Source organism: Pungitius pungitius, chromosome 14, assembly GCF_949316345.1.
Source record: "Pungitius pungitius chromosome 14, fPunPun2.1, whole genome shotgun sequence".
Taxonomy (NCBI): domain Eukaryota; kingdom Metazoa; phylum Chordata; class Actinopteri; order Perciformes; family Gasterosteidae; genus Pungitius; species Pungitius pungitius.
Window position 1 is genome coordinate 2450699 of NC_084913.1, and position 142050 is coordinate 2592748.

The 142050-nt window shown below is 46.8% G+C and overlaps 5 protein-coding genes and 1 long non-coding RNA gene across 12 annotated transcripts; 4 read left to right on the forward strand and 2 right to left on the reverse strand.

The window, feature by feature from the left end:
• Positions 1 to 11239: 11239 nt before the first annotated feature.
• Positions 11240 to 44553, forward strand: LOC119227334 (sideroflexin-5). Of its 4 annotated transcripts, XM_062557137.1 has the most exons (18): positions 11870 to 12679; positions 21165 to 21676; positions 22465 to 22954; positions 25027 to 26651; positions 32447 to 32478; positions 33735 to 33803; positions 35107 to 35184; positions 35335 to 35361; positions 35637 to 35691; positions 36140 to 36165; positions 36346 to 36399; positions 36485 to 36541; positions 36633 to 36698; positions 37766 to 37856; positions 40058 to 40173; positions 40254 to 40339; positions 42579 to 42696; positions 43560 to 44553. In XM_062557137.1, the coding sequence occupies exons 1-18, from the start codon at positions 12315 to 12317 to the stop codon at positions 43635 to 43637; spliced, it is 3945 nt and encodes a 1314-aa protein (XP_062413121.1). In that variant the 5' UTR covers positions 11870 to 12314; the 3' UTR covers positions 43638 to 44553. The 4 variants fall into 4 exon arrangements, with proteins under 4 accessions (XP_037341946.2, XP_062413121.1, XP_037341949.1 ...); XM_037486052.2 differs by lacking the exons at positions 11870 to 12679; positions 21165 to 21676; positions 22465 to 22954; ... (1 more) ...; positions 42579 to 42696; positions 43560 to 44553 and adding an exon at positions 40813 to 40918 and having other exon boundaries at positions 32293 to 32478; XM_062557136.1 differs by lacking the exons at positions 11870 to 12679; positions 21165 to 21676; positions 22465 to 22954; positions 25027 to 26651; positions 42579 to 42696 and having other exon boundaries at positions 32294 to 32478.
• Positions 44554 to 45813: 1260 nt separating this feature from the next.
• On the reverse strand, positions 45814 to 51201 carry emx1 (empty spiracles homeobox 1). The gene is made up of 3 exons (XM_037487398.2): positions 50691 to 51201; positions 49066 to 49250; positions 45814 to 46955 (listed from the first exon to the last, which is right to left on the reverse strand). The coding sequence occupies exons 1-3, from the start codon at positions 51034 to 51036 to the stop codon at positions 46788 to 46790; spliced, it is 699 nt and encodes a 232-aa protein (XP_037343295.1). The 5' UTR covers positions 51037 to 51201; the 3' UTR covers positions 45814 to 46787.
• Positions 51202 to 57786: 6585 nt separating this feature from the next.
• Positions 57787 to 58819, reverse strand: noto (notochord homeobox). The gene is made up of 3 exons (XM_037487397.2): positions 58444 to 58819; positions 58144 to 58331; positions 57787 to 58025 (listed from the first exon to the last, which is right to left on the reverse strand). Exons 1-3 carry the CDS (start codon positions 58817 to 58819, stop codon positions 57819 to 57821), a joined length of 771 nt encoding a protein of 256 aa, XP_037343294.2. The 3' UTR covers positions 57787 to 57818.
• Positions 58820 to 64052: 5233 nt separating this feature from the next.
• Positions 64053 to 67867, forward strand: LOC119228090 (uncharacterized). 4 transcript variants are annotated; one of them, XR_005121418.2, is made up of 4 exons: positions 64053 to 64476; positions 64568 to 66301; positions 67525 to 67562; positions 67756 to 67867. It is a non-coding gene; the product is annotated as an uncharacterized LOC119228090 (long non-coding RNA). The 4 variants fall into 4 exon arrangements; XR_005121419.2 differs by lacking the exons at positions 67525 to 67562; positions 67756 to 67867 and adding an exon at positions 67234 to 67490; XR_005121421.2 differs by lacking the exons at positions 67525 to 67562; positions 67756 to 67867 and having other exon boundaries at positions 64568 to 65568; positions 65912 to 67219.
• Positions 67868 to 71104: 3237 nt separating this feature from the next.
• Positions 71105 to 77759, forward strand: cdc25b (cell division cycle 25B). The gene is made up of 15 exons (XM_037485914.2): positions 71105 to 72179; positions 72313 to 72395; positions 72625 to 72676; positions 73955 to 73996; positions 74114 to 74147; positions 74388 to 74525; positions 74799 to 74918; positions 74996 to 75118; positions 75209 to 75286; positions 75443 to 75634; positions 75766 to 75873; positions 75961 to 76023; positions 76102 to 76200; positions 76288 to 76533; positions 76637 to 77759. Exons 1-15 carry the CDS (start codon positions 71965 to 71967, stop codon positions 76775 to 76777), a joined length of 1734 nt encoding a protein of 577 aa, XP_037341811.1. The 5' UTR covers positions 71105 to 71964; the 3' UTR covers positions 76778 to 77759.
• Positions 77760 to 80980: 3221 nt separating this feature from the next.
• ap5s1 (adaptor related protein complex 5 subunit sigma 1) lies at positions 80981 to 83557 on the forward strand. The gene is made up of 3 exons (XM_037485917.2): positions 80981 to 81236; positions 81916 to 82207; positions 82289 to 83557. The coding sequence occupies exons 1-3, from the start codon at positions 81055 to 81057 to the stop codon at positions 82415 to 82417; spliced, it is 603 nt and encodes a 200-aa protein (XP_037341814.2). The 5' UTR covers positions 80981 to 81054; the 3' UTR covers positions 82418 to 83557.
• The last annotated feature ends 58493 nt before the right edge of the window (positions 83558 to 142050 follow it).

Below are 142050 nucleotides of genomic sequence, written 5' to 3' on the forward strand. Positions count from 1 at the left end.
GCGGTCTTATCTTTCACTTTTAAGGAAAAATAATGGACAATTTATCATTAATCTTTGCTGGGAAATAATAACAAGTTAAATGTCATTTCCCTGTGTCTCGCATTGGAGAAAAAAAATAGGAATAAAACAGTGTTGCTCAGGGCTGAGCACGGACTGACCTCTCATCTTCACCGCCAGGTAGAGGAGAAATTTAACACAACAGGGTGAAGGCCGCAATACAACCAGCGTAAATACACGCGTAATGTGAGTTATAACAGCATCGCATTGCTCTTCTCCTGCAGCTCTCACTGTGTGGCTCCACTTTATTTAGCTATGATCTCAAAAGGCTTCAGAACGGACCTTTTCTCCCTGGAGTTCCTCACAAAATTGGAAATAAATTATGGAGGCTTTTAACTTGATAAAATAAAAAACAGTGAACCTGGTGTAATTTTTAAGTTATTGTCCTGCATGACTGTCCAATGAGAATAGATGAAGTGCATGAGACCGCTGTGTCCTGCAGCAGAGCCTTCTGCCCATTAAGTGCTGCTGAACTGGTGGTTTATTTCATCCACAGCGGTGCTTTTGTTGTCCTTGTTCATAGTCTCCAAAACGGACCAATAACTCAAGATATCTTCATGGTTACTGACCAAACCATCGGCATCAAATCGCAGGTTCACGGGGAAGTGAAAAGTGAAAAATACTGCTCAAAATAACAGTTCTTTGAGCGTGTTGGCATGTTAGCACTCACGCCTTTGCAGGCATGTGGTTATAAAACCAACCACCCGTTTGATGTTGTGGAAGAACGCCGTTTGGCTCGTTTTACTGCGGAGCATTAAAGCAGAATGAAGCTAACGGTTAGCCCGCTAGCTCATCTAATGAGTGCATGCTCTAATGCTACAAAGCATGCAGAAAGTAAAGAACTGGCCCTAAAATATCCTAAGAAACAAGATGTGTTTTCAGGATACAGCACCAGCTCACATCAAATGTGCTTCAGATGAAAACCAATCCCTTCTGAGCCTCATCAGTAACCAACAGGAGGAAAAGGGCCGAGCGAAAGGTCGCCATCGGCAGAGGACGACGCTCATTCCTTTTGTGGCGTCATGGCCGCTGCGAGGGGGCCCGGGCCGAACGAAGAGAGGCTGTTTGAACAGGGATCAATCACCAATCAGTCTGCAGATCAGCAGAGGCGCAGGAGGCGTGTTGACAAGCGGCCCCCCCCGGTGATCCCGTCAATGGATGCACACGGACAAACGCCTTTGGCTTTGACACTGGCCACGGCGCACATTCAGATTACAGCTGTTCCTGTCCGCTCAGTCGTCCACTTCAGCCGCGTTGAGCTCCTCAAACGCGGGCAATTATGTCCCTGGAAGCGTCCAGGTGCCTTCAACCGGTCAATAAACACACATTCTGTTTTTCGGGGGGGAATGTTTTTCTAATAACGTCGTGATTTGTGTGAGGAGAAGGAAAACAATCTCACTTAGAAAAAGATGGTGCTTTCTAGAATGAGACACAAATAAACACGTCACGAAGACAGTGCGACTCATCTGGAGTCAATTATACAATGAGATTATAAAACAATGTCACTCAACGAGCTTCAATGACTCAACAGTAGAAGGATTCTTTTTGGCAGCTGTTATTATTCTAAAACTAGCAGATAAATCTCTACTTTAGTATTTAGATTTATCAGTTTGATCAGTCGCGGCTCCTGTAATATTAAGATAGAACAATACCAAGACCAATGCAGGAGAAGATAAATGAGTTATTTAAATTTTAACAAGACTGCTGATTTACCCGTTTACGTGAATGTCAACGTTGTATTATGTTTTTTATAAGGGCTGCAAACAGAAATGTCTAAAGGTGTTTAGGTGATTAAAGTTGTGCAGGATTTATAAGAAACTAAACATGTGTACATTTAAATAAAACAACTTGTATTTACTGAACAATCATTAATTTAACCACAAATGCATCGACTCACAAGACAATAAAACAGGATAATTAAAGAGAGAGAGTGGTGTCAACATCAGAACATCGTAAGAATTCTTATTCTGTCTCTTTTGAAAATACAGCTCGAGTGAGTGAATGTTCCTGCTATGTATTCATGAGTGGCTGGAATGGACATTGGATGCAGCCTCGGGGTCGTCAGTCTGCAAACACACAAAGACACTGTGCGCTTTAGTCGTGAAAAAGTGCAACAGATGAGGATTAATCCGACCAAATGCCGCTGTTTGCCCATGCAAATGTGTTAAATGTGGGCCTCCGCTTCTGCAGAGAGACAATGAAGCGCGAGGTGAGAACGTCCTCGCGGCCCCCTCATCGCCGGCGGGCGGCGTGTCGGTTTGGAGGGCAGGTTGAAGGTCACGCAGAGCAAACAGTCCCCCGTAATCCCCACCTTCCTTTTCTCCTGCAGCCGCGAGTTGACCGTGACGGTTAAGAACCGCAGGGACTCCCCGGGCACGTCTGGACCCCCCCCCCCCACACACACACCCCCCTTCCCCCTCCTCAAAGTCGAGAGGACGCAGACACATGGGATCATGGGAAATGTGCAGCTTATCTAAATGTTGCTCAGAGCCAGATCTCCTGGGCCTTTGAAAGCAGATCGGTGGCTTTGAGCTTGGTTTCCTTCGTCACGAGAGGAGACGTTTACACGCATGTTTGTTACTGGGAAACGTTCTCATCTCGGCAAACTGGTGCTTTGGGTTTGCGCCGGAGCGAGTTTACACCCCTTGACTGCCGGTCCTTCGGGGGATCCTTGTTGCTAGGCAACGGCTTCCTGTCAGCTAATGGCCTTCACACACACTGCAGAAAAATGTTCTACGTGCAACATGACAACGGTTTGTGTGATGTTTTCAAAGGAAGTGTACTCTCACCCTATTAAAGGAACACTTTATAAGAAAATAAAAGGAACAAAGATCTCCCTTTTAGAATAAGGGTCCTTTAAATGGTTGCTTGCGTGGTTTCCAGCACTTTGTCTCTCTATCCGTCCTGGGGGGGTGGGGGGGGGGGGGCTCACGCTGCTCTTGTGCCCTCGTGACCTGCAGGGGGTCAACGAGAGCAGCTCTGCAAATCCTCACTTCATAAAAGCACCGGGAGAAGGTCCTGGTGGGATTTAACCCCTACCCAGGGAACCCCAAACAGTAAATTACAAGAGGGCTTACATGACCCCCCCTCCGCCCCCCCACCCCCCCTCCCCCGACCCCCCGGGCCATGAGACAGCTCCACTTTAGATCTGCTCCTCTCTTTTGTTCCAGTGTATTAGTTCAATCCCTTAAAGGCCAGCGGGGGGGGGGGGGGGGGGGGGGGCGCCTCGCTCCGCTCACTGAGCTGTTATGAGGAACGACTTCTTCTGCTGGAGGTTAGAACGTTAAACGGCTAAATGACCATTCGGGCCTGATCCAGGTGCGTCCTCGGTGCTGTTGAGGATCTGCGTGAGCCGTCATTTCGACATGAGGATCCAATGTGTCTGACTCCGTTGGATCTGTTGAGCTCTACTAAAGCCCACGTTCTAATGTGGGCTGAAGGCCAGAAACCTGCGTGTATTTCAACACTTTTTCGTGTCGTTTATGATTTACAGATGTCAGGAATTTGAGAAATAGAGACAGAAAGGCCCTCAAATTGACTTTGGACATTTTTTCTTGCAGTGCACAAGTGTTTTGTGGCCAATTGTAAATAATTTCATGATTGTGTTTTGCGGATGACACGCCATCAAAAGCAACAAATATCCCATCTTCAGGTTTTCCATCATAAAAACTGCTGTTTACTGTAAATTACTGTAAATTTGCAAGTAATTTGAGTCATTAAACAGCCAAACATATTCCCATGTTTGAGTCTTTTTTCTTTTTTTGAGTCTGCTTGAATCCATTGAACACAAATGACAATTTGAAAGTGGAATTCCATTTAACAAGCACTAAATATCAGCACAAGACGCGAGGGGTGAAATTTGAGGTGCAAAGGCTGGTCGGCGTCCACTCGGGGGACAATAGCTCCAACGTCTGAGTGCCCCCCCCCCCCCCCCCCCCGCTGGGAGCAGATTAGCCTCTCTGTGGGGGACGTGACGCCCAGAGAGGAAGTGTCAGAGGAGGACAAACACGAGGACAAATCAGCCGGCCGTAATATGCAGCAGGAGAAAGATCTCCGTTTGCTTCTCTCCTTTGTTTCATTCTGATCGTCTGCTGAGGCAGAAATGTGTCACCAAGAGAAGGATGAACGTATTTATTTATTGCTTTTTGAAGGCGTGGCAGGAAGAGCGCGTTCGCTGTGTTATTTCAGGGCTACAGGAGCAGAACATAAAAGTGTCGCGCAGGTTTTAACGCACAATGAAATAAATGTAAAATAGATCTTGTGTAGACATACGATTTTATCTGTAAATCTGGAGGTTTTTATTCTTTCGCATAGGAATGCATAATAAATGTCACAATAATGACGTAGTGGACATTTAGCATGTCTGGAAGAATCATAAATCAGGAGTTAAAGGCATGAACTGAAACATGCAGCTGGAAAAAGTTCCAACATTTTAAAAAAGCTCATTGTGTTTTTGTTCAAAAGTAATATTTATACATTCTCCTATAAGATAAACACACTGCAATATTGTGAAATTATTGTTTATTTTAGTTTTTTCAAGAGGAAATAAGACAAGCAACTTTTTTCAATATTTAGATACAGGAAAAGTAATACAATGTAAATTTCAGTTCATAAAAAGCTCCTTTTATATATTTTATATATCTTTGTCCTCTTGAGTCCTTTTCATTTCACGACCAACAGGTGGCGTCAAACACACATTTATCTCCACCTGGTTTCACCTTCACATCGCGTTAGATCATCACTTCACCAACTAGTTTGAGGGAAACTCATCATTCAGAACTGAACCAACTACACTTCAGTGGGAAGTTTAATACCTTCAACTTCTACATCTCAGAGGGAAATATCCAACTTATTGTCTACACTTTTGGCACATTTGATTTTGTAATGACTCAAATGATTAAACTTGGCATGTAGTGTTAAATTAAACAGCATACCGCTCCTCTTCCTTTGCTGGGTGATTGACAGCTGCCGGGGTCAGTGCCTGGGCTCTTTCCCACGTGACCCTCAGCCGCAGTTTAGCAGATAATTAAAATATAAACCGGACAAAGGCCGCTAAGTCGCCGGTTAAGCGTTACAAAGGCGTCCCCAGAGCGGGTAAAGCAACACCGCGTTATTGAGCCCGCAGAAGAAAAACACGCCGCTCCGCGCCAGCTGTTCCCCCGCAACGTGCCGCCGCCGCAGCGCCGCGCGGGCCAACGCTGCGTTCAGGGGCCCCCGGGAAACCGCACGACCCGCTGCGCTGACCTGCTCGTTAAAACCCAATCAGAGTCCGTTTCACACACGAAACGCCTCTCGTGATGTGCGGTGTTCGGCTGCGGGTTTGAATTACACACAGATGCACAACAAACAGTGCACGTGTCTGCAGTTATTGTGCAGTCGTCAGTTAAAGATGTTCGCGGAGACGAATAGTGCAGATTTATGAATATCGAGTGGGTAAAGTGTCTCCTTGGGTCACTCTGTCCACACAGTGGGCGGTCATGTTCCACAGCGTGCATGGTACAACAGATGGATTATCCGGATCAATGATGAATCGTGTTGACATTAACGAGTGACTGATTTCGTCGTCTGTTCAACGTGATTTTTATATTCCTCAAATTCTTAATCTATAAATCACATGTATGCAGAAGATACAAAAAGAGTGGAAATGTAGGTGGTGCTGCAGCGCAAATAATGGTGTAATGTAACAAAAAAGTTTTTTAAATTAACTTAAATCAGGGAACCTTTTGCAGTTCATCATATTTTTAGATGATTTGTTGTTCAAATTTTAGTATAATTATAGGATGCAGATTCTTGCAGCTGTCAGACCCGTTGATGTGCATTGATGTGTGTATTCCTGTGGAGGTTAAACTGTGGTCAGCGTGCACAGTGGAATTTGGAAAAGAAAATATTTAGAATCTTCAACTCATAAACATTTATTCTTATTCTCCTTTGTTTCTGCTGCTTAGAGTTGAATGTGAAAACCAACTTAACATCTAAGTTTCCCTGTAATGCATCCAAACTCTTGCGTTTATTAAAATTGACTGAGTGCTCCTGAACGCAGCATTTCTTCCGTCTTTGTGGTGTACCTCAATGCATTCATCTCCTGTTAGGAAAGAATAAAACTCCTTTACCTTCAAACAAACGAATGCAGTTTGATGTTGAAATATTCCTCAAACCTGCTCTTCTGACGTTGCGTAGTGAAAAAAAGCCTCATGGCTGTCAAGAGAACATCTTACCTGTAATCATGTACCTGTATGTAGGCCTACTTCTTTCTTTCTGCTTTAATAGGACCATAAATTTGCCAAACCCTTTGCATGCCGTTGGAACTGACAAACGTTGATAAATGCCTTTATTTTGATAGGCAAATTCACTTCCTCTGTCCCTTTTGTTTCTTGTTCTTTTGAGTTTGTTTCCCTGTGGTTGAAAGGCACTTATTGTAAGTCGCTTTGGATAAAAGCGTCAGCTAAATGACATGTGATGTAAATGATGGAATGGTCTTTAATGCACCACCACATAAGCAAAATACAGACAACTTGAGGAAGTGTTTGTTATTTTAACACTGCTGCTGTGAAATAAAGGCCTAAGTGTAAAAAAAAATATTATTTTGCAATTCAAGTGTGTTTTTCTAATGCAGCCCAATAACAGAAATTTGCCTCGTGGTGCTTTTCGATCCGTAAACAATACTCAGTTCTACAGTTTTAGTATAGAAAACTCATTATAGTCCTGCAGACACCCGATCCCCCTCCACACAGTCTAAACATTTGGATTTACATAAAGCCCGGTAACACCAGTGTATCACCAGGACGGCCCTGTAACAGCTGCTGCTCTCCAGCACCGACGTTTTACTGACAGCGCGGTCTGCTGGATTCCACTAACGAGGGGCCACGTGACTCCCATTGGGCGCTCTGCTAGACACTCGTCGCTCATGATTACGTAGCATCACTCGATATCAACGCCGCCATAAACCACCTGATGCACCGATAGTAAAAAAACTTCTTATCTGCATGCGTTGACATTTTCCCACATGAGCAGATTTTGTGTCCACTGTGTATTCGAGGGCAGGAGCATTTCATGACGTTCATTGGGGGGGGGGGGGGGGGGCGATAAAGTGAGCCCTGATTAGGTTTCTAATTACCCAGTTTAAACTCTAAGTAGGCCATTTGCACTGCGGTGTTGAACTGGATCCATCGCAGGGCCTCGTCTATATCTGTGGCGCTTGGTGTGTGTGTGTGTGTGTGTGTGGCAGCTGCCGGCCCTTATTGTCTACCAGAGTGTGTGTGTCTGTGCGTGTGTCTACGTGTGGATTAGCTGTGGTTATGTAACAGCTGTTCTGATATGAATCTGCGGGCCTGATGAGCAGATGATTGGCAGCTCGTCTCCCAGAATAGATAAAGAATCTCTCCTTGAGGCCCCGAGGCTTTCCGTAGGCATCTCTGTGTCGTCTTCATGATTGGCGGGGATAATATCTATAATAGACAGATTAGTTTGCAAAAAAAAAGTGCTAAACGATTCCGCCCCTCATTGAGAGCCCGCTCGATTTCTTGGGGTCCCTCTTCTTTTGTAAGTCAAGTGATTAGAGGACGCTGAGGGATGTTCAGAGGCGCTAAGGCCTGGTGTTGGTCTGAAATGGAAAACAACAGGGAATTAAAAACACTACAGAACACGCCATTACACAAATTGCAACAACGTTCCACAAGACACAGGGACATGAAAGAAAAACGGGCCTAAATAAATCCACTCGCCCAAGTCACACTGAGATTCTGCAGTCAAAAGACAAGAATCTCCTTCATTACCTTCTTTTTATCAGTCTTATTTTACACTGAAATTATGAAGACCTTACAAGAAAAATTACCTTTTAATTTAATTTGTACATGTTCTTAATTGAGGTTAATTGGTCTCCAGAACTGTTTATTTGCAGCCATGATGAGTCAGTCAAACTTCTCGCTGCAGTTACCTGTAGCGCCCGACAGAGGGCGCTGCTGGCCTAAGCCGGTGTCTGTGAGACCCAAATTCTCTGTCTCCCGGCTGCAGAATGGAGAGCATGTCTTTACAGAAGAACAATATTCATGTGAATTGGGGTGTTATGCTTTCAAATATCCATCAAAGCTCTTACCTGTGTGGGCGGAAACCTGAATAAGCCCTCATATTTCATGCAAACCGTGTCAGCACTTCCTGCACATTTACTGCATTTTGATTTGCATGGATTCAGCGCAGGGATTTATATGATGTTATCAAGGCTACACCGAGGTTTTTGCACGTTTTTTTACAGTTTATATGCACAGACAAGCTGCAGTGAGTACCCTCAAAAATGACATCTTGTATGTAAAAACAGCACATTAAGATGCCTTTGTTAATGCTGTTTGATGCCGTTCTGGACGTCGGCTGCTGCCCTCTGATAACTGGACTTCCACCAACCAAAGCTGCTTCAACCCAATCTCTGCCAGAACCACCTTTCCACAGCCAAAACTCCATCTTGGCAGCGCTGAATATTTCGGTTGCATCTCCCAAGTCAGAGAAACTCCATGTAAGCCCATTTATTAGAGACATTTTCCTTCCACATTTGATTACTTTTTTGTTTGGTTTTTTAATTTCGAGAAATTTGATTTGACGCCAGCTTCCACTTAAAACCAAATTACTCTGCAATCCCATTACTGCTTCACTGAAATTAACTTCCACTAAAACATCAGGGACAGATTCCTGACATCTGAAACACTGTGACCACAGTGGACCAATGAAACTCTTGAGAGAGACATGTGTGAGTCATATAAGCATTTTATACTAAAATCATAAAAACTGTCCCTTTCGCCCTCTTTGTGCAGCAGATGACGCATCATTGTGAGAGGACAGAAAAGGGACGTTTTTGTGAGGGTTTGTCGTGGCATGGAAATGAAAAAAGGAAGGGGGAATTTAGGCGAGTCACAGTTTAGCTCCCCGTGCACTTCAGATTTAGTTGATAAAAAGGTCAGTTAAGTGCTTCCTTTTCTTTGGTTTCCACTCCAAAAAGCAGTCTGTTTACTCTAAATTTCGCTGAGTGGAAAATCTCAAGGGCTTCTGTCAAAATACCCACGAAGAAAGAAATTCCTCGCAGCACAAACTGGTCCGTAAGTCGTACAGGTGGGCGGCAGAGGTCTACACCAGGTGTACACCTGCTTGAGAAGAACTACTTAGTGGAGGAGGAGGCTTGGGTGACTAAGTGTAAACTATAGAAACAGCTCACGATGAACCATTAGAGTCAAGTTAAGGCACCACGTCGCCCTCATGGCCAGTTGACCTGACACGGCAGACCGTTTGTTAAACAGAACCTTGAAGTCCATCACTGGAAACCTTTTGAGGAAACAACACACTTCTATGTGTGACAGGTGATGGGATGATTTCTTCGGTCAAGAAAAGTCTTACCAAAACCAGTCGGGAGGAGAGAGAGAATCTTTCATTGTGCCGAAATTTACCAACCTTTAATATAAAAACTCTAGAAAGTGACATTTCAAAGTTGCATTGAAGTTGGTAGATTACAGTCTTTTGTCACCAAACCTACAACGAGCACAGCGCTTGTGTTGTAGATGATTAAGTATTTGAACAAGTCCAACAACTCTGGAGAACATCATCATAGAGGAACAGTGATTTATGAGGAAAATTGATATTTGATAAATTATCATTTTGGGGGACTAAGGATAGAGGATGATATCCAGATTGAAAAGGCCTCTGAGGCTTTTCGGGGTTTTGGATTTAATTGTCTGACTTAATTCCTGCAAAGGTCCTTACTGATGCTGTAAAATAGGATGTGGCTCAAATGCTAAATGTAAAGATAAAGAATACAAATATTGGGCTGTATCTCTATCTATTCTATCACGTTTAGGTTACTGTCTAATAATCTTACTGTACTGTACTAATACAACTGAAGACTGCATTTTGAATGTTACCCAAAGTACAACAGCTTTAGAGAAGAACAAAAAATATGAATGAGAATCCAATCCAATTCAGATTTTCATGGCTGCATGCTGATGGTAAAGTTTAATATCTCTCTATGATGATGTTAGTAGAAATATAAAGTAGCACAAAACTGAAATACTCAAAGAACCTGTACGTACCCAGAAACCTCTAAATTGCTTTCCATTGTTTACTTTTAATTGAGTAAAATCCATTACATAAGCAAAAGGTTCAGCATTTAGTACAATACTTGCTATCTGGTGGAGAAAGCTGACAGGATCAAAAGCACCATCATATTTGTCAGATACGCATAAAGCTATGCTAATTTCATGCTAGTTGTAGTTAGCTAGCTTAATATTATACGTTACCATCAGACATTAGGATAACCGTACTGTAGTTTGACACAAATTCCTTACAGAAGCCCATAACATTGTGTTATTTTGGTGGAAGCTAACGTAATCTTCCCAGTTTACGCAACAGTAAAGTAAAGTGACCATATTCTACTTTGTAATCTATTTGGGTCATACGCGAGCAAGCTAACGTGTGTGGTGTCGGTTAAGCTAGCTTGTTCAGTTAGCCGCGGTATACAAAAGTTGGGAGTCGAGAGGTATAAATATTTAACAAGATTGTACTCCTTAAATTACTTCTTTGAGTGGCTTAACAATGAGAGTAAACATTTTGTTTGAATTGGATTTTTAGCAAAAACATCTAATCACGTCTCAAATCGCAATTAAATATTTTGAAAAACAATGCTTTTTATTAACGTCAAAGTTTGGGGGTTTTTTGTCTTTATTTTGGAATTTCCCATTTTTAAAGTCTCATTTGACATTGATGTATGTAATGATATTTGTATGCTTTTTGCATAATAAAATACAGCCGTGGTAGGTAGCAACGTACTTGGTAACTACCCGAGAGGTTTTTTTTTGGCGGTCAACCTCAAACTGCTCCTGTGAAAACCTGCACTCAAGTCTGCCTTCGCTACAACGCACACACACATCCACTGAGGGTGATATAAATGTCTTCTAGCGGTCGTAACCTTTAATTAACAAGGCCTTTTAACTTGTCAGTCAACAAAAAGATACGACGCTCGGTGAAGGCCGTCCACTCTCCTCCAGCCAACCGGCATGACCTCATATATTGATTTCCTCACATGTTATCTGTGCTACAGTTCGGTACTAAAACAACAACAACAACATTAACCAGCTCACTTTCAGGGGAGACGTATAGCCTCAAACGCCCCCCCCCGCCTCGTACACGAGGCAGCATTCAAGGAGGCAAATCGACTGGGAACAATTTCACAAAGGCATGCTGGGTCAGTAAAGACTAATATGGTGTAAATGCAGAGGAAACCAGAGGTTAATGACACAAGCAACACCGTGGCACTGCTACAATTCCCATGTTCCTGTTCCTTTAGGTGAACATGGTGAAGTTGGTTAAACTCTTATGCGATTCATTCTGCTGTCATCTTCTGTAGTGAAACCAGAAAAAAAAACACAGACAGAAAGTGCCCAAAATATCCCCCCCGGTGTTTGTCAGGTGTGGGGGACTTAATGTCACAACCTTTGGAGTGTAAAATCCACTCTGCAGGGGGAATGCAGCTGTTGAGGAAGGCCACGTGAAAGAGTTAAAGGCATTTAAGAGGAGTAGAGCTTGTTCTGGAAAGGAGGAACTTTTTTGCTTTAATGGCAGCTACCGAGCATGTCATCACATACAATAGCATCCATTGAGGATTGATCATGTGGTCAAGTTCTGGAAAAAAAGATATTAGGTGGACTGAGCATTAGTTGTTGTCTAATTAACAGAAAATATTAACACTAAGTGTCTAAACATCTTTAAGTCACTGTAAATGGAATATAAGTAAATATAAATTATAGCAATTTAAAATTAATCTTTTATTACAAAGTCATCACACACACACACACATTCCAGCGTGCGTCTGCATTGTTGCCTCTGAGCGTGCGGCGCGTGCACGTAGCGTCGAGTTGAACCGCCGAAGAAGAACAAGAAGAAGAAGAAGAAGGAGGAGGAGGAGACGTGACGTAGCTGCCCGCAGAGAGAGGCCCGTGCGGGAGTGAGAGGGACGCGCCGTGCATGTGGAGGTGGGGGTGCGGGGGGGGGTGGTGGAGGAGGAGGAGGAGGAGCAGCAGAAGCCGCAGCCGCACACACGAAACAAACCCGACAACCACGGTAACTTTGCAGAGACGACGGACCGCCATAATGCGGCACCGACCCCGGAGCTGATGTGACGGTGCACGCCCCGAGAGCCAGGGAGGAAGCGGCGGACACCGCCACCACCACCGCTCCCCCCTCCACCCCTCGGTCGGTCGGACTGGTCTGGAGGAGGAGGAGAGGACATGTCCTCGCTAACCGTAGAGGAGGACCAGAAATGGTTCCCCACGCACGTCCAGGTGACGGTGCTGCGGGGCAGGGGCGTGCGAGGCAAGGGCAAGCACGGCACCAGCGACGTGTACACCATCATCCAGCTGGGCAGGGAGAAGTACTCCACCTGCGTGGCGGAGAAGACCACGGAGCCGGAGTGGCGGGAGGAGTGCTCCTTCGAGCTGCAGCCCGGCGTGCTGGAGACCGGCTGCCCGGCCGCGAGCAACGAGCTGGTCCTCGTCGCGATGCACCGCGCGCCGATGGCCCTGGACGTGTTCCTGGGACAGGCGGTGATCCAGCTGGACAAGGTCTTCCACCAGAGCCGATGCGTGAGAAACGAGTAAGTCCAGCGGTGTAGACATGTGCATAGTAAACATGTGCGCGCGCTCGTGTGTGTGTGTGTGTGTGTGTGACAGCGTGAGGGAGACCTAAACCTGCATGCAGTCGGAGCTGGCGTTTCCCATGTTCCCTGAACTCATCAGGGTGTTTTCTGTTATGCTTTTGTCCTGTTTTTTTGTTGTTGTTCCTGTTGCCTCACAGTTTGTGTTCATATATACATTTACACACAGCTGTCAAGTCTGTTGTGCTGCATCAGGGCCCTGCAGACACACCCTCCCTCCTCCCACGGACACACAACCCCTCTGAGCACATCTGATGGAATCCCCCCCCCACCCCCACCCTCCCAAAAAAACGATCCCAGCCCTTCTAGAAACTTCACTTTCTCCCCCTCCAGTGGTGTCCACATAAGGTGTGTGCATTGTGTTGTTTCCCAACAGCCGAGGCATGACGTACAGCAGGAGGGGGGGGGGGGGGGGGGGATTAATGCCTGTCCCAGTTCCAGGGATTATCTAACAGTTTCATTATCCAAGAGCTCCACGGTATTTTAAGCATAACATGTTGTTTTGACAAGGGCCCAACCCAGATACCGGAGCCCGGGCTGCAAAGAGCTCAATGCAACGTTTCATGTTGCATCATCCTAAACATTTGCAAAACGTTAAAGAAAGTGTATTAACCAATAAGGGATTTAGTTGTAGTTGGAAAAACAGATGTGTTGGGGTGAACCGTCTTTCCTTGTCTGATTCTTTCTGTGGGGTTTCCCATAATCCCTTGCAACACCTCCCAGGTGACAAGGGTTGATATTCTATGCAGACAAATTACCAAGAAAAATAGTGAGATTTGCACTTTAAACTTAAGATGAATCTTTCATGGATGCAGTGCATTTTGGTCAATTGAGTCCAGATGTTAGACTCCTTCTACAATAATTGAGTTCTTCTTCTTTATGTAGTAAAGATAACATTCCCTGCTGTCGTGTCACACTGACATGTGACGCTGCTTTGTTTACATTCTCCCAGGCAAAAAAGGACAGTTGTCCATTCTAAAGACCATTTTGTCCCAAGCTTCATCATATTGTGACCTTGCAATGAAATGTCCATGTCCAGTACGTTGGCTCCACCTTGAATTGGAGCTGGGGCCTTGGAGGTTAGAGTCGGCCCGCGAGGTCGCCGCGTCAGCAGTTCGGCGTGGCGCTACATTCGCCGCCTCCGCGTGGTATTCTGCGAATCCAGGCCGGGCGTGACGGAGGACACCCGCCCAAACCATGGAGTGGTATTTAAGGAGTGTCCAAAAAATGTCAGGTGACTCGGAACACAACACACTTCTTATAAATGTTTGCACTTCGGTGTGGCAGTGAGATGGGATCATAAAAGTGCAGTTAATGAAGTGGAGGAAAGAAAAAAGACTCAAACTAAAGTCACTTTACATACAGATGACCACATGATTTTTTAATTTCCTGTATGTGGTTTTAAGTGAGAGCGGTAAGGACATTTAGCATTGCAGAGGGTTGAGGGCTGTGCCAAGACTCCTTTACTTTACAGTCCCTGGTATTTATAAAGCACTTCAGGGATGAGGAGCTCCGGGTCGCGTACTTCGGGGCAAGATGGGCCTCTGCACACACAATGGAGCTAACGTTAGCTCCAGCAGCTAGCTACGGCTAACACACTGAGCGGGTGAAGTCGGTGGCTGTGTTTTCACGAACCAAAGGTTCATAACTTGAGACAAAGGACCTGGTCCCAACACTTAGTGGATCAACATGAAGCTACACATTGCGTATTAATGTAATTTATCAAACAATTGAGATGGATTTGCTGTGCTGTGGTTTTTATAAATTGAATAATATTTAACTGTTAAAATGTTTGGCAAAAAAGGCTATTTCACAAAATCATTTTTCAATTACAATTTAACAACAACTCAGAAAAATGATTAACTAATGATAACTCTGAGCCCAAATCCTGAATCTGGATCCTCTCAGTCTACCTCTCTGTTAGAAGTGTGTAATCAGGACTTTTCTCATTCGAGGAAGCCAACTCCCCGTCGTAATGTTTCATCTTTATTCAGCCGTGTCTTCAGCACACGACGCCCAGCAGCTGCCACCGGAGGAAGCCACAGAAACACACACACACACACACTGATCAACGCACACACAGATCAACGCACAACAACAAGCAGCCAACGATGTCAGAAAACATTTTCTCTTTTTCACACTCAAAGTTTCTCAGGTGCCGATATTATCATTCAGATGTTAAGATTTAATAGTTTCCAACTGCTGCCTTCAACTAGTGTGTGTGTGTGTGTGTGTGTGTGTGTGTGTGTGTGTGTGTGTGTGTGTGTGTGTGTGTGTGTGTGTGTGTGTGTGTGTGTGTGTGTGTGTGTGTGTGTGTGTGTGTGTCGTTCATCCAGCCAAATCCTCTGTTAAGTGCAGACAGACTTTCTGAAGCTCCTGCAGAGATGGAACGAGCTCTAATGGACCTTTACGAGTTACGTAACTGTGAGATCGGACAATCCTCTGTAACACAAATGCGCAAACAAAGATTTATTTATTTATGAACACAACCCTCATAGAGTCACTGATGTATAGAATATATAACTAACATACACTCACCGGCCACTTTATTAGGTACCCCATGCTAGTAACGGGTTGGACCCCCTTTTGCCTTCAGAACTGCCTCAATTCTTCGTGGCATAGATTCAACAAGGTGCTGGAAGCATTCCTCAGGGAGTTTGGTCCATATTGACATGATGGCATCACACAGTTGCCGCAGATTTGTCGGCTGCACATCCATGATGCGAATCTCCCGTTCCACCACATCCCAAAGATGCTCTATTGGATTGAGATCTGGTGATTGTGGAGGCCATTTGAGTACAGCGAACTCATTGTCATGTTCAAGAAACCAGTCTGAGATGATTCCAGCTTTATGACATGGCGCATTATCCTGCTGAAAGTAGCCATCAGAAGTTGGGTACATTGTGGTCATAAAGGGATGGACATGGTCAGCAACAATACTCAGGTAGGCTGTGGCGTTGCAACGATGCTCAATTGGTACCAAGGGGCCCAAAGAGTGCCAAGAAAATATTCCCCACACCATGACACCACCACCACCAGCCTGAACCGTTGATACAAGGCAGGATGGATCCATGCTTTCATGTTGTAGACGCCAAATTCTGACCCTACCATCCGAATGTCGCAGCAGAAATCGAGACTCATCAGACCAGGCAACGTTTTTCCAATCTTCTATTGTCCAATTTCGATGAGCTTGTGCAAATTGTAGCCTCAGTTTCCTGTTCTTAGCTGAAAGGAGTGGCACCCGGTGTGGTCTTCTGCTGCTGTAGCCCATCTGCCTCAAAGTTCCACGTACTGTGCGTTCAGAGATGCTCTTATGCCCACCTTGGTTGTAACGGGTGGTTATTTGAGTCACTGTTGCCCTTCTATCAGCTCGAACCAGTCTGGCCATTCTCCTCTGACCTCTGGCATCAACAAGGCATTTCCGCCCACAGAACTGCCGCTCACTGGATGTTTTTTCTTTTTCGGACCATTCTCTGTAAACCCTAGAGATGGTTGTGCGTGAAAATCCCAGTAGATTAGCAGTTTCTGAAATACTCAGACCAGCCCTTCTGGCACCAACAATCATGCCACGTTCAAAGTCACTCAAATCACCTTTCTTCCCCATACTGATGCTCGGTTTGAACTGCAGGAGATTGTCTTGACAATGTCTACATGCCTAAATGCACTGAGTTGCCGCCATGTGATTGGCTGCTTAGAAATTAAGTGTTAACGAGCAGTTGGACAGGTGTACCTAATAAAGTGGCCGGTGAGTGTATGTCGTGTGGAGGCTGTGCAGTCGGAAGAAGAAGAAACATGGAAATGACTCCTCTGGTAGTTAGCAGTTAGCTGCTTAGCGTGCTAGCTAAGGGATGCTAGCCTTTTAAGGATTTAGGAGTCTTTTAAATGTTGTGGAGAGCTTTTAGCTGACCAGGTTTCATTTTTGACCTTTTTAACAATTCCAAGTAATGTTTTGCTCCCTTAGTTGCACTTAAAGGTTGTGTGTATTATTAATGGAGCACATTTCTACGTCTTAGTTTTTGAAAATCCAAGTGTCATATGGAAGGAGCTTGAGGTTGTCTTTCATTAAAGTCAAAATAAATGAGGCTGGTTCACTTTTCTAATTCCCCACGTTGCTATGAACGAGACGTTTGAACATGTGCCGTTTTACTTGTAGGATGTTTGTTAAAATGTTTTTTGGGGCTGATTAAACTGCTGTTTGTTATTGAAGAGATTAAGGCCTGGATGTTGTAGTTAATATTTCACTCCACATTCTTGCTGCTCTACAGAAGCACACAGACAGAAGGCTGTGATGATGACCTCGTTTAACCACAGCTCGTCCTCGTAGAACAACAGTTGTATTATCAGGAAGCTGATCTACTATTACTCCTTGACTCATTTTAACTGTATTTAGGAGGATGTTATTCAAGTATATTTTCCTCTCATGTTGTTTCTTGTGACCTCAATGTATTTATATATCTCAATGCTGAAAGCTTTTTCCTTGCTCTCATCATTAAATATTTGTTCTGTGATCCGGGTCATTCTGAACTCTCCTTATGACCTCATTATGTTATTATCTGCAAATTCACAATAAAATTCCTCCATTATATTAGTTTTTGTTTGTTTGGTGCGATGCAAGAAAAATGTTCAGTTCTACTGCGCTGAATTCAGTCTCGGCAGGTGTGGGTTTAACACACATCGCTCTGTTGTGTCAAGTGTCGGGGGGGTCGGGGAGAGGTTAGAGCATCACATCCAGATGTGGAATGTGGTGCGGCTCTCGCACTTCTGCTGATGGAGCAGAAATCCCAGCCCGCATTACCCACAATGCTCCTGGAGGGCTCGTTGGCGCCCATCGCGGATAGAGATGCAAACGGGGAGCGTCCACTTGATTAGTTAAACGAGATGATTCTTCAGGGGTCATCGAGAGCGGACCTGCTCACCGCTGATTAAAATGATATTTTCAAGAGAACATTCGTGTTTATCGAAGCTCGAATGATCGCGAGTCCAAATCCATTTGTAATGCAATTTGGTATTTTTGGTATTTAGTTTTTTATTGACGTAGGTGGACTTTGCGGTTGATGGATCCACTGGAAAGTCAAGAGGTCAGTATTTAGGATTAAATCTCAGTACCAGTGATATTTCCCACCAGCCTCGGCTCCACCTGCTTAACGCTGAATCAGCGATTGTTTGGAGGCCAGCAGGTCAAACAAAAAGTTAAACACCGACCTAGATGTTGGCATTTTGTGGGGGGGGTTTTCTATGAAGGCTAAGGAACGCCTTTCAATTTCCCTACAGACTTTTCTTTTTTTAAATACTAAATTTACATGCTTTCTACTTCCCGTTTGTGATGATTTGTGAAATGCGACGCAGCGCTTTAGCCGTTTTCTGCATTAGCGGCGCAGTGAACCGAGCCCTTCTGCACCACGAGCGGGTACCACTCCTGAAGTCACCTTAGATCCCTGTGTGCGTCGACACAGATCCTGTGCCGTCGCCACCGGCTTTATTTCGGCGCGTCTCCCCCCCCCCCCCCCCCCCCCCTCCGGGCTCCGAGCACATGCCCGCTAAAGTAGGTTGACAGCCCCACTTGTCTTCTGTAATTTCCAGCCCCGTCCCGCCTTGAGGAGACGGTGTCATGCTGCGCCGGGGCGGAGGGTTGGGATTTCCTGTTTTTGAAGATGGGGGGAAGCAGATATGCCGAACGTTTAGTTGAGCGTGTTGTGCACGTTTAGAACCGGGTCCTCTTCAGTCCTGTTGTGTACGAGTACGTGGGCTTCAGGCTGCTGCAGTTTATGTCTGCGCTGCACTTTCTGTATTAAGGCCTCAGCCCACCTACGTTTGCATCTGCTGCTGTCAGGCTTTCTCGCCAGTCACATGACCCTCCCGGCACAGGTGCATGCACGTAAATAGGCCTGAAACCTTCTGTTTTGGTTTTGTTTTTTTGCATCATCTTCAAAAATAATTCTATTCTTGTTCAGCATGCAAATGTTCTCTCTCCATCTTTTAATGTAAGTCATTCTGCATTAGCTGAATAAATGTACAATCTAATGCACATAAAACAAAGATTTGCACAGATTTCATCCCCCTGCATGGTGGACGTAGTAGTAGCAGCTGCAGAAGAAGAAGAAACCCTTAGCGTGCTCCTTCTGAATGTGGAGTTTGATCCGCGGCGAGTTTAAAGGCGCGAGGATACTATTGTTGGCGCATGAAGGTGGAATCCACAACCAGGAGGGCTGTGAGGTGGAAGCACTGGTTTACAGTATTGGAGCAGGTCCTGAATCTCTTTAGAGGCACAAATCATGTAGATCGATAATCCATCGAGAGGCTTACATTGGATGAAATGCTGCTAAATGATTTCGATTGGAATCATTACGAATATTCATATTCCAACAGATTTCAATACAAATACCAACGGGGGAGTGTCACCGAAATGGAGATTATTCTTTGTTCTTCACATTTCTCAGTTTGTGTATTTACTTGAGCTGTGACGTTTTGTCCTTCCTGTGGGGCTAAAAAAAAGCGTCTGCATTCCTCTGTCCTCTGTCCTGTGTCCTTTTGTCCTCTGTCCTGTGTCCTCTGTCCTCGGGTGTTTTCTGCTGATTTGTTTTCTCTGGCCTTCGTCTTGGGCGTCTCCGTGTTTTCATGACTTGAGGTCCGTGCCCTGGACGATGATGATGATGATGATGATTACATAACAGTCTGTGCTATTGGACGCTATGGTGTGTGTGTTTTTTTTTCCTTTTTTGGCCTACAATTACACCCATTTTCTTGCTTGAGAAGGGAAGTCTCTCCCTACATCCGAGTTAGAACCAAACAGGACCTGGAAACGGGGCGCTGGGTTCAGAGCACTGTGATGCTAACGTAAACATAACAGTTGTATGTCTAACGTTGCCTGCTGGCTGAAATCCTGCAGTTCTTCATCGGCAGAGTCAAGCATTTTCTTCATCATCGTTTCTTGTGTTCCACCATGGTCTCGGTGCGGTTCTCACATTCTGGTTTGCGCTGTAATGCTCGACCTGTCGGGATGAATTTAGCTTTGACGTTGAAGCGAACAAAGGCAGCCGTATTAATTCTAAAGCATGATTTTTGTTCAACAGGCCTCAGAGTTCAGCGTAACTCTTTGGAGACGCGTTCGGCTCGTGTTGATTTACTGCAGAGTCACACTGACGCTTTAAAACATCGAGAAAAGAGGAAACCGTGTGTTTTTGAGGGGAAACGCAAAGAACCAAGGTGCCTGTGCGGTCGGGGTGTGAGGTTCTTTTCTCGGCTGCGTCTTGTATAATTATCTTTAGTCTTGTTCTCTCTCATGTGTCGTGTGTGTGTGAACCTGCACATTGTGCTTTCCATCGCTCGACATTTAGCTTTCGCCTTTGACTCATCAGACCGGGGGAATTTTATTCAAGAAGCAGGAATTGGGTCACTCGACCTCCTCTGACATCTTCCTTCTCTGCTTCTGTTCTTCATTGATGAAATATATCTATTTATTAATGTTCCCATTAAGTGAACTAATCCTTCATTCTGGAGTCCGATTCCTGCTGTTCAGCCCACATGTGGACGACCTGAACTCATAAACTCGTATAGTGAGCGTTCATGCAGGTGTGCGTGTGCAATAGAGACGGGCACTGTGGTCACATGGGGGGGGGAGGGTGGAAATAGCGGCACAGGAAGTGACAGGGCCTTAAGGTCGTTGCTCTGGTGGCTTCACGTTGGCAGCAGCCAAGTGTGAAAAAAAATAAATAAAAAAATAACACAAGGGGAATACCTCTCACTGGGGTTTTTATCTCTTTAAACCAGTTGGAGCGCAGCAGAGGAGACTTTCCCCCGAGTCACGCTGCGGTGAACCTGTTGGCGTTTCTGAGAACTGTTTATGTGGCGACTCGGAACCCGGGCTTTGTTCTGCTGCATTGTTCTCGCTTGTAATCGGTCCGATGAATAGGAACCAGAGGGCCTCCCCCCCCCCCCCCCGCGGCGTTGTGGGGAAGTCGGGCCGCACGCAGCCTCGTGCTGTTAATGGGGGCACGGACGCCGTGTGACAATTCACTCATTCACTCACTCAACGCACAATACACATTAGTTTGCAAATTGTAGAAAACGTGTACATTTGGGGCTTTTAATCTTTCTTTTTTTCCACACATTGAATTGAAACTTTATTTCTTATTTAATGTGCTGGTCCATTTTGTCATTCCTTATTCAGCTGTGAAGAGGAAGCGGCCTCTGTTTTTAGTCATGTCATTGTCACTTATCATCGAATACAACACAATACCCATAAGCCTCAGCTGCTCCAAAACGCACGATGATATTAAATACAATAAAACATGTCAAATTTCAGAAACTGGAAACCGACGAAAGCTTTAAGTTTGTGTCTTGACGCGTGACCTCCCTCCACTAATTGACTTAAACGACTTCCTGTTTCACCGCTAATCTCACGGGTGACCTCCTCCACCCCCCGCAGGTGGTACAAACTCAACTCCAAGACGGGGAAGAAGGAGAAGGAGCGCGGCGACATCCAAGTCACGGTCCAGTTCACCCGCAACAACCTGACGGCCAGCATGTACGACCTGGTCATGAAGGACAAGGGCGCCTCCACCTTCGGCAAGCTGAAGGAGCGCATCAAGGGCAAGAGGAGGAGCAGCGAGGAGGACTCGGCGCCGGCCGCCCTGCCCAGCGGCTACGGCTCCCTCGTCCGGATGCGGCAGCGGTTGCCGAGCGACGGCGGCGGGGAGGAGGACTACGAGGACGACGAGGGGGGCGAGGCGCGGCGGAGCAAGATGAGGACCTTCTTCCTGAGGGGGAAGCTGAGGAAGTCGGCGGACACCCGCTCCAGCACGTCGCTGGGCTCGGAGAGCAGCGAGTCGTCGTCGCGCGGCGGCAGCCTGAGCCCCACCGCCGGCATCAGCGTGGTGGTCTCCGACCTCTCCAACTCGCCCAGCAACAGCAGCAACCTGACGGCGGACAACAGCCCAGGTGAGCGCCGTCAGGTGGACGCCCGGGGTCCGAGAGGTTTTAGCGGCGAATGGAGCGAAGAAGTGTCAAAATGTATAAAAGCCTTTTGTAACTTTCTACAATCCAATGAGTACTTTGTTTGACACATGCGGGATGAGGAAAAGCAGCTTTTATCTTTGCACGTGGAATGATCAGATATTTGATATTTATTCCACTGATCCACTGAAAATAAAATCTTTCATTGAAATAATTGCGGATCCTTTTTTAATCATCGACTAATACATGAATCGCTTTGGGATAATTCCTGTGACATATTTCCCAATAAGACGTAGTTCACTGAGTTTCTAAGTGGTTTGAGATTGTTTTTGTCTGAGAAGGAAAGAGAAGCTCCACTATTTATTAAAGGGATGGATGACGGGTTTTAGTTTGTAGCTGCTACACGACGCTGATGACAAAACACGAGGATGCTGCAAATACTTCTTCCTTTATCTCTATGAAGGTTATGCTGCCACATGTCTCTGTTTGTTACAGTATTTTAGACTTTAGAAACTTGACAACACAAGGAGTCATTTAATCCCTTGAATTCTCTTAAAAAGAGAGAATGCTGTGATTGGTTTAATTAGTCTTTCTATAATCAGATAACACGCGTGTTGCGAAACCATTTAATGACGTGCGTGCAAATGGTTGATTTTAAGTTCAAGTGACAATCCCTCGTGTGTCTCTCCTCCCTCGGCGCTTTGCTTTCGCCGCCCAACCAGTTAGAAAGTGAGTCGTTAAGGTCGTCTCTGCTGCTGTCTTCCTGCTCGCAGATCACACCAAGTCGTCCTCTCTCGTGTGCGAGTTCGGCGACGAGGACGGGGACCAGATCGCCATCGCGGTGCCCCGGCCCGCCGCCTGCGTCAACGGCCGCCTCCCCTCGGGCCTGGCGCCGCTGCAGAAGTCTCTGCCCCTCTCCGTGTCTCTGCAGAACCTCCGGCCCCCCGCGGACCTCCTCAGGAGCCCCGCGGGGGACGGGCGCCGCTGGTCCTTCGACAAGCCCTGCGAGGAGGAGAAGGCGGCCATAGCGGCGGCCCTGGAGCAGAGCGGGCCCATGCTGGGTGACGAAGAGGAGGAAGAGGAGGAGGAGGAGGAGGAGGAGAGGGGGGGGAAGCTTGCTCCGCCCGGATCCGCCTCCTCCTCCTCCTCCAGGGTGGAGTCAGAGAGCCGGGGGAAGAAGCCGAGGAGGGACTTGTTAAACCAGGCTGGCGAGCAGAAACACAAAGGGTGGTTTGGGTCGAAGGACTCGCACGGAAAACCCAGGTGAGACACACACACAGACACACACACTCACACACACTCACACTCACACTCAAGACCTAGCGCACAACGGTGTGTAACAGCGGTCAAACTTAGGCTTCGGTTTGATTCGTGGAAAGCAGCAGCGTCGATGCAAACATTCCCAACGAAAAATGTATAATCAGTTTTTCAAAAAGCCTTAACAAAAAAAAACTAAACTACATATAAATACTTCTCAGTTTCATCTGCAAAATGACGTCTTACAAGATTATATACATTTATACTTTGACTTGATCTTTGTACGGGTTGGAAGTGAAGACTTGCACAGACGCACCTTCTGACTGAGCTGAATGAGAAGGTGTGTCCACACCTGTGACTGGTACTGGTTTGCGCCGGAAACCGGTTCTTGACAAACGTCCACCCGGTTATTCTCAGCGGCGTATCTGGGCCGCGGGTTGCCACATTTTGGCCGGTGTTCAAAGTGCTCCCTGCGCAGGCGCGGCGCTCCGAGCAAACCTGGCAACCTCAGTGTGACGACGCGTCGGAGCAAGTGAGTCTTCTACCGCTAAAGTGGTATCGGGTGCTCGCTCCTTTTGATTGACGCTCCTGAGCCGGAATCTAGAATCGATTGCTCTTCCTTAACCTTGCGGTTGAATAATTTGCGGTTGAATTTTTTAGGGTTGAATATTTTAACGTTGAATAATTTGCGGTTGAATTTTATGCGGTTGAATTTTTTGCGGTTGAATTTTTTGTAGTATTTTAACTTTGAGAAACATTCAGATACATAATTTCAATGCATAAATATTCAGTGCTAGAAATTCAATCACCTTTTTCTTTCAAAATCCGATGACACAAATTTACTTCCATGCGTTTCCAATTTCTGTGCCTTCCACAGAGCGCTATCGATCTCTGCAAAGATGTTGCGACCTTCCTTTTTAACATGACAGCGAACTGAGGGTCTAGTAAAGAATCTCCAATAAAAACGCAGGTGAAATCACAGTTAAACACCAGAGGGAATGTTTACTCTTAAATTCCTGAGCACCAGGATCCGGTTACAGCATCGGAGCTGCTCCGTCCGTGGTGATGGAGAGAGATGATGATGATGATAATGATGATGCGAGCTGGAACAATATTTGCTCTCCCCCAGATTTTGTGTGTCTGTGTGTGTGTGTGTTGCCCGATCTCATGAACCAATGAAAATAGTGGGTCATCCACGTGCTGCACTGACGTCTCCTAGAAGAAGTCCTCTTTATTTCTGGTCCGTACGAACACTTCCGACGGCTTCTTTTCATCTCCATCCGTTCATCTGAGAGCACAAAGAGCCGCGTCTGCCGCAATGTTTGCAGAAACAACACGGAGCGCAAACACAATATTGGCCGGATAAGCGGCTGCGGATTGAGGCGAGGTCAGCTATTCTGGATCATAGTACACTCGATACCTCTCTGCCAGCTCTGGAACTACACGTTTTCACAGCTTACGCACCCACATGCCTTTATATCCTTGGGGGGAAAAGTGCCAAGTTGGCACCAGTGGCACAAAGTAATCATTACACCCAGCTGCAAAATATTACATCACATGCAAATGCAAGCACAAGATGGGAAGAGGCAGCTTCTGTTTAAAGCCACCATTAGAAGAATGTTTTCATTCCAACAGAGATTTAATTCTCCTTTATTTAATAGATTAAATGACGGATTAAATGTCTCAAAGTGACCCTCAGACATGACATTTTAGTATCGTCGTTTTGGTTCTGCATCCTTTCACTTCACTGTTTAGTTCCGTCTCTTTGTTCTAATAAAAGGCACCAAGCCGGAGACGCAGTAGCAGACGATCCAGGGATCAACGTGCAGCATTAAAGGCTCAGACATGAACAGGTGTCTGCTTTTAACTCTTCCATCATGTTCACTCTCAAGGGTTTAACGTTTGCTGTGAATCAAAACAAGGAAAGAAAAGTAATACATTTGGTTAAATACAAGCTACTGTGTAAAAATGTGTGATGGAGATGTGACTCGAGACGGAGAAACCTCCTGCAGGGCCGAGGTCGCGCTGTGTGACCCGTCCACACTAACCAAGAGGACTGTGTGCCCTTCCTTTCACAGCCTGGTGGTGTCACCCAAACTAGAGCCCGGCACTGACCCCCACCCGCCACCCACTCCCCGGCCCCCGGGTGCCCTCGTAGACCCCGCCCCTCTGGTTTCCCCCCTCCATCACACTAACCCTTTCTCCCACTCACGGGCCGCGGCGCCCCCCTTATCCCCCCGCAACCCCTTCTTCTCTCTCCTCCAGCACAACCCTTTCTATGGCGACATGCTAACCGCTCGGCCGCTAAAGCCCGCGCTGCCTCCTCCTCTGCCTCCTCTGCCCCGTCTCTCCAGCGCCCGGCCCCCCATAGCGCAACTCTTCCCGCAGGCGGGCAACCCGGCCGCAGGGAGCGCCGCGATGGGCGAAGCCGGAGAACGCCCCTTCGAAGGGGAGAAGCCGCCCGGCCCCGGGGACTCGGAGTGGGACGACTGCTTCGAGGCCTTTGCGGCCGGCAGGCTGCAGTCTCCCGAGGGTCCGCCCGCCGCGGGCCGGAACGAAGACGAGCCGCTACCCGCGACGGACGAGGACGAAGACGAAGCGCCACTACGCCTCCGACCCTTCGCGGGGGCGGCGCCCGATGCGCAAAAAGCCGGGTTCCAGGTCACCGGGGCGTATCCTTCTGACACGTTTTCACAATTCCTCGAGACGATCCCGGAGCTCGACAGCTTTGAGAGCGACAACGCGCCGTCGGGTAACTCGCCAGCCGCTCGCCGCCAGACTAATCAAGCTGACCACGCCACTAACGGTCCTAACCCCGCTAATGTGCATCAGGCCGCCTCTCACCCCCCCTTCGTGAAGCCCAGCAGCGGCTCCCCGGATCCCGGCTCCTCGGGTATCGGCAGTTCAGGAGCCGAAGAGGACTTCCTCTCCTGCCGCTCGTCGCTTTCAGACAAATTCTCCGCGTCCTCCTCCGAGGAAGCCGAGGCGCGGAGCGTCGAAGGCGGCGCCCTCCGCCTCCAGCGGCCTTCCGATCCGCCGTCGGCCGCGAGGCCCTCGGAATCGGAGGATGACGCAGCCGACGCGGTCCTCCAGCGCGGCGCCGGGGGCGATCCCCGCGGTTTGGAGGGCCCATCGGCGCCGCAGACCCCGCCGCTCGCGTCCCGGCCGCACGAGGTCAGCGCCACTGTTGGCGCTTTGACGCCCTCGCCAAACCTCTTCGGCGCCGAGTGGCTGCCGGAGCCGCAGCAGAAATCCAAAGAACCATCAGCTGGGTTCAACGGATTTGCTCAGGATTTCGCCGCCGGACTCTTCGATACCTTTGCGCCGCTCGGCGACCCCACGAGCGCGATGACTTCCACGCCTCCAGATAACGCACTCGCATACCCCTCACTACGTGTCGTAACCTCCTCGCCCGAGGCGAGCCGGCCCTCCCCGAACCCGTTCAGCTTTTTAGGCGACATCCTCGACGCCGCTAACATCGCGAGCGGCCTCGACGGCGCCCTTCTGCCCCCGCCGATGTCCGATCGGAGCAGCGGCGTCTTTCTGCAAAGCCTTTCAGCCAGCACGGACTCGCAGGACTACCAAACCTGCGAGTCCCACCAGACCTCCAAGTCCTCCAGCGGCCCGGAGCCCAACGCGACGCTCAGCGCGGCCTCCGCTGCCAGCGCCGCTTTGGGCCCAGAAGGCGCCGCCGACGCGCTTCGCCCGCGCGACGAAGGAGTCGATGGATGGGATCGATCCGCGGTGGAAGGGGCGGCGACTCTCGAGCCGGGTGTCGTGACGCCGGAGGCCTTTGGTTTCCCCCCCGCCGAGGGAGGTGTGGGAAGTGGGCGCGGCGTCTCCGTCGGCGCGTCCCGGCCACACGGCGCTCCGCTGAACCGCTCCCTCTCCGAAGGCTCGCTCGCGCCCGCTTTTGACGAACTCCTCCCGCCGCCGCCGTCCCTCGGGAGCGACCCCGGCGCGGTGCACGAGCCCCCCTCCGCTCAGCCCGGCCCCCGCCTCCCCTCTCCGACCTCCTCTGCTCCCTGTCTAACTCCTCAAAGCCGCAGCTCCCCTGTCGCGCTCTTTTCCCTCCCTCCTGTCGCCAGCGCCGCCGCGAGGCCGCCGCCCAGCACGCCGCCAAGGCCAGTACTTGAGGGGGCGGCGACACTGCCGACTCGGCAGCAGCAGGCAGCCAATCAGGAGAACAGGTGAGGTTGCACATGCTCAGTGCACGGTGGGAAGGAAGCGCTTCCAGAAATGTCTTTCCTGTCGTCTCTTCAGTGCCGCTCTGCTTCCGCCTGCTTCTCTTCTGTCTCCGGGGGATTCTCCTTTTGTGGTGTGACCTCCTCTTTTTTCTCCATCACTTCTTGAAGACAAACACACACAGAGTACATACTGGTGTTAACAGGACTCCTCTGCAGGTGTCTTGTGTGTGTGTGTGTGTGTGTGTGTGTGTGTCCTGGCTCCGTGGTAACGGTAAGGGAAACGCAGCCCCAGGCCAATTAGCAGTTATTATTTTGCCCCGAATCCTACCACACACCCCCTCCCCCCCCACCACACACACACACACACACAGACACAAACGCCCCCTCCCAACAGGGCCAACTAGTGTTCTCACACAGCCACGCTGTTTGCCAGAATCTCAACCAGAAACCAGGCAAAGGAGGTGTTGTTGTGTCACTGGAAGCATTTCCTTTTCACCTCGGGGTAATAACACATTCAACACAGTTCTACATGTTTGATTGCATGCAATCAAGTCTTTCAATTTTCACCAGTATTTTTCTTTTTAACGAGGGCTCTTTCACATGTTTAACCTTTTCATTCACTCTTTCTGGGGATTTTTACAAAGGTTGATGCCCTAAAGTGTGACAAAGCCTGGGGTGGAATGAGTGCAAGTCACTGCGGGACTCGAGTGGTCGGACAGATGATAGATTTACATGCTACATGCTACAGGAAGCGGTCTTTCCTGTGTTTATTGTAGCTCGAGGAGGTCTGTCAGATTGACCTGAACAAAGAGCGGGTTTCTGGTGGTTTTCAGCCAATCGGATCCATTTTAATTATCTTATCTCGACTAATTTTGGATCCTCTGTAACTTGTGAATTTCTGATCTAAAAATAATCACATCTAATTAATGAGAAAACACACACAAACTCATTATATTTAAAATACTAATAAGAGCCGGTTGCGAGGAAACCCTAAAAATATTATGTTGCTCGTTAATTAAAAGAAACCAGGCACGTTTTATTCAGCTGAAACCGTCTAATAAGCTATTTAGAGGATGTTACTGTGGAAAAACATGTGATGCGTGCTGCTTGTTGTCCCCCCCCCCCCCCCTCCAGCCCCCACGCGGTGAAGCCCCTGACCGCCGAGGAGAGGCGGGCTGAAGGCCGCTCGGTGCTGGAGAAGCTGAAGTCCAGCATCCACCCGGGGAGGAGCAGCAGCAGCAGCCAGCCGAGCGAGCAGGAGGCGGACAGGAAGAAGGTAGCGATGGCGTGAAGAACACTGCCCCTCAGAGGCAGCAGCTGTGTGTGTTTGGAGATTCAACGACCTTGGGTTTAGATTTGTTAAGATTTCAAACTGCATTCAATTACACTAAATAATAGTTTTTTTTCTCTACACAATTCTTGCATGTTGAAATTAAAAAGCACAGCAAAGTAAGGAGAATACTGACTTAATTCAACAATAATTCCGACTGCTTTATGAGTGAGCAGAATAATAATAATAAAAGGGTAAACTTAATAACCTATTGTTGTTGACACTGGGCCTCAGATTCATAAACGTACAATACAAATTTGATAATAGCTTTTTTTCTTAATTTCTTAAGATGACTCTTTAAGATTTTTTAAGATGCTTCATCTTGAATAGAATTATATGATTATTTTACTAAATATCATCTAAAGAGGACACCAATCTGCTTTATGTTCTAACAAGAGGCAGAGACGCCTCAATGGTTTGCAATGGACGATTTTCCATTTAGAGTTACAGGTATTTAAATAGACATGAGCAGCCGATGCCAGAAAGCCACAACAGACAAACTCCGCTCATTCGACATGAAATGCACTGAACCCTTTGATCCCCCCCCCACAGCTCGTGACGGAGGGAGCGGGCTCCTACTACCACCTGAACCACCGGGATCTGGTCGCCATGCTGGTGCAGCGGGACGCGGAGCTGGAGCGGCAGAGGGCGGAGTTCGAGCGGCAGAAGGTGGTGCTGGCGAAGCGGGAGGTGGAGCTGAGGAAGCTGAAGCCGCAGGTCAAAGACCTGGAGGACTACATCGACACGCTGCTGGTGCGCATCATGGAGCAGAAGCCCACCCTCCTGCAAGTGCGCTCCAAGTTGAAGTGACGGAGAGGGGGGGGGGGGGGGTCCGCTCCGTCCTCCGCTTTGGTCTTTTCGCTGCTGCGCCGTCCCTTTTTTGATACGGACGCGTCGGCGCCGAGGGAGGTTCTCCAAGCCGGCGTGGCTCGCCCTCGTCCTCGTTGAAGGCTCTGGTTCCCGGGGCGGTTCTGAATGTAGCGGGTCCTCAGGTTGTTTTCAGGTTCACTCAGCCAGTTGGTTTGGAGATGCATCCATTTGTAAGGACCTCGGCTTGTGGAAACAGTGATTCTTCTCACCTCACTTCTGTCACCTTGTCACGAGAGAAGCTGCGGTCCACAACACTGAACGTCTGACCAACTCCTCGCAGCGTTTTTCAAGGGTATTTTGTAAGAAGTGCAGCAGGTCCGTGGGGAAAGGAGAGCGAGCGACTCTGGTGGTTTTGCATGTTTCAGACCATTGACCACAAATTGCACAGTTTGAATCAATGTTGTGCAGGAAACCATTAGGGTTTAGATTGATTTTATACCTTTTTAGGCAGCCATTGGTTTAGCTTCATTTCAATGCAGCATGAGACTCAACCTGCTCAGGACTAAGCATCTATCACAGGGGAACATTTACTTTGATTTTACAGTCTACCAGAGGACATCGCTCTCACAAGCCTGTAGGGCTGCAACTTTTGTTATTCGTCTACTGAATAATTTCTAGATCAATCGATTGGTTTACAAAATGATCTGAGCTTAGGTGACCGACGACTCAAAGACATCAGGTCTACTGTCGGACAGAAATGAGAAGATGTAATTATCAAATGTTTGCATCTTTACAACTGATTGTGATAATCGATGCTTATTGCCAAAGTTTGAAGTATTTGGTCATAGCCAAGCTAACTGCCCCCCCCCCTCCTGATCCATTCTTGGAGAATAACCGTAGAGATATTTCTGTAATAAGCTAAAAGCAATGGCTGCTTTAAAAGGGAACTGAATCGATAATCTTCCAGTACAGTTTAGAAAACATTATTGTAGACCATAACATAATATTTGGTTAATTAGGTAAACTCATGCCAAACTACCAGTATGTTTCTAGTACTGAAATGTACTTTAATCACTAACACCTCAGTGATTAAAGTACCTCCTCCTCCTCCCGGTGTTCATGTTGATTCGGATTGACACTTTACAAATGTTCCCGAATGAATATTGAGTGCTTCAACTCATTTTACAAACCAAATGAGCGGTGCGATGCTGGAGCACAGTCCCGGGAACTGGCTCGTAGCATCCGAATGTTCAAAAGTGTTCTTAGCCAGCAAGTGAATGTTTTTTTTTCTTTTTTTCTTCTTACGCACCATGAGGGCCGTTAATCTTTTGCTTGCTCCGTCACACACCCCCCCCCCACCCTCTCCCTCCCTTCCCCCTTTCTTCTTTCTGTTCTCTTGGACATGTCTTGAAATTACCCATAATGCTCAGCCACGTAAGCTAACTGATTGTTGTGAGGGCAGGTGTTATCAGGTGAAGACAGTGTCACTCGCTATCAAGATCTCATGCTTCTGCCTTCCTTCTCGCGTGTGTTATCGACACAGCGCCACTGCTGAAGAAATGCCTGCTATAACACGCCCCCCCCCACCCCCCCACCCCGTGTCTGTGTCACATCCGCTTCTGCTCAAGCACGTGCGCTGCTGCTGTCAGGTGTTACAAAGGGACATGTACCGCATTTTACAGCACGTATACGCCGTGTTGAAATGCCAAATGCTGCCTTATTTTTGTTTTTGTTTTGAAGTCTTGTCAAGAGTCTAGGACTTGATTTTACATGTCGGGGTTGGAGGCGGGTTTTGAAGAAGAAAAGCCATCTGTTCACGGGGAGTTCACTCCTTTGTCTTTTTTTTTTTACTCTAGTCTAATGCTTTGTTTTGATATAGTTTAGATCACTGCACAAAACTGAATTGTATGCATACCAATAGAAAACAAGCAGTAACAGTGATATCCTTTTGAAATGCCAAAAAAAAAAAGCCTTGAAACTTAATCTATGGAGCAGATCGATACACCATAAAGTATTCTGATATGATGCCACTTTTAACAGCGTTTGTGGATGTTCTTGCACTACTTAATCGTCAGAACATAACTTTACTGTCTGATATCGGTATACTTAGATCTACTTTACACCGTACTGCACTTTCTAATCGCTCTGTGATTTAAGCACTTGGCCTACTTCGACACCACGGCGATGACTAGCCGTTGAGCTTGAAGCATACGAAGCCCTCTTGTCATCTCTGTTCTGCAGTACGATTGCAATATCGAGTGCTTAGATGACTATAGAGACGTATTAAATGTGACGTGGCACTTATTAAGCGCGAGAATAAGCGTAACCTTCCATGTCTTCCATTTTCATTTTGTTTTTCAACTGTTTGTATTTTGTCTGTAGCCGGTGGAATGTTATTGATAGTATGTGAGATTGGAGAGTTTACAATTCGTGATGCAATTCTGTTTCACAAATTTTGTATATTTAATAAAGAATATTTTGTGTTTCTTGCTCACCGTATGTTTGGTTGTACATTTTTATTTGGGGAGTGTTTGTGTTCCTTATGTAAGGCTTTAAATACACTGTAAAGGGAAGGGAACTAGCATAGCCTTCCCAACATATAACTGTTGATAACACTTTAATCATAAAAGCCCCTTAATTTCCAAATAAATTAAATTAAATGATCACAAGCAGTCCTCCATACTGTCACATTTCATGCTGCAGCAGCTGTTGTCATGAACGTGAGGATTTGGTGTTAATTTGAGCAGCCAGTGCACATTTCTCTACTATTATTCATTGCGGATCCACCACTAGAGGGCTACGTATACTCTCTAAACCCCAAATTCTTCCTCCAGCGCTTCCACCAACAGCATTAAAATGAGAAGCGTCTCGCAATTGTCTGACGTCTAACACACCCCTTCAACTTCACTTTATTTATAACGCTGTAAACATAGAGAGTCGTCCTGGGAGGTGTAGTCCTCCAAACAAAAGGTCAAACCACACCGGGTCTAGCAACGCAGCAAGAAAGAACTCCATTACCCATCATGCACCCTGCCCGGTAAACTGCCAGACGCCGCAGGAAGCAGCTCCACGGCTCGTGGTCTCGTGAAGTGAACGCCGCTGTATCGTCGTGAGAGAACAAACTCTCTTTTTTTTTTTTGCAACAGCAGCTGAATATGTCTGAATATTTGACATTCCAACATGGCAAGCCTCGTTTCGACCAGGTAGTTTTATTTTGAATTTCCCATTGAAGTTTGCAAGAGGAATCCTAACTTCACGTAAAGTTCAAAGTTCACCTGCTTTGAACCGAGTGCGTTCGATCAAATCCTTAACGGTTATTTCTCCTCGCGAAGCCTCGCCGGCGCCTCAAAGGACGGTTCTGCGGGCGCCCAAACTTTAATGTCAGTTTAAAAAGCACAAATATGTCGGGTCAAAGGACTATGTCGGGTCAACTGTTTAAAAATAAAACGAAAATTGAGGTGTTGGGTGTTCTACAAATATAACGTTAGCTCGTTAGCTAACTTGGCGGCTGGCTAAAAGCTAACAATATGCCAGCTCAATGGCCAAAATGGAGAAACATTATTCAACAAACATGGACATAAATAATTGCTGGCATCACATAGCTTTGCAGGTGTAACGGCACTTGCGTGGTTTGAAGTGAGAAGTGCTTCCATATACTGTATTCTGAGTTAGTATTTATTTAGAACTGTGGTCTACAGGTTACATGATGTGCCAGGTCACAGAATACACCGTAACACCCCTGCAGTGCACGTGGAAGGTTTCCACTCGCTTCCAATGTTTGCTTTAACTGGTCAAGTTGAAATAGCACTGGTGAATAATTGAATTAAACAGATTTGTAAAAAAAAAAACTACTCCCCCACGCCAAGTTTTTACCATCCATATGTTCAGCATGTCACAAGGCACAGCAGAGTCAGATACCAGATTTTCATCCAAATTAGCAGTTAGTGTAATTAAACTTGAGCGAGGGAGGGATGGCGTGGTGCGCTGCTGCATCCCCGAAACTATTCCTTCTGCTCAGTTATGAATAAATGATTGAAAGGTATTTCTGGCACAGTCATTATAGAAATTAATTGCAAATGGTGTGAGTGAATTTGAGTCCCGAAAAGATAGGAAGCAGTTTTTCTGCGGTATTAATGAGGGGCCTCCACCTGGTGTGTTAAAACAGCTGGCACGCTGTAATGTCACTTACTTTTGGGCGACAGCTGGAATCTCTCTGCCTGTCTTTGCCAAAAAAAATGAATCCAGAATCAGATTTGGATGCCTATATTTGAGCAATTTATTTTTACTGTGTTGCAGAACGTTTTCATTCCAATTCAGGTGATTTCAAATTTAAAAAAAGACCACAATATACAAATATCTTCTGTTCATGACTCGCCGTTAACAATAGACAATTTTAAAAAAGAATGTCGTATGTGAAATATAGTTTGTATGATGTATTCTTTTCTGCTTTTCCTCTTAGAACACCTTTTTTGGTCGGCTCAGGCACTTCCTGGATGTGATTGACCCCAGCACCCTCTTTGTGACAGAGGTACACAAACTTATGTATTATATGCATTTAGACGGATGACTTTAATCTGTTTTCAAATCAAAGTTCTTCTCGAGCGGAGAAGCACTATATAAATAAACTCTACAAATTCAATCAGAAGCAGAATAATCCAGCAAATCGTCGCCAACTCTTTTCCAATGGAAGTTGCCAGCAGTAGCTCCAAAAGTTACCTAATATGGAGAGAAAGTCGGCAACACTGACAAACTGTCCCTACAGGTGCCTCATTATGAGTGTAAACACACTTCATTTTGTTAAGTTCCATCCATCCATCTTCAACCTCTTATCCGGGGTCGGGTCGCGGGGGCAACAGCTCCAGCAGGGGACCCCAAACTTCCCTTTCCTGGGGAACATCTACCAGCTACTCTCCTGAGGAAACCCATTTGAACGCTTGTACCCGTGACCTAGTTCTTTCGCGTCATGACACAGCCTTCATGACCATAGGTGAGGGTAGGAATGAAGATTGACCAGAATTTGTTAAGTTCTCATCTGTAATGTCAATAATGAAGACACCATATGTACAAAGCAACTTGAACAAGAAGTTGTGGAAAAAGAACGGAACCACCGAATGTACTAAACCTAAATGGAGGGAAAGGGGCCGTTGTCTACCGATGATTTCAAGGGGCTGAACTGTCGTAATATTTCTTCAGCCCTTTGTCATGTTTTGGTCATTTTGTTCATGGAGTCATCGGTGCTCTGGTGCGCTGGGTAATGAAGCTGTTAGCAGGTACTGGCGGCGGTGGCGACCGGGATGTGATGAGGTGTGGACATGTGGGGCAGCTGTGAGGGGTGGAGAGTGTGTACGCCGACACACACACACACACACACACACCTTACACCCTGCTGGGCCAGGCGTAGCCCTGACTTGCCCCTAATGACGAGATGGGGACACGGGATAACCGCACACACAACTTCCATGTCCACACACCCCAAAGTACACACCGAACACTATCACACCCAAATGCAGGGAAAGGAACGCGCACACACACACACGTACAGATGGAAAGCTCATTAGAACAAATTGGGCCACATGATCTTGTATTTTGCTGAGCATTAGACAGTGATCACACCACAGTAAGCTGCTCATTACCCTTTAGGGAAGTCATTTGTCGACTAAAAAGCAGCATGAAAGTTTTAAGTGAAACACGCTTATCGTGCATTGGGCCGCGTGGCTAAAATAGTGGAATATAAAAAAACCCCTCTTAGCCAGGACGGACGCCCCTCGCCTCACGTAACTCCTCTCTGCTGAACATTCTGCTTCTGACTTCCATCTGTTCCATCGAACCAGAAACGGCTGCAGGAGTCTCTGGAGCTGCTCAACTGCTTCAAACAAGGATCTCTGCCACCAGGAGCGACAGATGCTCAGGTGAAGAAGAGTTGACATTAATCTTTTTCAGGACGTGTTGATTAAGCGACACAAGGCTTAAGAACTAGGTGTTTGTGCCGTTTTTCAAAGTTACTTTCATAGGCCTAGTCCTTAAAATGTAACGTTTTGTTTTATTATTTTTCTTTACAGCTTTGGCAAGCTCAGAAAATAAAGCAGGTAAGAGCTTCCTCTCTCTTCCCTCTATGTCTCCATCACTAGCCTCCACAGCTATCATCCCTGGTTGTCATGGTGACAGCAGATTCACCAACTCATCACACATACACATAATGTTTAGGTTCATAACCAAACGCTTTAAGCGACTACAAGTTAATGAACTAATAAGTATTTTAAGTAGTACGGCTTTGTTGCTCCAACTCCACGGCTCCAGAACTGAACCAACCCAAATCAGAGCTGCTGATGGTCTGACACTAACAATGGCGTTGCTATTACAGGCCATGATCCACCCCGACACGGGGGAGAAGATCCCCATGCCCTTTCGCATGTCAGGTACAGTAGCTTGGCGTGGAGGCCTCGGGGGCCGAGGGATCAGGGGGCTTGTTATGTGGTCCAACACGGAGTCGTCGTTCACCCTGGGGAACTGTCGCGGCTCAACGGGGCTCTTCGGGTTGTCTCGGGCCTGAAAAAGGTCACACTCAGCTGGGCGCTGATTAAAACCTCTCCCCCACGGAGACGGAGAAGTTCTCCAGCTGCTCTCCCAAGAAGCCAACGCGAGTGTTTCTTAAAGCACCTTTTTAGCAAGGCAACTTTGAAGTGTCATGGAGAAGGTGTGTGAGAGAGCAGGAGAGAGACTTCATATGCCCGGACCCACCTGTCTGTGTGTGTGTGTATATATATATATATGTATATATATATATTTGTTTCTCCTTTAAACAAAAAGAAAACCAATTCTGAATGGAAGATGATGTATAAATGCTGACTCTATTTTTTTAAACAGGTTTTATCCCATTTGGCACACCAGTGGTGAGTGGGGCTTTTTTGCACACATTTCAATTAAAAATATATTGTAATTATTCTAAAATAATAAAAAAAGCTCCATAGAAGTTTATCCACACATGTATATTTTAAGCTTTTAATAAATACATAATATTAAAGCCTAAAGGCTGGGTCTCTATTTTGTAAAAGAGTTTTATCTTTGTGCAGGTTGTTGGTCTCCTTCTACCACATCAAACACTGGTGTCAACTATCTTCTGGCAGGTACAGACCTCTCACTTCACTTTAGAAGACTGATGAAAGCTCAGTGAGAAGTTAAGCTTAATATTTGCTTCTGCTCCTCTTGCAGTGCTTAAACCAGAGCCACAACGCCTGTGTGAACTACTGCAACCGCAACGCCTCCAAGGTACCGAGACCCGCCGTTGTGCCGCCTGTACATTCCACCGCTGCAGGAAACCCCGTTGATGTTTCCGTGGTCCACTCACTGTTCGCTTTAGCCGGCTCCAGTTTCCAAGTTCCTTGAGGGATACCTCGGCGCCGTGACCAGCGCAGTCTCCATCGCTGTGAGTAACTCGGCAGAGCTGAGGTCATCGCACGGCAAATATCCGCCTCACTCGCTGATCTGTGCTTTCTTTTAGGAAGAATGTCTGTGAGACCTGCTGTTCTTCAGACACCGGTGCAGCCGGTGCAGCCGTGTTATCTAAATATTAACGTTAATGTTTAAATAATCCACTGCTTCTTTAATTATTTTATGTATACGGGCCTCATATCTTCAGTATAACTAAACAGCCAGAAAAGAAACAAAACTCATTTTAAACTAAGATAAAGGGAAATTTGCTGAAAGCGTAATTCATAATTGAATGTTTTCATACAGAAAAGCACTATGTGGTAATTGTGAATTCTCTTCTCGATAGTCGTCTCTTTTGTTGTGATCTGTGCCAAAGGTTTCCATGGTTACCAAAAAACATGTCATTAGTCTGGGTTTCAGTGCAGTGAGTTTAACGTCTGAACTGTTTCCCACGCCGACAGAAACACATTATTTTATTTTGACAGGAGAAATATCAAAATTCAAGCTCGGACCTTTGAATATCGATACCATGACGATAGTCAATGATCAGTCCAGCTTTTTTTTATTTTTTTATTCTTCTTCTGTCACCTAAGAGTGAAATGTGGGAGTCACACAGCTGCCTGAGCCGGCCCTTAGTGTGGACACAGGGCTCAAACCCAGCCAATTACTGGTACTGGTCCCGCTGGGCGCTCATCCGGCTGCTGGCCTCAGGCCTGACAACGTCAACAAGCACAGAGAAAAAAAATCCCGGGGTGTCTGGAGGGCGGAATGACGGGAGAAGAGAGAGGGGGGTGGGGGGGATGAGGGGGGGGGGGGGGGGGGGCGTAGCTCTCCAATTAAACGCGCGCTGTGGTGACGACCCCCCGCCGGGCCGGGGAGGGCCGAGGCTGGAGCTGTGTTCTCTGAGAGCAGAGCTGTCTGACCGCTCTGGAGTTCTTCTTCTTCTTCTTCTGTTCGTCTCCCCTTCAAACTGTTTCTGACAGAAGTGCATTTGTTCAAATGGGAAATCCATGGGTGTGACATCACTTGCTCTGTGACATACGGGCGGTGCTTTTATTTCAGGTGGGGTTGAGCGTGTTAATCCAGAGAGCCCGTCGCTTAGGCCCAACTACCAGGCTTTTGGTGCAGAGGTTCATCCCCTTCCCAGCAGTGGGTAAGTTCAAAGGGCTCCCCTAATGGGTCGGACGGGGGATTAGACCCAAAACGGCCTTTTTAGACTACAGCGATGCGTCTCTGTGGTCACAATGTGCATCTACCTGACTGGTTAAGGTTCTCTCCCTGACTAAAACTAAACCTGCAAGGTGGCTGGCTTAAGCTGTCTGGTAATTCTTTATATACTTTTCACATTTATCCCAAAGTGACGTTTTTTTTATTTTAAAAATGTAGTTGTGAGCATACATCGTTCGTTTGGGATCACAGTATGATTCAGTTCATACAGCATCGCTCTCCTCTCGGGGCTCGAGACGTGTCGTGAGGCTCCTTTGTCAGACGTGTGCGGAGCCACAAAGCAAACACGCACCCAGGGGCATAGACCCGTGTCCCAGAATGCTGCTGGCTCATAATTAAATTGTTTGCCCCCCCCCCCCCCCTCTCCCGCTTGCCATGGCGGCTCTTTTAATTAAATCAACAGGTTTCTACAGCGCAGCCTTTGCCTGGTAATTGGCTGCTTGTTAGAACTCTGCTGCCGCAAACAAATTGGATAATTACCCCTAAAGTGGCGTCTATGTCAAGGCCTCATTTACCTGATTTATGTTTTGTTCATTGTTGTTGTTGTTTTGGTGGGGCCATATATAAGGTAATTAAAATGGCTAATTGAAGCGAGCAAAAGTAAGGTGCTGTTTGAATCCCCCCCCCCCCCTCCCCCCCCCCCACTTCATTTGGTTTGCTTACTTAAGGCTAGATTTATTTGTAATAACCTAATCAAGCAGCGGCCTGTCATTCAATTTGATGATGAGGACCTTAACTGCCGGGAAAGACTCGCCGCCAGAAATTTATGGGGATAATTTGTTGTTGTTTGAAGATATCGATCATGATTTAATTATTATTAATATTGCCGTAATTATCTGAGATGTTCCTTAAAGCATCCAGAGTAAACCACGAGGTATTAGGAATCAATTAGAATGTGAATGAATGTAATTATTTTAAATAATTACAAATTACCACCAGATATTTTAGCAGTGAATGATTCAGACTTGGCAATAATTGATGCAACTTTATAATTACTTTGATGCCTTTATTAATTGAGTTACAAACCATTTTTTTTGCTTGCTGCTTTAGTTTTTGTTTCATAGTAAAATCCCACTATCTGTCCCTCCCTTAATTGGTCTTGATAAAAAAAAGAGAAATCCCTTGTAGGTAAAAGAGCTGTTTGCTCAGTCAATTGAATTCCCCTCACAAAGCGACCTGCGAGCCCCGCAGGCCTCTGTGAAGATAACTCCCAACGCTGCTGTCTTAAATTAAAAAGGCCCCCGGCGCCACGACTAAACTCTCTAAAAATGAGTTTTTCTTATTCCTATTAGAGTCAAGGAGAACAGTCCATAGATATTAACATACATTTGGGTTCACTTTGGCCGTCGTGAATAAGTCCCGGGGTGACGACGCCGCCGTAAACAGCCGCGGTTTGTTGCCCCGCCAAGTCACCTTGGTCACGGTGTTCACTGCTGATGTGACTGACTTGAGACACACACACACAAACAGACACACACACACACACACACACACGGGCGTAGCGTTATGAATCACAAAGATTATGCTCCCATACACAGCTGCTTTGAGCTAATGCTAACATCATTATGCCAACATGAGAACAATTATGCTGATGTTAAACAAGTGCAATTTGCCACATAGTTGCGATGCTAATGTGTCCAGCAGCAGAGAGCTACATGTTGGATGCAAACAGTGAGTTTGGTCATCTGATTTCCTTTTCTCAGCAAAAAGCCTGAGACATCTGCGCGCCTGTTTACTTTAAAGTACATTTACCCTTTTCTGTGTTAGCGTGCTAGCCTCTGCTAAACCTAAGCACTAAAATAGATGCTATGTAGATAGTGCTACATGAAAGGTATTGAAGATCCGCAGTGTGTGTGCTGCAGGTTTAAGGAAACGGTCCTACTTTGTCAAACCCATTTCCACATGTTCAGCTAGAACCTTTTGTCTTTATTTTCAGATAATTAACTAATGCATGAAATATAGAAACAGGTGGTTGGGTAAAAAATACAATAAACCCATTCAAATCCGATGATTTGACTTTTATTCACGGTGGAAGCCCTCATTTTTTGCAGTGCCCTTGAGCAAAGAGCTGAACCTCTCCCTGCTCCTTAAACCGTTTCCTAAAACCATTCCCCCCGACCTCTGCAGCGACCGCCAACGTCTGCAACGTGGTGCTCATGAGACACTCGGAGCTGTCGGAGGGCATCAGCGTGCTCGACGGCAGCGGGAACGTCGTGGGAACGTCGAAAGTCGCCGCCAGGCACGTACGTGGCTTTTTTTTTTTTTAAAGGAGCCTTCAGCCGCGTCGTTTGTAGCGGGTTCAACGTCTCTCTGTCTGTGACAGGCACTTCTGGAGACGGCCCTGACCAGAGTGGTCCTACCGATGCCCATCCTGATCCTCCCCCCCATCGTCATGTCTGTGCTGGAAAAGTAAGAGACTCCATTAGTTGTTTTTGAGCATGTTCAGCTTCTACTGAGGGGTTTGGTTTAAGGTGGATTGTTGGAAGCAAAGCGGAAGCAGCCACGTTAACGTTTAGCATTTTAATTCAATTTGAATCCTGTTCGAAAACGGGCTCAGCGACGTTTACCCCATCAGTTGCATTTCACAGGCTTAAGTTTGAGCTATTTGGTCTATTTATGGGATGTATTCACAATAACAATTGTTTACATGAGCGTAATAATCACTTCAAAGGTTTCATTATTTTCAACATAAGGATAAGGAAAAAGGATATTTTCACAAACAAAAAGAAACAGAGGAGCATTTTCTTAGTTTTCAGTTGTCAAACAAACCTGTCATACAAGTGGTGTTGTGGACCAAGTTACATTAAATGTCACCTGAAATGAAGAATAACAATTGAACTTCTATTTGCAATCAATGAACTTCTCCCACCTCCTGGATTCAGGGGTGTGTGACTGGAGTGATGTCTCAATGATGCAACAGCTTTATACCCACGTGCCGAGGAATGCGGCCATCTTTGTGAGTCCATGACATCACTTGCCCTGACGGGGAGGAAAGTGGAGGGGGGGGGGGGGGCGCGCGCTCAACCAGGTGTGTTTGGGATTCCCGGCAGCTGCATGGGAGCGAGCAGGGTGTGAGAGCGTGAGTCGTACCGGGCGGCGGCAGGCAGGTTGTGTCCTCGCCGTTCCTCCGTGTCGGGCTTCACTGGCTCTCGATGGAGCGAGAACAAGGGGACAGAGACGCCCCCCCCCCCCCTCCCCCCTCCCTGCGTGGCCCCTCCATGATGGATGGCGCTGGTGAGAGCCGACTCAAGTCAGTGACAGCGGGGGCTCTGCTCACTTCTTGAGCTCCATTCAGGGCCTTGCTGCACGGAGAATCGCCATGACAACCTGAGTGCCCAGGTAACAGGAGTCGGGGCTGAGCTCATACTGTAAAAGACACGGGAAATAGAGCGAATCGTATTGTTTTATGTTGGGAAAGAAATTGAAGGTGTATTGGAGGAATTTGAAGATGTATCCTGCATCGCGGCTTTCTTCTTCTCTACTTTAGGGTTAGTGGAGGGGAAGTGTGAACCTCAACATACAAGTAAAACAGGAGGGTTACTAGTAGCAGGGGGGGGGGGGGGGGTAAGGTGTTTAACTGTTAACTGTTGAAAAAGAACTATGAGTTCCGCTGCTGACGAAGAAACGCCCCGTGGCTTCATCTCATTCCGCTGCGGGTTCCTGCTCATCGCCCCCACCTCCTTCACCAGGTGTTTTGTTTAGTGTCAAACTTAGAAACCTGATTTACAGTTCATTCGGTCCTCCTCACAAAACCTCTGTATACTGAGCACAGCTGGCTCTGTGGGACTAGAAAGCAACACATGAAAATGTTTCCCCAAGTCAAACTCATACGAGTAAATGTATTCATAAATGTTGTGTTTTTATGCGGTAACCTCACTGTGTGTCTGTAACAACAAGAATATTCCATTAATTCGGCTTATTCACAGTGTCAGAGGTTTGTGTTAACAGCTCAAAACGTGTAAGACCTCCACTTCAAGATGGCCAGCAGCCATCTTTTTCTGTGCATGTCAACTACCAAATACTACCAAATACTACCAAAACTGTCATTTATTTTGGATAATCTCAAAATTTCCCCCTGATTTTTCAAAAACCAAACCGTCACTCACTCACTACTCTCACAACTTTCTCCCATTGACTTTTCTCTTTGTAAAACACTTCTAAGTGTATCTGCACAATTTGTGTGTGTGTGTGTGTGTGTGTAGGCTAATTAAACCGTAGAAGCCATATGTGTTAATGAGCTCCCTCATTAGGCAGCAGCTCTCCTCGTTGGGGGGGGGCGGTGCTGGTGGAGGGGAGACGGCTCCCGCTGAGTTCACCGACCCGCTCACCGACGAGAGGGTTGTCCTACCGGGCCGAGGCAAGGCATATTTTTGGAGATGGGTCTTTAAACGTGGTTGATAAGTCTAATTCTAGTTCTAATTGATGGTCACGCGTTTTTGTGAGAGATTCTTTGAGTGAGCGCAACCACAAATGGGCCCGTAGACTTCTGCACCAATGACAATGGAAGCAGAGATCGAGCTGTAAACAGCAATCATTTTAAATGGTTGTTTAGTTTGGTGTTTCAATGCACGGCTGTAGGTTTGCGTTTGTCCTGGTCCGATCTTCCTGTCTCAGTGGGCGTGGTTGTTCCTCCTCTGCGTACCTGCAGGCTTCCTCTCCTGCAGCGAAGGCCGAGACTCGTCCTGCCCGTCCACAGCCTGGTGTGCCTCGCCGCCTTCGCCCTGGCCCTGCCTCTCGCCATCAGTCTCTTCCCACAGATGTCCCAGGTACGCCCCCCCCCCCCATCCCCTCGTATTGGCCTCCTAACATTGCTGTAGCCAGTCAAATGGCGAGAGGCCGGAGGAACGTGTCTGATGGTGATACACACGGGCTCAAACCCGCCGGGTCATGATCGGCTCAGTCTCTGCCTTCATTGGTGCCGTCCGACTTCGCCCTTATTGCCTCATCGTACTCGTGAGATGACTACGGAGTGGGTTTTTCACATTATTTTTGTTTGTTATCTCCGTCGCTCCCTTTGTCTTTCCTCTGCCAAATGACTCGCTGACACAAGCCAACCAGCTCTGGCTTTAAAAATGTGTAGGATTTAATTACCACAGGAGAAAAGCTCAGACGGCCATATGGCAAAAAAAACTTCAGACATATGTGTCGCCAACAGTCCTGTGAAAAGCCGCCTCCCGCTCCGCAGTGGGGCCTGTTTTTCTCTCACAAGTCCTTTTTTTTTTTTTTTTTGCACTTTCCCAAAGATAGCGGGTGAAAAAGAGAAGAAAAAAAAAAAACCCTCCCTAAAAAGCAACATGAATGCACCGCTCCCCTTGGACCCCCTGCCTACTCAATTTGTCCCACTTCCCCGTTTCACACCTCCAGAGATGTCTGATTAGGATTCTGCCTCCAGCTCCGACAGCCATCTGTCTCTGGTTCAAATATTAGGAGACGCCAACATCAAATTAGACCTTCATCTGCCAAATTGGCTCCTTTTGCACATTAGTCGTAAATACAGAACATTTAAAAGCCTTTAAGAATTATTTAGCTGCAAATGAAACTGTTTCAAATCTGCGAGCAGCGGCTCACGCGGACGCGCCGCATGTTACCGCTTGACGTCTGACCGCCATTTTTCACCGCTGACCCACAGATCGGCGTGAATAGGCTCGAGCCGGAGATCGCCGCGGCAACAGATTGCGAGGTGGTGACGTACAATAAAGGCCTGTGAGGGATCTCTGCGGCCCGACGCGGGAGGGAGGCGACGCCCTGGAGGCCCGACCGCGGTGAACTCGGCATACGTTCACAGAGAGAGGAACACGTGCTGCTGGGCCGGGGGGGACGTGGCGTGTTAAGCAAGCGGCGACACGGGATGACGGGGAAATATCAAACATGGGGAATAACGCCAATAACAGAGCGCTGAAGCCCGTATGGCGAAGCCGTCCCTGGGCTCTTTCTCTCTTGCTCACAATGGACAGTAAATAAAGTGGAGATCAACATGAACAAACGTGAGGAATTAGGTTATTTAGGAGCATCACTTCAGGTGAATAAGAGCAGAGATTTGAACTAATGAATCCAACCATTGAACTTCCACAGGAAGTGCAATTCAATTCAGAGTTATGTCAATATGTGCTAGTTTCCCAGAAATCAGTGGATACAGTCTGTAGGTGAAGTCTAATTAACCAAAACCCTTGGAACAGATACATGATTGTCATGTTTTAAAGAACGAAATGGTGGATGAAACTTGAATGGGGTAAAACATATGATCTAATTGATATGTTTGTGGCCTGAATTGTTTCTGTAAAAACTGTGAATGAAGCCTTTGAAATGCATTTTTGTTTTTTGGCAAGTTTATTATATAATGAACCAAACTAGACTCACTAGTTAAATCTGCTGTAGCATCAACTGATTTATGATGTACACATTGAGCCAAATGGAAATGTAGTCTCGCTGATTTTGTTTTGGTGCTTTTGGAAGCAGAAAATTTCCATTTTAAATTCAGATCTGTGAACGTGATCTCATATCTGTACGTCTTTTGAAATCATCCGACAACATGTTTTGTATTTAAAAAAACCTTACAATTAAGGTGCTAATCTGGTCACTGTCATGGAGTAAATACCTTTGTTTTAATTAAATGATCAATCTACTGTTTGCTTCCACCTCTGTGAATGTGAATCTGAATATTTTACACCCTTCACTAACTTCTTCTGATTCTAGAAATGTTCCTCTTCGGGCACTTCTGTGTTTATTAGGTCTACATCATTTCTGGGGAGTATGATCTTCATCCAAGATCCGTGCCGTTTTGGAGGGAAGTCGGCCGGACAAGAGCAGTGCATGCTGGGAGAAAGCTGGACCCATAATGATATGTATAACTTTAGTTGATGGGATCTCCAGTAGACTTCAGTCTAATGTCACGTGTCAGAATTCAACATCGTGTCATTTCAGTCCCGGAGGCGACCCGGCGCTTTTAGTCAGTAATTGAAGATGATTTAGAATGTCTTTCTGGTCGGTAGTGAGGCTGTAATTTGTATAATTCGGTATGCGCGATGCAATGCGGCAACTGTGACAACGCTGCATGATTTATCGCTCGACGTGCAAGTTTATAACCAACAATAAAACGTGTAATTTGTAGTGTTGGCTTGGAAGAAAAAGAAGAAAAAAACAGGAGGCTTCTGTCATCTCGCAGAAAACGGGGTAATTCAAAGAGCGACGCCGGAACCGCTCGCTGTCCTCCAGTTCGGCTCGCTGACACCTTCCAGGAGGCAGCAGGGATGCGGCGCCTCCCCCCTCCACCCCCCCCCCCGCTGACTCAGGCGACAGGAGAGTTTCCCCCTTTTAATTGTTTTCCCAAGCAGACGCATGAGCGCATGAGCCGCAGCGGCTCTCGTTAATGGCGTTGACCTTTGACCCCCCCTCCCTCCCCGAGGTCGTGATGGGCCTTCAGCTCACCTGCTTGGGGGAGACGACTGCAGAGGGGCTTTTGGGCTACTGTACCGGTTCCCTCTTACTGTGTGTGTGTGTGCGCACCTGCGCTGAGTATAGGATATCCTTGTAACTCAAAACAGGATGGCCCCTTTTACTACTCCCCCCCCCCCCCCCCTCCCTGTTCCTCTGTGTTTCTTAGCTTACAAAACAGGACATCGGGGTCAGGAGCCGGGGCTCATCTCTAAAGCCTCGGGGTCGCTACGAGGAGATTCCTTCCGTTCCCTTTGACAGGTGATTACTGAGGCGTTTTGGGGAAAGAGCTTTTCCTTTTTACGCAGGTCTCACCCTCTGGAGGGGAGTCATTTCTGCAGGAATTCAGAGGCGATACCGGCCAAAAAGGTAACACACCTGACACCTGCGCCACTGTCCCGCAACATTCCCGACGCCTCAGTGGTTTGACAGAGAGGGGGGAGGGGGGGGGGGGGGTCGGTGGCATCACACGTATTTTTTGAAATTTTAAAGCATGAAACGAGCTGGAAATGGATCGCCTTCCTCTGGTTGATCTCGTGGCCTCAGCAGGAGGTTTTATTTTTGTTCTTCTCCCCTTCCAATCAAACACTGCAGCATGTTTCACACGTTCCCTCCGGCCGCCGAGGGGGAACTAATGAGTGAAACCTGCAGCTCGTTACACAAAAGGTCTGACCTTTCTCATCAGAGAAACGGGCTTTTATTTCCAAAAAAAACATCGTTTTGTAATTACACTTCTCCCCAAGACGTGCGTTGTGGTGTGTGTGTGGTTTTCACGGTTCTACACGCGGCGCTCGGTGAAACCTGCAGACGGAGAGAAGCACAAAGCTGCACGACCCGCCCAGGACACCAGGAAGTCTCTGTGCCAAATCTCCACGACGATGGACCCCCCCCCCCCCCTCAAAAAAAACAATCATGCTGCAGATTTGGGTTCTTCTTTCACACATTGTTCATTTCCTGTTGTTTCTCTGGCCTGTTTGACTGAAGGGGGGGGGGGGGGGGCACGTGTCTAAAAGTGTGTGACATCATCATCTCATTTGGATTAACATGGTACACAGGTGGCAGAGCGGATGGGGTGAGTAATGAGGTGTTAATGACCTAAGATGGCGGCAAAAAAAAAAAGAAGCAGATTGAACAAAACAAATGGCCTCTTTTTGAAGACAAGCTTTATACGGCTTCTGTACAATATTTAAACAGACTATGACAGAGGTTGATGTGGTTTCCCTTCACCCTTGGGCGGATCTCTCCTCATCCGCATGTCCTTAAATAAGATGTTTGTGGTTGTGTTTTTCTTTCCAGCGTAGCACCCCGATGAGGAGAAGAACAGCGATGACGTAGTTTAGTCCTTCCTCTAATGCGTCTAGTTATACTTAATGATATTACGTAATAAATAGTGTTGGTCCTCTGCTGCGTCGTTGTCGGGAGCGTTTTAGTCCTCCGAGGTGACGTCTATGTCCTCGGAGCCGGGCTGCTTGGTGGCCATGCGCCATCTGTTGATGTGGTGGTTTCCCTTCTTCTTCTGCTGGCTGTCGGGTCCCTCCTCCTCCAGCTTCTGGCGCTTGTACTTGGTCCGCCGGTTCTGGAACCACACCTTCACCTGGACGGGCAAGGCAACAGGGCGGAGGGTGATGGTGCCGTTTTTTTAAGAAGACGGCGCCGGCGGCACTGACTCAAACGTAAACAACAGGCAGTGAACACTTCTCTGGTTCCAGATTGGTGGTTTTATCCAAATGTGATTCAGCCATCTTTCATGTTTTTATTTATATCTCAGATTTAGGGGCCAACTAACGACAATTATTTAGATTGCTCTGTACAAGTAACAAGTGTCTATAGTAACATTTTTTGAATGTCGTCTGTTGGATTCAGAAGACAAACACGTTCAGAAATGTCAGAAAATCTTCAAAATTGAGAAAAGATTTAATTCAGCTAAAAGATGATTTAGCTTATTGTTTCAGGGCCTACCCTTCCTAATCTAACGAGTTGTAATGTTATTTTTATTAAACAATACAGATATTATATATCGTTTTTTCTTCCCAAAATGTGATTAAATTCTCCTTCTGCAAACTGGCTGATATGCTTTAGTGGTTATTTTTCCTTTCCTAAACTAAATTAAAACACAGATAATTAAACATCCAAAGTTTCAATCAAAACAAGAAGCTGGGTTTCTCTCCCTCCATCGTGTCCCGTTTGCAAAAAGGCCCCTAAAGGATTGTGTCATAGAAACGAAACCGCTTCTTCTACCGATGCGTCCTGACAGAATGTTGCTGCTGTGTCACCTCGGAAAATGAGCCTGGCAGAACATGTTTTTAAATAGCAACACAGGCTACTTATATTAGCTTCAGCCTCTTTTGCTTTTGGACTTTAATTTTACATTATAGAATTTTATTGTCACAAAGAGCCACAGTGTCCTTTCTTAGTGGGGGGGGGGGGGGGGGGAGCGCTGTAGAATTCAAGAACGGACCTAAAACGATGCAAGCAGCCACAAAAGAAGGTGAAACAGCAGCTGTTTTATTACTTTAGCTTCTATTATTTTAGAATAATAGAATAATGACGTCCATTTATGACCTCAGTCACTCCATCGGGCTACTAGTACACAAGACTTGGCCAAACAACAATCCTAGTGGGATAATTAACATTCACTCAACTGTCATTGCAATTTGCATAATGTGATTGGTGCGTAATTGAAGACCCTCTTGTTGACTGACACAAAACTTGCAAGCAGCATTTATCCACATTGCTGACTTAGGAAAGCTCTCTTTATATTGCCTATTAGGCCTAATTGACACAGAGATAGTGTGGACTCATTAAACATAACCCTCAATAACATTTACACTCCAGCCTATAGTGTGCACCAATTAAACACCTTGTAAGAGACACTTTCACCGACTACGCTGCAGCCATGTCTCATCTGTCTGGGATTTAAAAAAAAATAAATGTATTGATATGCATGGATTTAAAAGAAGGTAAAATACAGCCAATGCAAGATGATTTCAAACTCATCTTAATGTAGGATTCCTCATTTGTAAATAACAGCTGTCCTATAATCCAAATTACTTGACTTATTAACACAAAACTAATGAAACATTCTAATCTTGTTCAGATATTTCGATTTCTAAACATTCAGGAAACAAATAAGTTGCTTTAAATTTGGGTTATAATTATTAGGCTGCCATTTTTTGACATGAAGTTATCAGGACTTAACCTCAGATTATTTTAAAATGTTCCTTTTTACTGTTACTTTGTTTTCGAATAATTTAGTAACATATTTAGCACATATAATTAGAAATGTACGTTTTTTTTAAATTATCCTCCAGCTATTTAACTGCTGTTAATCAATATTAAAATATACAGCTGCACAAAATACCTTAGAAATGAGACTGAACTGAAAATATTCCTGGAGTTGCATTTTTAACGAAGAGTTTTGTTTAATTTTTCATTATCGCGATATTTGAAAGCAGCGAAAACACCAACGATCGAATCCGCGCTTTAGCGGAAGCGAATATTGTTGCCATGGAAATCACAAGATGAGAGGAAGGCGCCCTTTGAGCGCTTTACGGGTAAACTGCTGATCTTTTAACCATTTGGTAGATTAGAATTGACCGCATTTTAATAAGAGGGGTGCAAGAAAAAGATGTGGGGGGGGGAGAGAAAGAAGTAAGCGTCCGTTGGGTAAGCTAACGTAGCATGCTAGCGCAGCGTTAGCTCACCTGCGTTTCGGAGAGACTCAGGCCGTTCGCTAGCTGCTTCCTCTCGGCCCCGACGACGTAGTGGTTCTTCTCGAAGGCTCTCTCCAGCCGCAGGAGCTGGGACGGAGAGAAGGCCGTCCGGATGCGTTTGGGTTTCCTGGCGAAAGGCCCGTGGAGGAGCAGGCTGTCCTGCGGCACCTCGTTACCTGTCAGCGGACAACAACATGGCCGTCAGCCGGGGCCCTTCTCAGGTAACGCACGTTCTTCTCCATCCGCACAGCTCGACCTGTCTGTCAACCAGGTGACCCCTGGATTACGCATCAGAAGCGGCGATTTGGAAATATAGTATTATGTCCACCGTAGGATCGATAGAAATACTTGTAGTAGTTGTGGTTAACAGCTTAATAATAGTAATATAATAATGATGTTGCCCTTCACAATTCCATTAAATATTTCCCAATAAATTAAATTAATAAAATGAGTTAATATTAAATGATTTCTTTTCTCAAAGTAACATGTAAACATTTTAGAACATTTGAATACAGAGAATCGTATTTTTTACTACCAAATGACTCACAACTGGTTTCTAGTTTTGGATTAATTAATTATGATCTACAAATTTAACTTTAACAAATATAGCAAACACAATATAATTTCAAATGGTATCGTGTTTACTACATTTTTTCATATTTCTGATATGGTATGTTGTTTGGTTATTTTTATTTTTTACAGTGAATTGTGTTTAATGTTCTTTTTAACTCATTCAGCTTCACCGGGTCTCTATATTTTGTCCAGCGCGTGTAAAACATTAAACCAAAAATATTCTGAGAAGTTTGTATGTTTATTTTCAGTTGAATCTTTCTGATGTAAGAAAGTCGTTTTTATTTTCTGTTTACCATGAACTTTTATGTTTTAATTAGACTAATAGTAGTTTTTGTCATTCGGAATTATGAGATATACTAATGATTTAGTGGTACATTTATATGATATTGTCAGTGTGGAAAGGTAGCGGAATTTATGGTTTTTCTTTCCTTATTCATTGTAAATTACTATTCTTCTTTTGTCCTTAACTATATGCCATGGAAAGTGATATAAAAATAAAAGGCCTCACACATTATAATTAATTCTGAATTTTTTCCGCCGCCCGAATAAATAAATCACTGCAGGCCGCGTTGATGCCGTGACACGATTTACCCTCTTCCCATTCCATTCCAATTAATATCCTGCATTTTAATCATTTGTTTCTCTACAGCCTCTTTTTAATATCGTTTTTGGAATGAAAAGAACCTAGGGCGAGTTTTCTTGTATTGAATAATGGAATCTACATGGGAGCTTATCTCGTGGCGGGGGCTTTGTGGGAGTGGGGCTGCGGGGCGAATGAGAGTGGAAATATGAGAGCAGCCGATATCCTGCTGCACTTTATTGTTCAACTGAGACACACTTTCAATGTAGACATCCACGTACACATATCTGTCACCTCATCCGCATATCGACAGCACACACTTTCACTTTGATAAAATGCATGCATCGTATGTGCATAATAGCGCATTATTCATTCTAAGTTGTTTTCAGGCATTAACATGAGCAAACATCGCAATACACTGTATAAACATCTGCTTTGCATCGCCACCACTTTCCCCCCGTACCTTGAAACCGGTGTCCGAAAAAGCGGTTGCGCAGGACCCAGGGGTAGAAGTTGAGCGGGTCTCGGTGCTGCGTCCCGAAGAAGTGCGGATGCTGCAAGTGGTGGGAGCCTCCGAGCTGGTGAGGAGCCACGGTGAGGGAGGGGTGGTTCTCCGGGAACACCAGGTCCGGGCTCTGGTACAGGCTCCTGGCCGGCGGGTTCTGGTAACTGTTCATTAAGGCATCTGTCGTCGGGTTGGAGTAGCTCAGAGCCGTCGGGCGGATGGGGTCCTCGGAGATTAGCGGGTTCTCTTTGGCGACCAGAGACTCGATGGTGAAGCAGCGTTTTCCTGCAGAAGGAAACATCATCTCTGGACAGAAATAGAAACCAGTGTACCCAAATAGGAGGTGTTTTTATTCTTCTTCCCTCCTTTCTTCCTGCTGGAAAATAAGCCAACCTCCCTCTCAGAGATGTACCATGACCAAAGCAGAAATGCTGCTACAAAACTCAACAGTGCTGCAAATAGCCCGGATCCATGAAGTCTGCGCGCTCTGGGAGGGTTTCTGTGCACAAGTGCGCACCAAGGAAGAGCTTCTCCAACCTTCAATGTGGCTGTGCGCGGTGCAGGGAGAGAGCTGATTGGACCAGAGCACCTGCCAATAGGTCTCCTCAAGGGCCTGCTTCAAAGATCACACAAGACCGGGCAGCTTGGTTACAGAGACACGCTGAGAAAACATGTGTGCCTCCAATTAATGGCTCATTGTGGGTCCCGTTCAGCCCTAATATCTCGTTTCTTTTCAGGGAAACAACCCGCCGATGGAGAAAGACACGTCCACTGGTCTCAGTGCCTGTCCAAGGGTTCTCTGTCCATAACACATAAGCGAAAATGAAACTTGGATAAATGCCTCGTTGGGGGCGAGCTGGATTTCCTCAAGGTGTTTTGGTTGATCCAAAAACGTTTAATGTTTAAACTCTGCTCCGGTGTTTAATCTGTCTGAATAAGCGGGGAAAGGCTGCAAAGGTCACGTCTTCACAGCCTTCTTTACACTTTTTATTCCACGTCTGAGAAACGGATTCAGGTGATACGTGCGCGCTGAAACATCATTTTTTGTCTTTTTGTCTTATCAACAAGAAAAAATGATTTCCCCTTTCCCTCAGCAAAGAGTTGGTCGCCTTTAAATAGTTTCCCCCCCCTTGCAGTGTTCGCATTACGCAACACGTTGAAAGCTGTCTGTTTGAAAATAAGAAAAAATACGAAGTGATATTTTAAATATATAGAATAACTTGTTGCTATAAATGACCACCAATTTAATAATAACCTAAAGTACCACGTTGTTCTTGAACGTGCCAGTGTTCAATAACACGAAGGACGCACAGCTTTCCTTCAGGATTTTCCAATGCATTGATAAAATAAAAATCCAAAGACGATAACACTCCCAGTTATTTTGGGCTCGGCTCTGTGTGTGGAGAGAATCCGGTTCCACTAACCACGTTAATCATTCTCCATTTAATACGCTCGTGTGGTTGCATTAGAAAATCATTACCGATGGAAATGAAGAGGTAAAACAAGTTGTTGATTAGACGTTTAGAGCTAAAGGCTCCTAAAGACGGCGGGACGTTCTGGTGGTGGAAAAAAGCTCCATTGTTATTGTTTTTTTTAAACCCGCGTTTTGTGACACATCTGAATTTATTCACTGCAACTGTTGAACAATTTCGAAACGCGTCTGTATGTCGATTGTGATTCGAAAAAATAGCTCAGTTATTTAGTTTTATTTTTTTATTTTTTCAAAATCCAAACCTTTTCCCCTTGAAGACGAACCTGTTTCAGGTCACATTTCAGTCTGTTTAATATTTTTACCCAGAGTGCAACAGAAGGAACTTGCGGGCCGAGTCGAAGGATGAAGCCCCGTGGCCTTTACGCGCTGACCCAGATCGCCGCTGGTTAATAGATGCTCAAATGGCTCTGCATTAACAGAAACAAAGCAGAGCAGTCCACCCCCAGGCGACCAACCCCCCCCCCCCCCACCCCCCCCCCCCCCCTCCCCCCTCTCCCCCCTCTGGGAAAAAAGGAGCAGTGCCGAAATACGTTTTCGATGGTGAGATTCCTCGATACATCAGTGGCGTGGCAAGATCCTTAATCCTTATTTCGTTATCATTTGTACCAACTAATAAGGGCTCACATTGTGTCTGAATTATGGGATGGCTGCAGTAGGGACGGCATGTTACACATTGGCCAGTGATGTGAACTAAAAGCGGGAATAGTTAACATCAAAGCGCATAAAGGGCTCGTGCGTAAAGAGGGCGCATTCCTTTTTGGATGTTCACGTTCAGCTGCGCCACCTTAGAAGAGCTTAAAACTCTCTGTTCCTCATGTAGCATTTCAATGCTTAATGCAAAAGAAGCTTTATTTCCAGACATTCGTTTTATTTCACCAGGATGATCCAAGTGTCAATACTGTTTTCTAACAATTCGTTAATGTATATAATATATATATATATATATATATCTACACACACACCGCTTCAAGCTATTTTATTTTGTAAATCAAACGATTACAAATGACTTTGACCCAAGCTCCACAAAGCAATAATTATTGGCAAAGGGAACATAGTTAAAGTTTTTTTATCAATCAAAAATAATTCTTCATTCACACTTAAGTGGCAGATTCAAAGGAAAGGCGTATATATGAAATATAATGTATATTTCACCGGTTCATTGTCTGTTAAAATGTGTTTTTATGGGGAAAGAGGGACGAAGAGGAAGAGCCATAACGAGCTGATAAAGGTCTCATCTGATAAAAAATGATTAAGAAAATACATATTATTGGTGCTGCTCTCCGGAATGAAAAACAAACTGAGTTTTAACTTGGATGTCCTCCCTGAAAAGGGTTCAATAAGCATTATTATAATGTGTTGCAACTCGTGATCAACCCTCAGTTCATTATTACCTCACACTTAACTTGACGCGGTGACCGTTACACTTTATTTCCATGTTACTCGGGGGTCTGTAAATAACATTTGATGATCCATTACCTGTCTGACCCCTTTAGAGGTGGGCCATCACTCACAGTCCACTGAACCCAGTCCACTGTTAAACCGATGCTGCCATCTAGTGGTAGAAGGAAGTCAGGGCAGGATTAAAGGTTTCCTGCAGAGGTCACCTTTGACCTCGTTTGGTTTTCCTTCCAGTTCCCAGAGGTTACACTCCAGCTGTTTCAGTGGATCATAAGGAATTACTGTGGTTATACTTTCTAAAGTGGTATTTGAGTTGAGCAAAGACAGAATGTCCTCCTCAGTGCTTCAGTCACACCGCAGCGGATCAGAACTGACGGCACAAATTAAACTCTGAGAACATCGAAATAGCAACGGAATTATATAATCCCTAAAACATCTGAGCCGGTTTCATTTCGTCAGGTAGCACGAATCTTTCAAATCGTCATTAAATTCTACAAACTCCTTTGAAGGTTTGACGTGTTCCGCTTAAACCTTTAGGACTATGGACTCTTTCCTGTCCCTCTCCTGGGTGGAGATGGGCCCATCTGAGCCCCGGGCTTCCCCTCTCACCTCCCGCGTTCATTAATAAACTAATTGGCCGTTTTGTTTCGCATTAGCGTTGTGTGTTCAGCTAATCTGTCCCACTTAAACACGGGCAAAATTTCACCCCATCATAACGAGATGGGAGAAGTAGCACGTCGCTGCGTTTGTGCCACCCGCACGAGAAGTGCTGTCGTTTAGCCACCTGTACTGCCCCCCCCCCTCCCCTCCCCTCCCCACACCGGCTCCCCCCCTCGGCATAAACAAACACCCCCTTTTGACACCGCGTTCCGAATCGAGAAAGGGCGTCTGTTGCGCCTCCTCCTCTGTGCGCGTGCGCGTACTGAGCAGGATTTGTGCACCTGAGTTTCTGCATTTCTCTCCACATATAGTTCCCTCTAAGTGGCACGCGAACCTGTTGTCATTGCGCTATCAGGTATGTGATTATTACATGAAGAATGCGGTTTAAGACCTAAAAACACGCAGTGGTTCCGTAGAAGGTGACGTCACACGCCGGTAAACGGGATTTCACGGGGCCGGTGGCTGGGGTGGACTTTTTCTCCATGTGGTGGTGTCCGTAGAAGGAAGCCGTGGAGGAACCTGCGCACATGTCGACATGGTGGAGGACGAGGAGGGGGCCGCTCAGAAGTCATTGTGCGGCCCTTTCACGGGCAGACAAAGGGTGCCTTCTACTTCAAACGCTTGTAATGAAAGCTAATGACTATTAGATGGAGTGGAGGGTCCTCGGCTTTGCAAATAAAATGCAAAGGAGGATTTATTTTTTAAACAATGGACTGCCCTAAAACGCGCGTTATTCTATTGGAGCTGGAGGGTTGTTGCTCTCCATGAGAACTTTCACACCTTCTCACAGGAGCTGCATTGCATCGGAGCGGAGTCACGTGACGAAGGCCATTTCAGATCTGAGGATACGTCTTAAAGGTATTAAATATAAGACGTTTCAGCTTATAACTATGTATTGCGCTGAAATGTTATTTTTTAAGAACAAATGCCGAACCTCCTCAGGCTTCTTTTGTGTTGAATTGGACATACTTGGGAAACATAAAATATAAAAGAAAATGTTTTTTAAAAAGGAAGAAAAAAAACACTTAAGAAATAAAGAAGCTGCTGGACGACCAAAACTTGACATTGTTGTTTTATTATTTATTTTTTCCTCTTACTTTTTTCTCTAGAATTTGGGGAATTTATTTTTCAAGCATTGCAGCACAATTTAGAGCGACGGGATTTTAAAAACTTTGGCCGCAGCCCAAATTGTTTTCACTATTAGTTTAATCTCTAGAATTCTTTGATTTGTAAAATGCCAGGAAACTGAACAATGTCACAGAGTCCAAGATGACGTCTTCAAAAAGGCTTGTTATGATCCACCAACTGTTCTAATCCACACTGTATTAGCTGGAAATCCTCCCATAGGAGAGGCTGAGAAGAGCATCCGTGTTGTCCTTCCTCTTGGAGAACCAATGAATCACATCATCACAGAGTCTCAACCCTTGAACTCATTGCTCCAGCTTTAGAAAATACAGTGTAAGATATAAGAGAGAAACTTGTAGCCACAGGAATAAAAGCAGCAAGTGGACATGTGACTTCCTCGTATAGAAAGTGTCTTTAGAACCTCAGCGTCTGCTTGTTTCCAGCCGTTAAGGTGCCCTGTGCTAATTGGGACGCCCCCCCCCCCCCCCCCCCCCCGCCCAACCCCTCCTCATCCCCAGGACTCTCCAGGCTTTCCCAGGACTCTGGCTGCTTCTTTCTTTGCCTCAATGGGATTACGTTGGGCTGTGAGGAGGAGGAGGAGGGGGGGGCTGATCACATCAGAAACGGCTCTCTGGGGTTTTTGCACAAATTCTGCTCCCTCGGCCTTAATCAGATGGAGAGACACCGGGGGGGGGGGGGGCAGAGTAAGAGATCTGCTCGGTTAGCGTTTATTAAACTTGTCCCTTTGATACTGTGACCTGCCGTCTTCTTCTTCTTCTTCTTCTTCTGCTCCTCTGCTGCATGTGTTTTACTTCAAAGAGGATCTCAAATGTCCCCCTTTACGAGCAGCTGATCGGAGTTTGCTTTCACTCATCTTGTTGATGGAGGGGGTTTTGGCGCAGGTGGGGCCTTGTTCATGGAAGAAGGACCTTTATTCTCAAGTACACAACAAATTACTGCATTTATGTCACAGATCAAAAGGGGAGTCGGTGGATTCAACACGTCTCTGGACACAGAAGTCAATCACATTATATCATTGTGTGTGATGTTAAAGTCAATCTTGTTATTTGTACACATTTTTTATTAAAAATCAACTTCTCATATTGTGCGTTTTGCATCAGAAGCAGGTTTGGTGCTTGGCCTTTGACAGTACGTCATGGACGGCTATCTAAATCTATGTGGAACGTAAAGGTCTGTGATGATACTTTCATCACCTCAAAGGTTGTGGTGAAACAAACGCGAGGATTACAGCGATGTCTTTGCTTAACGTGCCGGGGTTCTCCACAGGGCGCCACTTTCAGCTCCACCAGCGCAATTAGCCGCTCTGATGGAGTCATTAGCCACACCCCAATCCCGCTTCATCCCCCATGTCTGCCAGGCCGGCTTCAGCAGACAGCAGGAGCCCCCTCCCACCTGGAAGGAAAGACCAGGCGTCTTAACGCATGCCCGAGACGGGACACCTGCCGGGGGGGGGCGAGAGGCAGTGAGAACAGGCGTATTGACCGTTTAAACAGATTAAACAGTGAGACGCAGCTCTCCATCTCAGAGACAGACTGCCCCCCCCCCGCTCTACACTCACATAAGCAAATAAATAACCAGCTCAGGGCTTAACTCAAACCTGTCCCAGACTTCCACTTGGATCCAACACAGGAGGAAATGTTCAGAGTGGGAGGAGAGGGGCAATAATGATGGTTTGATGGGACACATTAGAGAGGTTTGATCACTGATCTCAATCTGGTCACATGTGCTGCTTCAAGTTTACTTTAATAACCAAACTGAAGTGCTCTTGAAATAGAAACGTAGTCGGTCTGAATCTGACATGGACTCAACAAAACTATGACAATTGGTCTTTTATATGTAGACCAATTTGTTTTTCTAAAGCGTGGGCCCAGATTTTCAGTACAGGAGGAAGTCTAAATGAGTGGCATATTTCAGATTTGAAAATCAAGTTAAGCAAAGGACACAGAGTTAATTAGTTCTAACTGTGCTGGAGTGATTTGAGCTGATTCTAGGGTTGGGTTCAGGGTTCATGAACAGCCATCAGGACAGAAGAGCAGGTTTTCCAAACTGATCCTGAAACCAAGAACACGGATAGAACCGTGTAACTTTTGTTATTGTCTTTTAGACTTAAACATCTAATATGGGCCTTAAAAATGTCCCATGAATCCAGCTGTGTCGCATGTGCAAAAAACACCTGGACAAGTATGATGGAATGAACAGGACACGGTTGGCATTAATGTCATAAAATATATTTCATTATGTCATTCAAACAGTCAAAGTGAGTTTATCAAAGAGCAAGAACATTTAAATATATAACTATAAATCTATTAAATATCCATATTTGGAGACACAGGCCCCCCCTTGTCTCAGCAGCATGTACAAAAAGTCTCAAAGAGTCCAGTGGTGTCCGGTCAGCAGTGCTCAGCAGAGTCATCAGACACATCAATGTCCACGTCCAGGTCGGAGAACTCCTCGTCCTCGTCCACTTCGTCCCCCTGGCCCTCAGAACCGGGGCTTTTTAGCGGCGCGGCCAGGCCCAGTTTGGCCAGCTTGGCCTGCTGCTGCTCCAGACTCTGTTTGCGCCACTTGATGCGTCGGTTCTGGAACCAGACTTTGACCTGGAGAGAGAAACAAAAACCACACTCACTTTAGAACAACATCCCAGAAGCAAACCACGTACACATACGTACGATACGTTTCCGCTGCGACATGTCTACAGGTGTATCCGTGTCTCACCTGAGCTTCTGTGAGCTGGAGGGCCGAGGCCAGGAGGAACCGCTCCGACCCCACCATGTACTGCTGCCGCGCGAACTCCTTCTCCAGCCGGGACAGCTGCTCGCTGGTGAAGCTGGTGCGCATCCGTTTCGACTTGCCTCCTTTAGTTTTGAAAGAGTGCAGCCCCGCGTTCACTTTGGACATTGAAGCTGCAAAGAAGAGACGTCACGTTTAATCACACTGCCGCGTTTCATTTGGACGTTTAGAGCTCGCTCAAAAAGATCCGGTTGCATAGTGTTGGAACTATTTTTTTTATTTTACCTTGTGTGTAAAATGCTCCTCGACACGAGGATGTGTAGGAGAAAGGTGGGCAGCAGTAGACCGAGTATCCGGGTTGCGCGTGGAGCACGGAGTGCAACATGTTCGGAGAGTAGGCGTAAGGTGACGCACCCATCGGTAAGCCCGCGTGTCCCGGGAGGGGCAGAACCGGGTATCCCGGGTGGTATTTCTCTCCGCACGGAGGAGGACTCGCCCGGCAGCTGGGTGCGTTCTCCGGCTTGGCGAGCAAAGCATCGATGGTGAAAGATTTCCCGCTGGCAGGCTTCGTCGCGCCCTGGTACTGCGGGTAGAGCGATGCCGGTGCGTAATTACGCACGGAGTATCCATAAGCTCCCACCGGTCTGTTGGGCACCTGCATTCTGGCAGATGCTTGTTTCGGGTTTGAAAAAACAAAAGTAGGTAAAATAAGAACTCGATCCTTTCCAGAAATCAAGGTGCTGGTCCGAGAGGAGGCAGGAAGGTGAATGCTGGTCGTCCTGCGGAGGCTCCTCATTTATAGCCCAGCCGGACACGGAGGTGTCAACAGCCCCCCGCCGGCCCTTTGTCTTTCTAAGTAGCAGATGAGAGAAACGAACATCCCGACATCGTATCCAATTAATTGCTGGAGTAGTACAAGCTGGGATTGTCAAACATCCTAAACCTTTGAATGACAAGGCTTTTGAAGAGCCGGTGGGCGGGGGGCTGGAGGGGGGGGGGGGCAGGGAACTCGGGAGATTTACTGGGATACAAATTCTTGCATGGATCTTAAGTCCAAATGTAATCATTACCGCTGGGAAAGCCTTGATGTTACCAAATCATCCTATTTGGAGGCTTCTGCGTTCTGGCCGGCAGACAAGACGCTTTAAGCAGCGGAACAATCAGAGCTGCAACAACAGAAGATTCACTGAGTTGAACTCGGCTTCTTTTTATCTTAAAATCCTTTCGACACACTTTTTCCAACCTCGTAATTTAGGGGCAATCGCGACCCGTGATTGTCTCAACGGCCACTCCTGTATGTAAATTCCCATCATCTTTTTGTTTTGTCCAAAATGAATGTGCCCCTTTCCCCGAGTGTGTGTTTTAACAGCTGCGGTGTGACTCTCTAACGGAACCACTAACCGAGGCGTCAGATTCAGCGGGTCGGATGTTTTTCTCTTTTACCGAACTGTGCAACTCCACTAATCTGCAGCACGGCGTTAATCCGGGTTGATCCATCCCATCCTGTGATTGTCAGACAGGGATAGGCCTCCGCTGCGGTTCACTCCTAAAATCAACCCTTTAATCTGCAGCTTGGATTCATTTCGTGTTCTAACACAAAGCTGCGTGTGAATGAAATGAAAGCCCGGTCTGACCAGGCACTCCGTGAAGGGACTTTTTACTGTGAAAAGGCACATTTCGCTGTTCTATCGATCTCTCATTAAAGGTTCGGAGATGAAGACGCGGCTTCTTTAAAGGAAGTGATTTGCTTTCTTACACAAAGACGTCGTCTCTTTCAACTCGGATTATTGCCAGCTCTGCAAACTTTCCAGCCTCATTTCCATCATTTGGAGGTGGCACCGAGGCTCTGCGCGGCCCTAAGTAACTGTTAAAACACATTTAAACACCGAGGCGAAGCGCCCGCTCCCTTTGACCTATTTATCCTCCTCCACTGACACTAGAATGTCTAATGACGATGGCAAACACAGACGGTTTGTCGGCCTGGCCTGAACAATAAGGATGCTTCTTGTGATGCCCGTACGACCGGACCACCCACACCCCCCCATGGACCCAAAACCCCTCCGTCCTGACAGATCTGCCACTTCACGTTCGGTGTTGAAACCTCGAGTTAACATGAAAGCTGCCAGTTAAAGGACGAGTTCCGTGAAGAGTTGCAGATGTTTCTGGGTTCAGGCAAATACGTTTTTTGGTTGTTTGCTGAAGCAAAGACAACAAGTCAAACTAATGTGAAATCATCACCAGAGTAAAAATAGTATTTCATTGTTTTAGGCCATTGTTTTATTTTTCATGAAAGGCAGTGAACTTTTGACCTTTTTTGGTTGATAAATCTTTGACACTTCTGCTGGACCTTTTTAACATTTATTTAGAATATTGTCCAAGTTAAAAGGTGAATCGGTGAGAACCCTTCTTCCTGTGTGCCTTTTTGCACCCGGGGGCTCCTGCACATGCTGACGTGTGCTTTTGGTCATATCGGCGAGTGAACCCTGGTGCTGCAGCGGGGCCAACGTGTCCCTTGTGTATTGGAGCCAGACAAGGAATACACGGCCCATTGTCCCCGAGGGTCCTCTTTACATAGTCATGGGCCCAGAGGAGAAAGGAGCTGAAGGGGCTGCTGGCTAATGGCTCTGGGGGCCATCCTTCCCACCAACGGCTTGAAACTGCTCATCAGCACTTCATTCAGTATCAGCTATTAGCTGCAGAATGCAAAGTGGTGCCCTTTTGGGATTTGCTTTCACTTCCAGAAGCATTAATAAAGCTATTTAATTCAAATATTCCACTCCTTAAGAATCTCAGTGTGCAAACAACTTACGCAAGAACATCAAGTTCTATCTAATGGTCACATACTGTGTGGATTGTGGATAATGCTGATAATATGTTGGATGTTAATGATAGAGAAATGTTTCTTTATAAAACAACTTAAAAGTTATATAACTGGAAAGTTATTCTCTTCAATGTCATTCAATGGTAACAGGGACAACGGTGTCTATTACACCTTTTTGAATGAAAGTAAAGTGATTATTATGAAGTTTAACGTTTTAATTCTTAAATTCGGCTCCCTGTGCAGGATTGTTAATTTATTGATTGTCATATTATAAATTATGTTTGGATCATATTGCGTTAACTCACTTAATTCACTTTTCAATAGAGATTTAACTGGACACTGTCTCATTTAGTGGAGTCAAAAGTACAATAGTAGCATAAAATGTAACTCAAAGCACCTTAAAAGTAAAAGTGCAGCCTTTTCGTAACACTTTAGATTTGTAGAGTAAAATGTCTGAACCTTTTCTGCTTAAAAGAGGTTTAACCTTCTGCTCTAATCTGAGAATACCAAACGCAGCGCTGGAAGTAGCTCATGATGAGGTCCTTTAAAGATCAAAGCCCTGATCTCCTAACAATGGGGGCTATAAACCGTATTAATTGAGATCAGTTATGTCAGATGACAGTGACATTAGATCACAGTGCAGAAACTCTGCCGCGTCTCACCTTCCTCGCTCAGCTCACACGTGATCGAGTGGAACAAAAGGATGGAGAAACACTGTCATCATTATGATTACCGAGGTGAAAGGGGGTCGTTCTCCCGCCTGCACGACACATTCAACAGCCACTGTAATCTGGGCCTTTTCCTGTCCACGCGCATCCAGCGCTAATGACTTTATGAAGCCGTTTACGTGGCCCCCCCGTCCCCCCGTGCCCCGTCCCCCGTCCCCTGGGGCTCATTACTGGGACCTGCTGGTCCTCTCACCTTGACTGTGACTGGGAGTCCAGGTGAAGGCCAGGTATGCTCACACGTGTGGTTTCGTCCTTTTTCATCAGCGGCACGAGGAGCCGGATTTGACTTAAAGTTGAACGAACTGAACCACCTGCTCCGAGATGAGCGTCCTTTGGCTCAACTCGTCACGTGACGTCAACTTTATGCAGGTTTGCGAATATGGCAAAAGAAAAAAAAGACAAAGGACATTCTTTCCAATTTTTTACTGTAATTTGCATTGATTAGTCATTGCTGAGGCTCCTGTTTGGGGAGCCTTTGATGGGACCAGCATGGGAGACTTGTCCAGAACGCGTCTCAACGTGCACACCTCTGCCCTGCTCAGAATACACACTTTGCATTTTAAGTATTCTTTTCAAATGGATGTTTAAAAGAGTTCATGACGTTTTATTGAGATAATATTTTAACACACCGACGTGAAATGAAATAGATGAGGATGCATTTCTTCTGGCCAGACGATTTAAAGTCAATTCTCAAGTTAAACTGACCTTCGCTCTGATAGACACCGAAATCTTTCACCTGTTAATCATTTCCAGATGTGAGGTCTGCTCAAAGCCTCGCTGCTCCCTTCGATCATTTATATTTAGGATGTCACCATCGTAAAACAAGACTTTAATGTTTGATCTCTAGCCTCATGAAAGCTCTTCCAGTAGCAAAGTTGATAAAGTTCTATAATAATTCACGTGTAACAAGTCATGATCTCGATAAACAATGCACTTATAGTAATGGTGATACGAGCTAAATGGCTAAAATGTGAAACGAGCCGAGTAATTCCAGCATGGACACGGCGGCACTATGCAGATTCTGTGTGTTTTTCATCCACACGTGTCGCAGGAGGCCCGAACCCCCCACCCCCCCCCCCCCCCCCCAAGCATCCGCCGCCGCGCGCTTCTCCCGCTACGCGGCCGTTAGCATTAGCATCGACGCCGGCGCCCGTGAAGTGGTACCGTGTACGAGGCGCTCTGCTGCTCGGGCCTTAACGGGGGGGGCGGGGGGGGGGCACTTAGTCCCAGAGAGTCCTCTCACAGAGAAGAGCCTCCATGTCATTACCAACTTAATGAGGGATTAACTGTGATCGGTATCTGCTGACTGTCACCAAGGCCGCGTCCCGGGAACGGAGGCCTTGTGTATTGGGCCTGTCTGACACGTGCAGCCACTACGCCACGGAGGGGGAAACTAAACCACCAATCATTGCTTCCCACGAGAAATACTTCATGAAGTATGTTTTATCAGAGCCTGGTGAAGGGAAGCTTTAGTGTTGGGGACATCAATCCCGTACGTAGTCGGGTGCAGGCATGAAGTAACAGTCAGGTCTAAGTGCCGGATGGAGAGGTGAAGATGCCATTTAAAAAGGACCTTCACTGAAGGGAGAAGGATGATGGTCACCTTCATGCAGGAGGAATATAACGCTGCACCCAGCTAGCTTTACCCAAGCCGACGTATCACATGCATCACTGAGCTTTGGGTTGGTTCCCTTACCTCCTAACCTCACAGCAGGCCCGTATCTACCCGAACGGGTCCTTTTATTTCACCAGTCATTTGGTGCAGAGAGAGCAAGGTGCACAGGTGGGAGGAGAGGAGCCAACAGGTGAGACCTTCTTCTTCTTCACAAAGCCTGTTTGCGTCTTCATAGTGGCTTAAATTGTTTTTTATTTTAAAAGAATTCTGATTCTAGAAAACGAAACTTTGGAAAACTAAACGGCAACTTGGTGAATGCGTGACATGTAAACGCCTTGCGGACATTTCACATGTTTGCTGATTCGTAGCTTCTTCATGAAACCAATCATTGTGGCGTTTAAAGGGGCCCCTTCCCAGGTGCTCTGTGGAGAGCCCCCCCCCTCCCCTCAAGCCCCTTTAATGGAGGTGAGAATTGGCGGGTTGGACTTTAACACTTGACCCCTGTTTACACTTCCTGTGGGTGTCGGGGCTTGTCCATAAAGCGCCGCTCGCTGCATTGAAAGGAGCCGGCGTCCGAGCAGCCGGCGCTGAATGCACTGCTGCTCCTGGGCTGTGATTATGAGGACAGCCCATTTCCTCTCTTCACATTCTCTGTTTGCTTATATTACTGCCACACTTCCTCAACCCCCCCGCCCCCCACCTCCCCAGGCCTTTTATGGGAAAATGATGGCAAACCTGCATATTCGACCGGACGGCTTCAGTCTGGTGTGTAAAGCGGGTTTAATGGTTTCTTTTAGAGGATTCTCTCTATAAAAGGTCCATAGGAGGCCCAACGGTTCTGAGAGCTTCAACAGTCCATCCCTCTTCTCCGCGGCCTTCCGTCGTGAGTCCATTTAAGCTTAGTTGGGGACTATTTTCAGCGGCGGATGAATCCACAGCGGGTGCTCTAGTGCAACGCGGTCTCTACACAGTGAAACGTGTGTTTTTGTGCAGCGGCTTCTTTTTGTGTGACAAAGGTCACAACAGCTCAGCAGCACTGAAGGTCCCGTGTTTGTTGGGCTGTGTGAGCGTGTGGCGCTGCGTGTTGGACTGAGTCACAGTAGGCCGCGGGTGCGTGTTTGTGGTGATGGAGACGCAGGTCACACGGTGGAAAGGTGAGGCTCATAGATGTCTTTTAATGAGCTCCCTAAACCCTTTATGATTGTTTTCAGGGGACAATTTAAACGTAAATGATTTTCTTTGCAGAAAGAGGCCGGTGTGTCAGCGGCCTTCTCCCCTCTGTACTGATGCAGGTTTACTGTCATCGCACCTTAGGTGGTTCTCCATTGTCCCCGTCCACGTAACTCTGGGCTGAGCAGCAGATCAAAGCAGCGGTCTCCACGGAGAAGCTCCAAACAAAGACCGATACGCTCACAATGCCGAGGCGCCATGGACTCAGTGATCAGCGCAGACAGCCCACCTACAGGCGCATTACACCTCACTTCCTCCTCGTGCTTTAACCTCCGCAACAAGCAAGGGGCACTGTGGCTAATTTAGTGTTTTTTTACAAGAGACCAAACACTTCAAACAGGACCACACACACGCACAGGCTGCCAGAGGTGTGGTGAACATCTGGGGACATCTGGTGGACGAGCAGGGTAGAAGCAAGCGAGGAGAGACCTGAACAAGCGATATGAAACACCACCGTGTCTTCATCCAGAGGTGCTCACATCACTCCACTGACCCAAATTAATTACATAGAATTTGATCAAAATCAACAATTGAAAAAACGGATATAAAAATGACATAACAAAATGTGTTTGGAAAAAGGACGTCAAACACACAGATTACACAAGATTTTGGAATAAATATCAAAATATTAGCAGATGTCTGTGCAGTAAATGCAGCCTTGTATACTTCACATAATCATGATAAATATTAAAGTTGTATAGTTGTGTAATTCCAGACTGATATTCTCCATGCTGCATATTAATGTGTATCTCAAACGTTTCATGCCTAGCTCCTATGGAGCTAATTACAATATTTGACTTCCATTTTAAATCTGGTCAAGGAAACATAGTTTAAAATCTGTTAATGGACCTCTGAGCCTCTTGCTGTTGATTCATGAACAAATGAACGATCTCTAAACCTCTCTGTAATTCTTCAGGTGGCCTCTAGATGGAGCCCCCCCCCCCCCTCTAGCCCAGACTTTCCTGTAGTCCCAGATTGGGTTTGATCCAGCCTGCAGTTCTACAAACACCCAGCAGGTGGCGTCAGCTGCTGAAATGCTGTGTATCATTAATAATAATAATACATTGTGTGAAATGGATGAACTAGTGTTTAAAAATATCAAATATCAAATGGCATTTCAATTATATCATGGAAGTGTTTTATATGTGAATTTGTATGTTCCTTCTGAACATAAATAATCTTTTACAGGTGGTTTTAAAAATACTAATAAGACGCATTAAACCAGACACACATCACAGCACAATCAAGACGAGCTCTCGTGTTTCATGGCGAAAAACTGAGACTTTCCACTACGACACTGAGAAAATACCCCAAACCTTTGAGATCTTTGATGACCAACGTTTTTAATCTCATCCGAAGACGCTGAAGGAGACGACGAGGTGCTGCAGTGGGGCAGCCGATGGTGGACGAGTTCCACCCCGAACGTTCTCTCACCTCAGAAGAAGAGCATGAAGTGACAGCCGAGTGTCCTCTGAGCGGGATGTTTAACCCCCCCGAAACCTTCAATTAATCCACTATTAATAAAGGATCAATCATTCGGGACACCTTACATTCAAGGGCTGCTAATTGCAGAGTTTATGAACATTTAATAACGTTACCTTTGATACTTGTTGAGCTCATTAACTTTTAATCCCTGACCTCATGCATGATTAATAACTCTCTGTCTGATCCTTTTTTTAAATGGGGCTCAGTCTCTGACAGATGGATGGCCCAACCGCTGCCAACTGCTTCACATGCAGTATTCAAGATGTATGTAACACACACACACACGCACACACACACACACACACACACACACACGTGTCCCCATCACTCCCATCAGACAGAGGGGGAAGTGTCACGGCAGTACTCTCTACTTCTGGATGGGATTGAACTCTTTTCAGTTCATCAGTAAACGGTGACACACAGAGAGCAGGCGGATTTAATACAATCCCCAAAACGTTTATTTCAAACTAAACATAAGACATTATTATTATTTGTGGATTCTATCAAATAAAAATCAAGCGCATCTCTTTCTCCTTTATGACCAAAAACATTTCTGTTTTTTGTACATTAGAATAAATTCATGATGAAAGGATTTATTAAACCTGCAGCATAACTTATCTTAATAGCCACTTTACAAATCCTTAATGACATGGCATGAGATTAGACTTTGTCTTTATATAATAAAAGTCAGATGGTGAAAGAAGCTGAAGATAAAACCACCTTTAGTTTACAACTTACTGGTTTCCTGACCAAGAATCAAACTAATTAGACGACTTTAATGGAAGAAGGTTATTCCCGTCTGACTATTTAAATAAAACATTTTATAGTGTGGTATTGATCATTCATTAACTATTTATACACCATTTAAAGAGAACACAAAGCAGGAATGAAGACTGACAAACACATTAGACAAATGATCAATTAATGATATTATCGTTCGCACAACTTTGCTTGTTTGATTTCATGTTAAATCAAAAAAGCACAAATCACAGTTGTTTGCCACTGATTGAACCGTATTGAGAAAGACACTTAAGTCCGATCATGAAGCTTCTCCTGAGACCGCTGGCGGTTTGTAACGTATCTCCAGGCCTCAGAGTTTGAGCCCCCGACACACGGGGAGCCGCATAGATTAAGATCTGCTAATTAAAGGAAGGCTCTCAACACTCGAGTGTATTCACACACAGATCCTCTCGCAGGCCCTGGCGGCTTGTGTGTGCTTTTGCTGCAGCGAGACTCGACGGAGGGACACGAGCCCACGAAGAAGCCCGGCCTCACGTTTAAACATGTAAACGCCGTCATATATCACGCTATTCTCTAATGTACAATACAGTTTGAACCGCAAATATTTTCCACATGGATTAATAGCTCATTTTAAATAAGTGAAACGTCTTTATTTTCATTTGGTAGAAGAAGAAACTTCTTTCAAAGACGGTCAAAACACAAGAAGTCGTCCAATAACAATTCATCTACATGTTGTCTTCTTTTAGATTAAATGGAGAAGAAAACTCATTCTAATCCAGATTAGGTACTGATACCTTTTGATACTCTGCTGCATTAAATTTGGATGCTTCTCAATTGTCACATGAAATAAATCCTCTCTATTCATTTCCTCCTCCTTCCTTTCTCTGACCCCCTTTGACCCCCCCCCCCCCCCCCCCCCCACCGCACGGCCTCCCGTCTCCCTCCCTCCTCCATCTTTTGTCTCCCTTTGCCTCCAGAGCTCCGGAGGCCCGACCCTTCTCCCGCCACCCAGCCGTCCATCTGTCCTCCTCCTCCTCCTCCTCCGCCGGCAGATGTCTGCTCCTTCCTCCTCGACCTGGGCCTGGAGGTGTGTGTGTGTGTGTGTGTGGGGGCGGTGGTTGGTTGGTCAGTGGGTGACCAGTGGACCGGTGACCTTTACATGGGGAGAGTCTGCATTGACACCAGCGGGGACAATAAGAGGGAACAATGGTATGGATGAACACCATGGAGGGGGGGGGGGGGGGGGGGCTGCAGCGTCTCCATGTGCCTTCATTCCTCTCTTTGAAGGAGCGTTTCGAGCAGGAAAAGACGCCGTGGTTACTTATTAAATTTCCTCCACTGCAGCAGCTCGACTAAAAAATGAAAAGCCTTTAAAAGGTTGGTGGAGTCGTGTGTTTCCCACCTTCACATCAGCACACAAAGTGACACACAAAGTGACACACAAAGGGACACAAACACTGAGGGATAACGCTGCACTGGGAGTCCTTTGCTTTAATCTACTCACTTGAAACACAAGGCGCTGACAAGATGTCAACATGTCAACATGAGCTCATTTTGGAAAGTCAGAAATCCTGTAATAAGGAACAGCTGGTGTGTTGAGGCCGTCCTGTTGTTCTGCACAGTAGTTTCAGGTGTAGTAGTATTTTGTAATGTAATGCTACAGGCAGCTAGCTTAGCTTAGCTTAGCTTAATTTAGCCTAGCAAAATTGATACACCAAAAGTATTTATTTACTCACCTGAGATTAATGCCGCTGTCATGAGCCAAACAACAAAGGTTTCTTTGTGCTTTTTATCCATCGCAGAACCCAAGGTCACGGGTTACAACGGGGGGGGGGGGGGGGGGGGGCTACATGCAAAAAAAAGACAGATTGTAGATTTTGTGGTTGCTCTCTTATTTAATCGTATTTAATGGTCACAGTAACTGGCTCTCGGGGGGGAAAGAAAGGGCCATTTGTAGCCGAGAGAGAAAACACACAACACACACTGCTGGGAATGACGCTGGGAGACATTTTCATGTTAACTAAGCAGAGCTCCGGTGCGTCATCACACAGTCTGGCTGCTCCCTATCTCGGCCTGTGTGTGTGTCAATGGCCCGATTGAACTAGCGTCAATGCTAATGCCGCTGCATCACATTTACAGATAACACAAATGCAAACGCACACGTAAGGGTCCACTCAGCGGCTCTCTGGCCGTCTTGCCATCACTGCCCCGTCAGTTGTCCCTCCCTGGACCATTCACACAAACACCGAATTTAAGGACAACTTTGAGGGTACCGTACACGTATAAAAGTATGATTCGATTTCACATCTTGTATGTGGAACAACACCACATTGTTAGGGATTCAATTGGCTCCCTTTGGGGCTTTCACATGAATTATTTACAATATAATTAATAGTTATTTATTTACTATATATATATATGTACATATTATATACATATTATATATGTATAGGATCATATTACATTCCATACAAAGGATCATATTACATTTCATCCGTTTACATCTGTAGCTGCAGAAACTCATGAACCTAAGAGAGACAAAACTGTAGTGGGCAGATAGTGTGTGTGTATCTGTGTGTGTGTGTGTGTGTGTGTGTGTGTGTGTGTGTGCATGTTTGTAAATGGAGGGTTTGAAAGCAGCTCTGATTGGTGCCTAATGAGGCCGTCGGTGAGGAAGAATCTATTGTTACAGGTTAAAAACAAAGCCACACACTGTGTGTTTAGCTGCCAGATGAATACAGATAACCTTTAATACACTTTATCCATTTTATTGTAGCTTTTACCGTGTTTATTAAGTTAAATCAGTTCTGTTTGCAGGTTACCGCTGGTCTCTGTTGTTTTTACAGAAGGAAGTTCTAGCTGTTAAAACCAAATCCCATTGTCGCTGACTCAGGTTTGTGCACATGATTTGTGTGTTTGGTTCCATTCAGCTATCGAGGCTGAAACCATTTCTTAGAGGGGAGACCACGGGAGGCAAAGAGTTTCACACAAAACCGTTCAGAAATCAGACAAGAGATGAAACAATGCTTGAAATAGTATTGATAAGGTCATTAGATGATTAGAGCTGGTGAAAGAATCCAGGTTCTGTCTGACCGAAGATATCCTGGCTCATGAAAAACAGAGAAAAGCAGCAAATCTGCAGATTGCAGAAACTGGAGTAAGATTATTTATTTTGAATTTGATTATCAAAATTGTTGCTGATTAATTTTCTCTAGATCTACTCTTATTTTTTTTTATTTGCAACTCTTTTTTTTTACTGTCACTGACTCTGGGATAATGATGAACTGTGACATATCTGTCCAGATTGTCTTTATAAACAATAATGCATAAACATGAATCAGTAAATATAAGAAACACAAGATTTAGAATGATGTGATTTTTGAAATGCATGAAAGAGAGATGAAGTGATCTTTTTGTTTCAGCCTCAGGAGCCTCGGTGCGTCGACACATTGTGAATCTTTGCGTCTGTTGGTGCTGGTCTGTGTGAGAGAAGAAGGTGTAACCCCCCCACCCCCCCCCCCCCCTTAATTATGTCTCTTCTTTTCAGTTGTGGGGCCCGGAGTCCCAGGCTCGTAGAACCTCTCCAGGGAAGTTCATTAAACTTAATTTACATCGGTGATGCAAATCACGCAGATACTTTACCCGAACAAAGAGTGTTGCAGTGAAAGGTGGTTCCTCCACGAGCCGGAGGTCAGTACGCCCCCGTGCTCACAGCTCCAGGTTGGCTCAAAATGCTGCTGAAAGGCCTCCTCTTCTGAATACAAAAGAACTGGTGTTGTCCTGCATGACAAGAGACCGGAATCTGAATTAAACATAACTGCACATTTAGTAAACAACAACCAGGACTGCGTATGAGGAACCTGGTCTCCTGATGGCGGAATCTAAAAAATGAATCAAACACAGAGTTGCAGAAGCACAAAAGAAACCTGTTCAGAGGTATGCTGAATGCTGAGGTGTTTCTACTGGGAACATCTGTCTGGTTGTGTCGGTTGGACTGCCTCAGCAGTCTGGTTGAACTAGTTACAGGCGTGTGTGTACCTGTTTGTTAGAAATGTTGTGTTCAGCGCTCTAAACATGAGTTATGGCCCCTGTGAGCAGAGCAACAACAGTGCTTTAGCCTTTCAAAATGGAGGCCTGAAGAGTAAACCTGTAGTGACACATGGTCACATGGGGGTCTTATTTACAGACAGCTGCAAGACAAAGAAAGTAGCAGCACTGAAACTAAAACTGCCCTGTTTGCTGCCTTACATCAGGGAAACAAATGCAAAGAATAAGCAAATTGTTTCCTTTAAAATACTTTTCACGACTGGTTTCATAGACTCCAGTTACTAAAGTTCTAACTACACACAGCGAGGGACAGTGTACATTAAATGGATGCATCTCTGTCACTTCTGTGTCGTTTCTGTTTGTCCTTGTTAGAAACATTTATACATTTCAAAGGATTTAAGAGAGAAGACAAACGTGAGCTTTGCTGGGACTGGACGGGAGAGAAACTGATTTACTAACTGATCTATCTATCTAATATAACAACCATGATTACCCTTATCATAAAGTATCTAACGTCCAAAAAGCAGATCTATTCATCAGTGTTCTACACATATATTTTCTGTTTTGATGAATCGATTGCTAAAAAAAAACCCGCAGTAGAGAGTCGAGAACAAAAGATATCAGAGAAGAAAGATGTATATTTTAAAGGGTTGTGTCACTTCCTCCTTCCTCTCTCCCACATCCGGTGAGGGGACAACAACGGAGCGTCGTCCTCCGCTCTGATTGGTCCGCTTGCTCTAACAACGGCGCTGATTGGCTGAAATATTGCCGCTCCGGAGCTTCTATTTTGAACATAAATACGTGCTGCTGCAGTCCTTTTTTTCTCAGAAACCAGGGGGCTGTCAGAGAGGGAGTTCGCGCTGCTGCAGCTCTCTGACACACACAACAGCGATGTGGCTTTAGCAATTAGAAGAACCAACATCCAAATTTTACTCCGTGCGAAACCACTTCCAGCCGGTGTTTCGGATCCTACATTTGGAAATGTTTTCTTAAATTGTTCCTAGCTAACTGGTTAGCTTCCGGGTTAGCTTGAAGTTTGGACCGTCTTGCTAATTCGTGCCTTTCCATCCCCAAATCCCAACCAAATCTTGCGCAGAGCGATACCGTCTGCAGGATTTAAACCCATCGCACGTGAAAAGATGGAGTCGGATGATGTTTTTGTCCCAACTAGTCCTGTTAGCGCTGTTTTGAAAAGAAGGCCCGACGGGATCCCCGGGCTTTCCTCGCTCTTTCTCCCCGAGATGAGCACAAAGAACTCCCACTGCAGGGACCTGTTCTCCCCCGGACCCGCCGCTGTGCTGTCTCCGGTCACCAATCTGGCCCTGGACATGAACAACTTGGCCGTACTCGGAAGGTATTGTTACGCTTGAGCTGTTCTTGTACTTTTCACTACGGCTGTTGTTCAAGACATGGATGCAACTTGGTGTCTCCATAGCCTGCCCAGGCTCATTTTAATGTTCATGTCTCTTCCCCCCCCCCCCACGCAGCCAATGCGATACCCCGAAAAGGAGAAAGCATGCTCGCCTTGATAAGATTCCCTCCTTCGCTTCCGACGTCTCCTCTGATGCTGGTGAGTCCCCCCGAACAAGCCATTGTCTCTGCTAATTGATGCTGTGGAAGTGATGCCCCAGGGGCCAAATGTAAGATCTATTGTCTCCGTGGTCTGTGACTTACTTTTTATTTAAGTTATTTAATTTACTGTTTCCACTAAGCCGGTTGGGTATGTGCCTCTAATCCATCGGTGTTGGTACTTTACCAAATGATGCTTTTATTGACCCGAGACGATTCTCTTCCTTCAGGCCTCGGCATGGACTCCCCCAGCCCCATGGATGCTGTTGAAATGGACGACTCGTGAGTTGAACTGTCCTCTTCATGTCTGTTCTAATCAATCAGCCCATAGGCTGTGCCCCTCTGCTTATCCAGACACCCCCCCACCCCAAACTCAACCTCCACCCTGTGCTTGTGCTCAGCTGAGCCAGGCGTGCATCATCTGTAGGATTATGGTTTCTACCGTTGGCTTTCAGAGAATGGCTTCTTTTTTTGTTTTTTTTAAGTAAGAAGATTAACTGATAAAGACATGTGATCTTAACTTTCCAGTCTAACGTTATGCTCAAAAATTTTTTTTTCTTCTTTTTGCTGATACATGAGCTTAAAGTCATCTTTCTTTTGCATTCAAACCATTGTGACAACTCGGGAGGGACAAAAAACAAATTGTATTGCGGTTTTTCTCAGATTCCTCGTTTGTAACTTTGCAAATATTTGAATGATAAATATTGGAACACATCACTGGGCGACAGGCTCTCACCATGGCGTTGGTGATGGGGCCTTGTTATCTGCACTGGTTGGTCAGCATGGCCTCGCTCTGCTAATCTTGGGTGGCCCCTTGTTCTCGACCCTCAGACATCTGCTGCCGTCCAATGTGAGACTTCCTTTACAGCCGCATTTGGTCCTCAAGACCTCAATCACCTCTGGCCCCCGGTTGCTAGGAGTTCCTCCAGGTTGGGGGAGGACACACCGCCCGGCGCTTGGTGTTTAATGATAGCCCCCCCCCCCCCCTCTGGCTTTTGGCACACTCTTCCTATGCAGTTATATCAATAGGAATGGGGGGGTCGGGGGGTTTGCGTTTTTCTCTGCGTCAAGGGGCCATAGAAAGGAGGGCACCCTACAGAACAACTGCCCCCCCTCCTCCCGGCCTGCATTGAATGGGACACGCTCTCTCCTCCACTAACAAAAGGCTCTTGCAGAAAAGGGGTTGGCGGCGTTGGCTCCAGCAAGCATGTGGTAGATTAGCTGATCTCTGCGGCCCCCTCCTCCCTCCCCCACTCAGAATGAGCTCTCTGCTCATTTAGCATACAGGTGGGCATCGCTGGGACGCAGAGACCCCCTCGCGCCTGCATCCTTTCACCCGACTTCCTCTCGTCCAACCGGTCCTCCAGATTCCTTTATGTGTTTTGTAAGAGCACGAGGAGCCTCAGAGACGTCTCACTCTGTGGTCTCTACATCTTAAAATGTAGGGATCACACAACTAACAGTTTAAATAGTTGTTTGCAACCTTTATGCTTTTTCTGTCTTAACGGTTAGTTGCATCCTTTTCTACATTCTGATCTGTTTTCAAATGACCTTTCACAGGTTTGAAAAAGCCATTCAACATTCGAGCCGCGTTGTCAACGAGTAAGTTGTTATATTGCGCTTAACCTCATCATGGGGGATTTCATTTGAAGTATCTTACCCTTCAATAAAGTTTTATTTGGTTTGTATTCACCACAATGTGTCTTCTATTGATTACAGGAGGATGCCAATTAGAAGAATCAACTCATTGCCAGTAAGTGTGTATATATATTCCTTATTTTTTAATCTGTCTGTTAAGGCTGATTGAGGCTTTGTAAAATTGCCTCTCAGTCATCCACATTCCTCATAATATGAAACCCATGATGCTATGGATCAAAGCAACGTATTCAAAGAGTTTGAAACATCGCCCGCTGTAAAGCTTCTTTGGGACAGCTTGTTTATGGTTGCTGAGCCTCTGCTGACCCCCCCCCCTCCCCCACTTCTTCCCCTTCAGCTGCAGCTCCAGTGCTTTAGTCCATCTCTAAAAGGACAGGAAACCGATTCCCACCGCTATGGAATATTTGGCCAGCCGCCCTCCAGAATGTCGGCCGCCTCCGGCCCTCGTTGCGAGAACAAGGAAAACCTGCCTGAGGTCAGTGATGATGTAATCGATGCACTGGCAACCACAGAACTTCTGCAATGCGCACACACACACACAACCCATTGGTTGTTGCCGTGGTGACTGCATTGCATTGTATGGATTATATCTTTTAAGTTAAGGTTTTAAAAGGTAGATTAAGCTAAACACAGGATACGGTATATTATGGTCTGGGGCTCAGCACACTTTCATTTGGTCAAAAGCTTTGTGCTGTGAAAAGAGAAATCTTTTTATAAAGTTAAGAAAAAAATATATATATTTTCTCAGGAGGGCTTTGAATTCAAGAAACCAACCAAGCCGGTGTCCCGCTGTCGCGTTCGCTCCTTCAACGGCAGTCGCTCCAAGGACGCGTTTGCCCGCCGCCCCAGCTCGGCGCCGGCCCTCATGGTACACAAGCCCGTGACCGCCCCCCCCTCCCTCGGGGCTCCTGGAAAGACGCTAACACTCCTTTTTCTCTCGCCCAGTTCTCGCCGCCTCCTCCGATGCAGCCGCTCGACTTTGACTCCAGCCCCGTGTTCGTGCGGCGCCCGTCGCTTCTAGACGACGAGGACGACGGCTTCCTGGAGGCCCTGGACGACAACATGGAGGTGAGGTCCCGCCGTGTTTGAAGATGATGGATCCGAGCCATGGCTGGTTTCTTTCTGGTGTCTAACGTTTGGTGACCCGCTCTCCTGCAGAACGACTCGGGGATGCCGATGGGGATGGCGAGCCTGCTCACGGCGCCGCTGGTGACCGACGGCTCGGGAGAAGATTCTGTAAGTTCGTCCACCGGGGCACTGAAAGACTGCGTCCTCGTCACGTGACTCCAGACGCCGAAATGTTTGCTTCTGCCCTCGACTCACTTCATTAAGCTCCTAAAACCCAAATGCCTGGTTGAGTTTGGTCATGTGCCTTCCTTCCCCCCCCCTCAGCCGGTGATCCACTGCCGGCCGCGCAGCCTGTTCCGTTCCCCCTCGGCGCCCGGCCCGCTGCCGTGCCGCCCCGGCGCCAAGCGCCCCGACCACCCCGGGGACGAGAACACGCCGGTGCGGGTGAAGAGGCGACGCAGCGTGGCGGGATCGCAGGTCACCACCGTGGAACAGAACCCCGAATCCCCGAGACCGGTGAGATCCTTTGACCGGCCCGTTGGAATGACGTTTCTGGGCAAAACCGGGTCGGAGAAAACTGTCTCGTTCACGTTCTCATCGCGCCTCCTTTTCTCCTTCTTCCCCCCCCCCCCCCCCCCCCCCCCCAGAGCTGCTCGCTGCTGCAGAGGTCCAAGTCCTTCTGCCCGACGGACATCATCGAGAAGCTGCTGGACGGCGAGGACGGCTCCACCGAGCTGATCGGGGATTTCACCAAGGTAACGGCACCGTGTTCCTCCCTCCGCCGAGCGGCCCGCGTGGAGCGACGCGTCCGATCCAATCGGTTTTCTTTTTTTGTCTTTCAGCCCTTTGTGCTGCCCACAGTGGAAGGAAAACACCAAGACCTCAAGTACATCACTCCGGACACGGTGAGTACGGCGCCCGCCGCCGCCCCGACGCTGCGCGCACTGCTGGCCCCGTTTCTAAGCGTCTCTGTGGTTCTTCAGATGGTGGCGGCTCTGTCCTGTCAGTTTGACCAGCTGGTGGACCAGGTGATCGTCATGGACTGCCGTTACCCCTACGAGTTTGACGGGGGACACATCAAGGTGAGCGAGTCCTTTCCCAGTCACGTGCTCCATTGTCTCTTGCTGCGAGCGCGCTCTCACAGGCGTTTGGGTCTTTGGTCGCCGCAGGGCGCTCTGAACCTCCACCAGGAGGACCAGGTGGAGGACTTCCTCCTCAAAACGCCCATCGTCCCGTCCTGCCCGGACAAGCGCGTCGTCATCATCTTCCACTGCGAGTTCTCGTCGGAGCGCGGCCCCCGGATGTGCCGCTTCGTGCGCGAGCGGGACCGCGCCGTCAACGAGTACCCGGTCCTCCACTACCCCGAGCTCTACATCCTCAAGGGCGGCTACAAGGACTTCTTCCCCCATTTCCAGGTTGGTGTTTTTTTTTTTTTTTTTGAGTCGGATCGTAATCTGTGACCCTTTTACTTGTGTGAGGTTTCTTTGCCTTGAACTGGACCCGTTCTCTCCCACGCAGTCTCAGTGTGAGCCTCAGGCCTACAGGCCCATGCACCACGAGGACTTCAAGGAGGACCTGAGGAAGTTTCGCCTCAAGAGTCGCACCTGGGCCGGCGAGCGCAGCAAGCGGGACATGTACAGCCGGCTGAAGAAGCTTTGAGCGCCTCGTACACACTGCCCCCCCCCCCCTCACCCTCACCCTGAACTACTCCCACCCCACACACTGCCCCCCCCCCCCCTCACCCTCACCCTGAACTACTCCCACCCCACCGATGAGGAAATTCTTTCTGGCGTTGTGCCACCAGAAGGGGATTTCGTGAAGGCCCTAAAAGTTTCATTTAACTATAGCAAAGTTATTTATGCAAATCTCAGAGCGGGGACAGAATGGGCGGAGCCTGAAATGGTTGCCGAGGTGACCTCATGCGCTCGCTTTTAAGAACCACTTGGACCTACTTTTTGATATTCTGCTGGGGTTTGCAGCACGAATCACTGCCACATTGCAATAATACAACCAAGGTTGTCCTTCTGTGTCCCCACTGGATCTCTTGTCCCTGTCCCACCTTTTTATGGAAGCACTTAATTTAAATACCCTTATAAAATGGTGAGGTGCTTTCTTTTTTTTCCTTTTTTTGATACTGCTTTTATATAAATATATTTTAATGAACTGTTTTCCCCATTTTAGACATTGATCTGTACGCCTTTTCTAGGCGTCCCAAAATGCAAATTGGCTACTTTGATGACAATTGGCTTTTTTCCTTCTACTTCCTAAACAGTTGCAATGCATGGCCTTAGTTTTTCTCCCTCAGAAGATGCCAAAGCCAAAACGTACTACCTGTTAACTGCACAGTGAGATGTTTCTGATGCTGCAGGTCAGCAAGCGTGAGGAGTTTTGCTCTTTGTTCGCATTGATTCCTCCTTTTTTAAATCTTCCCAGACAAACATGTCTTCCCCCTCTAATGATGTCAGTTTATAACGAATGGGGTGGTTTGAATATTTTGCTACGAGCTCGTGGGGGAGCTGTTGAAATAAAGAGCCAATGTGTGTTCAACTGTGACGTCAAGCATCTTTTTCTCTTTGGTTGTCAGATCTGTTTTACATAGAGATGTGGATGGTTATTTTATCCAATATCTTACTTCAGGACTCTAACCATGTTTATTTGATTTATTTCTGATGCTTAATTTGATTGGCTGCCCGGTGTCTTGACACAAGTCGACGAAATGTTGAATTTTATACTTCTTAACTATTCCTTTTTCAGCTTTTGGAACCGTTGCTTCGGACACGGCTCTCCAGGGAAAAACTTTATTGATTTATTTGCAGAGTAAAACCTGGTCTTTGTTTGTCTTTGTCTAGTTCACCAGCTTTATGATAAAATGCTGCGCTGCGATTCGTTAAGTTACATTATGCAACAATACGGCTGTCTGGCAGTAAATGATTAATGAAATGTTACTGTACAGCTCGCTTTAGAAAAAAAAAACAACTCCTGGGACCCAAGGTCTTTTCACATTTAGAATCGATACAAACTCATTAACTGAAATGGAAACGCTTCTATTCAACTCGGCTTTACACGTCCAGATTTAAGGACCCTTTTAGATTTTAGTCGAGGTTGTGGACCTGCTGGTTCTCTCAATGCAAACTAGACTTCCCACTTGTGAACTCTCACAACTAGAACGCGTGCCGCTGTGTTCGGTCTCTTCTCTGTGTGACGCCCACACGCTGCAGCGCCCGATTTTTTTTTTTTTCAAATTCTCCCCCTCCGTCGTGGGGAGTGGCCTCTGCTGCAGCAGCAGCAGCGCGTGCCCCCGCATAGAGATCCACATTCCTGTATGCCGGGGGAGAGGCCGTTCCCCCTCCGACGTGTCCCGACAGTAAAGGAGACGAAAGTCCGAGGGCGTGTGAGCCCTCTGGCTCCCGGGCCCACGTTTTGAAATCAGGAAAACGGCTTCCTATCGGCCGCGTGGGGAGCGGGCGCCTCGGCCTTCAGCTGCACGCCGCGCGCCGAAATGCTAATTTGACAGCAGAGCAGTTTGCTGTGTTGCGCAATGTAACCTGAAAATGCTCTCTGTGGTCTTAACGAGTCTCTGTCAATGAGTCTTTTCCATTCAAATGGGCTGTTTAAGGGGCTTCTCACCTTCACGGCAGCCATACATAATGCAACACTAGCAGGGGCCTCATGAGGAGACCTTCATTCTCCACGTCAGCAGTCTGGTTTAAAATGGAGATGAGGCCGTGCAGGTCTCTTCAAACATAAACGAGCCGCGGGCTTCAATAAATAGACCCTTAATGTGTGCTGTTTGTCTGAATCAATACATATAAAAACTAGTTTGGGATGTTGAGTCTTAAGTGTTTTGTCCATTCTTTTTCTCTCGAGTTAAAGGCACAGTGACATTTCATGAGATGCGTATTGGCTTGACGAGACGTTTGAATCTCGTATAAAGCTACAATTAGCGTAGCTTCGGCCGACGTGGGGACAATTGATTTTCTTAGTAACACGTATTCTTTAGTTAATCCTATCAGGACTGGTTTCCGTAGCCAGGCCAGCTGTTTTACTCTTTCCATTCCCTATGCTAAGCTAGGCTAACCGACGGCCGGTTCATAAAGACATGAGAATGGCTTCTAGCTGCTCATCGAGACACAATCTTCCTCCTGGTGTCGAGCAAGTTTCAACTCGTGGCTTTTCTTTTTATTTTCCAGCTTCAGAGACCTGCGATGAGTCAGCAGCATCGAGAGCATCATGGATAGCATGACTAGCATCATGATTAGCATCGTGGCTAGCACGACTAGCATCATGATTAGCATCAAGGCCTGTCCTCACTGGAGTGGGATTGAAATCCAACAGTCCCCTGCAACCTCCCCCCCCCCTCTATACCCCAGGCCTGTCCTGTTTCATACCCCCCACCCCGGGGTCCTGAAGGCAGCTGCCTGGCTCATTCAAAGGTGGCCTCACAGAGCTCCGGCCCGGGGGTGTCACCTTTGAAACCCCCATCGAGAGTAAACTGACGACGACGGCTCTGTGGTTTCTAAAGGAAGGGCGGCGGCGGCAGGGGGGGGGGCGGTGCTGTATGAACTGTCTTCTTAAATATTATGGAGGATTAAAACGGTTCTTTTGTTCTGCTCTGTGCACATCCTCTGCAGGCTGAGATGATATCGACACACATTCAGGATGTTTTTGGTAGTTGTCTTCTGCTTCCTTCATTTCAAAGCCGTGGACCCTCCCCTTCGCCCACATCCTGTTGTTGTTCTTAGTCAGCTGCTGTGTTTTCAACAGCAGCGAAACTTGCGTAAACCTTTTTTTATGCTGCATAAATTCTACGCACCTCTGCTTTTTCAAAATGTGAACTTTGACATGCCGAAATCTGGCTTCACTTTCACTTTGAGTTTTCACACTGATTGTGGTTGATCATTACTCGCCTGCAGCGAGCTGTGGGTTAATCATCACACCAGGCGTGAGCGATTGCTTCTTCCTGTCCACACCTTTTCAGGTGAAGAGTAGTTGAGTATTTTTAGGCCTCCTGTTCAGACCGTGATCAAAAGAATTGGTTGCAGAGAGTCTTGTGATGGTACAGATGACGTGAAGCTATGGTCGTTAGTTAGCATAGCGTGAACAGAGGAATCTCATTAGTTTTTGATCTACTCAAGGCCTAAGGTTCATCTGCTGGGGACCATGAATGTATTAAATTCAATATCTGAGGTGCTTCAGGGACCAAAGTGGGGCAGAGACAGACATCGCTATCCCTTTCAAAAAATGTAACCTGATGGACGCAGAGAATGTAAAAAATCTAAATGTAGAATGTAAAACCGCTGCCTCGGGTCCTATGGTGCAGAGGACGAGGAGGTCAAAAGGACGGTGGAGTGAATGTCTTCTGTTATTTCTTTTCTTCCCCTCGCTGTCACTTCTTCACACACACACACACACACACACACACAATAGCACATACACACACACACACAGAGCGGGGCCTCTCAGAGTAAAGAAGCGTGACCCGCAGCAGCTGTTGGGTTAACAGCTGCCTCTGTTTGCCCCCGAAACAATCTGTGGTCTGATCTCTCACTCAGCCTGTGAACATCTACACAATTCCACACTTGCTCAGTCTCTCGGTTCCTTCTAATCCAATTGAGGTCGAGCTGATCACAATTAGTTCCTTTTATTAAGAAGAAAAGACAAAAGAATTCCCTTGTTGCAGCTTCACAATTGCATTGTCTTTTTTATCTTAATTTTCTGGCATTTTAGATAAAAACATAAACATAAATCTCTAGGTTTTAATCTAATCTGATATGATTTGCTACGATGTAATATAATATGTAATTAATATAATACCAGGGCGCCATCTGGTGGCCCAGACAACGCACAGCAACGGTTACCAAGAGCGGTCAGCTGACCAACCCGAAAGTGATCAATCGGCAGCTCGGTTTGTAAACACGGTGCGCGAGACGTTCAGCATGGTTCGCTGCTTCCTGATCCACACCGTGTGCCCGGTCGCTTCTCTCGGCCCCGGGGAGAGCCGCGTGCTTTACTCCCGGGTCTTCGGTCCCGACGTGGGCCTCTGGTCCGACCGGAACCGGGAGCTGAGCCCCGAGGAGAGGCGAGTCCTGCAGAAGGAGACGATCATGGTGGTGGCGAGGTGGGTGGTTGTTAACGGCTTTTAACTCTCTGCCCCCCCCCGATGTGCAGTGCAGGTAATGCAGGAGAGCGATGTCATTCCTTCCTTGATTCTTCTATTTTCAGGTGTTTCACTTGTTTTGTTTGTTTTTTTACGTTTGAGAAGAACAGCGCCCCCCTCCGGCGTCCCGCTGTATTACCTCTACCTCCTCCTGCGTCCTGCTGATTCCCTGATTGCACACAACGTCAAAAGCATCAAACAAAGCCGGTGGAGGCTGTCAATCTTTTTTTGCCCTCGCCTAATTTGTTTTCAGTGAAAGGGGATTTATTTCACAGTGTGTGTGTGTGTGTGTTTTTCTCATCTCCCCCACGGCAGCCTGTAACTGCTGATTACTGCTGTCAAAAGCAAAGAATCACTTTCTGCGGCTTCGTGTCAAGTAATCACAACAATGTGATGCTTTATTTGTGTATTTCTCATGTTTGTTTTCCAGCCTGAAGGAGAAGCAGCCCTCAAACAACTTATTAATACGTGTTTGAGCTGGTAAAATTCTGCACTGTGAGATCAAGCGAAGCGAAGCATTGTCTTCTCTTCATTGTAGATCAAATAATATATATATATTTATACTGTTGGCATATGGTCTAATCTTAATCCTGATCGAGATGATTGCATCTTCCCCATTTCTCCTTGCCCTGCGGCTCAGGCAGGTCCACGGCGCCGCCTCGCTGTCCCGGGAGGCCTCGGGTCGCCCGCCGGTGGAGGCGGCGCCCGGCGATGAGGCGCTCGCCCTGCAGGAGGCCGACGGCGGCGCGGTGCGCCTGAGGGCCGGGGACCCCTTCCCCGAGGAGACCAGCGCCCTGTGGCTGGCCGTGCAGAGCCTGGGCTTCACGCTGGTCTGCGAGCCCCACGAGAACCTCCTGCTGGCCGAGGGGACCCTGCGGAACCTGACCCGGCACTGCCTGGAGTCGCTGCACATGCTGGGCCAAGGCAGCGAGGTGAGCCACCGACGACCGCCCCCCCCCTGCTGCGAATGCTTGAATAAACGCGTGTTGATCTCCTTGTTATCGCCCCTCCAGGTCCTGCTGAGGAGCAACCGCGTGGACGCTCTGCTCAGCCGCCTGCTTCCTCACGGGCAGCTCCTCTTCCTCAACCACCGCTTCGCCCACAGCCTGGAGAAGGAAGCGGCGGCCTACGCGGCCAAGTGAACCCGGGGAGGAGGGCGTGGGGTTGTCGAGGACAATGACGCAGCGTGACCTTGGGGAAGCCGTGCTTCACTGGGAACCTCAGAAACACGCCTTTTGTTCCCGGTGAGGGGAGGGGGGGGGGAAACGGCCCCCCCCTGTGTGTTTTCCGTGGGTTGCATGAAGGACGGTTCAGTCCGAACCCTCTTTGTGTCGCTCTGAGCTCTGAAGAGACGCCACCGCCGTTTGGGCGCCGCTGCTCCGCGGAAACGTCCCCTTTTCCTGCTGGAAAGCTAGAAAGAATCTGTCTGGATTCCAACATCAATTCCTTTGATCTTCCATAAAGATAAATAAATAAAAAATAGTTTTAAGCACCGCCAAAGGCGTTTTCTTTGAAACTTGCGTACTCTGCAATCAAGGACAGACGGTGCGTTTTTCCAAAAAGACGGACCCCCCGGGAACACTCATTAAAAATGACAGAACACACAAGGGAAGGATTTAGTGTGTGTGTGTGTGTGTGTGTGTGTGTGTCACATGGGGAATAAAACGTGGTAAATGGAGCCGGGGATGTTGGCGAGTAGCTCGATTTAACGTAGAATCGGTCAAAAATGAGGTCAATCGTCACTTGAAGATGCTTCCGGTGTCATTCTTGTGAAATGGTGTAATTCTGCGGTCGTAGGTGACGACCTTCCTGCCGGCACCACTTAGCTTAAGTATCCCGACTCCAGGGGCCACACGTTTGGGGGTTAAGTGGGGAATCGTTTGCACCGTTTAGCCCACTCGGGTCCACAGTGTCTCCGTCCTCACCTCCGCCTTATCGCCGTAGTAACTATCAGGTCACTCACTTGGGGATGCAGTGTTCAGTGCCATTTTCAAAATACACTTATTTCATATGTTCGTAAGTCGATTCCTTCCAAAGAGGATTATTATTTGCGAGCAGCGTTTGGCAAACGCATTTTATCAAAATAGAGTTTTTGTCATTGGGACGTGAGATGTTTGACCTTCACTTTGCGGAATGAAGCGGAGCAAATGACACGAGAAGCTTGTCTCTACATCCGTCGGCTGAAGGTGGAAAAGCTTCTCACCTTAAATCTGAATTCAATCGTAGACCCATTAAATTATTTTATGACATCACAAATTTTTGGGGGCCAGTCATTGGCGCGCACACACACACACACACACACACACACAGTGAGAGAAATCCTGTAACTGCTGAAGCAAAAATATTTTGGTTATAGACTCTTGATTTTCCAGTTACATAAAAGGAAATGAAGGTCTTTCTTTTACCAGGTCGGGCTCCCTAGTTGCTCACCTTACCTGGAATATTCTTTCCTTACAGAATTCAAAGTACTGAAACTGTCCCCTTTTTCACTTGAGCACATTTGGTTACGTGGCCTCATTAACGTCACTCGGTTGAACCTGCACAGGGGGACGTCCCCACTAGGGGGCAGTGTGTCGCCTCAGTCTGCCGATGGGTGACAAACCATGAATCCAGAGCACCGATCCACCAAATCAGGAAAAGCTTAAACAATTTTAAAAATGAGCTGCGCGACATCAAACAAACGGGCGCCGGGCTTGTTTTCACGCGCGTGTGTGAATTAGCTCTAATTAGAGATGCGCCGACACAGGAAGTCGGTGTCTGGCTGCACGTCTGATGAAATGCACGAGCAAATGTCAAGTGTACGGTTTCTCCTTCGTCCCCCCCCCCCCCCCCCCCCCGCCGATTGTCGTGTGCGTTTCTGTTCAAAGAGGAAGACAACGGTGCCACCTGCAGCCCTCGGAGAAAGATGCCCTCTGTCCAACGTCTCGGGCCGAGGTTCTGGAAAAAAAAAAAAAAATCTTCTCAGGACCAGAGGAGGTTCTTCAAAGCCTCGAACACGAAGAACAGCGACTTCTCCAATGACCCTGGTTCCACTTCTTCTGTAACGTCCGGTGACTCAAACGTGATCGATTTGAGCTTCAACCACTCGACAAACGAGCAGAACACAACCAGATGGAGGTTGTTTCTCCCAGTTTCTCGAGGGGGGGGGCAAAGGGTCAAACTGCAGATGCAGCAGGAGGAGAAGGTCCGGGGAGGTTCTCTTCTCCTCGGCGAGATGTGACCCCCCCGCTGCCCTCGCGTTCACTCGTCGTCTGCAGACCCAAGCTGACATTGTCACAGTCCATCTCACATCACTCGCTCGGGCTCTTCTTCATGCCTTGTGCCCCCCCCTCCCGACCCCCCCCCTCCCTCTTACCGGCCTGAAGCTGCAACAAAGACTCATTTTGACTCATTGAATTTGGAGGCCGGCTATTGAAGACTCCGTCTCGCTTAAGGACGTTCCTCTTAATATTTCCCTCTCCCGCCTCATTAGATGTCTCCCCGACTGGTGAATGGATGAAATGGGACACAATGCCCCAATCTCTACGCCGCCTGACGACTTATTCACCTCAGCCTCCGTCAAGGCGGGGGGGCGTGAAAATACCCAGAGCGCCACGTCTATCATTTAATTTCAATCACCTTTCATGCGTGCGGCCCGAGACTTTCAAACGTTCCTCCCGGCAGGCGGAGGCCGGGTGGAGGTTTCTGCCGGGGAGGTCGAGGAACGCGGGAGGCGCCTCTCTCACGGGCTTAACACGCGGCCGCCACTGGGCCGCCACTGGGCCGCCACTGGGCCGCCACTGGGCCGCCACTGGGCCGCCACTGGGCCGCCACTGGGCCGCCACTTCTTCTCCGCGTGGGTTGTCTGCTGCACCTCTGCACGTTACAGCTGAAAAACAGCCACCGCACACGCAACCATTTGCTCGGAGAGAATTGAATTGCCGTTACCCCCCCCCCCCCCCACACCGCCCCCCCCCCCCTTGTAAGAGAGATGTTCTTCCTTAGCATCTCAAATCCTCTTAGATTTCCAATTTCAAGCCATTTATTTCATGTCCCCTCCCCAGCCGCTGAAAAAAAAATAGCAACATTTCGACAGATCTTGAGGCGTCTTAAGGTAGGGCTCGTCTGCGTGAGACCCCCCCCCCCCCCCCGCCAACCCCCACCACTTCAAACAACTCAATTAGCTGTACATGCAAATCAATTCTTTCCTGAGCTTGCTGCACGGTGAGATTCCTCCGTGGGTTTTGTTGCTCGTTATAAACGAAAAAGGCAACAACAACCAGAAAATAAATGAAATCTTTCCTATTTCCTTTTTTGCCCCAACACAAACACACAAACACACAAATTGATTTGTTGATCAGTAAATAAACCGAGTGATAAAATAACCCAGACGGAGAAAAAGGCCACGTGGTGCTCTGCATTACGTGGCAAACAGGAAGCCATCTGCCAGGGCGGCCGCCGGATTATTCTTCGCCGTTTATTTAAAAACCAAAAGACAGACAGACGGATGCTCTCCTCACTCCAAAAAAAAAAAAAAAAAACTCCCCGGACTTCTGACCGAGCGGCGTATTTAACCACGAGCTCATTAGGAAAACCCCCCCCCCGAAACCCGCCGCCGCTTCAACGCACCTAATTGGTCGTTAATGGCGTTTTTTTACATCATCATCGTAATGATGGCAGTGATCACATCGAGCACACGGCGACCGGCCCTAAAACGTTACGACCCCCCCCCCCCCTCCTGTACATTTACATCTCCGTGGGATGGCGGACTCTTTTAATGGGAAATGTCACAGTGAGGCCCGTGTTTTGTCTCCCGGAGGGTTAACGGGTCGAATCCCTTTTCCCACGCAAACACCAAGCCGTACGTCCATTAAGAGTCGTCGCTGTAGGTTTACTCCTCGCTCTCCTCCTCCTCGCTCTCCTCCTCCTCCTCGCTCTCCTCCTCCTCCTCCTCCTCCAACCGGACGCCTCTTTAATGGAGCTTTTCAGAACTTTTTGAGAGCTTGGTCTTCCATGCGGTCCTCTCTGTGACGCCGCTTTGGTTCCCGTCACATTTCCTGAAGTCACAGGATCTTCGGGGGGCGCCGCTTCTCTCAGTTGCTTCGCGGAAGCGAAACCAGTCAATTTGCACGCCCCTTGAAATATGAATGGCGTGAACGCCTGCAGCTTTTTGGGGCCCCGACGCCGGTTCACCGCAGTCCATCAGCGGCTTCGACGCGCTAAAGGGCCTCATTAATGGCTGCTCTCCAGATTGAAACGAGAGAACTTGGATTATTCATTTGCGGAGAGAAGAGCGGCAGGACAACAGGAAGTGAGCGGGGTTTTGTCCCTGGGGGGGGGGGGGGGGGGGGGGAGCAGGAGAAGGAAGGCGTGTCCTCTGAATATGTAGGATGTCCACACAGTGCAACGCTGCCTTCTTCTCCTTTTCTTTTTTTTTCAGGATTGGAAGCAAGGATTTAATTACTTATACTGATAAAAAATATAATTATAACAGGCAGCAATGAAATAATCATTAGCGAAGGTAATCCTCATGATGAATAGATAAATTGCCATCACTATCGGTGGAGGAGTTTCCTTGAATTTATTATATTTGGTAATTAAATATAAATATTATGACTTTATTCTCATTGAATTACTGCTTTTGTCTCATCTTAATTTTACGTTCCTCTCGAAATATTCCGACTCCTGAGAGAGGAAAGATATGTGGTGAATGTGCTTCCTGAATGAGTTCCGATGCATTGGATGTTTCCTTGAGGCGGGACTGTGACACCTGCACATTCAGAGGGGTGATTTCCACCAAACAAAAGACGCCAAAGAGGAGAGACGTGCCAGTAAAGTGTTGACTCAGCACAGATAACGAATGAGAAACGGGAGAATACCCGAAAGCACGACCGCCTCACTGCACACGTTTCATTACATTTTCACATTTGGGGGGTTTCGCTTTACATGAATGAAGAAGTACTCACCAGTTGGTTTGATCAAAATCGACCAAAATGCATCAAAATCTCCCCGAATCAGTCTACTTTCTACTGACTAATGGACATTACATGTTGTTGTTCCTCGTTGTCTTGGGGGGGGGGGGGGGTCCGACTGCGTCCTCGGGTCCCCTTGAGGGCCACTTAGTTCTGGATCTGCATCCAGCCCCACGAATACAAGAGCCAAACAAGTCGTGTCCATGCAGAGGAACTATTAATTAGTGAATAAACACACTCTGCTCCTCTCACGTTAAAGCCCCCCCCCCCCCGCCGCCGCGTTTTGTGCACAGTAACGGCGTTTTAAAGAGGGGGGAGGGGGGGGTGGATGGCAATCAGAGGAGGGAAAGTGGGTCAGTGGAGTCACACCGGGGGGGACGAGCAGCCGAGAGCACCGTGCAGTCACCCAGGACCCCCCCACCCCCCCCACCCCCTCCTCAAAGCGAGCTCCTTTCACCCGCTGCTGTTTGAGGAGGCTCGGTGGGGGCCGCATTCATTTCTAATGGCAGCTTAATCATTACCTACGCGTGGGCGGGTTGATGCGTTTCAGTTTCTTTGGAAATGGCTGCTGCTGCATCATGGGAACACGGTTTTGACTGATTTTTTTTTTTTTTAAAGCGGGCCACCTGTGATTCAGTGTGCAATTTATTCCAAAATCAACAATGTGTGGATGGGTGCAGGATGTATCCATCAGTGAGGGAGACCAGGAGGGTCTCTGGAGACACGTCTCACTCACAGAAATGTCTTCATTTCGTTTACTGAGGAATCACGTGGGCTGCTTTGATCCAGATAACCCTACTTCTTCAACATCTGGCCTCATCGTTGCCAAATTTTACTTCGAGGTTTTAGTCAACAGCAGCTGAGTTGTATATATATACAGTATATATATATAAAAGGGTTTTGTATCTTGTTACCTGGTCCTCACAGAGCTCTTCCCTCTCTATCGGACCTCTCTCACCAGTAAACATCTGTCTGCTTTCACCTGAACGTGAGAGAACGGGAGACACGGAGGCGCTGATGACGAGCTTTCAGAATGGCGAGGTAGAAACGGCCACTGTTCTCGCTGAATAACGCAACACCAGCGGCGCAAAGAGGAGCCTCGGGAGTCCTGACTGATGTTTGCGCTCCGCAGAACAACAGCCAGGTAAGCTGCTGTTTTCCCGCTCACACGACGCTTCAATGTTGTGTCCCGACAGCGGGGGGGGGGGGGGGGGGGAGGATGGATGGATTCACATGTGGCCGTCATCCATCAAACCCCCCCCCGAATCACCTTTCCATGGCTGCGGGTGGACAGCAACATTTGATTGCTCGTTTACTCAAGAGGAGAAATATGTGCGTCCTCGCTCATTAAAGCAGGTTTCAAAGAGTTTGATGTCATGTGGTCACACACCGAATGTGAGTCTTTTAACGATTTCTTTTTTTCTGACCCATTTTCTAAGGCCAGTGTAGAATGTAGATGCCACAGAGGTCTAAAGGTGGGAGTAGAACCCAGGACGTCATGGTGCCTCGTGGGCTCAGCATGTCTGGGAGGGGAGTCCAGAGAAGGCTGAATCGGAGCTAAACTCTCACTAACGGTTCCTCAGAGTCCACGAGTCCATTAAATGTGGAGGTTTGGGCCCGGTCCAAATCTCCTCTGAGGCCTTTGTGAACTGCGGTGAATCTGCATTTCTGCAGACTTTGCCTGAAGGAGTCAGCGCTGAACGCGGCGCCGGAGGCTCAAAATGAGGTAAACTAATTGGTCGGCGCGTCTGCAGCCTGGAATATAAACCTGAAGACAGATTCATTAAGATTCTGATGAAACATGAGAACACATTTAAAATCTCTTCTTTTTTTTAAATTAAATGAAGAACTAGACCATTTAGCCTATTTAGCTTCATGTGGCCATCTACTAAGTAGTTGTGTCTACTGCTGGGAATAACCAACTAATACTAACCAAGCTCACAATGAGATGTTCCACCTAACTGGTGACATCATATTGGTCCCGATTACTTTTTTCATCGTTTTGCATCATTGAAAAGGAACTTTAACCCACTAATTCAAAACTGATTTTGCCGTTAAATGTGACTCTCAGCCTTTGCTGTAGACAGTCTGATATTAGTTTGATATTGTATGTCTCCTTTAATCCTTTGATTTCACCAGGAGGAACCTGTTCCTCCGCTGTGGCACGACCTCGTCCCACTGAGTCCCGACAGCGGCCATTAATCGACCCCCCCCCCTTCACCCGCCGGAGGAGCCGCAATTAGCCGACAATGCGTAATCTCAGTCAATTTCAATTTCACCTTTTGTAGAGACGGTTTGCGAACACAAGGGGTTAATTACCCCCCCCCCCTCTCATCGGCAGTATTGATTGGTGTTTCCCGCCCGCCTGTTAATTAAAGGTGACTGATTTATCACCGGGGGCGGAGTGGGAGATAAATGATAAGCGTGAGTGGTGGAGTTATTCCTCCGCTGCTCAACAACCTGAAGCCCCCCCCCCTCGCCCCCCCCCCCCCCCCCTCTGAGTTACGCCTGTGCCTTTTCTGTCGCTTTGCATTCCACATGCTTTTTTTTTAACCTGTGACAGGTAGACGCCCAGCAACACCTTCTTGTTGTTGTTCTTCTTCTCCTCATGTATTTTTCATGATGCAGAGAAGGTTATCGTTCTCCTGGACTGAAGGAAGACACCTCCCCTCCGGGCCGTCTCGCTGATTAGAAGACACGCCCCCCCCTCCTTGTCCTGTTTGGGTGGAGAGCTCCATCGGTGGCGGGCGGCCTGCTGCTCGGCTGCACAGGTGTGGCGGTGCGGCTTAGCCGTGAAATGGAGGCGGGCAGAGCTGCCCTAATTGAAACCCCCTCCCCTGTGAGGCGGAGGAGATGGAGCTGTAAAAGAGGCCTGTAATTACTGAGGCCACTAATGAGAGATAATTAGGTCATATGGCAATGTCTCTACCCGGGCTGCAGAGATGTGGTTAGGAATGAAAAAGAACCCAAGGTGTCCGAGCTCCTGTTGCTCATCAGCATTATGCACCATTAAGTGAAATGAACAGTTCATTAGCAGGGATACGCTATTTGAAAAAGGCCCTTTTATTCATCTCTAGCAGAGGGAATACGACCAGGACTCCTGAAGAAGTGAGTTCTGCATCTTTTCTGTGTTTACCTGAAACCAGCGAGTCTTCCTTTATTGATTTTTTTTTCATAATGTTCTTTTGTTCGCTCTCTACAACGACTCTGCATCACGTGGGCGTAAAACCTATTATCCTATTGTTTGGGGATCAAACAGAGAGCTTTTACTAGACGCCAGTAGCCCTTGTTGTCTCCATGGAAACCTATTTTTTCTAAACTCTGATTAAAACCTCAGGTTAAGCGAACCCTTGCTGGTAGAACTCGGCCGAAGAGGAGTGAGGAGTCAAAGAGAAGTGAATCCACGTAACGAGGAGAGGTCCTCCAGCATGAGGTCCAGCATGAGGTCCAGCATGAGGTCCAGCATGAGGTCCAGCATGAAGTCCAGCATGAGGTCCAGCATGAGGTCCAACATGAGGTCCAGCATGAGGTCCAGCATGAGGTCCAGCATGAGGTCCAGCAAGAGGTCCAGCATGAGGTCCAACATGAGGTCCAGCATGAGGTCCAGCATGAGGTCCAGCATGAAGTCCAGCAAGAGGTCCAGCATGCAGTCCAGCATGAGGTCCAGCATGAGGTCCAGCATGAGGTCCAGCATGAGGTCCAGCATAAGGTCCAGCATGAGGTCCAGCATGAGGTCCAGCATGAGGTCCAGCATAAGGTCCAGCATGAGGTCCAGCATGAGGTCCAGCATGAAGTCGTAAATGAGCACAACAGATATTAAACTACTGGAGGGCAGCAGAATTTGAGAGATTTAATGAACCCAAAAGGCTGAAAAGGTTCAAATTATAAAACCAAATCTTTTAAACCAGAACTTTGAGTGATCACCTGCAGCAGGCGCCTGCAGAATGACCGCTGCTGTGTGTGTGAAGGTCCAGGAACTGCACCACCCCTCCCCTCTCCTCTGCCCCCCCCCCCCCCCCCATGCCGTTTGTGTTTTTTGAAAACGGGGGTAAAGAAGCTCTCATGAACACATTGGGATGCTTCAGGTGTTTTGGTGAAGGTGGTCTCCCCCCCCCCCCGACTCCCCACCGACACCACTGTGCGTCCCCCGGGAGAAAAAAACAACTTTTTAGACGGTCCCGTTGCGGCTGTTTGTATCGACGTTGTAATTTGTGCTTCTGTGGCTGTTGGGGCAACGTCGGTACTCTGGTTTTCCGTCTCTTCTGCAACGCGGAGGTCGATATTTTGCTTTGTGAGCAGCGCTCAGTTTGTGGAAAACATTGATTTGTTCGTTGGTGTTTTTTGGAGGATGATGTTCCGGGCGCCGCTTACACTGCGCGCACCAGCTTAGTGGAGGTATGACGGCGTGTGGATGGTTGAGCCCACAGACACACACACACAGAAATACACAGACACACACACACACACACACACAGAAACACACATCTCGCGTTTTGTCAGATTCACTGAGGGTAAAAAACGTTGATTAAACAGGCCGGCGGGATCAGCCATGTGTCTTTTGATGGTAGAACCGGAGGAGCAGAGTGGAGGAGTCACGGGTCGGGCTCTGGAGGCCCTAATGGGATTCTTCAGAGCTCTTCAACATGAGGACCTCTCCAGCTCGCCAACCGTTTAAGTGATCTCCAGTTAATTGGGCTGCAACTTCAATCATGTCGACGTTTCCCCCCCCCCCCCCATCTGAACCCGCTCTTCTTTTATCCATTAGCAGTTTTTCTTTTTTTTTTCCCCTCCACACTGTGCACCACCATAAAACAAAACATACAGTGTTAGATAAGAAGGGAGAACAATTTAAGCCACTGTGAAAGAAAAATATCCTTTTTTTCTCTCCGAGACGAAAATCAACTGCAATCACAGAGCTTTTAAACTAATGCATGTTTAACGATATTCCCCGAGCTGTGGTTCCCGTCAAAGGGGTTGTGTTTAATCCAGGAACTACTTTTTTCGGTTTTCTCGCTCAAAAGAAACTTTAATTGTTATTTGTGAGGAGAAGTATATGAACAACAATGCACAAACCTCCCTCCACCCCCCAGGTGCACCTTCTCCCCACTGTCCTCCACCAGCTGCTAGCGACACGGCTCGCTTCCACAGAAAAATAGCCGTGTTTCTCGAGACCATATTGCAAAGTTATGGGGGGCGTGGCTTAGCATCTGGGAGGCGTGGCTTAGCAGCGGCTACCTGTTGGGGGGGAGTGGGTTCCTTGGTTGGACACTCTCACGTAGTCTTAAGGCCTTTTGCTTGGACTGCTTTGTATTCACGTCACTCAGATGGTAAACTTTATTGTTATTAAATGTCATTTTCATTTCATTTGACATGAGAAACAAAGAATGAGAAACAGCGGTTACCTAAGTCGACCCTGACAGACGTCTAGTTTGACTGGCTGTATTCTTCCTCTTCCTCCTCCTCCTCCTCTTCCTCTCCTGCCATCTGGCCTGACCTCGATGGGTTCAATGTCTTCACAGCCGATCAGAGTGATGGCCGAAAGCCACTAGAATACGGGGGGAGGGGGGGGGACATTTGTGTCGAAGAACGAAAGGGCGACTGGCGGCGTGACGGGCAGCGGGGGAAACGACGCCGCCGTCTGGGGCCCACAACCCCCGTCTGACGTGGGCTCAGATCCACCAGCTTGGCTTCAGACTCAGTGGCGGAGGTGGAGAGGGGGGGGGGGGAGAGAAAAACCTTCCCCGTGGGTCCCTGTCGCGCATGTGACGAATAGACGGTGGCATCTGTGGGCTGGAGACGCGGCGACACGGCGACTCGAGGCGCCGCTCGCCGCAGCGGGATGAATATTCATCACAGGCCTCGCTGCTTCACCCCGACGGCTCCGTGCCGGCTGCTCGCTGTCCTCCTCCGACGATCCACGAGGGCCCCCCCGAAAAGCAGGACATGGCGGAGAGAATGTGACGATGATGTCAGGGGGGGGGGCGGCGGTCGAGGAGCAAGCGAAGCAGATTGAGGGAAGGGGAGGGGACGGCTTAGGGTCAGACACGTGTTGACCAGACGAAGCAGAGGACTGTGGGAAGAGAGAGAGAGACAGCAGAAAGGATCGCTTCTGGAGAAAGAGTGAGGGAAAAGCGGTGGGGGGGAGGGGAGTGGGGGGGGCGGGGGGGGGGGGACGTGACGGAGATTGCTTTGGAAAGATGAGTGAATTTAAGTCAGTGAGGAACCGGAGAGGAGATGAAGATGACTTCAGAGCGAGAAGTAGACGGTGGTGTGGAAGTTTGGCGTCGGCGTAAAGAATGATTTATCCCCTGATGAAGACAGAACTCGCCCCCCCTCCCTCCCCACCTCGTCCTCCTGCCACCTCCCTCCTCCTCCTGCTCTGGTACCTGTGGACAACAGTCTGTGGCTGCTCTCCGGGTCGAGGGACGAGTAAACAAGGCTGCTGCTCACAGATGGCTCCGCCTGAGATGGATGGCCTTGTCTGGGGTCTACAAGCGTGCGTGCACACATAGTATGGCAGGGGGGTGGCATTAATACACATGCACAAATGTCATTGGAAAAAAATCCCCGTGCATGAGACAGATCTTTGTTGTTCGGGGGTGTCGCCGCGTTGGTTTCAGCTGAAGCTGCAGGTCCACCATCCGTCATTAATAAGAGGATGAGCTCCCTGAGGGTGTCACACTTCAGCTCCACTGACCCGTGATGCGTCTGGTTTGTGAGGAACCCGTTATCTTCTCGCAGCGCGGGGGGGGGGGGGGGGGGGGGGGGGGGGCGGGTGTTAAATGAGGGCGCCAAAGCGCGCCGGATAGACGTCTCTAAGTGAAGGAAAGGAAGCGCGAGAGAAACCGAAGAGGCAGAAGAAGAAGTCGCCCGACCGTACATTTCTCACTTGGAAATGTGAACTGCGGGAGGGGGTCGGGGGTTGGGGGGGTCATTATTTCTAATGCACCCGAGCACCAGCTTACGGCCCAGCAGAGGAGCATAAAGCCTTGTTGTTAGCATTAGCATGGCCACAGGATGCTCTTTCTAAGCGAGCAGTTTTAGCGGCTCGGTCGCTTTGTGGAAAATAATTGCGCGTGTGCCACTTCCACAAAGAACTGTGGGAAATGTGCGAAAGTGACGACGGCGTCGCTCCCAGTTAAGCTCAAGCGTCGCTGGCATTTTGAGGTTGTCATCATTCCGGCGTGTGCAGTGACAGGAAGGAGCTGAGCGCAGAGTTCACGGCGGATATTTTTCCAGTTTCCAGTTGATTAGATTGGGTTACTTGGTTTTTATGGTACTCATAGTAACTCAAAACAAGTCATTTCGACGCTGTTTCTGTTTCTAGATGTGCTTTTTGCCCCTTTGTTGTCTCATTAGTTTTAAGAGAAGCTGCATATATCTCCCAGTTGAAAACAAGGCCGAGCAGGACCAGATCGATGGTTGTAACCAGCGACAGAAGGGAGCCAGTAATCGGTCAGGCAGAAGAATAGATCCTTCTAAAGGTAGACATTCAGGAAAGGGACAGATGTCACATTTATAACCCTTCCATTCCATCCGCGCCAGTATCTACAGAGCATTATTTTTCCGTCTTTTCTTCAGTTTTTCAGAGTTTACAGCCTGAACGGGTCGGAGAGTCTTCCACTAATCGGCAGGTGGCAACCAGACCAAGGATGACTTCTTTCTTTTTTTTTTTTGTGACGCACCGAGTCACAAACGTATCTAAAACGTGAAGCCTGAGGGGAGAGAACACGTGTTCAATGCTGGGAGCAGTTAACTCGAATCCCTCCGACAGTCGAGATAAGACGGCCCGCCCCCCCCCCGTTTCCCCAAAGCCTTCCTTTTAAAACGGGCGTTACGTCGAGGGGGGGGGGGGTGAGATTGGTCTGATTTCTGTTGGCACATGCCACGATAGGAATCCCATCGTCTAAAGTCCATTTAGCACCAAAGCGCTCCGCATTTTCTCACAGTTACCCAGGTGTGCTTCTGTATTACGTCACCTTCCTGGTGAGATGGAGGCCGCGAGGTGAGATCAGCTCCGACTCGCTGAGCTCCACAATTAATTCCAATGTAATAGTTCACGCACTGTAGAGTAGGCCTCAAATGAAGAAAAAAAAAAATGAAAAAAAGAAAGAAGTGGAAACGCCCCCATCTCACCTTTACTACCTCCACAGAGGCTGGGTCTGGTTGGACGGAGATGTTCTTCTACCAGTGTGAATGGAGCGGTGCGCTTTGTCTAAAGGAATAGGTCCGACGCTTTGGGGAGTATCTCCTTTCTTCTCTTCCCAATAATAAAATGTGTGTTTATTAGTTAGTGAGCTGGATGGGGCTAAGCTCATCGTATTATAGGAAGGACTGCTGCACATGTAAAAATAGAGTCTGTGTCCTCAAGTGATGTCACCAGCTGTGTGGAGCTAAAACAGGCACAAAGTACCAGATGCACAGTGTGTTGTTTTCACATTTATGTTCATTTTATAGCATATTCAGCCCTTTAGTTCAGTGAAATCACATGGCGGCTGCTGAGGCTCTTCGTTTAACGGCTGTTTAAGTGAATAATATAATCTACATTTACACCATTGGGGGGGGGGGGGGTAAATAAATAATTCTCGCCTGCTAATATTCCTGTAGAAATGCGAGTTTGACAGCTGCAGAAATGCAGGATCCCGACGGCCTCCAGCAGCCGCCGGCGGCCTGTCAGACGCCAACCGTTGCACCGCCGGACCTACTGTAAACACTTTGATTCATTTATTCCCGTCTGCAGGACGCTTAGAGTCAAATCTGACTTGCCGGTCGTCAGCGGTTACGCAGTATGTCTGCTCAGGCTTTCGTGGGGAAAGGTGGGAACGTAATGTGTGGATCTGCTTCCTTTGTCAAAGTTTGCCCCCCGAAGGAATATTGTCACTTCTTTGCGGTGTGATAAAGGAACTTATATGAACGTGCAAATGAATCCCCTCACGCACAAAGGCCTCAACACTCGTGTTGGAACACCCAGGGTCGCCATGAAAACCCGGTCACCTGCTCCTCCCCCCCCCCCCCCCCCCCCCCCCGCATGTTATTTTGGTACTGGCAGCAGCTTGATTGAATCATCCTCAAGCGGGAAGTTTCACAAGAGGAAGCGTGAGGAAAAAAACAACAACTTTAGTGGAGTTTAAGGAAATGCTTGAGATCCGTCAACCGGTAACTGAAGGTTGAACTAACTAACTATTTGGTTATTGGGTTATTTGTTCATCTTAACCAGTCAATCGGTTAACGGTACTCCATCAAGTTGCTTGTTCTCTATAGACAAGCATCCAAAAAGACAAAATACATTAATGTATAATTACTGCGTGGCGGCATTTCTGCTTGATGAATGACTCCAAACGATTAACAGATGTTTGAACATGCTGCCGTTTGGGTTTCTGTCCAGTCACTGATTGATAATCAATAGTGACCCTTATTTGCAGTCAAAGCCTTTACGGACTAATGCACCAAACTGTACCAGACCTGGAGCGCCGTTACGCTCGAGGCCTTTCCTGTAACCCACGACCTACCGACCCCCCCCCCCCCCCCCCTCAGCGGTGTCTCCGCCGCCTCCCTCCGTCCTTCCCTCTGGGGACAATGAGGCTTTATCAGCTTGTTGTTTTCATGTTTGTTTTGTGTTCACTTGGGCTTAGTTGCCTTGGTGCCCTGATTCAGAGGTCTCCCATGGTGCTTTGCATTACATTACAGTTGATTTTGTTGCAATTATTATTCCTACAAAATATGTTTATGCTACGCAGAGAAACTGGATGTTTCAACCTTTTTTTTTTTCTTCTTTATAATCACTTTTTGTTAACTTTTTTTCATTTATCCGCTTGTGTACAAACAAGTTCATGTGAATTCTCAATGGCGGCACAGTTAGAGTGAGATAAGATTATGCGTTATTAGTCCCGCGTGGGGAAGGGCACAGTAAAACCGCAGCAAAGGGAATAGTGCAACGAGACATGAATTAACCGTAAAACAAACAAAAACTGAAACGAGACATAATTGGACGGAATGGTTGTGTTCACTTTATTGCAACAAATGAGGAAAGCTGATGCTGCACAGTAGCACACACGACCTTAGCAGATGAATGAATGAATTAGCATGTTTTCTGGGCTCTGGGAGCTGGGCGAACGGCTTCCATGTTTTTTACTCATTGTGTTTTCAGCAGGGTTAAAACGACCTTAATTTGAAACCGTGGGACATTTGACTAGTCCGTAGTTCGGTGGCTTCCTGCAGAAGCTCCTGCTCCTCGACAGTAATGTTCAGCTTCCTTTAGACGAGGTGCGTATTCAAGCTGCCAGCGAGGTCTGAGACTTCAACGTAATTAGGTTTTTATTTTTGTGATGGGAGCTGTGGGAATATCGTATAATAGAAATATTTCACTGTAAAAATAAATAGTGTGGAGTATCATTCAAAATGACAGAATCCATTACGCATGCAACACTTTTAGAGTCCTTGGAAGGACGTACTGTAAATATTACAGGATCAAATGATTGCTATATTGAAGCTCTATTAATCCAAAGTTTGGGGATGAAATCTTTCAAGCATCCCTGCTGGAATCGCTCGCACCTGTCCGCTGGCAACCAATCGTTTTGGCTCTAAGACATGAGCAGTGGAGGATGTGTATAATCCTTTGAAACGGATTCCTCCTGCCTCAGGGTTTTTACACATGAAAATGCTCTCAGAATCCCCAGCTGAGTACATATTTCCTGCTTTTAAAAAAAAAAAAACATTTGAAGAGTCTCTTAAATCTAAATGGTTCTTGATAATGTACCACGGAAACCAAATGTTTGTGTTCTTTTAGAAGAGGACCGCTATAGAGAGCAGGGGCCCGTAGAAGTGTTTATATCCGTGATAACATTTTGGATTCACTGTAGAATTGATCATCGCATCCTTTAACTAGTCAAAGGGAAACTAAAGTGCCGACCAGAGTTCAACGGGTTGGTTTCTATACTGAATGATTGGCTCCTTCGGCGCTGAAGGCCGCCGAACCCCGACCTCTGGAAGAAAAGCGACCCGATGACACAACGGCGTGGTGGCTGCTCCGTCCTTCCCGTCTCCCGACGCGTCCTCGGCTGCGTGCAAAGCGAGGGAGAAAACCGCTCTGTGGACACGGGCTCTGGCGGCCCGTCCCGAGGCGGAAAGGAGCTGTTTTGTCTTTTGTGCCTCTCTGTTATTTCCGTACACGGACACACAAACGTACGCTCGCTTTGTGCGTGGTGGTGGTCGTTTTGCACGGCTTAGTAGTCGTTTTATGTTACTTTGTAGTCGCTGTGTGTCTCCTTGTGTCTCTCAGTAGTTGTTTTTATGGTGTGATGTCTTTTAGGCGTCTTTTGAATCCAGCCATTCAACCGTCCCTCTTGTGGCTTTGTGTTCCTTTGACATATTTTATCTTTTTCTTGTTGTTTTGTGTTTCTTTGTAGTGGTTGTTGCGTGTTGTCGGCCGTTGTGTTTGCTTCCACTCATTTCTTTGCTTTGCGGGGTGTGCTGTCATGTATTATTTCTTTGGATATGCAATAAGAAGTGATAATATTCCCTTTGAACAGAGACCAGACCAGGGAACTGTGCCCTACTTCCTTCTATCATCACTCAGTAAAATACAACAATGTCATCGCTGTTGTTTCTGCATTTCTGTAAAGAATTAACAACATTAAATGGCTTACATGTTCAGGGCTTTGTTCTTTAAGGAATTCTAAAAAGACTTCTGTGTGCATCATTTGCTCCCATCATTTAGCTTCCGGCCTCCTCAATTATGCACCGTTATCACTATTAAAAGATTGTCTCCAACCTCTTTTGTAGCTTCTAATGGATGAAAGTAGCTCTAATGCCTGGTTAAATGCTACTAATTCTCTCTTTGATGCGAGGACATAATGACTCATTTTCTAAGGTGAGACCAATACGGCAGATTTTATTATGAAAGTTTGCCTTTTAAACTTTGTGCTAAGAGGCCATCATTGCCCTAAGTAACTTATTTACTCAGGAAAAGGGGCCTCAGCAGAACCCAGATGTTGCTGTAATGTCTGATTGAATAAATACAAACTACAACCTGACATCCGTGAGCATTCAGTCAAAACAACCGGACTTAATCTGCTTGTTTCATAGAAAATCATTACACTGAATTTGCAAGCGTATTTTTCCCCCTCTTCCTTCCTGTTGAGCGAGGAGGAGAATTTACCAGGGCTTATTTGGCCTTTAATGACTTCAGAATGCCTCGAGCTCCACACGTGATTACTGAAAGCCAGTTATCCTTGAATCTCGGCTGTTAAATCTCTTTTCTCCAGTGCCCAATGTTGTTGTGTTTTCCAGCGAAAGGATTTTATCGAGAGGAGAGCAGGATGATGGATAAGTTCCATTCCCAAGGATCCCCCGCCCAGGGATCGTATCATCCGTGTCAGACTTTGATAGCAACTCAAGGTGATAGGTGTCAAGGGCCGCGAAGCAGCGGTGGGAAGAGGCGAGGGGAGGTGTCCTCGTCACAACCGTCTGCCCCCCCCCCCCCCCCGTGGCTCGTCACGGGCACCGGACGTCGAAGCGTTACAGGACGAGGCGTCGTTTGTTACACTCCTTTTTCTGTCCGCTGCAATTAAACCGATAGTTTGTCATTTTCATCAAAGTGACCTAAAAGCAGGGAGCAAGGACACGGGGGGGAGGGGGGGGGGAGCTGGTGGACGCCACTCCGCCTTGGAACGGACTGAACTTGGGACAAGGCTCGTGTAGGTCAGGCCCTCTGACCTGCGGGCCGCTCATAGTTTGATAATTGTCTCCACACATGCTGTCCGCCTGCCCCAGACCTTTTCAATCCGCTTTATGAGATGATGGGTTTTTTGGGGGGATTTTTTTGTTGCTCGATCCCAGAAATAACTGATAAATGAGCACAGCTGGGTGACTAATGATCTGATAATTGGTTCCAGGGAAGAGAGGGTGTGGTCGAGCCATTGGGAGAGGAACGCTTTGTTCGATGACCCGGGACTCTCTCATTTAAGTCGCGACCGGCAGCTCCAAACTAAATATTGTGGATCTCGGACCCGTTTCAGGAAAAACTGACCCTCACCGGAACAGACGAGCAGGTGACGGCCCCGACACTGACTCTGATTCCTTCACTCAATGGGCCCTTTTTTGCATGAGTGCCGTGGAGTAATAGTTTTGAAACATCTGGATCCCATGTGTGCACATTGAAACCGTTTTCGGTGTCTCTAATTGTTTTTCCTGTGCAACCTGGCTGTTTAATAAAAAAAGAGATGAATGACCAAATGTGACCTCATTTTCAGGGAAAGCTGAAATGAGGCTCCAGCGGTCCAGTTGAGTCAAATCAATTGTGTCCAATGGCCTTCTGTTCAATTTAATTCCCTCTTTTTGCGACCATTCCTCCTCAGGCTCGGCAAGGAAACGCTCTCTGGGGAAACCAAGAGGGAATTCGCTCCTAAAACGACTGTAACTTTGTAATGGACCCGCTTGATTTGAGTGACTCGGACTCGCTGAAGCCTTACGTGAACTCCAGCTCTACTTAATAAAGCATTTTTTTTGCACAGAGCGAGGGCTTTGGAATTTGTCTGCTATCACTTAAATTGGAATTGTTTCGAGAAGAAATGGCTTTGCGGCCGGTGTGGACAGGAAGAATGATTACAGCCGCCGAAAACTACTTTCTCAACTCGTGCGGGCAAGAGCGTGTGAAAAGAAATATCCTTTAATCATTAACGGACAAACCACTTGGTAATTTCTCATCATCATTTCAGTGTTTTTTCTTTATAAATTACAGCCCCGATGTTGACCCTATTATAAAACGCATAGTCGCTCAAAGTTGCTCATTTAATGTTAAATTAGGTAAACAGCAGTATCTAGAGTCAAGAGGGAACTTTAAATGCATATTCTTAAACCAGAAAGTCCTCAAAGTGGTAAGAAAAATAAGAATATACAGTCCGACTGATGATGAGGATCGTGCTCCATGACTGAAAGCGTCCAATTGGATACTTAATACACCTTGTATTTAGAAGGTTTCCAGCCATAGTTTTCTTTTTAAAATGAATTAAAATAAAAAAACAGTGTTTATTTGAATATAGGCCGATACATAAACACAAGAAAGGTCAACAGGTGGTCCGATGCTACAGATGACGTCCGGCGAATAAACAAATCTCTTATTTCTTTCACAATTCAGTCCCAAGACGGCCTTTTGTTAAACAGATGTTGAGAAATTGTATGTAGTTGAGTATAGAGGCGAGGTCCCCAATAACAACATGACTCATTAGCCTTCAAATCTGCTTTGGTTTGTCCTTCAACGGGTCCCAATAACCAATCCATCAAACCCATTATGCATTTGTGAGGGATTCCACATGGACTACAAGCGGCTTACTTAATTGTCCCGAGAAACACCACAAATGGGTCCCACAGTACAATCCTGGAACGCCGTTATTGAAACGTACAATGAAAAAAGTCAAACCTCGCGTTATTAACTTCCAGGTAAAAATTGTGATTTGGTTCACACTACTGTTTTTCAGTTTGCCTAAAACATAAACCGGTAAACAGGGTAAACGAACAAGCAATACTTTTGCTTAAAGGGTATTTTTTTCTAGAGGTGTTTTTATCACGTGACTACATGACGTCACCTTCGTAGTAAGTTTTGCCTCCCCCGCAGTTACCACCATTCGGGAAGCAGAGCACCTCCACGACTGGAAAAAGGTAACAGTTGAATTTCTGTTGTTTTACCACAGGTGTGTATTTTTTTGTTAACATCTATGGTTTCGTGGCAGCGTGGATAAATACTTCAGACTGACGTTATCTTTGTGGTTTGTTCATGTCCGGGACAATGCTAGCTAAAGCGCGCTATTAGCATAGCTTACTAAAGTCATTAACATTGACGTGAATAAATTAAGTTGCCCCAATTTCCCATGTGTAATTTAATTTCGTATTAATTAATTACATTTTTAGTGTCACCGAAGGACACAATTTTGGTGGCGCGGTAAAACTTGTTTGCAGTGCATGAATAAACCAAGCTAGCTTTAGCTTGGTTTAACTTTAGCTAACGTTAGCTTAAGCCCTCTGCTAACGGTCAGTTATTTATGTGTTTTTTCTTGAAACAACCTTTTTGTAGGAACTGTGTGGTAATAATTGCGCTAGGAGGCTACATATGAATAGACCTTTATTCTTCGATGAAAAATGGCTTAAAACTGCTGCATTAGCCTGTAGTGAGAATCATTGATAATCCTGACTGTCCAGTAAAAAAAAAAAAAAGATCTAAATGTGAAATCTCACCATATTCTTGGTTTCTACAGGTTTACTGTTTTCCCTGGACAGGCCGTATTGCTGAATTGGGTAAGTCTCAAAATGAAACGATTGTCAACACTATTTTCTTGTGTATTTAAATAGGAATCATAAACCCCAAAAGCGATGAAACACAGTAGAGAATACCGTTGAACATTTTTTTTAAATGAAGTTACTGCTTTTCATTTGGTTTGATAATTCCATGAGTTCTGCTTAATGTTTGCTCTTTAAAAAACGTTTTCTCTCATTGGATGAAATTGTTGATTAATTGAATCTTTCTTGCCGCAACCGGGCCTAAATGTTTGATATTTTTCATTGATTATCTCTGACGTAGTCTGTCTTGAGTTTGACGTCTTGGACACATTTTAGAAAGCGAGCTATGAACCATATTCTAAACCAGCGTTATAGAGTTGTATGGGTCCTTGCTGACAAAAGCAGTATTCAAATGCATTGTCTCCCGCTGCGATTCGGGGCTTGTTTCCATCAATCTCTATCAGGCTTACGGCTCTATAAATACGGCTCGCCTCAAATAGCAATTTGCCTGTTTGATCAGTTAAGAGCTTTTGACAGCAGTGTCATTGAGCAACTTTTTCTTTTTTTTTTTAGCAAGGATCACTCGGCTGCCCTCATTGATAGCGTACACTACTGTTGGTGGGATTAGCCTCAAATCCGCTGCCTCTCACATCCTCTGTAGGGAGCTCAGTCACTGAACCTGCCGTAACGGAGCCCTCTTCTACTTTCATTCCCGTCTGCTCTTCGTCAGCCTCGGTGCGAGAGACATCAAAGCACATTTGTAGTTCAGAAAAAAGGAAAACCCAAACCTCCTAATTTATAACTGGTTTCGCGGCACAATTAATTATTCATTTCGATTACCGCTCGCCAGCACGAACAACAGGAAGATGGGACAAGCCGCACCAACGCCGACACGAACTCTCTTGAGTGTTTGTGGGGAATAATGCAGGCTCTTTTTTTTTTTTTAAATTAAAAAAAAAAAAACCTAAACATTTGCCCCGGAAGAACACAATGTGGAGGGATAATGGCACGGTCCGGCTCCAAGGTGTTTTTAAGCAGATTAGTTTGTGCTTTGGAGCAGATAAGCACGCAGATTAGCAGACTTTCTCTGCGGTGGCGTGTAAGAGTTCAAGGCTGGTGTGTCTCTGGCAAGACAAACAACGTCGTACACAATCACATCGCTGGTGTGCGGATAGGCAGAGCCCGTTTTAAACCAAACAATGCAAAGGGCTGCGGGTGGAGTTAATGGGATAGTCTAGCTGGAACACTTAAACAGGATTAAAGGGCGTAATATGGATGAGTAATGTGAGTCACTTTTTTTAAACGGAGTGTTGGTCTTTTTTTAAAACTCAAATGTTCGAAGTTAGCTAGACTTTTCCCCCGTCGGGCAATCTCAATTTTTCCATGGCCTTCAGTCAATATTCGTCAAGATAAAACTTGTGATCAAGTAAAGTCTAGAGGGATTTTGATTTATTACCGAATGAGCTTTGATCTATTGTCGTGTTCTCTGTTGTGAAATAGAAAATGTTTCTCTGTGCTCTGTGTGCTCTTTGTCGTCTGTGACTCTTAAACTCTCGCCCAAATGTATCTACAAAGCACTCCCAAACAACACAAACTTTGGTTCGGCACCACAAATTGGAGTTTTTACTCTTGCCCCAGCTACTTGGTTTAAAATCTTTCAAATGAACGTGAATTAAAATTTTCGGGAAAAAATAATTAAAGCTCCGGTGTATAATGTAAAAAGGGAATTAAAATGTCCAAAATATTCTGCAGTTTATGTTCAAACATGCGTTAGTTAAGGTGGGGGCCGCAATTAAATATTTACCGTTCCCCAGACCAGATAAGTCGTTAAAGCAGCACTAATATTTATTTGGGCCACTGTGTTCGGCACCGACATATAATGGACTTTTTATAAAGTGTGTAATAAACGTCAACGTTAGCTAACAGCAGCTTTTCATAAACCTGCGGCAACGTTGGTGTTCATTTGCCTGGAGTTTGCGTCTCCCAAGCTGTCGGCCCCTGATGTGAGAGCCGGACTCCGGCTCCCCCGCCGTCTGTCCGTCTCGCTTCGTCTCGCCTTTGATCATGTTTGGCTTTGGAGTCGGAACGTGCAAACCCACACAGCTTACGCACACACATGTATGAAGCGTAGAACCAGAGCAGTGTGTTTTCCCACACTTGTCGCCCTGAATCCAGGTGGGCAGTGATGTACATTTTAGAATCTCTGCAGGAAAATATATTGTTTCAAATGCTGTAATTCTTTGACCATACTTGTGACGTATTTACTGTGTAAACCCCCCCCCCCCCAACAAACTAGGACACAGTTGTAGCTGTGTGAGAAAACGAAATGGCTGAATTTGATCCTTTTCGATGGTGGCCTGTCAACATAATCTGAAAGCCCCTTCGTCGTAATTATGCAGTGATGTAGACTTCTGATTGGCTCTCAGAAGTGTGCGACAACCTTTTCCCCCCCCAAGTGAGCCGTATCCTTTTTGAACCAGTTAGACGAGCCCAGTCGTAAATCCCCACACGGTATTAACGTGGGCAGATAATTGTGCTCATGCGGAACCACGTCGCTCACGAGAAGCTGATTGAGAAAAAAAAACTGCAACATCAAACTGTGAAATGATTCCCTGCAATTATTTTGGCGGTTTTCAATAACAAATAGCCCCGTCTCAAGCGTCTCCCTATAAAGACGGGACCGTTTATGCAGTTTGAGGCTCTTCAGCAAACGAGACGTTCCTCCATCGTGGAACGCAGGCCGCGCAAAACCCCCCCACGGGGAAGCTGCCCGCCGCGCGTCAGCGGCGCAGGAAGAATCCCCCCGAAAGGGCTTCTTGGCAGCAGGTGATGTGCCGCTGTGGCGAAGCGGGAGCGCGAGATTGTCTCTCTGTGAAGTGTTTGAGGCCGGCTCGCTCCTTCTATCTGGAGGGAGGCGTCTTCCATGCTAATGAGACGCGGCCTGCGGCGAGTCGGTGTTCAGCGTGTGACGCTGCCTGGGAGTCCGTGACTCACTTCCCACAATATAAGAGAAATAAAGAGCTGATAACCGCTCGTCATGTTCTCCTCTACAGCATTGCACCGTGAGGCATAAATAAACCCTTGTAACGAAGGCTTAGCACTTCTTCTACATATTATTTGGGGGATTGGGAGCAGGATTTTTATAGTGTTAAACTACTGTAACGGCGTTACACTGCAGAGGATACAAGGTGGCACACATGGTCAGAAATAATAATTAAACAGAATGCACAGGGTGGCATGTACTTTTAGCCTTGATTTAAAAAAGAGTGATGTTGAATTGTTTTCTGTAAAGTAAAATATTTAAGACAACACTAGAGCTTTTGGGTGTGGAAAATAAAGAGTGTTTTGCTGGTTTTGGACAGAAGAGAAGTCACATGTGTAGCACAAATGAAATGGATTTATTGTGATTTGTTTTCCAGCTGTCCTCCAGGTTGTCAGCATGAGTGCAGGTGCTGATGTAAAAAAATATTAATTTTAGACTGCCTATGTGAGGAGAATCGAGTTATCTTGTGATTAAAATATTTATATCATGCACTGTTTATTCTGTCCACCATTTTATCAGAGTGTCTCGCTGTGAAATTGATTCACTATTTGAGAGCGCTGTCTTTGATGAATTTACTGTCCATCAATCCACCGACGAGACAACAATTAGCCCCTCGCTGTCTCTTTCCGCCATGCTCCCCTTCCACAGAATGCTCCTAAAGCCACATCATCGCCATATACTACATGTGGGGAAATGCTGCTTTTTAGATTCCCTCCTCATTAATATCTGAACAGAATACGCTGTTTACGTGACCCTTGAGTCGAGATGTGCATGTGACAGCAGTCGGTGAATCACATTTCATAGATGGGAAAACTTTACAGCCGTGACAACATCTGATGATTAATAACCCACCTAAACATCTCACAGCTGCTCTCTGTTGTATAGCAATAATTGTGTTTCTAATTATAGATAATGGAAGCCTAATCACTTGTTTAATTGTGTTCTATTGTGTTTGACATGTTACAGATTTGAGTGTTGTGTGCGTGTAGTATGTTGTTGTTCATCTGCAGACTGTGTGGCAACGAGTTAAGACCCCAGCTGACAGCATTAACAATGAAACGAGCCCATGTTTGACAGGTGTGTGTGTGTGTTTGGGGGGGGGGGGGGCGGCATCATTAGCACACCCGTCACCACCGTGTTTTTCTCTCGCTGCTCTTGTGATTTGGCTTTGGAAAACTGTCACAAGCTGCTACAAATTGTCAAGTTAAAAGTCTGGTGGGGGCCGTGGGGGCCGTGGGGGCGGGCTCTGGGCACCAAACAACTTCATTTGATCTGAACGGGACGCATCTGACAACAGCTATTTAGTTTGGGCTGTGGGAGCTCTCTCTCTTTCTGCAATATGGTGTGAAACTCTCCTTGCAGGTTGTGCGTTTCAGAAGTCTGTTGTAATCAGTCCGCCTGCTGGTCCTCTGATTTCTGTTTTTTGGCTTTTGGTCTCAAACTAAGTACATAAATCCAAAAAGGCTTCCACAATGAGGCAATGTGTACGTGGGGTTAATATGCTTTCCAAAGGCAAATACAAATATTCCAAAACGATGCATGTTTTTGAGGGCCTCCACTTAAATTTTCCATTGAAGTGAACGTGTGCCGCGTGGGGTCCAGCATCTACTTGGAGATCATCCGCCGGTTGCCTCTGCCAACGCACTGATCTCCTTGTGAAACTCAGCCGCGGCTTAGAACGCCTCAAAACGTCGTTTTTGAAGGGAAGCCACCCTGAGCGCCCGTGGTTCTGTGTGTCGACCTGCAGATGAATCGGGGACACGCGGGATACAACGTGGCCTGCTACACGGCGCCCTGTAGGTTGAGGAACGCAACACTACAGAGAGAAAAGTGACTAATCCAATAACCTCAGCCGAAGTTACACGTCTTCAGGCTGCTGGAGGCTGTGATGCGCTCGCTATCAGCTCCTCAACAGGACTGCTGGTGTGTGTGTGTGTGTGTGTGTGTGTGTGTGTTTTTTTTTTTTTATACCAAGAAAATTGTCTGAGGCCGAGTGGGTAAGTGGGAAATTGTTTGTGTGAAAGGGGGGTGTTTGGGTTGTGTGTGTTGTTTCCTAGTTATCTCTGCTCGTTCTATTTCCCCCTCGTATGAAAATGCATCCGTGTGCTCGCTGCTGAACGCATGACATCGTCGGTGCGGTATGAATCACACACGTGTAGGTAGGTGTGTGTGTGTGTGTGTGTGTGATTATGTGTGCTCATCTGCAGGTGGAGCCCATTCAGACCCCCCCCTTCCTTCGGGCCCGTGCAGCCTCTTGCTTTGATTTGTGCGACGCTCCGTCCTCTCCTGATAACAAACTGTGGCCTCTCGGGAAGCCGAGCCTGCAGCTGCTCCGGCTCTCACCCCGTCCTCCATCTTCCAGCCTTCTCCCCCCCCCCCCCCCCCCCCCTGCACTCACCAGCTTTTATGGTGGCGATAAATAACCTGGCATTGTCTCCGTGTTTAACTTGGCTTTAGAGGCTAGTGGAGCGTTCTGCGCCCGGCCACGTCACGCGTCACTAAAGCTGGGGTTCATCGGAAGATCAGAGGATCTGATGCAAAATTGATGTGTGTGCTTTTCCTGTGGCCTTTTCTTAGCTCGGCCCAAAGGTCGAGCGAGGAGAGACTGCTGGCTTAGCTGCGCCGCAAAAGAAGGAAAAAAAAAAAGGGCCGACAAAAGCAGCCAATCCAACTTTTGGCCTTTTAGCTACAGAAGAAGTTAATTAATGGCCATATTGATCCCTGTATTGATATTGTCATTGAAATGTGGTTCTGGCCCCAAAAAGGGGATATTTTCCAGATGTGAATCAGATTATAATTTCATCAACAGTAATTCGCCAACAGCTGACCAACAATATTGGAAAAAGCAAGGTTTCATTAGCCAGTGGCCAGTCGCAATATGCGAGAAATTGACTTATCGCACACTCTCTGAAACCGCATGCAACCATTTTTTAGTGCTGCGAAATTCATTTTGCATGAACGTCACCAACATTTAAGTTGATGGCGCTGCCTCTGTGTTTTTTGTTTCTTTTTTTGAGGTGGGTCATAGGCACACAGAGTGGACACGGAGCGGTGAAGAGAAGCAGTGAACCCACCATGTTACTAAGTGTTATATAGGGTTCTTTTTAGTAACATCTACAGCCGAACCCGGTCAGATAAACTAGTCCCAATGGACTTAATTACGGAGGCACAAATTTTTGGCTTCAGTTTGGGAAATTTTTGGCTTTAAGCCGAATGAGAGCACAGAGTCAATCAATGTGAACGAGCCGGTGCGTTTTAAAAACGGTGCCAATGAAAACAGGCAACACGACTAGGCTTAAATCTCACCCTGTCCACCCGAACCAGGTCCGGTTCCTCCGGACTGCCCGTTCGCCTCTTTGACCCGGAGCAACGCAGGGCGACGTCTCGGACCGCCGCATCACACCAAGCCCCATGCTTTGCGTGCTCCGTGTCCCTTGCACTTATTTATTTATTTAGTATATATTTTTTTCACATTCAGATTCTAATGTCTAACTATTCTGACGAATACAATGTTCATTGTTCATTGAAATAGTGTACTTACCTACTTACTATGCTATTATGTTATCAGTGACATAGAATAGTCAGAAAATTGCAATAATATCACAATAAATGTCATATCGTGACAGCCTTAATTAGCCATACCATAAACCTACTCATTTTACTGTAATTTTGGAAAAACACTAAGGTACCTGCTTGGCCGTATTGTTCAGTGTGTGACACACTGTCACCAACAAGCAACATCCGTGCCCCATAGCAACGTGTGCTTGAGTTTGGGCTCGTTTTCTGGATGTCCCGCTCATTTTGGGACGGTTTCTAACCCTTATGGTATCTGCCACTGCAACAAATTTCTCCCTGAGACCAGAGTTCGGTGCCGCGTCTTCCCGTACTGGCACCTGGTGAGATTGCTGATGCTGGTTTGACCATGTGCCTACAGGGGTGGGCCGGGGATGTCCGGAGGGGTTGGGGGCATATATGTAAGTATGTCGATATTTGCCCGTTGGGCTTCAATTACCTCTCTTTTTTCGATACATGTGTGAGATTAAACTGAAAACAATCTTGAGGGCTTCTGAGAGAGAGATCGGTCGTCCTGGAGTCACCGTGGCTAAGTGGATGAAAGGGGATTCGGAGGGATCACGGGCGACTCGCATTAATTGTGTGTGCGTTTCAGCGAGGATTAACTAGGCAAATGAAGGAAGCAGCGTTTTTTACCTGTTGCGGCCATTTTAAAGCCCCCGTTGGACACAGGCAGGAAGCGAGGCTCTCCAGGGACATGTGTCCTACTCCAGGACGCGTCTCTTTAATAAGTATACAAATAAGACCTCTCATTAGCATAAAATGAACATCAAGCCACATTCAAGGCATCATTTTCCTTTATTACAATAATCAAGTGGAACGTATTTTGAAATGTTTGCTAACGTCTCGCCTTGTTTTTCAATGTGATAACACCTTCTTCTAGCGTTTTATTAGCTGGATGTTGGATACATTATTTCTAGTCACATAATAAATCTTTGTTATTGCTACATGTAAATGAATGTCCTGCCCCTTCCTCCTCCGTCCACACAACGCATTGAATGTTTGCATTTATTTCTTGTGCAGTTCTGCAGTTCTTCTACTTTGGTAAAAGTATAGAAATATTAGCATGAAAGTAAAGTAAATGCTCATCTAGCAGAATGACCCATTTTAAATATATTCTATATAACTCTCGTTATACAGTAAGAAATGTACTGTGTTCAGTTGTTTTTATAACCTCATGTTGCACCATGTGCAGCTCATTTAAATTCTTTATTTACTGATAGCTTGACCTGTGAAAATACATCATTGTTTATAAATTGATTTTAAAAAGTCCTATATTTTCCTCTGAGGGTTTATTAAACACATCCCTAAAAATTGCATTTAAAGTCGTCCGAGGTTAATGGTCCTAAAACGTTTTCTTCTAACACAAACGTGTCACGAGGGTTTCACGCTGTTTAAAAAAACAACAACTTTCATTCCGGCTTTATTTGGGCATCCAGATTTAGCTTTGATGTTGAGGGTAAACAGCATCTTGGATGCCAGCAGTCAGCACAATTAGCCACGTTGGGTTATGATCAAACCGCAGTGCAGGTGCACACCGAACCCTTCATGTCTCTATGAGGGGGGGGAGCAGACGGCCTCACCAGCTACTCTCTTTTTTTTTTAACATCTAACGTTAGTGGTTTGTTTTGTAGAGGTGAGCAGCACCGGGTCCTTCTGCATGGAACATATACGTGTGATGATGAACGCCAGGTCGCTCTCCAATAATCAAGCAGTCACTGTGACTAAAGGCTTCTGACCGCTTCTGTTTACTTTCTCCAACTTTCACACCCGGTACCTGTCACACACACACACACACACACAAGAATGGGGGAGGATTTTCAGGTCAGGAAAATGTCCTCATACGTTTTATAACACGGCGCCAGTCAACCTTGTGTCTCGTTCAGAGCGCTGACGGTAACGTGGGCCACTAATTATTTTCTCTCCCTCTTCAGAATCAATTGATTGCACGTCTTTGAGCGACAAAAAGCCGCACGAAAGGAAAATGTGCTGTCATATTCACATCCTAAATGTTGTTATTCCGCACACACCGCGCGCAGACACATGGTTGACATTTTCTAATTAAACGTTTCCTTAAGCTGTGTACGTCTCCCCAGGAAGTGTGAAAGACGCGGACGCCCTCACGGCCGAGATGAAAGAACTCATTATTTTCTCTTGCCCACTATCGTCCTCGTGCTGCTCACCTTTTTATCCCGAGAACAGAACTATTCCATTTAATCAATGCTGCCTGTAAAGAGTACATGCGAGCAGACACAGTCAAGAAAATGCACCTCGACAACTAAGCATGAAATTCAATTCCCCCCCCAGCCCCGCCCCTCCCACGCCAACGCAAAACAAACAAGCAACCAGAGCAGCAGGGCATTCATCATTGCCGTTTCTGGTATGACAACTCGCTCTGTTTTAGTATTACAATCATAAGCCCTGAATTGGATAAGGGCAGCAAGAGAGGTTGAAAAATGGAAACGCGATGGATTTGGCCCGCCACCAACAGAACCAAAGCCCTTTCCTGTGCAGTGGGAAATGATAGCAACAGTAAGTGAGGAGCCTGAGATTATATTCTAATCCTCGACTCACACTTCAGAGGCTCGGTTCGAGTGTAACTCACGGGCATCGTAAAGGAAAAGTATTAATATGGAAATTATTTCATTTTAGGTCTAGTGTTTGAGCAGCAGGAATAGATGTAACACACAAAAAAAGGAACAGCAGAGGAATAAATGACAGGTGTTAAACCCCCCCCCTCCCCCCAAAAACAAAACCTGGCTTTACTGCCAACAGTCACAAACAAAGGGAGGATCGGCGCTGTATTAACTGTGCGGCGTGTGCAAAGAATACCAATGCATTATGGGATGCACATCGTGCTGCACGTAGGATTCGGATGTGAACTCTTCCACTGACTGACAGCAGCCCAAAGCCGCGCGCATCAGCCTGCATTGATTCTGCACTTTGAAACTTCCATCATTTTCAGGACCAACATTGTCCACCGTTTCCTGCATCGAGTTCCCAGATAAGTCTCATTTAAATTGATGCTTTCGGCAGCGGCAGCATGGGGAGGGGGTTTGTTTTGGAACCGATAGCTGTTATTGCAGACAAACTGGTTACCATAGTCAAATATTATCTTAAATAGCTGTGGAAATGAAGCTTGGTGAGCAAATTCACAGCAAACATTGTGAAACTAGAAAGTTCTGCAGCTATTTGGTGGCTTTTCTTTTTTCCCTCTGGTTTCAAAGTACATTTATGACCATTAATTCACACAAATAATGATGTTTTGGTGCAAAGCAAGTCTCACTGAATTCCAAAAGGTGTGCCTGGTCAGCGTCGCCTGCGTGAAGGACTCCGGGAGGGAGCGAGACTTGTGCCCCAAATTACTCCAATCAAGCCCTCAAGTACCTTAACCGCCTTCCGACTGTTCTGAGTGGATCAAATCAGGGGGCCAAAGTACGCCGGCTGAATTTGTTCCTTTCACCTCCGGCGGTATCGTTGCGTCTCACTTAAACACCTCCGATGCACACTGGCCGGAGTGACAGAAGGACGCGGTGGCGGCGTCGGGGCAGAACGCTGTACGCACATTTCTGCATCGTTTTACGTCGGTACCACAATAGATTGTACCCAGGCTGCACTAGAATCATGTAAGGAGTAATGTCACCATTGAGACCTCCCTGGGAGACTCAAGTATTTTAGCAAAGGAAGCAGTAGGGCGTGGACAACACTGTCTCCGCGTCCCAATGTCTGCTCGGCCATCAGAGCGGCGGGAGGCTGTGGTTCAGTGCACGTAAAAAAAAAACCCACCAACATGCACCAAATGGAATATGCGGTTTGGCAAGAAAAAGTCAGTAATCTGGGCTTTAACGCCATGTTTCCATGATCTGTGGGAGGTCTTTTTACTGACTGGTGCATTTAAATGTGTCAAAAGCTCATTCAGTGTTTTTAATAGAGGATCCAGAGGCTTACAGCACGCACCATATAGTCCCCTCCTCATTGAATTGGTTCTGTCTGTCTACGCACCTTCATCTTAACGCGTGTGTGTGACATAAGGGGAACGTCTGAATCATACTGTTTTAATGGTGATTCTGAGAAATCGCTGTTTAAGCACAATGGGATCAGACTTCCTGTGTCTCGGAGTTGAAGCAGCACGGCGGGAACAACGTGATCCAAACGGCTCGGAGAGTCAGGAATTGAATTGCTTGAATTAAAGCTCAAGGCAAAGTCTAAATGAAAATATCAATGAACCGTGGGCCTCCAATCAGATCTGTGCACCTTTTTTTTTTTTTTTTTTTTTTTTTTTTAGAGCACCAGACGCAGGGTTGTGTGTTTTTGCTGGAGGGCACTTGAACGGAGATACACTCACTGCGGAGAACTGTGCTGTCACTTGTGTTCAGAATTCAACACACTGACTGCTTGCTACTTTAATAAAGGGGCGCTCCACCAATTCCAACATGGAGTTTATTTGTCAAAAGGAGTCTACCAACTCTGCCTCCTACGAAATGACCTTCCAGACAACTAAACCGCTTTTTCTGTACCTTTTTTTTAAAATCCGGGATTACACTTGCTGTTGAATCTAAAACAAAATGCAACAGAAATACTTGTTTGTTCAAACAAAAGCACTTCCTAAAATAAGCTGTGGGGAAACGACCTCTAATTAAAAAGATTCAGGATATCCAACTCATGCAGACGCTCGATCACAACATAATGCATTCAAGCTCCACTCAGTAAAACTGAGAGATACTTATTAAAATGTGTGTAGAGCCTTACAAAGGCTTAATGAATCGTGATAGCGTTTTGTGGATACACTGTGTCTTAGTGAGTGCAGTGTTTCCCACAGAGCCAACGTCAATGTGCGGGGGCGCAAAATCTGCAACTTCTGTCAGAGCAACAGATTTTGCAGGGCTTGCTAAAAGAAAAGATTCTAATGGCCTATTATAAGGGAAGGCCTCGGGAGATGGTCCATAGATATTTGCTCGCTCCCGGAACGTGAACTTCCTTGCTTCCTTGCCCGCGAGGCTAATCTCTGCTCACGCTCGAAGGTGCTTTCTACACGCTCGCTGTTGTTCTTTTTGACAGTAAGGGGGCGGAGCCAGTCACCGCGGTAGATCGCGAGACGGACATTTGCTTGCTAATGTTTGATCTACGCGCGCGCATCAACCTGATTTGCGCTCTCGAATTGTGACAGTGGTGCGTCTGTGTGGGAAACACTGGAGTGTGTATGTGCATCTTCACGGGATGAGGTCCTGGGGGGGGGGGGGGGGGGGTTTATCTAACTCTACCCAACTACCCAACCCAAGGAATAATTAGGGCCTGAGCCGACTGAAAGTCGGGCGAAAGCCCTATTGAAATTGCAAGAATTATTATTATTATTATTATTATTATTATTTCGCCACTTCGAACGCACTTTCGGGGACTTCATCATGTTCAAAAACTCTTGAATTTTTGCACGCGCATCAGAAGTGCGCAAAATTGACGTATGATTCGGGTCCCGCAATTAGAGGAGAAGAAAAAGAACTCTCTAGCGCCCCCCAAAGTGGCCGCAATGTTAATTTTTTTTTTTACTTTCACCGATCGACTTGGAAGCTTTTCACACAGGTTCTCTTGGATGTGCTGTACACAAAAAAAATTATGGTATGCAAATGCGCCTACCGTTTTATGGCCGCCATTTTGAATTTTGTGAAAAACACGTTTTTGCGAACTCCTCCCAGACGCTTGGTCCGATTCTTACGAAATCTTCGGCAAAATGATCGTTGGCTTGATGCGATCAAAAGTTATCGAAAGAATGCTGATATCTCATTTTTCAGTAAAGTTATGGACCAATGAAGTTTGTAGGTTTGTGTCCTGAAAATTCAAAGGCCTATAACTTTTTTTTTTTCTAACCGTCATTTTCACCAAATTTTGAGGACATGTTCACATTGAGTCCTAGAACATCCCCAAATTTTCCCAGAATATTTGAACATTAGGGGGCGCTGTGGTGATTCTGTGTATTTTTGGCCATTTCCTTCAATTTTTGCATTTACAAACGAACGAACTCCTCCGAGAGTTTAAATCCGATCCATTTCAAAATCTGGCAACTGGTTCCTGACACCCTTGGGGTCAAAAGTTATTAAAATCAAGAGTTTTCATAAAACTACCTGGGCGTGAGCGTGCGTGCAGTTTGGACAATTTTGGAAGATTTTTTTCCAAAATGTAAAATGGTATAACTCCAAGGAACATTGATATTTCTGGCTATAAATGTATATTCATGATGCTTGTGTAGGCCTTTAAGTAATGCCATGCAGTGATTTTCGAAAAAGTATAGCGCCACCTATTGGCTTAGGTTGGCTTATTTCCTAGCCCTTTAATCTGATCAACTTCAAATCTGGGAATATAAGACGTAAGACTGTGACGATGGCTCACAGTGAGAATTGGGAGTTTTGGACCAACTTTGTGGCTGTGACGTCGCCATATTCGCATGAAAGTTCAAGCACATCTTCTGAGCCTCGGCACACTCCAAAACTCTTGAAAACCTCTGTGAGTATCCTACGTGATGACCTTTAGAGACCTGATGTGCAGTTTTGGATCAAAAGTGAAAAATTGCCTCCATTGCGCCCCCTGGAAGATTTTGACGACGCCCCGCCCGCACCCTGTTTGACTGACAAGTCCGCTGATTTTTTACCAAATGTATTAAAGGGAGACTTTAAAAAGTCTCTGAGGAATTTTCTCTAAAACAAACAGGAAGGCAGTTATAATTTTTTTAGTGTGAATATTACCTGTATTTTTGGCGGAGAGTGACCAATCCTATTTCATTGAGTTTTCGAATTCTCAAACCCATCAGAAGGTTTAGCTCTCCTGGTAAGAAACCGCCCCCCCGATCCTATGGTCGTGAGATCGAGCCCCGGCGAAATCATACTTTTTTTTTTTGTTTCTTCTTTTTTTAAACGCGTGTCCGGCTGATCTAACGGACAAAATGATTCAGTTAACTCTCCTTGCTGAGGTTAAATAACTGTACACGTTAGAGCAGCTGTGTCACACTCGTTTCAGCCACATACGGCTGGCACAGCTGCCGTATGTGGAGCTGCTGGGAGACGTCAGTGAGCTGGCGTTTGCAGTCGGGTGGCGGACTGGTCTTTATTCAGTTCTTGCACTTTGTACATCGCCCCAACATAATTAATTAGACTCCTGATGTGACTTAAATTGTGTTTATTGAACAATGCTTCAAAATATTGTCTCCACAGATCGACCTCCCTGCCCTGACGCAATGTGTGTGAATCTTCTTTTTTTAGGTCACTTTTCGATTTCGTAATCACGGCTCGACACGTAGCTCCGTTGGTTAGACACAGGACTTTCAATATTTTGATCCGGGTTCGCTTCCCGTTAGAGCCATAGTGTTTTTTTTCTTCTTCTTTTTAACTGCGTGTTCAGCTGAACTAACGAACAAAGGGATTTAGTTTACTTTCCTTGGTGAGGTGAATGTAATTCGTGTCGTTTGTATCATATCTTCATGAACTTGTTTATTTGTTGTGTGGTTTGTGCACAGAAATATTTGTTTCGTTTTTTGGGTAGGAACTAATTTTACGTGGTTAGTTTCGGGGGGGACATGTTTTACGCGGACACATGTCACAGATCCACCATGTGTGTGAAGTCCTAATTTACGGTAAAACTCAGCAACGGGATCATCATTTTAAGGTAGCTTTCACAGTAGTAATAGTTCCTGAAGTAAAGTGTTCTCATTCCCTCTTGGATGTGTGCAGCCATTTAGGTACGTTTTGTTTAAGGGCTTGTTATATCTGTTCTACGGCACGGAGAGCTAACTGGGGTAGCGAGAGAAGCTAGCGGCTGCCGGATGGAGCAGCCAGTCAGCCAGCTTGCTAACTACACACCTATGCTTAAATCCAAACGGACTAAACCAAGTGGAAACGCTTTGGTAGGTGAGTGATGACTTTTTCCTTGTGCGTTCTTCAGTCTTACCCACTTAAATAGCGGGGATACTGTAAACATGCTAACAGCTGCTTAAGGACGTCCCGTCACAAACATCTCTTTTTTTCCGCGTCTCCGGCTGATCTAACGAACAAAGTGGTTCAGATTACTCTATTTGCTGAGGTTATTGACTTAAATAACTACACTTTAGAGCAGATTTGTCACACTAATTTGAGTTTACTGCCGGCTGTGGCTGCTGTGCACTATTTAGCACAGCCCAGGGCAGCCTATGCTATGCTTGAAGAACATCAACTAGCATACGTATTTTGTTCCTGTAAAGCTAACTACGGTAGCTTCACGGGAATAAAAGACCCCTCTTCACGCTATTAGCGCCACTTTGTTTACGTTTCCGTGTGCCCTAAATAACTTGGCCCGATTGAATCACTTTATTTACACACTGAGTAGAACCGTGCTCGCAGCAGCTAACTAACTACTTTGTTGTTTAAAAGCGTCAGCTAAATGACACGTAATGTAATGTGCGTCTTCAATGCTTTTCAATATGTTATATATTCATTTCCTTCACAATGAGCATGAATCTAACATTAAATGATATGATTAATATGCCCCTCATTCCAATGAAATAATATACACACGTCAAGCTCATTATGGAGTTGAAACAACAAATTACTAAACTGTAAACAGTTAATATAAGAGAAAAAAATATTGTAATCAAGATAAATGTTTTTCAAAATGTGTGATTAACTAGTTAATTGTCTATAATCTGTTGACAGCCCTAATCGTATTCTGATAATACACCAAATACTACTGTAACTCTCTGCTGGCAGGTCTCCCTGCTGCCGCCATTCGACCACTGCAGCTCATCCAGAATGCAGCAGCTCGACTGGTCTTCAACCTTCTGAAATACTCCCACACCACACCGCTTCTCCCTTCACTTCATTGGTTACCAGTGGCTGCCCGCATCCAGTTCAAAGCATTGGTACTGACGGACCACGCTGTGAATGGATCGGGACCAGTCTACATCCGGGACATGGTGAAACCCTGCATCCCAACCCACGCACTCCGATCTGCATCTGGCAAGCTGCTTGTTCCTCCCTCACTGAGAGAAAAGCACTCGACGAGATGGCGACTCTTTCCTGTCCTGCTCCCAGATGGTGGAATGAGCTCTCTGATGACATCAGGACCGCAGAGAGCCTCTCCATCTTCCGTCGAAAACTCAAGACACACCTTTTTAGACTCTACCTTCACCAAAACACTAGCAAACCGTAGCACTAACAAATGGTAGCACTTAAATTGTACTTATAATGCCACTTATCTTTAACATGTTTTGGGCGGTGATTTATTCAGTCATGTTTAGTCATATTTTGTTTTTTTTACTTGTCAATATGGTTTGGTACATGCCGAGTTAATCAATACACATTCTAAAGTGCAACGTCCATATGTGAATAAGAGTTGTATACGTTTATCATAGTCAATATGGTATGGAAATATCCCTTATGTAGTTGGTCAATAGGAACTATAGTAGGCAGTAATAACAGCTAAGGTAATTACAGGTGGATATTTCTGGGAATTAACCTTGATTGAGACTGCATCTATGATATCTAAGATATACAGGACAAGAAAAATGCACTGGATGTGTATATGTGTTGAATCAATTATACAGACGCAAACTGGAGAACGAGACAAGTGTTGCTGTGATACTTATTGTGGTCATCGTGCCCGAGACTTGTAACAATTACTCCGCAGGTCTTTTGCAGCGGGGCAACAGCCCGGCGTCGGTGGATTCCGTTCGCGAGGCCGCAGATTCAGGTTTGAATGGCAGCCCCGAGAGTGATTCGTTTAGTCTCTTTAGTCTTTTTTGACCCGCGAGCCCGGCCAACCGCCGCCCCACCCCGACGCGCGAGAATAGGCGAAGGCCCGTTCATCGCTGCTTGCAGCTTTAATTATAAGTGTGTTACTTGGAATAATGGTGGAGACCAAAAATGACTGGACTGATTCAGACTTGGCAGCGTGATGTATAGTCTGCAGCAGCACAGGGACCAAAGATAGGGTTTTACTGCGCAGAAGGGAATGTGATGTAATTAAGGGCCTCACACAGAGCCTGGCTAGTGGAATCACTCGTTGAGAAATTAGCTTGTAATGTTCTCAAATTATAATAATTCATAATGATTTTTGAAAGGCTTGTTAGCGCTGTGGCTGGCTGTTCTTAAGAACCAACGGCTCCATGGAGAGCGCAGCGTGGAATCAAAGGGGATTATGTGCAGATGCACAAACTGGGGTGCTCCAGATTGTGCATTGCAAGAAAAATGGGGTGATTGAGGTGGAATTTCTGGTGCTCTTTGGGGGGAAAAAAATAAATAATTATACAGTCATCAATGAGTCATAAATGTTAAAAGTATGCAGACAAAGCTCCCTCCCACTGCCTTTGAGTCCGTCCACAGCAATGCATTCCCGCATGGCTTTCATATTTCAATTAGAATCTATAACGCCATTCTAATTTAAAGCAGAATTCAGGTTGTGAATAATGGGCCACCGTCCATCACAGGCCCACTTCTCAGAGTTGTGCCCTGGCTTTCCGTTCACCCTCTAAAACTTCCCTCTAAAAAGTATCATGCATTACATTATATCACATATACAAACGCACACAGCGGCACTGCGACTGGTGGAGATGTTTGTCTTTGAAATTTTCTTTAGCTGCTAGTAAAATACTAGTAAAATAAGAGTTAGCTAGGCTAAGCTAACATCCACCCTGCTGTAGCTTTGTAGGTCAGCCATGTACTTTTGGTGAATGGAGACATAGTTCACCCAATAAGGTGAGTTTAATTGTGCATAACCACACACTTCAGAAACTGCAGTCAGAAATATCAGCTTTGTGAGAGGTGACTTTCCAAATGAATCCTTAGTGTTTTGTCTGACAGTGACGGCTTGTTTCGGTCGGGTCAACATTCCGTAGATTAAATCTTCTTCAGGGAACCCCGACTTGTTAAAGAAGAATGTGGCCTCTCATTCCAAACGCCACATGCCTCGGTAAAATAAATCATATTGCTTTGAGTAATGAAATCAGCATTCAACAAACACAAATGACTCCCCGAGCAAGTAATGTTGTGAGCACTTAATTAACTTCAATAATGTGGTTCACCTTTCCGCGCAAGCTGCAATCTCACAGCCACCAACGAGGCTGAGTGTCGGCATCATGAAGGTATCTTCAGAGGAAACGAAACCGCAAAAAGGCTTTAAATATCCAGGTTTGAGTCTTGGCCTTCTTTCTGTTTCCTTCTTTCTGTTGTGTATAAACACCCAACGTGTGGCTTCCACTCCTAATGAATGAAGTCAGAAAACAAACTAGTCATCGCGGCCTTGTAGTCGGGGACGAGGACTTCAAGAGTCCTCAGCGGCGCTCGGACCGAGGACAGAGGATGCTCAGGGGTCGGCTCAGACACCCCCACCCCCACCCCCCTTCTCCACTTGAGAACATTTAATATAGAGTATTCCCACAATTGATACAGCCGGAGATCACTTCTATTCTCCCGTCCAATCAAAACACAGAGATAGGTTTACAGAGTTTTGCGTCTCCCTCCCCCCCCCCACACTTATCCCAACCAACTGTTCTGGGACACACACCCCCACAGCGTCTGTGCGAGCAACGGGCCCCTGGACAGGGGAGGACGGACTGCTGGACAGAGGAGGACAGATGAGGACAGAGTCCCGCTCCAGCTGTCAAACCTCAGGCTCTCTGGGTAACTTTTGCTCAATAATGTGGTCAGACCTTCAAAAAAGAACTGAAAACCCCCCCCCCAGCCTGCCCCAGAATGTTATTCCATCTTTCGGTTTTTCTGATGTTTTTCCATTGCGTCCCCGCTGACAGAGTAATACACTGTTTTCACGTTAAATTATGCAGCAGCTGAAACTGCTCAGGAGAGCAGGAGGAGGAACAACATTATTATGTGTTTCGCTCGAGAGGAGCGCACGGTTATCTCTGATGGCGACACAAGACTCCACTGATACCACTTTTCTTTTTTTTTTCTCCAGCATTTATTTGATCCCTCCGTGTCCTCGCCGTGGCCTGTTGCGCCACATATATTTCAGTTGATTTATTTTCCCTCTGCAAAGTGTGAAGCTCTTCCCTCAAATCCAATAAGATGTATTATTTACCTTCTTCTGATGGAATGTGAATCCTTGAAGGCCACAACATTCCATGCAGCGTGTGCTCAGAATATCACTGCCGAGAGGAGGCAAGTGTTTAATAGGCAACACTCGACAACAATTTGCATCACTTATTAATGAGGGGATGTGCAAAACACACACTGTTGCTGAAAGGCAGGGAAAAAATGATTCCTGAATAAACAAAAAAATTCAAATCAATAAATTATAGTTCTTGTTATTTCAATTCGTCCCGACATCAGAGTGGCGCCGCTCGCCTGCCGTTGTGCGTTCCAGTTGTGAGTCCGAGTACGCTCACCAACACAATCAGAAATCCCATTAAACATTTACTTCAGCTGAGGCTCATCCTGACAAGTTAAGGCGCTTTTCAAGTGAGTCGGTCCTTGTCAACATGAAGTTTTTAAATTGTATTTGTGACCTGTCATCGGCACAAATAAAAGAGAGCATCAGGATGTGACTAATAAAGTCAGGAAATGTCCAACTTGCTGCATATTGCCCAGAGTTGCCTGGATGGAACAAACACTAATGGCTAAACTGTCAGTGCTGTTTGGGTTGCTGTCATAATGTGTAACGGAATTTCTTTTAAAAAAGCCCACAACTTTTTAATTGGCTCAATGGTTAATGCTTTCCAGCGGTCCGGCAAGGATTTAATTAACTCGTCACAATCTGGATTCGTGGAGCCAACTGGCCATAAGATGTTTTCTTATTTTATGTATATACGCAAAGTGAGCACTGCTTCCTCTTGTCTCCCCCCCCCCCCCCCCCCCCCCCCAACACACACACTAGACCACAGACTGCATGTAAAAAGTGTGACAGTCAGTGTGATATCACTAATTGGTTTGTTGTGAAGTCTCGTGTGTGACTAATGTTTCACCTGGAAAGATGTTGAAAGAAGACCTTTTAATATTGAGAGAAACAAGTGAGTGTTTCACTGAGACCATCTAAGAGTAAAACCAGGTATCCTTCCACCATATAGAAGCCAACCAGGTTCAGTTTGGAGAGAAGAAATAATTGGTTTATAAAGCATCAAAAGCATCAATGTGGCACACCGGGAGTCTGGTTTAACTGCAGGAGTCTCTGTCTCAGCGGTGAACCCCCCCCCCCCCGTCCCATCCCATATTCCCGTGATGCAGGTATCGTCACCGCGGCTCAGCAGGAGCTCATGAACCAGGCTAGAAGAAACAAATTAAGTTTTCTCTCATTAGTAAATGACTTAATTCTTCCGCGCGAATCCCAGCCTTCAGGAAATGCGCCTTCCCCTCCAATAATTCACCGTTCCCGATCCGCTGGAAGCAGAGAACGTAATTAGTTAACACCAAAGAAGATTGATTAACAAGTCTGAATCCAGAGACGTCCCTGGGAGATTAAACGAGGGCCACATATAATCCTCACCTGCACTTGGGTGGGATAATCCTTTTAATTATCCACACCTATAGGGAGAGGAGCTCACCATCCACTGCACTGGAGGTGCTCGGGTCAACCTGTTGGTGTGCACGAGCCGTGCCCAACGCGCCACATGCGCCTGTCCTTGGTGCTCGGCCGCGCCCACTACTCGGTATTGGCCCTCGGCGGTGTTTGCTGTTGGTGTGCTAACGCGCCGGCCTGCTGCTTGGAACACTTCCCCGAGGGACGCGTTGAAACAGAGTCAATATTTATGAGCGCTGCCGCTGTGGGCTTCCCCCCCCCCCCCCACTAATGGCACACGGCGGCCCAAGGTGTCCACGCGGAGCGGTGAAGGCGAGGACGCCTGCGGCGCTGCCTGGGTGGAGGGAGGGAGGAAGGGAGGGAGGGAGGGATGCGTACGGGACGCATGGAGCCGACCTTTGGGACGGGGCTGCAGTGTACTCTGATACACTGGGATAATATTCAGCTCACTGCTGCTGTACGGTAACAACACAAAGGGAATCTGCATGCATGCCTACTTAAAACCCCTCTTTCACCTTGATTTTTCTCATTCTGGGCGATGAGGGTCGCGTCATTCCCAGCAGATCTGTGCAATGACTCGTGACCCCTCGCAGTCTGCAGCTAATGATTATGGTCATGATAGATTAATCCGCCATTCATTGTACATCACGTGGGGAGCTTTAGTTATTTTTGAATTCTCCGACCAACAGTTTAAAACTCGAAGATACTCCAGTAATGATGATAAAAGGCGAGTGTTAATTTTTGAGAAGCTTGAAGAAGAGATCCTCTGCTTTTGCACAAAAAAAAGGAAAGTCTAAGCGTAAAGCACATGACGGTAATTCAAAGCGCTCCTCATAAAACATCAAAGGCATCAAGACATGAGAAGCAAGTGCAGATGGACGTGCACTACACAGCTAATTCTTCCCACATCTGTGGTCTAATTTGTCGAAGCAGAAGATCCTAAATGTATTTACTTACTGGGGAATGTGCTGACGTTTGATCACGCCTCCTTCAGCTGCACCAACTACATGTTTTGTGTTTGTTTAATTCCAATGGTTGACTTGTTCAATGCGCTTCACTCTTTCCTCGCATCGGACCACGTTGCCCTGGCGATATGGTTGTGTAATGTATGTCCTCTCAGATGTGTAGTAATCTATACACACAAAGTAGTCCCCGGCCTTGATGGCGTCATGTCCAGTGGAGCGCTGAGGTCCGGTAGACAGACCTCTTTCCTCTCTGTGTGTTTAAGTGGACGTTGCTGACTGGAGGACATTTAAACAATGGTTGAGTGCCGGATTAATTCATTTGGGCCTGTGACTTTTTAGTGAAGGTCGAGGTCTGTGGGATCAGCTGCTCGGGCCTCCTTCAATGCACCTAGTCTGGATTATTATTATGTGTTGTTGGAGATCTTTGTGGGGACTTCTGAATGTACATAATTATAAAATGCTGCTCACATGGTCCTCCCATAAAGACCCATTGTCCATCTGTGATGAAAGCAGCGCTGAAGATGGCTTATTGAGTAACGCAGTTGGACCTCTATTCTCATGATAATCAGCGTCTGGTAAACGAGCTTCACCTCTGTTCGGCTCCTTCGGCTTCGCTCTCATCGCGCTATGAAAACAATTAGAAACCATCCATCTGGAAGTTAAACGCGCGAGGCCGTCACATGGTCGTCACGTGGTCGTCACGTGGTCGTCACGTGGTCGTCACGTGCCTCCTTCTTGCTCTGCCTGCTGTGATGCTCATTTATTTCTTGATCACAACTGCTTCTCAGTACGCCTTCTTTTTTCCACCGGGTTACCAATACTCTGCTTAGCCTTTTTGTCTTATTGCCTGATATGGATTGCAGCTACTTCTTATAGTTTGATTACCTTTACAGCTTATTTTCCAAACTCAATGCAGTGCGCTTGGTTGGCTTTAGTTTAACTTTTTTTTTTAACAGGGAACAAACTCGTATGGAGATGGTAGAAGCAGTGGCAGGATGGTCGAAACTAATTTTATTCCCCTCCCTGTGGCATGGCGGAGCATCCGTCCTGACTGCGCTTTTAGCTTTTTATCGCATCTTATCCCCTGGTTGTTGTTGGGAAATCCATTAAACTGGTGCTCATTGTCAGACATACTGTAGGTCTCCTTTTGAACCCCAGCATTAATCACATTGTAGTCGCTCCTGTTCGATCTCTGTAAAGCCTTTTTTGGTTCCGTTGTCATTTTGTCAGATCATTTCAAATGGGTAGTGTCTTGTGATTGTACAGCCCGGTTAGGTTTTTACTCCGAGGGAACTGCGAAAGACACAATGGTACTTTAGCTTTAAGCTGCTATTATTAATCTGCGTGCTAACATGCTCTCCATAGAGCTGCGATTTTCACTCAGTGAAATTAAATTCCAGTCACTAGAATGAGACCAAAGGGTCTCGTGGTTTGACTCCCATTGCGGCTGGTGAGCGCTGTTACGCCTCGCCTGCCCACCTGCACGTTTTGACGCCGTATTTTCATGTGCAGACGCTCCGGTTCGTCCGTGGGTTTTCCTCCCTGCGAGATGGCTTGCTGAGTGGGATCAATCCCCTCGACGTCTTTTAGGTGTATTCACATTTCGGAGGAGTCACCTGGTGAAGCCGAAGCTATTACAAGCACCGTGAGAGCGTGCACGTAGTGTGTACACCTCATTGTCAGGACACAGACAAAGACACTTGTACACACACAACACACACTTATTATATACACGCTAAAACAACACAAAATGGATTTTTAATGTGTGCCACTTTTGAACCGAGGATTTGTCATACTGTGTTTTTCTTTTATTGTTCCCCTTGCACATAAACCTCAGAGACACATTTGCTAAACTGTTTTGAGATTCAATCTGTGCAGTTGTGTAAGAAATAATTAACAAAGACATCAATCAACCAAAATAACGGCCTTGTACCTTCATGAATAATGTCAACGGTGTTCTCAGAATAAGTTTAATTTATCAATTTTCCAACAGAATCTCAAATATTAGGAGGGTCACCAACCGATGATCGGCTTATTTGATGAAGTTGCACTTTCTTGTTTCTTGTTCTTCTGAGTTTGTCTCTCTATGGTTGAAATGCACTTATTGTAAGTGGCTTTGGATAAAAGCGTCAGCTAAATGACGTGTAATGTAATGATCCCCGGGGGGGGGTGCAGTACTTTGAATGTGTCGCTGCACCAAAACACACAATCACTGAGAAATCGCAGCACTAGGGGGGGATTGATGGGGCGCTTCCATGTTGCATCACTGACTCGTACGCGGCTCCTGCTGCACGTGCAGGTGCCGGTGACATCGCAGCCAAAAGCCCCCCCTCGCGATATTCCTGGAGCCGGATCTTCATCCGTCTGCAAATAAACCCCCATTCCAATGTTGATTTAGAACTCAAACGTTATGAACGAAGCTTCCGCCTCGTGAGCAGTTTGCCAAAGTGCGGTCAGGGAATTTAAGAATTGCACTCGGCAAGATCTCTGACCCCACATCATAAACAAAACACACACACAGATCTCAGTCTGTGTGATCAATAATAATAATAGGTCATTTAAGGGAATCTGGGTTCCTTCTTGACTGAAAAAGTGCTGCTGCTGTGGCTTGTTGGTGAAAACTTTCCCTTACGGAGGCAATGTGTGGACTAAGAGTCTCTCTCTTACCAGTGGAATGATGGAATGCTGGGGCATTTTGAGTGTTTTCCATTAGTCTGAGCAATACTCCCGGGACATAATGTACCAGTTGAACACCTCCCCTCGGAGCGTGAGAGACGGTGAGTGTATTGCAATGTAAGTGTTCCGGAGAGTCTGAGGAGAGCGAGAGCGAGGCGGCAAGAAAGGGAGAGAAAAGTCACGGAGAGGGAAATGTGAGAGGATGAGAGTGGCAGAAAGATCAAGGGAGGGGAGAGAAGTGTGTTGGTTCAACAGCAGCTCTGCAGGGGGGGGGGATTTGGGGGCGGAGCTCTCACCAAAGCGTTATGCAACGCTTATGCAACTTTTATTTTAAAGAAATAAAAGTTGCAAATTTCCCAGCGGGGGGGGGGGGGTCTGACAGTTGGCCGCAGGTAAAAGACGCCGCAGTGATTACGTGGCAAAACGGAAGCGAAGTCGGGCAGTTGCTGTTATGTAACAATGGCTCATCAGGTCGGTGGAGAGTAATGACCCAAGTGTTTCTAAGGATCAATATACCGGCCCATTTATTTCATCGCTGACGCCATACGAGGCCCGCCAGCCCACAAAACCTCCACGAGCTGGACCGTTATTATGACTGTCAGTCATTGCAGCATCTCACAACCTTTTTTCTTATACCAACCTCCGCCCTTATTTCTTGTTCCTCTGCAGACAGCAGCTCTGCTGAGGCATGTAGAGCTCATGTGATCGGGGCTAAATATGGAAACACTACAAAACCTGAAGTCCTTTCTTATTTCATCAAAGAGATGCCGAGGCGAGCGTTGCACTCAACGTGTACTTCCTGTCCTGGCAGGATCGCGAGTCTTCTCACGATGCGTTCCTTTCTTTGACGCGTTCCACCGACGGGCGCCGTGGCCCCTTCCCCCGCCGACCCCGAGCCGGCCCGTGGGATGGGAGTTAATGGCCGTGCGGTTGAAGCGGTCCTGTGCTGCCCTCCGCTCCCGAGGTGTTCGGTCAGGAAGGTCATTACGGTAATGGAAAAGGTTTGTTAGGCTCCACTTGCCAGCGCGCGCTACATGTCGGGTGGGGGCCGCCCCCGACCCGACAGGAGGAAGCACGGGGCCCGGTGAACTTTAAGATTCTCACCGCCTCACGTGGGAAGGGGAAGGCGGGGGGGGGTGATGGTGGCGCATGGAGCAGCGTGGTGCGCTGGGGAATCAGACACCCAACCTCTAATGGCCCCCCAGGCAAAATGTAATGCATGGGTTCTAATGCGATGTAGGTGGCTTTGGATAAAAGCGTCAGCTAAACGGCATGACATGGCCAACATCCTCGATTTGGGGAGACTGGTGGCGCATGGAGTAGCATGCAATGATTCTCTCCATCCCTCCCAACTTTGTCTTCCCACTTCTCCCTTGTTTCGCGGTCCGACTGCTGGCGACCTCTTTCTAAAACACAGAATTTACGGCCCCCAAAAAGGTGCCCGTCAGTGGCCTAGAATAAGTGCCATTGTGCTTTTCGAAGCGCTCATTCTGCCTCATTACGTTTTTTGTCTAGTGGGGGAGCTGCATCAATGTGTTACAGTTTGCAAACACTTGTACGCCCGCAAAGCAAAAAACAAATTTAGGCATTTAGCAGGACTTAATTTGACATTCAGGAGTCTTGAATCTTGCCACAGCGCGCTGAGGCGTCTGCACTCGACACCTCGCTGAATCCTTAATGAGGGAATCCAATGCCAGGCAGAGCAGAAACAACGGCTCAGTGCTGCTGGGTTGTACCTGCAGCTCCTCCGATCACTTCCAGACGCATGAATATTCCTCATCGCAAATTAGCGTTTCTAATCAGCGCTCCATCGGAGACGGGATTCATCCAGGCGCCCACCTCCAGGGGGGAGGGGACAACATGGATGTGAAACTACTTGGGGATGAAGAGAAAGCCGTTCACCTCCATGACGAGCGCGTATTCGTACGCGCAGCAGGAGTCACAGTTGTTTAGGGTTTGGGGTTTTGGTGGAGGATGGAGGGTGGGGGGGGGGGGTCATCCTCATGGATATCGCTGAAAAGCAATCCATAACACAATGCTCCATCGTACCTTTGGTGGTACAAGAGTAAAACATTAATAAGCGCTCTAAAATTAGCATATGCTGTAATGAGTGGGTTGCCTCATTCTGAGCTACTTGGTGCAGTGCTGAAGCCTTACATGGATGAATCTTATTTTTACCTTTTTCAAGGTTTACCCCCTCAGCCAGTGGGCAGATCGTGCCCGAGTATGTACTTGGAAGATCAACAACTAAGGACCGTTGCACTTTAAATCTGTAAATGTTTGTCTACTCGATGCAAAACTCGCAGTATAAACTCCAAATGTTTTTTGAAATCACTCGATATGTTGCACCACTTGATCCAAATCTGCACCGCCATAAATCGCTGCTGGTTTTTTTCCACGTCCATGGATCTTTGACAGCTTAATAAAAAAAAATCCACAAAGTCTGTCCGATGGGTGTCGAGGTAAACGGCCTCAAATTAAAACGTCAGTCCCAGAGTTACTGTGTCAAATCAGATGTGCTGGAGTGTGTGTGTATGGGATCAGTCTCCGCCGACTATAACCACACAATCTTGCTATGCAAAGCACTAATACTGCATATTTGATTCAGAGACGTGTTTCGTCGTGAGAAAAGGAGAACAATCTTTGCAGCACCTCAAAGAAAACCAGATCAAGGGATTTTCAGATTGGGGGAAGGAACGCTGTAATTGGAACGCAATGTATGTTTTTTTTTTTCTTTCTGCGTAGTCGGCACGCATGAGCGGCCCTCGCTGGTTCACTGCACCTAATGTCCCCGCTACCTGGGCTCCTCAGACCCCCCCCGCCCCCCCCGGGAGACGAAAGGAAACGACCAATCCGTATGGGCTCACAAATGCACGCACACATGCACGTGAAACCCAGACGTGCCCAGGAGCCGTCAAGCAAACTGGCACATCCGTCATTCCAGTACACGTGCACAGGAAGGGGTTTACACACACACACACACACACACACACGCTCGGATGGGAACATGCGGATCATATCCACATGCGTGGTCAGTGACAGTCAGACAGGGACAGACGGATATGTGCACGTATTAAGCCTCACCCAGCAAGCACTTGACAGACAGCAAAGCAGGCGGACACACACACACACACACGCACACAGGAAGCTGATAATATAACACATAAAAGAAATTATCATGAAATTAAATCCAAGTCAAAAAGATGTGTCAATTTGATGCAGCAGATCTCACAATTTTTTGTGCTTTCATTTTAGTTAATTTGTATTCAGTTATTTTTTTTACAATTCCCTATATATATATTGGATAAGCCTTAATTAAGCCATATTATTTTATATATGATTAAAGAATGTGAGTGCACTGCAAAACTATCTCCTTAGTCCAATGCTTCCCAAAAAACGCCACAAAACTTTTGTTCAATAGAAACCAATGAAATTCAACTTGCTAATTAATGGCATTTAATATTTATAGATGGCGTTTTTTTAAAGCTACCTGCTTAAAATGCACCAACCTGTCAGAGCTGAATTTATTACTGCCCTCAACAATGTCAACGTTTGAGAATAGTCTAGAAAAAGATCAGAACTATAGTTTTTCCGTGATGACACGAGCAGCTGTGGAAGTGACATTATATTCTGAACAGGTTGTCATGGCATTCTCAAGTTTTTATTTAAATTTTATCTGCAGCCAGACAATAAATAATGAAACTAACATTAAAGAGTGACGAATTCCCGCGCAGACAATACAGTTTTAATAAATGAAAAGGCAATAACATGCATAATGAAATGAGATAAAATAGAAAAAAAGCTGACACCAGTCACCTGAAATGCAAAGAAATATAAATAAAAATACGGAGGAATTGACAGCAGGTGATTTCCATATTCTGAAAAACAACTTCTCCGAGCAAAGGGCCCAACGACGACGATGCAGAGGTTTGATTAAAGGAATATCTCGTAAATATTCTCAATTAACGGGTTATTAACTAACCAAGACATCTGCGTTGGGCGCCCCCCCCCACCTCCTCCCACCGGTGGTGAAGGTGAGACGTAACGTCTCTGAGGGGGAGGCAGGAGGTTATTAGATTAGTGGGAGAAGTGTTTCACCAATGGTTCCCGCAGGTCACAGCAATTGAGCTCTGGAGATAGATTGTGTGCAATTACAGTCAGTTTGTCCCCCCCCCCCCCCCCCGGCTCTGCTCTGGACCCTGTTGTCTTTGACTTTCCTCTTTCGGGCTTCTCCTGCTCCATCTGTATCTCTATCGTCCTCGTCTCACGCGATCAGACTCACTTTATCCCCCCGGTTTAGTAAGTACACTCGATCTCTTGTTCCTTAATTTCTTCTTCTATCTCTTCATCTCCCCTCTTCCATCCCCCTCCTGTCTTCCCCCTGTGTGTCATTCTCCTCCTTTCTGGCCGAGGCAATTATATGCTTCCCAGACCTGGAGATGAAGGCCTTTTCCTTTTCAAAAGCAAGAAGCCACTCCCTGCTCTTTTCCCACCTGGCCCCCTCCTCGGGACCCGACTGAGTCCGTCATGAGCGGGATGAAGGTCCAGTGGAACTTAATTAGACGAAGCTTGTGGCGCCCGCAGACGCATTGGGGCTTTGCAGTGCAAAGGGACGTGGGAAAGAAACACATTAATGACATCATGCTGTACCAGTACAAACTTCCCACTCTCCCCAACTCTGTCGAACCCACTCCCCTCGGCCCTCATTGCTTTGTCCAGCCGAGCCAATTACATGCTTTGCAGCTCTTTGCTGAATCCCTCCCCCATTCCTCCCCCAAAACCCTCCCCACTTGTCTTTCTCTCGCTCCCCCGTGAAGCAGCTCTACTTTCCGCCTTCGCTCAGAACCTCCTGGTTGCCTCTGAAGGACCCCGAGGAGCCCTTGCAGAGAGTCGAGCACGAGTGGACTGCAGCGGAGTTGTCAACAAACGCTGCGTGGCCTCACATGCGGCGCCAAAGGAAGGCCGAGCCCGCCGTTCAATACGAGGCCAAGACATCAGTCACTTGGAGTTGATGCAGCAGCAAATGACGGGTTATCTCAGGGCCCTTCTCATCGCTATGACGTTATTTACCCGACAATCTGCGCCAGCAGGCAGGCGGGAGTCTCTGAGCGCGACCCGACTCGGTTCTGTGCGTTGATGTGAACGGACCGTCTGAATATCTTCTGCTTCTGTCTTTCCTTGGTGCAGAGACCTTGGTCTTTATTTGCCTTCTAGCTCCACACCTTTTCACCTCCAAAGGACATGAGTCCGTGTTCAGGTTCCGTGTGCAATCAGGAGTACTGGGAGTAGGCGGTTCAAGGGGCTATACCCCCCCCCCCCCCCCCCCGGCCACTTTCCCACATTCTTTCTAAATTTGCCAATCACTGTTTCCATGGCAAATGTCCCCAGAGGGCTTAAAGGCGGCAAACCTCCGAGCTCAGCCAGAAAGCCTCCGTCGTCTCTTTGAGCGCGTTGGGAAACGTGCAAAATGATTATGAGGCCGATTGTATCTTTGATTCATGTTCTCTAACGGTAGCTTGGTCATGTGACGCCTTTGATATACAGACACAGATTCGTCAGCGAGTCCACATCTTGGCAAGCTATTGGATGGAAGCCAATGCACAGTGGCGAGTGGCGTAGACGTGAAGAAGGGCCAGCGTGAGACCCGCAGTACGTAACACATATTAAAAATATGTGAAACGATCACCTTTCCGTACTCTATTCACGGCTTCTTTGGATTGTGTGTAGGAGTGTTTTCTCCTTTTTTTTGCCCTTTTATTCGTCTGTCAGACGGCAGCATTTACCTTTTGATTCTATCTCTTAGCTAAAGCCCCTCCTCCCCCCCCCCCCCCAGTGCCTCTTGGCCCCCTCAGAAGGACACTACGGAGTGAGTCTCTGGGGTCTAGTGCAATTACAGACTTCGCCAAAGAATCACGCTGCTTCTTCCCCTTTGCACTGGCCTGGCAGTCAGTTTCATAGAAGCCTCAATAGGAATTTGCTGCTTTATTAATTCCATTTTCAGGGTTACACATTGTAAACAGGACGCACAGTGATGCTATTTGCATCGCTGTGGACAGCCTTTTGAGCCCTGATTGTTAAAAAGCTTGCATTAGCATGCTAACATTTGCTAATAGGCTCTGTACAAGGGCCAACCCATCATTATGGTGATTAGACATGTCTCTGGATAAGTGAAAATTCAGGGCATCACCAAACTCATTGGAATACACAGTGTGACCTTCATAGCTATCCGTCCTGCAGCCGGAGACGTTTCACCAACCCTTCCTCAAACACAACGGTGGACCAGAGACTGACGGCGATCCGCAGCCCATTGCTTTTTGGGGTATTGTTTTTTTTCAATCCAGTTTATGGAGAGCCGATCCAAAGCTCAACCGAGGTCATCTACCCTCTACTTAGCATCTACTTAATCGTGGCCAGGGATAAGAGTCCCATCATATCAACCCCACTAATTTACTGGTTCTTGCCTTTATGTAAATACGGACAGTTTGTGTAAATCTGTGAGAACAAGTTGCTCCATGTGCAGTGTTTATTCTGCTTGATAACCTTTAATAATCAGTCTTTTCGTACCTTTATTTTGATCCCCACTCTTCCTTTCTTGCATATTTTAGGCTCACACACACATATGTATAATATGTATATATGCTTTTCTTCTCCTCTCTAAAACAACTGCTGTTTGTTGATCTTTCCTCCTTTTTTTCATTTTGATAAATTTCACATATTGTGTAATGTAACACAGTCTTCTCTCGTTCTCACCATTTCAACAATAAACTGTCACTCAGTTAAAATATTAATAATCTGTTACATTTTCACATAAATGGGTGCTGATTGAAACCTGAGTTTTGCCCATTAGCAAAGAGGGTCATGTGTTAATGGGCACATCAACACATATCTGTCTTTAACCTGCACTCGCTGTTCTTTAATTCACAGCATTACACGGCATTTAGCTGAGGCTGTTACCCAAAGCGACTTAACAATAAGTGCAATTTCATCACATTCACAACTTGTCATAGATAAGTGCTCCAATCTGTTAGTGTTTTAGTGGAGGTTTAGTCTGAAGAGGTGTGTCTTTAGGCTCTCTGTTCCACCATTTAGGAGCAAGGACACTATAGAGTCGTGATCTAGTCTCAGTGAGGGAGGAACAAGCAGCTTGAGTGAGCGGGTTTGGGACGGAGGGGTTTGACCGTGTCCTTATTCATCTCATCAACCAATCTCTCTGTTTGTGTGTAACTTGATCAGCCTCTAAATACACCTTCTGCCTCCGAGTTTCTGCTGCGTTTGGGTCGGACTTTGCTCCGGACCACAATCTCTTCCACCTCTGGCGTCATCGGTCAGGAACAAGGTGCAGATGCTGCTTGGCGGGAGACCTCTCGTTCCTCCCCGGAAGGCCGGTGATTACGGGACAATCAATGTAAACACTAACAGCCGAGCCGAGACTCCCCCCCCCCCCCCCCCCCCCCCCCGCGAACACGGTCCCTTTATCAGCCAGCCGCCCGCGTGTTTCTGGGCGACGCCGCTCATTTATCTCCATCTGGATGGAGCGGCCTCCTGCTTTAACCTCCGGACAAGGTACAGAGCGCTAACTGAGGCCGCAGCAGGAATGTCCTCATTCTCTGCAAAAGGCAAAGCCTTTCCCACAGTGTGAGGGGCTGCTTCTTCTTGCTGCAGACTCTGAGGTCTGTAAGAAACGAGACGCTTTGGTTGCATCGCTGAAATAAAGCTTCATGCCCCCCCCCCCCCCCCCCCCCCCCCCCCGCCGTCTCTCATGCATGTCCCCTCGTGGCCGCCATGAACCCTGGGAAACGAGTGTCTCTGAGCTTGGTGTGTTGGTCCTGCCTGCTGCACACCACCAGATGCTTTTTCTCTTTCATTCGACAGAGGAGAGAAGTGTGCCGACACAACTTAAAATAAATCATTTATTTTCCATTGAAATAAATGTCCTTCTGTTAGACAAATTCTCTTTTTTTTAATTTGTCCTGTCATCCATTGTCTCATTGTCTTACTGTCCAATGTTATGCACCAACCGCCGTGTCAAATTCTTTGTATGTCCAACATACTTTGGCACTAAATCTTATTCCTGATTCCTTTTCGAGCACTTTCAAATCAACAGCTTAATTTGACTTGAGGCAGCCTGTCAGCCCCGTGTGCCAACTTAGACAGCTCCCCGAAAAACAACACGGGGTCGAAAGGCAAGATGCAAGCGGCCAATCAAATGTGTGCGAGCCCACAGAGCTGCTGGACTGCTTCCTCACCAGATGTCTGCTCCTTAAAAATGTGTAGTCAAACTATACCAGCTTTGCATATGAACTAGGTTCATTGCTGTTGATTGTTCAGGAGGGTTATAGATCTGTACACTGCAACGTATTCAAATGCATGAGCTTTTAATTCAAAACTCCACATGCGAGCACCTGTTGTCGTTCTAATTTGATCCGTGTCATCAGGGCATCGATCCTCCCACATCGGGGTGGCAACAAATGTACAGCGTGGGAACCCCTGTGCGAGAAGCACCCCGCTGACCCGATCCCCTTCTCGGAGGTTGGTCTCTACGTTTCGTGTCCTCCCTGGACGTCCACGCTTGACCTGTCGTGTAAATTCTGGCCGAGCACTCGGTTAACTGCGTTCTGTCTGGATGAAAATACCAAATGCACGGCGTGTTTGTAATAGTCAATTTAAATGGGTAAATGCTGTCCATTTAAAATGTTCCAGCCCTCACTGTTTCCTTTGAGTGCCTCATCTTCTTTATCCACTCCGATTATCACATTTGCATTTGGTACCAAACAGCCTCGGATGTGTTTTTTTCATTTTTTTCCCCCCCTTTTCTCCTCTTATATCACCAACAACTGTCCAGGCCGGGTAAACGGATGGGGTGTTTTTAAATTGGCACAAACGGGCCGCCGCAATCAGAGCCTTGATCTAAAGCGTTATATTTAATGTCAGCTATTCATGTGCTGATTTTAAATTGCTAACAGCACCACGCTGCGCCAAGTGTCTATAATCACAGTGACAATATACAATATTCTGGCCCGTAGGCGAGAGCTCCCCCTCCAATTATGTTTGTCTTGGCCTGAGATTGAATCTATTACTGTGTAATTGCCTCTATATCTCAAACTATCACCCGGAGCAGTCCCACAGATTATTCACACATATGGTGTGTAAATGTTTGGAGGAAATCGATGCTATTTTTTACAACGCTGTTGATGCTGAAGGAGCTGTGTCCTCACGGAGGTCTATCTCATCCCAAATTATTAGAGACGGTGACCCAGTAGTTCACCGGAGTGGAATGGGGGATTCAGATAGTATATTTGTGCACGAAGCCGGGGTCGTGACAAATCGTTTCCAACGTTTCCGGCCGTCTTTTGGGCTCCGACGGGTGCGGTTTGCTGCATCAAAACAAGTCGGATAGCATCAGTGGAGCTGTCACGCCCCGTAGCAGCGGACTCCCGTAGACGGCCCGCGATCCGGCCCGGGCCAAGCAGCCCGAGGGTTTCTAATTCCGCTCGCTGGGCCGTCGGGTCGAGTGAAGGTGGGCTCGCTGTTCTCGTCCTTTGAGCTGACCCGTGTCGTTGGGTAAGTGCTGCTGGTTGTTCCAGAACAAGGCGACGTCGGTTCACTGAGCCGAAGCATCTCATCTCGCATCCAAATTGTCTCGGTCCCCAGAGCAGGAACCGTTATGTTGTTCTTTTTTTTTTTTTTTGACAATGTCTCGCCCTTCCATCTGTAACACACCAAAATATCCACTTCTACCTCCAACGTGCTGAAGCACAAATGCTGGTCTAGATGCACCAGGGACATCAAGCTTTTTGCATTGAACATGGAAACCACCATCTGGTGATCTCTGAATTTGATGTAAAGATTTCCCCAGCTACGATCATACACGCACATCACACCTGGCAGCATCCCTCAGCACTGTACCTTGTTAGATTTGACATCAGTGTGTTAGCTGCCAATTTACAGGTCTGAGAAACAATGTTCCGTGTATATAATTGATTGCGAAGGAGCCGCCGGGCAGCCTGTGAGAGAGATGTGCGATTTAGGGGTTTTCTTCCAGATTCCTCTCGTGACAAAACTGCCATCTCACCTATTCCCTGAAAACACACTCCGCACCGGAGGAAAAAGACTTTCCGGGAGATTACGCCTGTTGGCTTTCCCGAATCAGAACAGCACTAAAATATTCAAGGCGCCTGCTAAGCAAACAGAACCGCTCTTTGTGAGGAGAAGAAAACCTCATTATGTGGATTTTCAGCCTGAAATAACCCAGCAACGGGCCTGCTGGTCCTCCACGGGTCCTGAGAAAGCCAGGTCAAGGTCAACCGTCGCCATGGCGATGCTGCGAGTGATCATTTTGTATTTTAGCTAAATGGAAGAGGAAGCAGAACAAGCACAAACCACGCGTGTCCCGGTAATGATGTTGTACTGTTGTTCCGCCAACATCTGCACAAAGAAATGGGAAAATCGTTTGAATGCTCGGTGTGGGCAGAGATTTAGAAAGGTGCTTTCATGTCGTCTTCTAACAAAATGTTCCCTCAAGCCCCCGCGTTCTCCAAAAAAAAACTAAAAACTAAAAAGCATGACGGGGTGTTGCACGCGGCCACTTGGAGCAGCGAAGACGCGTCTCAGAGGAGCAACCAACCACAATCTGCTTTTACGTCTGAAAACCCAGGAGCTCCTGAGACACCGCGACCGCCTCTATGTCCCTCTTCATAAGTAATATTAACCTCAAATGGTAAAAACATTGCTTTCATCTTACTGACTGTGGATACAAACTGTAATCTGGAGACTGGGTGGCGTCATGTTTTCCCGCTAAACTTCTCTGTGGAAGATAAAGATATAAATAATACTTCTGGGCTGTTTGTTTTCTCTTCTTTGCTTTTCAAAGAATCAACCAACCAGCCTTTTTGAAGCTTAGGTGTCATCTGGGCGTATTTGAGTATTTGTCCGCGGTTACCCATAATGCCCGTTTCTGCGGGATCATCGCGCAGCTTTAGTTGTGTACATCATTACAGCATGAGTGTCAGGAACACTTCACTGAGGAAATGAGAACTTTCTGGATGATGAACAAGCTTCTGCAATGTAGTTTTCTGTCTTGTGTATGGAGTATATTTACACGTTTTTTTTCTTTTTTAACCTGCTTTAAGGTCACCACAGTGCACAAGAATCTGCTCATAATTATTGATGAAAATACAATGTTTTCTATCGCAGAAAACAAGGTTGTAAATAGAAACCCTTCATGCTAATCATCCCACCACAATTTCCCGGCGCTGCCGCCTCTGGATGCGCACGTGGGCGCTCCACCGCTCTGCGTGTGTGTGTGTGTGTGTGTGTGTGTGTGTGTGTGTGTGTGTGCACGAGACACCTGATTGATTTCTTAACTTCATGTACCGCGTGCAGGAACACTTCCCAGCAGCGGGTCGGGTGACTAACGCTGCTTTTAGAACCTTTCTGCTCTCTCACAGGAATTGGCAACGAGTGCGTTTCCATAACGACATTTTTCTAGAAGAACAGCTTTACATAAAGGCCCTTGTTTACCGCGATAAATGTTTGGGTTTGCTTTTCGTGCCTAATGAGGTGTCTAATGGATCAGAAGAGAACAGTTTCACGAATCTTCGCCTCCGATGAACAGGAAGTTAAACCGCATCCATCTTCTGAGGTTGTGTGACTTGAGAAGACATCGTTATAATAACCGTCACAGGGACATTGTGCAGGTCCTTGCTGTGCATCACGGGAATCAAAACCTGCGGTCAATCTTCATTCCGACCCTCACCTATAAGTCATGACGGATGGGTCATGACCGAAAGAACTAGGTCACGGGCACAAGCGGTCCAACGGGTTTCCTCGGGAGGGTGGCTGGCGTCTCCCTTAGAGATAGAAGGGTCAGAAGCTCAGCCATTCGCGAGGAGCTCGGAGAGGAGCCGCTGCTCCTTTGGGTTGAAAGGAGCCTGTTGAGGGGGTTTGGGGCATCTGGTAAAGGATGCCCCCTGGGCGCCTCCCTTGGGAGGTGTTCCAGGCACGTCCAGCTGGGAAGAGGCCCAGGGGAAGACCCAGGACCAGGTGGAGAGATTATATCTCTGCACTGGGCTGGGAACGCCTTGGGATCCCCCCCAGTCAGAGCTGGTAGATGTGGGGAAAGGGAAGTTTGGGGTCCCCTGATGGAGCTGTTGCCCCCGCGACCCGACTCCGGATAAGAGGTTGAAGATGGATGGATTTAACAAAAAAGCTGAAAGAAAAAGCGCTCAACACCAACATCCTGTGCCACAATAATGAGCGTTTCCTTTTATTCTCAAAGTACTCCAGCTGCAGGAGTATATTTTGAGAAATATATACAAGGAAGCACAAAGTAGAGAAATATATGGATGGGAATAGTGAAAGCTCTTGTTTGTTACAGGGCCTTTGCATCTGCATCAGTACAACCCCACAGCCTTTTTGTTTTTGCCTCAGTCAGTTCCAGCAGAGTCTCTATGGGTGCTGCTGCTGTCTAAACGATCTCGGGACGGGTTGGTTTGATATCCGGTACCAATATTTGTGATCCCCTGAGGATGAACCCTTCCGGCCTGTCACAATTAAAGTGCATCCCTTCAGCGAGGATTAGCTAACGTTAGCCTGCGAACACAGAAAGCTTAGGTTAAGAACGTGGTCATCACTTTGAAGTCAAAGTGGACCTTCCTGCTGCAGATCAGGAAAAGCAAAATTCCCTTTGATGTTTCTGACAACACCAATAACTCAATTATAGTGTCTGCGGATCAGAAGAGAGAGAGTGTGTGTGTGTGTGTGTGTGTGTATATGCGTGTGGGGCTTGTTTATTCATGTTTAGATCAGGACTGTACTTCCAAAAAACGAGACCAGGGTTACTTAAACCCCCCCAGAGAAACTTCTGTAGAATGGCTGGAGGCTGGGGGCCAATTAATAACCAGCTATCAAACGGAGTCTTTTGTTTTGGGGTAAACAAGCTCTATTTGTCTATCCGGGTGCTCTGTGCGCTCGCTGCATATTCATTTAATGTGTTGCTCTTCAGGCCAGCCTGGGAGAAGCTGCCTTCAGACGGGGGTGCATGTGTGCGGATGGTGAAGCCAAATGTGGGATTTGTGATGGTGGGCTGTACGAAAATAAATCGAATTGGTACCTTATTTAAATTAAAACAAGGTCTGCGTGGGCCTTACAGATGGTTTGCATGTACAAATGTGTGTTTTCTCTGTGACATTCACCGGCTACAAGTAGCCTCCAGTGAAGGGACTGGTTGGTGGGCACGTCGTGGTTAGCACACACGTGTCTGTAATGACAGCAGGACACGGTCGACCTTTTTGCAGAAGAATCGTTTTTTTTTGCAAATGGAAAAAAAGAGCGGGGGGGCGGCGGTGACGTCACGAATCCGCGGCGTACTCTCTGAACATCAGCGTTGTCATTACCTGGTTCCCCCTGTCAGCCCTCCAGAACAAGTACAGCGCGTGCTCCTCCCTCGGGCCACGACGCAGCAAATTAGGCCGTGTTCTTAGTCAACTGGCCGTGCTAAATAACCGTTACACGTGCCGTAAGTCAGCGCTTTTTCTGCTGAGAGGTCGGCGCTCGGGGAAGCTGTCAGAGGCCGTCGGTTTCCTAGATTAGCTCTGATGTAAACCGCCGTTAGGCCGACTTAAAGTGGGCCCCCGAGGCAAAGGTGCCTTTCGCTTCCTCTGCAGTTGTTTGTTTGTTTGCCTAATAAATAAAAAATGGATTATCCCTCGCGACCGAACGGGTGCAGCTGGATGTCCCGATGGAATCTGTGATGCTGATGGTGAGAAGCTAATTCAATGCTCAACAAGGTGTCACATTATACGGCGATGCATTGTCCTGAGAACAATCCGCTTTACATTTTACACGGGACGGACGCTGTTGAAATGGGGCTCATTACGGCGTAACAGCCTTCAAATCCACCCAGTAGTTAATACCCTTCTCATTGTGAAGTTGTACAAATCCCTCTCCGTTCCACATGCGTGTCCAATGTGGCTAACGGGGGGGGGGGGGGGGTGAAAACGCAAAATGCAATTATGGAGTCTGAATTATGAACAGTTAAACACTCGTAATGATTCTCAAGCCACTGGGACAATTTCCATTTGTTGATTTTGTCAAAGGTTCATCTGGAGGTTTTTTTTGGGGGGGGAGAATCCAAAAGGAGGAGGCATTAAAAAATAAAGGATTTAGTGATGAACCATGAAAGATGTTCATGGAAGTTGAATGAGAGTTCATGGAAGCCTCCTGACGACAACATCCGCTTCTGTGGATTAAAATAGATTCTAGTGGAAATTTATTTATATATATATATATGTGTGTGTGTGTGTGTGTGTGTGTGTGTGTGTGTGTGTGTGTGTTTCTTTGGCAATGGTCTCCCTCGACCTCACTCTCAATTAAGCTTTGGCACTTTATTTTGTCTGCAGATTAGCATAATTGATGAAGTGCCTTCTTCATTACAGGGCCATTATTCTACTTACCAGAATCTGTACCTTTGTGTGCGCAGACACACAATCACACACTAATGTCTCCTCTCGGCTTCACAGTCTGCTGGAAACCGCTTTGAATTCAAGTCTCTTTCTGCCTTTTGTCTTTTCATTTGCAAACTAATTTGTATTATTTTTGCACACATACTTTCATTAACGCTCTCTTGCCGGCTGATATTCATGCGCGGAGGTGCTCTCGTCACCGTTGTGTTTTGACTGATTGTCCCGGGTGAAAATACCAAAACACACATCTTCATTTGCCCCCCACCCCCTCCCCCAACCGTGGTTATTTACACAAGCTAACAAGGTTAGGAGGGGATTTGGACCCGTGAATGTCACGGTGGTTTTTAAGAAGCGGAATTTAATAAGCTCCCCTGTCAGGACGCGTTGCAGCGCTGCATTAATATGCATGAATACATGTAAAGCGTCTCTTCCTCACATTTAAAGCATTAGCAGCTGAGCCTGTTACCTCTTTTAGAGACTGCGGGGTGGGGGGAGAGAGAGAGAGAGAGAGATTTTTGGCTCGACCACGTGGAGAATTATTTGACATCATCATTATTGTGTGCTGGCGGGGGGCCACGCTGTGGCGAGCTAATGTCCACACTCACGGCAGAGAGTGGCTTTAAATGCTGCACCTCTGCTCGATCTCACTTTACATATTATGATAATAATAATAAGTCGCTCATGCACAGGGTTTAATTCTGGGCCTCCGACTGTCTTCCCGGTCCGGGGGGGGGGGGTTGAGGGTGTGTGCTTTCGACCCACTTTCAGGCGTCTGCTGAGTTGAGCCTCACTGTCCCCTTTATGTGCACTGGGTCATTTAAAGAGGGCACAGGTAACGTGACAGCTGGTCCTAAGAGACTGAGAGCTAATCTGTGAGGAAATCAGCAGGAGAGCTGGTTAGCGTTAGCTGTCATTCGGATGCAGGAAAGCGGGGTAGAAACTCAATGTGTGTACGAGTTTAGGCCTCTGATCTAAACCAGTTTGTTCACCATCCCCTTTTACGAACTGATCACATGGTCACCGTGGACTGGTTTGGCGCCTCAGGCTCCGTTTCACGCCTCGGGGGTGACGCGGCTACGTGACTGTGTGCGAGGGGTTTAAAGCCATGGAGCCTTCTGTCCCATCCTGACGCCTGTGTTTGGAGGAACCTGTTGGACCGTCCCTCTTCCACTCGGCTGCCACGTCCCAATTAAGAGAACCAGCGTCAGCCTGCAGGGCCCGAGGTCTCTGTTCTGCTGATGGTCAAGCCCCTTTGATCATGAGACACGGCGCCTTCCAGCGCCTCAGCAGATATGCCTCGCTGAGTCAGCTAAAGAGAGAGCGCCTGTTCCCACCCCCCCCGGGCCTCAC

Bases quoted from the DNA above. Each gene is read 5' to 3' on its own strand.
- LOC119227334 (XM_062557137.1), top strand. From the start codon at position 12,315: ATGTCCTCGCTAACCGTAGAGGAGGACCAGAAATGGTTCCCCACGCAC. The intron at 35,692-36,139 runs GTACAGTAGCTT...TTTTTTAAACAG, and splicing joins CATGCCCTTTCGCATGTCAG to GTTTTATCCCATTTGGCACA. The intron at 40,340-42,578 runs GTAAGAGACTCC...GCGTACCTGCAG, and splicing joins GTCATGTCTGTGCTGGAAAA to GCTTCCTCTCCTGCAGCGAA.
- emx1 (XM_037487398.2), bottom strand. From the start codon at position 51,036: ATGATGTTTCCTTCTGCAGGAAAACGCTGCTTCACCATCGAGTCTCTG. The intron at 49,251-50,690 runs GTACGGGGGGAA...GTCCGCTGACAG, and splicing joins TTTCGGACACCGGTTTCAAG to GTAACGAGGTGCCGCAGGAC. The intron at 46,956-49,065 runs GTGAGCTAACGC...TTGCCCGTCCAG, and splicing joins TGAGTCTCTCCGAAACGCAG to GTGAAGGTGTGGTTCCAGAA.
- noto (XM_037487397.2), bottom strand. From the start codon at position 58,819: ATGCAGGTGCCCAACAGACCGGTGGGAGCTTATGGATACTCCGTGCGT. The intron at 58,332-58,443 runs GTAAAATAAAAA...TCTTCTTTGCAG, and splicing joins AGGAGCATTTTACACACAAG to CTTCAATGTCCAAAGTGAAC. The intron at 58,026-58,143 runs GTGAGACACGGA...TTCTCTCTCCAG, and splicing joins TCCAGCTCACAGAAGCTCAG to GTCAAAGTCTGGTTCCAGAA.
- ap5s1 (XM_037485917.2), top strand. From the start codon at position 81,055: ATGGTTCGCTGCTTCCTGATCCACACCGTGTGCCCGGTCGCTTCTCTC. The intron at 81,237-81,915 runs GTGGGTGGTTGT...CCTGCGGCTCAG, and splicing joins ACGATCATGGTGGTGGCGAG to GCAGGTCCACGGCGCCGCCT. The intron at 82,208-82,288 runs GTGAGCCACCGA...TCGCCCCTCCAG, and splicing joins TGCTGGGCCAAGGCAGCGAG to GTCCTGCTGAGGAGCAACCG.
- cdc25b (XM_037485914.2), top strand. From the start codon at position 71,965: ATGGAGTCGGATGATGTTTTTGTCCCAACTAGTCCTGTTAGCGCTGTT. The intron at 75,635-75,765 runs GTGAGATCCTTT...CCCCCCCCCCAG, and splicing joins ACCCCGAATCCCCGAGACCG to AGCTGCTCGCTGCTGCAGAG. The intron at 75,874-75,960 runs GTAACGGCACCG...TTTGTCTTTCAG, and splicing joins TGATCGGGGATTTCACCAAG to CCCTTTGTGCTGCCCACAGT.